At 43.9% G+C, this 144,179-nt stretch overlaps 3 protein-coding genes and 1 pseudogene across 4 annotated transcripts; 2 read left to right on the forward strand and 2 right to left on the reverse strand.

Annotated features, from left to right (window-relative positions):
• Positions 1–12,160: 12,160 nt before the first annotated feature.
• Positions 12,161–15,500, forward strand: LOC142008279 (uncharacterized). The gene is given in 3 exon segments (XM_074985461.1): positions 12,161–13,583; positions 13,880–14,017; positions 15,412–15,500. Coding segments are annotated over 3 exon segments (1,650 nt in total).
• A 4,304-nt stretch (positions 15,501–19,804) lies between these two features.
• On the forward strand, positions 19,805–86,824 carry MAK (male germ cell associated kinase). Of its 2 annotated transcripts, XM_074985913.1 has the most exons (14): positions 19,805–19,919; positions 28,702–29,045; positions 33,993–34,047; positions 35,583–35,704; positions 36,359–36,438; positions 38,683–38,815; positions 38,903–39,074; positions 47,289–47,456; positions 52,653–52,988; positions 56,057–56,247; positions 57,755–57,885; positions 66,226–66,357; positions 73,949–74,056; positions 84,802–86,824. In XM_074985913.1, exons 2-14 carry the CDS (start codon positions 28,945–28,947, stop codon positions 84,954–84,956), a joined length of 1,884 nt encoding a protein of 627 aa, XP_074842014.1. In that variant the 5' UTR covers positions 19,805–19,919; positions 28,702–28,944; the 3' UTR covers positions 84,957–86,824. The 2 variants fall into 2 exon arrangements, with proteins under 2 accessions (XP_074842014.1, XP_074842016.1); XM_074985915.1 differs by lacking the exon at positions 73,949–74,056.
• Positions 86,825–98,254: 11,430 nt separating this feature from the next.
• On the reverse strand, positions 98,255–114,207 carry LOC142008665 (N-acetyllactosaminide beta-1,6-N-acetylglucosaminyl-transferase-like). Its single transcript, XM_074985916.1, has 3 exons — positions 113,280–114,207; positions 102,836–102,928; positions 98,255–100,687 (listed from the first exon to the last, which is right to left on the reverse strand). Exons 1-3 carry the CDS (start codon positions 114,205–114,207, stop codon positions 100,497–100,499), a joined length of 1,212 nt encoding a protein of 403 aa, XP_074842017.1. The 3' UTR covers positions 98,255–100,496.
• A 25,463-nt stretch (positions 114,208–139,670) lies between these two features.
• LOC142008280 (N-acetyllactosaminide beta-1,6-N-acetylglucosaminyl-transferase-like) lies at positions 139,671–140,737 on the reverse strand (annotated as a pseudogene).
• Positions 140,738–144,179: the final 3,442 nt, after the last annotated feature.

Consider the following 144,179-nt stretch of genomic DNA (forward strand, 5'->3'; position numbering starts at 1 on the left):
CCCAGTAAGCAGCGGAAGGGTTCATAACGTACCAGGCAATATTGACATCTTATGGTATGGCAAATTCTTTTGTTTGGAACCAATCAGTTCCCAAAGGTGTCAGACAAGAGAGTTTCAATCTGTACTGGCTATGGGCGGGCAATTAGCTGTATGACCACAGCACACTTAGCGTAGGTCTACACAGCAAAGTTATTTCAAAATAACAGTCATAGTTATCCTACCACCTACACAATGCAACCACTATTTTAAAATAATTTTGAAATAGCGGTCAGCTTATTTTGAAAATGGTAAACCTGATTATACAAAGAATAGTGCCTATTTCAAAACAGCTGTTAAGACAGGGAATAGAGCCAATTTTGAAATAAGACATAGTGCATCCAATGGCTCTGTTTGAAATTGCCTCTATGGCCACATCTACCTTAGCAAGTTCTTTCGGAAAATCAGTCCCTTTTTCAAAAGAACACATGGAGCATTTACACGCAACATGCATTCTTTCAATCCGAAATTGAAAGAATACAGCTTTTCTTCCGGGAGCCCTCATCTGCTCCTGGATCAGGAAGAGTGCCTCATGGCATCGGATTTTTCAGTCCCTGGCCTTTTCTTTTGAAAGAGTAGGGGCTGAGTGGACGCTGTCTATCAAAAGAGAGGATCAATCTTTTGATCCACTTTTTTGCGTGTGGATGCACTCTTTCGGAAGAAAATCTTCTGGAAGATCATCCTTCAAAATATTGCTGCAGTGTAGCCGATATGTGTAGACACTGTATTTTGAAATAGCTGTTCCAGAATGGCTCTATCAGAATAGCTTATTTCAGAATAAGGCTGTTGTGTAGACATATCCTTATATGGCTTTCATTGGCCCAGCTGAAATCAGGTGCCTTTCCCGTTCAGCAGAACACAAGGACATGTGCTAAATTTTGTGCAGGTGCTTAAATCCCGCTGAAGTTAACAAGGTTCAAACAACTTAAAGGTTAGCCGCACGATTTAGTGCCCAGCTGAACAGGAATGGACTTAAGAATATGTGTGGCTACATTAGAACCTAAATTTGCCCTTGTGCAGATATTAGCAGCGCTGCATTTTTAACTTGGAAGTTACTGCTTTAGCCCTTACCTTGCTCTTTGAATCTGTTTTTACCACCATGACATTTGTGATTGCTTTTTTAGTCAATAAAAGGAATGGGCATATTCTATGTCAGAACAAAATTGATGTAGTTTATGTGTAGATTCAGCAAACCATGCCATGGGTTCCAGAAAACAAACACCTTAGCAAATGTTCTACATGGTTGGCTTGATGTGAAATCAATTAATCTGTCAACACAGATTACACCTATTATAAGGTTACCAATCTGGTTAATGAATGAAAACAAAAATATTTATGATTAAAACTGCTTCTTATTGAGTGTGCCTAATCTGTCTGCACAAGTAATGTAATGATGATTTTCCAAGTCTTGTAATCATTCAGCTGCATAGAAAGGATTGGAATCTCTTTACTTTGAGAATTTTAAAACACCTGTCTTCCCTTCTCACCTCAGCAATGTGATGGGTTTAAAAAAAAAGGAGGTGGGAATAACACAGATGGAAAAGAAAAGTGGCCTTCCAGGGGCCTATGTGCTTGTATCATGTGACTTAATCTATACCGGGGCATATGTGATATGTACGGTACACTCAGTAGTTTAATAGAAGTTAAAAATATTTGCTTCTTTTTATGCTATCAACTCCACTGGAGGAAAAGTATTCCTTTGTTTAGAGAGCATATATATTACTCCGCTTCTGGGGAGACTTCCAAGATTCAACATTTTCCTATTTGAAGTTTCACACTTGTGTCAGAGTGGAGATTCTGGCTGTCAGAGGTTTGTTATCTGAAAATATCATACTAACATTCAGTTATTAGAGCACAATCTGCCTGCCTGCTTCCACCTTTGAGTCACAGTACCTAAACTTTCTGAAACTAGCTCAGATATGCTGAAGGATGCTATGAAAAAACCACATACCTCAATGGAAAGACAACAGAACTTGCATATTATTTCTGTACTGTACAGCTCTCATGTGCACCAAGATGACTAACTTCTTTTGCTTTCTAGGTGACAGTACAATAAAAACTTTAGGCTAGGCCAAGGGTTGGCAACCTGTGGCTCTGGAGCCATACATGGCACTTTGAGAAGTCACTTGTGACTCTGAGTGCTGCCACCACTGACCCCTCTTGCAGCTCTGGAGGTTGCCTCTACTTAAACCAAAAAACTAAATTCAGTTGCCCACCACTAAACCAACTGAACTTAGGCTTTATTTAGCAGTGGCAACCTCCAGAGCTGCAGAGCAGTCAGTTGTGACAGGGCAGGAAGCCCTGGAAGTGAAAGCCAGCAGGGCAGGGAGCTGCCCCATGCGGGCGGAAGTCTAAGTCAGCAGGAGAGCTGGGGAGGAGGGGCAGCTGAGCCTGTCTCTGCCAGAGCCACACAGTTGCACTGAGAAGGTGGTGAGGAACAGCGGGGTGGCCATGGAGGAGCTGCACATACTGAGATGAGTTAATCCTGGGGAGCGGTGGGGGTGGAGGTTGGGGCTCAGAGGGGTTAAGGCTGGGGGTGGGTGGTGGGTTTACAGGATGCAGGGACATAGCCTGCGAAACGGGGGGGGGGGTAGGATTTGGGGGCTGAGGCACATAAAGCCTGGAGATGGGGGTAACAACTTTCTAACTCATACAAATCATTGTGTGTACGCCTGTGCTAGTCTTAAAATAGGGGTAATAAAAAGCGTGGTTTGACATTATTTATTAATGACTGTCTCCTATTCATGTGCACTGCAGCTCTTGAAAGATTGATTTGGTAACTGAATTTAAAAAAAATGGCTCTTCTCACAATTTCAGTTACAGACGCCCCAGGCTAGACCCTCAACATTTCCTTCATTTGAACTACCTGGTGTTTTACAGGTGATGGCCACGCAACTGACTTGATGATACTTGTTTAAAGTTGCTGACCAAAATCAACTCTCCTTAAAAAGCACAAAATACACTATGATAATTGGATGTGGTGAAAAACTTCAAACACTTGCCACTATAATTCATAGATTCCAAGGCCAGAGGGAGATATTATGATCTATGTGACCTTCTGCGTAAAACAGGCCACAGAACCTCTTCAGAATTATTTGTGGAGAAGCTGTTTTACAAAAACATCTAACCTTGATTTATAATTGTCATTTTACATTTTCAACAAATTGTTCCAAATTGGTTAATAACGCTATAAACATTTACAACATATTTCCAGACTGCATATGTCTAGCCTCAACTGCTGGTCACTGGATTGTGTTTCTCTGCTAGGATTGCAGACTTCTATTAAATATTTATTTCCCAGGTACAAACTTGTAGAATGTAATCAAGTTACCCCTTCATGTCCTCCCCCCCTACATGGCGTGTACTGTGCAGAGATGCCCGCTCTCACTCCAGCCACTGTCCACTTTGAGTGGCATGTGGGGTTGTGGTAGGCAGAAGCCTGCTTGACAGTCCTATTGGGCTGCTGGCCAGGAGCTGCCTAGGGTAGGTGCCTCCCTGCTAGAGCCTACATCTGGCACCCTACCCCTCCCTCTTCACAGGCACTGGCCCATGTCAAAATCCAAACTCTCTCCATCCCTTCCTGCACCTCTTCCCACAGGTCGTTGGTCTCCTTGACCAGAACTCCTTCCCAGACCCCACATCACATCTTGTACCCCTGTCCCTTACCCTGGGTTCCCTTCGGCACCCAACCTAAATCCTGCACCTCCTACACTAATATCAGAGAAGAGTGCAGTCCTTAGCCACCTACCAAATTCTTGGTGGGCCCCGTCATTAAAAATTATTGCCCACCACTGCTCTATCGTTCCCCTATGTGCTAATCAGGAACGGACTGGGCTGAAAGCAGCATGACAGAATATGAAAAAGCAAACAGTTAATTCCCAAGATGCAATAGCTCTTCTTTAAAACCCCATTCACTGTTAACTGGCATCTAATCATCCAATGAAAATAGTATTATGCAGGCTGCACAGGCAAGAACATGATATAGACACTATGCTGGATATCAGTACAAAAACTGCCAGTACTCAGTTTCCATATTCTTTGGAGTCAAGGTGTAGCATGCTTTGGAGGCAGTTGCTTCTTGTGGGTCTGTTTTTGCCATGGGTAGAAAGGTGTTCTGCCTGTGACCAACAACTTGGCAGAGGTTTGTGCTGAACCCAGGAGAAGCTTGCATAAGAAACTCTTACTATTATAATGCAGTATTAGTCAAGTATTAGTCAGTCCTGGGACCGATCCTGTTCAACTTGTTCATCAATGATCTAGAAAATGAGGTAAGCAGTGAGGTGGCAAAGTTTGCAGATGACACCAAGTTGTTCAGGACAGTCAAAACCAAAAGGGATTGTGAAGAACTACAAAAAGATCTCAGCAAACTGAGTGATTGGGCAGCAAAATGGCAAATGAAATTTAATGTGGGTAAGTGTAAGGTAATGCATGTTGGAAAAAATAACCCAAATTACACGTACTACATGATGGGGTCAAATTTAGCTACGACAGATCAGGAAAGGGATCTTGGAGTTATAGTGGATAGTTCTCTGAAGACATCCACGCAGTGTGCAGCGGCACTTAGTAAAGCAAATAGGATGTTAGGAATTATTAAAAAAGGGATCGATAATAAGACAAAAGATATCATACTTCCCCTATATAAAACTATGGTACGCCCACATCTTGAGTACTGCGTGCAGATGTGGTCTCCTCACCTCAAAAAAGATATATTGGCATTAGAAAAGGTTCAGAAAAGGGCGACTAAGATGATTAGGGGCTTGGAACGGGTCCGATATGGGGAGAGGCTAGAGAGACTGGGACTTTTCAGTTTGGAAAAGAGGCGATTGAGGGGCGATATGATAGAGGTATATAAAATCATGAATGGTGTGGAGAAAGTGAATACAGAAAAATTATTTACCTTTTCCCATAATACAAGAACTAGGGGACACCAAATGAAATTGATGGGTAGTAGGTTCAAAACTAATAAAAGGAAATTTTCCTTCACACAGCGCACAGTCAACCTGTGGAACTCCTTGCCCGAGGAGGCTGTGAAGGCCAGGACTCTATTAGGGTTTAAAAAAGAGCTTGATAAATTTTTGCAGGTTAGGTCCATAAATGGCTATTAGCCAGGGATAAAGTATGGTGCCCTAGCCTTCTGAACAAGGGCAGGAGATGGATGGCAGGAGATAAATCACTTGATCATTGTCTTCTGTTCTCCTTCTCTGGGGCACCTGGCATTGGCCACCGTCGGCAGATAGGATGCTGGGCTGGATGGACCTTTGGTCTGACCCAGTATGGCCATTCTTATGTTCTTATGTTCTTATGTACATGGGGGAGGGGGGCAATCCTTCCCTAAAATGCAGAGGGAAATACTCTGAGCCAGCAAAAACTCTGAGATGAAAATCAAACAAATTAGATCTGAGTTTTGATGTCTCTTACCTGTGTGCCAGAACTAACTTCTTGATTTATCAGACATCTCTGCACTCTTCCTTCGCCAGATCATCAGCTGCTACAAACTGACATAGCTCAATTAAAATAAATGGAACTGTGCCAGTGTACACCAGCTGAAGATCACATACACTGACATCTAAGAGAATCACCCGCCTGTTTAATAACCTGTTATTTACCAGTTCTCACCATGTTTACCCATGTGGTGAATGTACATTTGAAAATAGCTGCTATACTTTACTGTGCACTAAAAACAAGATTTAGGTTCCAAGTCATTGAACAGAGATTGTAATTGTTCTCTTCTATAGCCATAGAGAAAACAACTTTATGTTTCAACCTAGTTTAATCTCAACAGGTTTCCATTAGATGCATCAGGAATACGTCATTCAATGCCTCATCTGTGCTGTAATGTTGAACTAAAAAGTAAAAACTGGCTGTTATTTCAGAGACTAACTCCAATAGCTTACTTAGAAAAAACCCCACAAACTTTGCTGTAGGTCTCATAATTTCATTTTGTAAGAAAAGCCAAACCACCACCTCTCCAACAACAAAGGATTGTAATTTCTTTCAACTGAAATACACATTTTTAAAAGCCTATGTCTGCAAAGGTACTATTTTTCCTCTCTCATGATCAAAAAGGAATCAATAAAAGACCACCATATTCTGCAGGCAGAGGAATGATCTCGGAAGAAACAGCAATAAACAAATAGCCTGCAAAGATCTCTTTAAGGCAGCTGATTTTTACATTGCTCAGCACTGCTCTGTATGCGGGTAGTGGAAATGTAAAGGTAAAATACACAAAGAGAGCCTATGCCTATTTGGTGCCTAGTATTCTTAACATTCTAAACCCACTTTCTCGTTTTATACTAAGCCACTCAGTTTATTTCAATAGACGAGGTTTAATGGTGTATGGCAGAAAAAAATTAACATCTAACATCTTATCTAAAACCCGTAGACCAGTTCCTCAGCTAGTATACATGAGTATAGTTCCATTGACTTCCTTCCACTCTGATGGCTACATTGATTTACACCTGCTGATGAACTACTCATATAAATACCAGACATTGTTTCAAAGGTTTATCTTATCCTTGTTGATAGAAGAAAGAGCACCTACTGAGGATATTTATTTTGACACATTTAGACTAGGGCCATGTCTACACTACCCCTTTCTTCGAAGGGGGCATGGAAATGACACAGACTGGGGAATATCAATGAGACACTGCCATGCATATGCAGTGCCTCATTAACATAATGGCAGCTGCACAAATTTTGAAGCTGTTAACTCTGAAGTGCGGACAGGGAGTCTAGCCATGGGCACTTCAAAATACATGCCCAGCTTCAAAATTCCCTTACTCCCAAAACAAATTGGGAGTAAGGGAATTTCAAAGTTGGGTGTGTATTTCTAAGTACCTGTGGCTAGAGTGTCTGTCACCACTTTGAAGTTAGCAGCTTCGAAATTTGTGTGGCCGCCATTATGCTAATGAGGCTCTGCATATGCATGTCAGCATGCCTAGATATTCTCTGGTCTATGTCATTTCCATGCCCCCTTTGAAGAAGGGGGCTAGTGTAGACATGACCTCAGTGTAAGAATTAGAGGGGTTTTTTCATTGCCCTATTTTTTCTTAATTTTTATTGGTGGATGTGTATGATGGAAGAATAATATGTGTAAGCAATATGAAACCATGCAAAAGTTGTAAACATTTACAGATGCTAATATCAGTCATCTAGGGTTATCTATCCCCATTCTCCATCCCCAGATTAGTTTTAGATTATTAATTGTATTTTATGATATTGAAAAATAAACAATACTTAAGCCATAAAAGAGAGGACCTACCTCTCAGAAAGCCATGATTCTGTGAACAGTTTCAGAGACTCATCACCCTTGCAGGTAGCCATAGCAGGTAAGGGTAATAGAAATGTGCTTTGAAAGTCTGTAGGCTGAAATCCCTTGTTCTATTGACTTCACTGGAGCCACGATTTCATCCTATATCCTTATTCGTTAGATAAAACAATTGGAGAAAGAAAAAGTTTTTAACCATTTTTTCCTGTTTGGCCAAGGGAATGTGATGTACTTGTATTTTGACACATTTAGTTGCTTTTTACGAGAAAAAGAGTAGAAGGAAAGATCTTAATGAAAGGGAGGTTTAAAATATTTGGTTTGAAAAAAGAGTAAAAAAAAAGAATTAAAGAACAGAAAGAAATTGAAATAAATCAATGAGTTAAGTTTAGAAGAGAAAAGAAAGAAAGTAGGGAAAGCAACAAGAAAGGCGTTTGTTGTAAAAATTAGTGAGCACCTGGTAAAAAGATTAGTTTTGTTAGTATTAAAAAAATTTAAAAAAAATTGAAATAAAAATTTAAAAAGCAAGTCTAATGAAATAAAAGGGGATGTTAAGAGAGCTAGCAAAGCATGATAGGTAAAAGTAACAAATTATTCTGAAAGAAAAAATATATTTATGTAAGGGTGAGGTAAAACACACTTTTTCTTAACAACAGGTCACTGACTTGGTTCCTGACAGTGCAATCAGACGGGGTGATGATGATTCAGAAACAAATGAGATTACGATTGAGGCAGCATTAGTAACTGCTTGTCTTTTAAAATTTTTAAGCAGTTGCAATGTACCTGGGTTTTTTCCTTTGCTTTTGACAGACATCTTCAGAGGATGAAGAAAGACATGCTTTGAGAAGAATAATTATGCTACATACTTGGTTTTGCATGTAGCATGATTTTTAAAAAGACTATAAATATAAGCAGGCTGATCCACAGTGCTGCAAAGATGACATTATGGCAGACGTTATTAGGCCATTGTAGTAAAAAACCATGAACCACTATTTGAAAAAGGAGAGCTTTTTGAAAACAGTGGAGCCTATGTAAGAGAGGCTTCCAAGGATATCAGGCATGTTTGTCTATGTTGGGATTGCACAGAAATATGTCAGCAGGTTAGACATATTTCTTCTCGTTTGAATGTGATTCAGGTTCTACATCTAATTATGGCTGTGTGTGATTATGGATGTGTGTGATGTGGCTGTGCTATGGCAGATGAATTTCATTGACATAGTCCCTATTCTGACCACAGCGACAGTCAGAAATATATTTCAACAAAACAAAAAAGCAGTCCAGTAGCACTTTAAAGACTAACAAAATAATTTATTCGGTGATGAGCTTTCATGGGACAGACTCACTTCTTCAGATCATAGCCATACCAGAACAGACTCAATATTTGAGGCCCAGAGAACCAAAAATAGTAATCAAGGTTGATAAATCAGAAAAATTATTATCAAGGTCAGCAAATCAGAGAGCAGAGGGGCAAAAGAAGGGTGGGGGGAAGGTCAAGAATTAGATAAAGCAGAGTATGTAAAAGAGTCCATATAATGAGCAGATAATTACCATCCTGGTTCAAACCACGTGTGAATGTGTTGAATTTGAATATAAAAGAGAGTTCAGCAGCCTCTCTTTCCAAAATGTTGTGCTCAGACTGACATTGTACGCGAACTATACCAAGTGAGACACAATCTCAACTATGCTGAACGTTGTGCTGTCCAGAGTCTCCAAAATAATCCAGACATTATAACCAAACCAGCTGACAAAGGGGGTTCTGTTGTCATCATGAATATGTCAGACTACGAACAGGAGGCAGCCAGACAACTCTCCAACACCACATTTTACAGACCTTTCTTCCCTGATCCCACTTTGGAATTCCAAAAGAAATTACAACTACTTAAGGAACTCCCTGCTGCTACTTGGGACCTTATTCACTCAGACACACCATCTGAGCCCCAGCCTGGATTATTCTATTTACTTCCCAAAATCCACAAACCTGGAAACCCCAGACGCCCTAACATTTCAGGTATTGGCGTCCTTACCACCGGACTATCCAGTTATGTGGACTCCCTCCTCAAACCCTATGCCACCAACACTCTCAGCTATCTCTGAGACACCACTGACTTCCTGAGGAAATTACAAAACATCAGAAAAGTTCCTGACAACACCATCCTTGCCACCATGGATATAGCAGCTCCGTACCCTAATACTCCACACGCAGACGGATTACAAGCAATCAGGAATATCATCCCTGATGTCACCACAGCCAATCTGGTGTCTGACCTCTGTAACTTTGTTCTCACCCACAATTTTTTCTGATTTGGAGACAATTTATACCTCCAGATTAGTGGAACTGCCATGGGCACCCCCATGGCCCCACAATATGCTAATATATTCATGGCTGACCTGGAACAACGATTCCTCACCTCTCATCCCCTATTATCCCTCACCTACTTACGATACATTGATGACATCTTTATGATTTGGACCCATGGTGTAGAGACTCTAGAAGAATTCCACAGAGACTTTAATAATCTGTACCCCATCATCAACTTATGTCTTGACTACTCTACACAAGAGATACATTTCCTGGACACTACAGTACAAATCAAGGATGGCCTGATTGGTAGCCCACTCTACCAGAAATCCACTGATTGCTATACTTACCTACACGCTTCAAGCTTCCATCCTGCTCACACAACACGATCCATCTCTTACAGTCAAGCCCTTAGGCACAATCACATCTGTTCTGATCGTACTGACAGTGACTAAAAACTACAAGATCTCTACCAAACATTCATAAACCTGAATTATGCACTGGGAGAAGTTAACCCCCCCCCCCACCCAGAAAAAACAAAACAAAACAAATCAACAGGGCCAGACAAATACCCAGAAACTAACTACTCTCAGACAGGCCCAAAAAAGCCAAGAACAGACCATCACTGGTTATTGACTACAGCCCCTCAACTCAAACCACTGCAACACATTATTGAAGACCTACAACCTACCCTTAATCAGGAGGCCACACTCCACAAGGCCCTAGGTGACAGGCCTGTTCTCTCCTACAGACAACCTCCCAACCTTATGAGGATTCTCACCAACAACCACAGTCTATACTACAGGAACACCAGTCCTGCAACTTTTCCTTGCAACAAGGCCCGCTGCCAACTTTGTCCACGTATCTGTTCTGGGGATACCATCACCGGACCTAACCAGGTTAGTCACAGAATCACGGGCACATTCTCATGTTCCTCAACTAACATCATATATGCCATCATGTGCCAACCATGCCCAGATGCTTTGTATATTGGACAGACTTCAAATTCTCTTAGACAAAGAATTAATGGGCACAAAACAGACATAAAAACGCTCTTGATTCACAAACCTATCCATCAACACTTTAATGGAGTGGGCCATTCTGATAATGACCTGAAAGTCTGTGTTTTACTGAAAAGGAACTTTAACAGCCGTTTAGAAAGAGAGGCTGTTGAATGCTCTTTTATATTCAAATTCGACACATTAACATGTGGTTTGAACTGGGATGGCAATTATCTGGCTCATTATAAGGACTCTTTTACACACTCTGCTTTATCTAATTCTTGACTTCCCCCTCTCCTTTTGCCCCTCTGCCCTCTGATTTGCTGACCTCGATGATAATTTTTTCTGATTTGTCAACCTTGATTACTATTTTGGTTCTCTGTACCTTAAATATTGAGTCTGTCCTGGTAAGGCTATGATCTGAAGAGGTGGGTCTGTCCCACGAAAGCTCATCACCTAATAAATTATTTTGTTAGTCTTTAAAGTGTCCCTGGACTGCTTTTTTGTTTAGTTAGTATATAGACTAGCACAGCTATCTCTCTGTTAATATTTTAACAGTGATATTTTGTCTAAATATGCCCCAGGTGGCATCTAAACCAGGGAAAAAGTGACCCAGGTGTGTAGAGCTATTTTTAGAAAAAATCAGTTGCATCAAAAGTTACAAGACAAGTTGAGGGAAAAAGAGTTTTAAACAAAGCTTTAAAGACGTAACTGAAGCAACATGGGGAGCACCATTTTATTATTAATAACAAAGTCAAGGCTGGGGCTGTGGAGAAGTTTAACATAACTTTAAAATCAAAGATATGGAGGGATTTTACTACCTGAACCATCACATAAGTATCTAAGGATGCCCTATCAGTGTGACATAAGATAATGCACTGAGCACGTTCAAAACTGGCAACAGGGATAGTTTTAGAACAAGGTGCCATGAGTGACTTTTAAGAAAGGGGATCACACAAGGGCATCTAAAACAAAGGGGAGTTTTGAAAAGGAATATCAACAAATCTTTACTATTTAACCTGTCTGGGGTTTTATTATGAGGACAGAGGCCTGTGTATGCATTTAAAGATTATGGAGAAGAGGAAGCCTGGGAGTCTTTTTTTCCTCAAAAATTACAAAAAGTAAACACTAACAAGGACCACATTTATAGGATAGAAAAGGTTCCAGCAAAAAAAGGACAGAGAAGGGAAAAAAAAAATTATTTATGTGAAATGGAAAGGCAGGCCTGAAAAAATGAACAGTTGGGTTAAGTGTCCCACGTTCAAGACATCTAGTGAAGGAAAGTATGACAGAAGGGAGTTTTTTTGTTACCTTACACCTAGCAATGCCTTGGTGGAAGTTCTCTCTCTAAATTCTAGTTCCAGAACAGCTATCATCTCCCTACTGGCAATTAACTCCTCCATTGCCGGTCCTAAGCCCAGATGAAAAAGGAGGAAGGTTGGGTGTCGGGTTACCAACTCAATCCTGTAAAACCTACCAATTGCTACAGAAACAACAAGTGCAACCAAACAAAATAAACAAAAATTAATTCAGCGCAAAGGTATCAACTCTTTTTTTATGATGGTGCTGGATGAAAGCCAAAAGGAAGTTCAGTACCCGATGCAGAGCTCAATTTTAAGTGCCAAAACCACAACAAAAATTGGAACATGGAATGTAAGGACCTTAAACCAATGTGGAAAGCTAGCACAATTACTCTGTGAATTTGACAGTTATCGAATGGACATCTTAGACACTAGCAAGATGAGATGGACAGGAAGTAATAGGCTAGTTAGTGATGGGAAAACCATTCCTTATTCAGGGAACGATAGTCAGCATATACAAGGCGTAGGCCTGATATTAAGTAAGGAAGCATCACGGGCAGTGGCTGGATGGAAGCCAGTGAATGAACATATTATCACAGTGAGATTCAAGTCAAGGCATGCGAAAACTACAATCATCCAAGTGTATGCACCAACCGAGGACTCTGACGATGCTGAAAAAGACATGTTTTACGATCTGTTACAAGACATCATCAGTGATGTTCCCAATCATGACATCACGTTACTCATAGGTGATACGAACGCATGAATAGATAACAGAAGACAGGGATGGGAACATGTGATTGGCCCGTACGGATCGTCAACGCAAACGAGTGACAATGGAGAGTGCTTACTACTATTCCGTAGCATGAACAACTTGTGCAGTGGAAACACCTATTTCACACACAAGAATATCCACAAGAAAACATGGCGGTCGTCTGATGGTATCACTAACAATGAAATAGACTATTTCTGCAGCAGCAAACGATCGCGACCAGCTCTACTAGATGTGAGAGTATACCATGGAGCTGATGTTGGGTCAGACCACCATCTTTTGATGGCATCGCTCTGTCTTAGCCTTAAAAGAAAACAAGAATGGCAAACAGCTCCGCCCTATGCAGTTGAAAAGTTAAGAGACCAAGCCATAGCTGAACAGTACAAACTTAAACTTAGAAACTGATTTCAACAAATGCAACGTGAAACTTCACTTGAAGACCAGTGGATGCAGTTCAAAAGAGCAGTGACTGAGATCGCAGAAGAGATGATTGGTCGAAGGAGAGGCACACAAAAAGAATGCTGGATACAGGACAGGACCTGGCAGTTGATTGATGAACGTGAGGTTGCGAAGAGGCAAAGAGATCAGGCAAAGCTGCCAGGTGAGAAAGTGGAAGCTATGGTGAAGTACCAGTTGTTGGATCGTAGCGTCAAGAAAAGCTGTCATGCTGACAAGAAAGAATGGTTAGAATGTAAAGGTGCTGAAGCACAAGACATAGCGAAGAAATGTGACACCAAGACACTATACCGGATTGTCCAGGAGTTAACAGGAGCAAGAAGCAATAGCAACGCTCCCATCAAAGACAAGAATGGGAAGATCTTACTCAGTAAAGAAGAACAAGATGCATGCTGGGTAGAACACTTCAAAGAAACACTGAACCAACCAAACCCAGCTGCAACCTATGACTTCAGTAACTTCAATCTCCCTGACGAGCTGGAAGTAGACCTAGACATGATCACGACTGAGGAAACACACAGAGCGATAAAGACACTAAAGAACAACAAGGCTGCTGGCCTAGACCAAATTGCAGCTGAACTATTGAAGTATGGTGGAAACTCCGTGGTGCAGGAACTGAAAGGGCTGTTGAATGAATGTTGGAGTGTGTCCCAGGCGAGTGGAGGAAGGGAATGATTGTCAAGTTACCAAAGAAGGTAAATGTCACTGATTGTAACAATTGGAGAGTTATCACACTCCTTTCTGTCCCAGGTAAGGTCTTCTGCATTGTCCTACTCAGGAGGTTGCAGAGTGTGGTGGATAAAACACTGCGTGAAGAGCAAGCCGGATTTCGCTGCGGACGATCATGTAGTGAACAGATCTTCACGTTGCGCAACATCATCAAACAGAGTATCGAGTTCCAACGGCCGCTGTTAATTAACTACATCGACTTTAAAAAGGCGTTAGACAGTGTTCATAGAGAATCATTATGGAACATAGTGCGAACATATGGCATCCCACAACACTACATCAACATCTTCCGAAATCTTTATCTGAATTCTAGTTGCGGCGTGAGGACCGATAATGGGATGACAGATTTCTTCAACATCGACTCCGGAGTGCATCAAGGGTGCGTCCTGTCTCCATTCTTGTTCCTTCTGGCGGTGGACTTCATCATGAGAAAGGCAATGAGCAACGCACATCTAGTTATCTCATGGAAAGATCAGCGTCGACTCACAGATCTGGACTTTGCAGACGATATTGCACTGCTAGCAGAAACAAACGAATGCTTGCAAGGCATGACGACAAATTTGGAAGCAGAAGCTGGCAAAATTGGGCTGAGGATAAATAGTGATAAAACAAAGTTGATGCAGGTTGGGAACACTCAGACAAACACACCACTAGTGGTCGGACACCAACTCATAGAAGAAGTACAGCGGTTCACCTATCTTGGCAGCACTCTAACGACAGAGGTGTCAAGGCACATGTTAATTGCAGAATTGGTAAGGCGTCAGCAGTGTTCCAAAGACTGCGCCCAATTTGGTCTGCACCAACAATCGACACTGCAACAAAAGTTCGACTGTATAACACCATCGTCATGCCAGTCGTCATTTATGCTAGCAAAACGTGGAAAATAATGTCAAGAGTAGCACGCAAGCTCAATGTATTCCACCAGCATTGCTTACGAAAGATCCTGGGTGTCACCTAACACGATCGCGTTACCAATGAGGAGATACTACAACGATGCGGGTCACGGGCACTGCAGGATATCGTGACAGAGCGCAGAGTGCGGTTTGCTGGATACATTCTGCGTCTGCCAGATCAACTGCACCCAAAGACTGCAATGAGATGGATACCGGCAGAGGGAAGAAGGAAGAGAGGCGGGCCACTCAAGACCTGGCACACCACATTTAAGGAAGACATTAAACATTGGTATATCATGGGAGGAGGTGGAATTATTTGCAGCTGACCGAAATTGCTGGCGAGCACCTGTTGCTCAATGTGTCCAGATGCACAAGCGGACCTAAGTCTAAGTCTAATCACTGGGGTAAGATGCCTTGCTCTTCATGTGTACAGTAACACTCTCTTGATGCTTCATTTTAGTTGTTTCTCTAAAACCCTCTCTCCCTAACAAACAGCTTCTTTCATAACCCCTCCTTCAACGTAACCAATTTATTTCATTTTTTCCTCTTCTTTAATTTTTTACTCTTTTTAAACATTTTTCGTAACCAACTTTTCTCCTTAGCCAAGATTTCTTTACTTTCATAACCCACTCTCTTAACCATCTCTTTTACTCCCCACAGTGAATGCTGAAGAATTGAGTGCGTTCAGCAACTCATATGATTGGGCACTTGCTTCACGAAACTTAAACCTACAATATATTTTGCGGTAAAATTACTGGCTATGACCACACTACAGCAATCCTTCAAAAGAAGTTCTTCTGGAAGATCTCTTCAGAAAAATCTTCTTTCAAAAGAGCACGTCCACACACAAAAAAGCGGATCGAAAAAATAGATCCACTCTTTCAATAAAGAATGTCCACGAAGTCCCTGCTATTTCAAAAGAACAGAGGAGGGATTGAAAAATCCAGTGCCATGAGGACTGCTCGTTTGAAAGAAGGGTCTGCGAAGCATCTACACATGATTTTTTTTTTTAAAGAATCTTTCAAAAGAAGGTGTTCTTCCTGATCTGGGAGCAGAAGAAGGCTTCCGGAAGAAGACCCGCATTCTTTTGATTTCTGATCAAAAGAGTGCATTTTGTGTGTAGAAGCTCCATGTGTTCTTTTGAAAAAGGGCTGAATTTTCTGAAAGAACTTGCTAGTATAGACGCAGACTCCATGCCTATAAAACACAATCCTGTGCTGTATTCCTCTATGACTTTTCCTCAATATGTTCAAACCAAAAACCATTCATAAAAGTAACAGAGAAGGAGCCGTGCTAGTCTATACACTGTGAAAACAAAAAAGCAGTCAAGTAGCACTTTAAAGACTAACAAAATAATTATTAGGTGAGCTTTTGTGGGACAGATCCACTTCTTCAGACAAATGAAGAAAGCTCACCTAATAAATTATTTTGTTAGTCTGTAAAGAGCTACATGGCAAGAATAGATACATTGTACAGTAGAAATGGAATTCTACACCTCCCAGTGGCTAGAGCCATACACTGCAATAGGCAAGAAAGGCAAAAGCTTCAAACCTTTGGTAATGGCAGCTGAAAACTTTTAAAAGTATTACTGAGGATGAGGATCAGTCTTGCAAACATGCGTATTTGCAATGTAAATCATGTGAATAATCCCAGTTACCTACCTTGACTTCTGTAGGATGAGACCCCAAACGTATATGGTGAATTAAAACAAATTGCCTGCAAGTAAATATCTAAATACGTAATTTACACCTCCAGACATTTAACAAATTGAGGCCGTGATGATGCATACTTTATGTGAAATATTAATACACATATGGGTCACAAGTAGAGACCCCAAGCAAAATAATCTAGTGCTCTCTGCCCAGGATAAGGAACCATGTATTCCTAAATTATTATTCAGATCAAACACTATCTCCCTCAGAGGCCTTGAGCAAAGTCACCCTTGAGGATAAATTCTGACCCTTTGCGTCCATTGCAGGGTTTGGAAAATTGAGATAATTAACCTCAACTGTGTTTTGATGATCAGTTAGTAATAGTACAGGGATATTCAAGAGGCTATTACTACTTTTCATGCATTGTCTTGTGATGTAATGCACTGTACATTTTTTTTTTAAATAGAAAGGTCAGGTAGGGATTATATTACATTCAGATGTGGAACTTGATTTTTTTTAAAGAAGCATCTGTCTCCTACAATGTCTGTATTAATTATAGCTAACTTGTGGTGTTGAAATAACTACACTTTTTTGCATCAGTGTAACTTTTTAAATCTTGTTTTATCACTTCTTGCACTGGGTATCTGTAGCCAACCAGGCTCGGGTTCCCCAGAAACGAGGCTGCACCCAGAAGGCATGTGCTAGATTTGGTTTATTGAAAGCATGTGACGCCCACGGCGGGAGCCCCAGAGACACCGCAGTCACCAGTGGGGGAAGACCCGACGCGCCAGAACTTCGCTCGGGGAGAGGCTCTGTAACAGGCCTCCTAACACTAGCTGATAAAGCTGAACTCATTAACATAAGATTGCCTAAAATTGCCTATGCATTTCTTATCACTATCTCTTGTGGCCTACTGCCAGCTAGCCTTGAAGTTTTGGCAAGCATGCCTTGTTCTGCAGCAGTTCCCATGGCAGTTATTTTGCAGCTTTTCACCTTGCACAGACTGGTCTGTTTAGATTCTCCTGAGGATTCACAGAGGGGTCGGACTGCACTCTCGACCGTTACAAAGTCTTCTCGCACCCTACACTCCTCCCCGTGACCCCTTTGTGAATTCCGAGGCTAGTAGGAATCAAGTGAGGTGGTTGATGCTCTTCTGGCAACACAGCGTGCACCTGTGGAACAGACTTGACAACAGCATATGAGAGCAGTGAAAGCAAAGTTACACAAAAGGGTATAGTTTTGCAAGAGAGCAGGAGTAGCACTGACACCTATAAAGCATGTGTTCATGAGCTGTCCCACGGCCATACTGTGGGGCAGACAAAAGGCAGACGCATTGATGGCAGTTTGTGCCAATGTTACCTATACGTTGGAGCTGTTACTGATATGTGGGCCCCACTTTGAGGCCGTTGCTACAGCAGTCCAGAGGTACCCATGACCCACCCCATTAAGGGGATTGGGGTCTGTACAGTAACAGGGGCAACGCCTGTGACCCACTTAGTGTCCTGCAAAGCCCACACCACTGCTAGGATCTGCTTTTCCAGGATGGTGTACCCACCTTCGGCTCCGCAGAGGGTTCGTGACCAGAAGCCGATGGGCTCTTTTTGCTGGGTTCCTACCTGCTGCCACAGACCCCAGGACGCCACGTTACTGACGGTAGTTACCTCCAGTTTAAACAGTTGGCCCTGCAGCGGTGCAGTGAGGCGGGCGTGTGCCACCACCGCCTCTTTGCAGAGATCAAAGGCTCATTGGTGCTTCTCTGTTCAGTTCCACTGGGTGGCTTTGCACACAAGCTCCTGTTACGACGGTGTTTAGGGCAGCTTGAACAGTTGGTTCATCTGGTTCCAAGATCATAACGTCGTCGATGTAGTGGTACCAGGCCGTTTGGTCAGGAAGGTCCAGACACTCCAGATCAGCCTGCACTAGCTGATGGAAGATCGTCGTGGAGTGCTTAAACCCCTGTGGCAACATGGTAAACATGTACTGCTTTGTTAGCCACGTGAAGGCAAACTGCTCTTGAATCTCAGGAAGAATGTCAATAGAGAAAAACGCATTGGCCAGGTCTATGACGGCATGCCATGGCAAGGCTGCCACGGTGATACGCTCCAGGATGGTAACCATGTCCGGAACTACGGCCGTTAGCTCTGGGGTTACCTTACTGAGTTCCCGATAGTCCACTGTCACATGCCACGATCCATCCGGTTTCTTCACTGGCCAGATGGGGCTCTTGAAGGCGCTCAGCGTGGGGCGAATAATCTCTGCCTGTGGCATTGCAGCAATAGTGTCACTGAAGAAGTGAGTTAACTCACGAAAGCTCATGCTCTAAACTTTTCTGTTAGTCTATAAGGTGCCACAGGACCCTTCGTTGCTCTACAGATCCAGACTAACACGGCTACCCCTCTGATACGCTGCTACCTGTGATTGCCAGCAATACAGTAAGTAAAAGTAGAGTCCCACATGAATGTTTGACTCTGTAAGATGCTGCATCAATCTCTCAAAAATGGCAGATTCACCAGCAGCCTGCAGAATTCTGAAACTGCTTAACTACCAACATAGAAACAGTGGCAACACCTATTAACTGCAGTGGGACTTATTTGTGCTTACTACCTACCTCCCAGCTTCAGACCACTTAAGTTCCCTATTTGAACTCTTCCAGTAGGAGCCCCAGCTCCAGATATAAAAGTATCCCTAACAGACCAAGATGATGGATGAAGATTTCTCCCGAAAGCAGCCAATGATGGAGGAAAGCACCCTAAGTATTGCTTAAGCCCAGATCCACTCAGAAAAGCACTTACATGTGCTTAGCAAACGCTTTCTGGGGTTGGGGGGGAGCGCTCTTATGAATTTCAGTCTGAAAAGCTAAGGCACAGGAACAATCAATATGGGCCTCCCAAGTCTTCTACCTATGTACTTAGGATCCCTAGTCTGAAACTGAAAGCCCCATAGCAGAGCTAGAAGCTTGGCTCTTCACACACACCCTATAAGGGAAAGGAAAGTGTTCCCAGAGGAGGGTTTGCATCTCTCCGCAACTGAGTTCCTGCTCCTTTCATCACAGGCAAAAAAAAAAAAAAAAGGCTAGCCAGGGTGCAACAGCAGCAACATGTCACGTACGCACGTGCACTTCCAAAGAGCACCTGGCCCTCCTGGGGGCTGCACTTCACTCACAAACCAGCTGCAGCTCCAGGACTCCCGCCCGCGCACGTAACCAGCGCCGCGCCAGGGGGCGGAGTTGGACGTTCCCTGTCTTGTCCGCTGTCCCCGCCCCCCGCTGGCCTGCCGCGTCACGTGCTCAGCGCTCTGGCCAAGCAGCGGCGGTGCCGGAAGAGGTGACGGGTTCGCCTCTCCTGAGCCCGCCCCCACGCGTCCTCCCGCCGTCGCCTAGGAGACTTCAAGTCCCACCCCGGCCGCGCCAGGGGAGCTCGCGGCAGGGGAACCGCCGGCCGTTCAAGGTCGGGATGCGCCGCGCGCCGGACTGGCCCGAGGGGGGCGGCCCCGGCAGCAGCGGGCAGGAGCGCGGCGGTGAGTGGCGGAGGCGGAGGCGGGGGGTGCGGGATGAATAAGAAGGGGGAGATGATGGGGGAGAGCTTGGGGGCCATCAGGATGGGAAGGTGCTGGGGGGCGAGGGCAGGGGCGGTGGATGGTGGGAGATATGGGGGGGGTTGGGTCAGGGGATGTTGGGAGGATGCTGGGGATCAGAGGCTGGGGGTGTTGGGGACTAGGGCAGGGGCAGGGGGTGCTGGAGGCTGTGGCAGTGGTGAGGAACTAGGGCAGTGGCTGATGGTGTAGGGGTAGCCAAATGGACATGTCGTCGCCACCTTGGCTTGTTCTTTGTACCAGGAGGAGGTGGGTTGTGAGGCAAATCAGAGGAGAATTTATTCTCCAACTCCAAATACAGGTGTCAGACTGTGCCTCTTCCCCGGTGCAGCTTTTTTGCCTGCTTTGAAAGAGGCGGTATTGTTTGCTCACTTCCTAATGCAGCCTGGAATTGCTAGACTCCAGCTGAGGCTGTTTGACTGAAGGTGAGCCCCTCGCATGTCTGAGACTAGGTCTACACTAGGGGACAAAACTGATGTAAGATGTGCATCTCCAGATGCAGGCATTGCGTAGCTGGAGTGGACGTACTTTGCACTGATTTTCTGCACTGTCCCTACAGTGGGAGGTTGATGGGAGAAATTCTCCCATTGATTTCCCATACTAGGAGTACCGGGATGGATGGTGGCATCCTGAGCATTCATTTTAATGCAGTGCTGCTAGGCGTGCTAAATCAAACCCTGGAAGATCGACTGCCAGTGTGTTGACCTGGCAGTAAGTGTAGACAGCCTATGGGTCAGGCTTGATATGCCTTGTTTGCAATATGCAGGGAGAGCATCCCCAGTTAGGGGGAGTGTGACATTAGCCCTAAAATTAAGGTCACCTCTTCCTAATGGATATGATGAGTCTTGAGATTCCAGTCACTATCTTGGCCACCACTCAGCCAAGGAAGCTTCTGCAACTCCTCAGTGTTGCAGCCAACTCCTGTAAAAATAAACATACACAGGAAAAAAAAATCAAAGCAAGGATAACCCCCAACATCTCTAAGACTGCAATCCTTCATCTCAGACAAAACCCCATTCATTGCCAGCTGTTAAGGTCATTTAGTGGGAATTCAGTCTTAGTAATTACTGTAAAGTCTAAAAAGGATGATGATAATATCTGCAAACCAGCCTTGTACTGTTTGTGAAGGGGCTTGATTCTCCACTTTCTTACTGCACTTTATACCATAGAATTACTCCTGCTTTTAGAGTATGTGACAGGAGAATTTGGGTCATGTTCTAATTCTGTTCAGATAAGATACAACACATTGGGAGCCCAATTCTGCTCTCAAAAGGGTAGGTCCAAGCCCTGATAATGGTGAATTGATCAGTATTCATGAGATGAGCCAGATTTTTATCTGTGAGAACTAAGATAAAACTTCTCAAGAAATCTTGAGTTTCACCTCTTGAGTAAATGAGAGTTGTGACCTCATTTTCAAGATGAGCATGCACCTTAATTTTAAAGGGGAAAATGTGTGTTATCCTGACAATTTTAATTAAATCTGTGTGCCAAACCTTTTTAAAAAGTAAATTAATCTCATTATGTATATGAATAAATATTTACTATGGGACAGAGTTTACTTATGCTGGTAAGGAGTTACTCTCATGGGTACGCCAGTAGATGAATAAGGCTGCTAGAATTGAGCCTTAAATGCTCTATATTGCTCCCTTATAACGGGGTGAGCAACCTTTATATATCAGGCCCCACTTTTCACCCCTATGGTTAGTAGCGTGCCCCCACCCGCCGCTGTGTATTGTAACCAAAACTGATGGAAATTTCAGTTATGTTCATAGAGGAAAAAAAAACCCTTTCGGTGTGCGTAAGAAAATTATGTAGAATGTAAAAACTTTGTTAACCGGTCTATAAATGTGAATACACATACATAAAAACAGTAACATATTTCAAAATTTTTAATGAGATGGATGAGCCTGAGACCCAGCAGCTGATCATGCTGTGCCCACCCTTATCAAATTTCACACCCCTCGTGAGGGGGCCTGTCCCCCTCTTTGCTCACCTTGCCTTATGAGATTCAACAGTTTGTATAAGGGGTTAACAGACTGGCTCAGGAGATGTATGTACACATCTTAGAACTCGGTTATTATCCATTTAAATCATATTTTATACTAAATAAATGTCTTCCAGGGCCACAATCTGTTTTCAAATTGTTTCATTTTTGTTTTAAAAAGTATTCCTAGTGTTCTATTAATAAAACACTGTTTATCTGAAGGGACCATTTAGGACGTCCGGCTGCCTTACTCATCTTGAGTCGTGCTTTGCTCTATGCGTAAACCAAATTATTTCAATAATCAGTGTAAATAGGATTGGAAAAATTTGTTCTGTTTTATTTATCGGCATGGAAGCTCCTTAGTATTTTTTAGTCTGCTTGTAATTTACTATATTTTATAGTTTGGGTCGCTTGTCTTTTCTTGAATGGAATTTGAATATGTTCCTTGGAAATGCATTATAAATGTGCTTCAAGGACTTTGGTGATTTGCTGTTTCCCACTGTATATTTTAAAATTACAAATAGATATCTTAAAATCAATGATAGCATTATTGACTCTTAATATTGCTTAAATAAAATAAGATGCTGGTAATGCTACAAATTTAAAAATGTAGCTTTGAAGCTGCTCAGATTCTGCAAGTATAGGCAGACTACCACGGTCTTGCCAAGCTATTGCGGTTTGACCTCCATTTGTCCTCTGTTTTAATCCTTCTTTAATCTTATATGAAGAGATTATTGGCAGTGTTGTGTCACTATGAATAAGAAACAATCTGTTGTTTACCTTAGGCTTTCTCCTTTTAAATAGGGTATTTATTTCAGAGTGCTGTGTAAGTTTCAGGACATGAGGTGGCAAAGAAGAATGTATGTGCCCTAATCTTGCTAAACTACCAGCAAAACTCTCATTGTTTTCAGAGGGGTGGGGATAGAAACATCTGAAGCTACTTGAATACTATTTTGCTAGTCTTTAAAGTGCTACTTGACTGCTTTTTGTTCTGAAGCTATGTGATTGACTAGAATCTGCCTGATTCTACTGTTCTTATACTACCCAATCTCTTGTTTTGATTCCATAGGGGAGACAGGATTACGCTTCAAACTTGCAAAAATAGACATTTGCACAAGAGGAAGAATGAGTTCAGCTAGTTTAGCATGTGCACCATTTATTTTTGTTTAATGCACATCTGACATAGTAACAATTTAAATTGATCACCAACATTTTAAGTGACAAATAGGGATTACTTGGATCTCTATTTTCCCTTTGCATAGCGGGAAGCCCAATAGGCAGCATACAATCTGTGTCTATATTATGTTAATTGTTTTGACAAATGTGCATACTGTGATGCTGTGGTTATTATGTAAATCATTATAACATTTTTATTGCAGTTCTCAATTAATTGTGTTGTATATACAGTAAGTGCAATGGTTTTGTATGCAGTTGGGGCTTGATACTTTGAGGGGTTGAACACTCGCATCTAATCTTATTCTAAAGTTAGTCTGGTGGTACAGGTGCTCAGTATCACATCCTAGATTATCTGTATTTGAGAAGTATGTTGTCTATAATGTAGAGTTCAAATTTACAACTTTTTGTTTACATTTTAAAATGCAGTTTACACTCCATAACACACTAATGGCTGAAATGGTATTCTTACATCTGAATATGGTGGGATGGTTAGCATCATTTGGCTTCCACTTCTTGCATCTGACAGTATGGGCAGAATTAATGAATGAGTGCACCAGTAAGAGTACCCTCATGGTAAACTGGATAGTCAACTTTAAAACAAAACCAAAACGTTTGTATCTGAATTGTTTCATCTAGCTAAGATTGCCATAAGAAAGAGATACTAGAAAGAAATATTTGTGTTAGAGTTTGTTCGCTATTGGCATTTGACAGCATTTTGCATATAGTCAGTTTTACTGTTTCTTCTGCCTCCTCAGATAGAGCCTGATCCTGCAAAAACAAGTTAATAACAATCCTCCTGCATGAGTCCCAGTATCTTCATGTGTATGGTGGGAGGTAGGGTTCAGTGGTTTGAGCATTGGCCTGCTAAACCCACGGTTGTGAGCTCAGTCCTTGAAGAGGCCATTGAGGAATCTGCAGCAGTTAGATTTAAAGAGAAGGGGATGGGGCTTGGGCCTCCTCATGGGACTGAACTCAATGACCTCCTGAGGTCCCTTCAAGCTCTATGAGATGTGTGCATATGTATTTGCAGGATTACCTGCCAAAGCAGAGTAAATAGATAAACTGGATCTGAATGCTTATCTACACTGGCAAGCTTTGTTGAGGAAAGGTGTGAGTTCTAACCCTGTGCTAGCACCCCCCTTAGCTGCAGGGACAAAGGGGTGGAGACGGGGAGAATAGGAAGTTTCATTGCATTTCAGAGCACTGCTTTCTAATGAGTAAAGATACAGTTTCAAAATGATTGTACACTTTGATTTACTCTTTAACATTGACACTGTTAACACTGAATAGCAGGCCAATCACTGCTGTTCGAGGTGCAGGCAGAATGTGATTTATTGCCCTGCACACTTGCAGCAAAACAGCTCTAACAGCAGACTTTTCTACCCCAAAGTAATCTGTAAGTGACTGGTAGCAATGAGGAGTCATCTGTTTCCACACAGCAAGTGACATGCCCTTTTCTACTGAGACTGTAGCTGTCATTCCGGTATTCTTGGTCTGTAGTTCAGGGCCAGCTCATCACACAGCTCCAGGAAGGTTCTGTCTCCACTGGTCTTCATCCTACTCTTGCATAATGATGCAATTCCACCAATCCGTGCTGGCTTCTCTTGCCCAGAAGCAACCGTCTACCCTGTACAGCTCTCTTTGATTGCCAAATGGAATGACAGGTTGCCACTGTCCATATCATGCATACTGCCAAGCGCTTCTGAGTCCTCTGTCAGTAACTTCAGGATGATCTCTGCTGCCATGTGCCTAGTCCTAAAGACAGTTAACAGAGCCTGTGGGAGGAGTGTGGGATTCATTCTTTCTTGCTGCAGTTGCTGGAATGCATGGGAGAGAATGACATTTGGAAAAAGGGTGCAAAAGCACACTGGAAACCCCTGAACAAAGTGGTGCCTGACAGGATGTTTTACATGGTCCCAGGATGCCCCATGCTCTTTTCCAAGGTCCCACAACACCAAGTGGCGTCGCCAGGCACTGTGGGATACATAGCCATGGTGCATTACTCTCACTGTCAACAGGGGAACCTAGATGTGGACAGAATCTGGTGATATAGACAGTGAGTGCAAACACGCTTTAGCGACTTCTGCATGTCAACATTAGTTTCCTTGACAATACTCAGTATTCAAGACATACTCTTAATTAGGAAACAGACCTTGGTACCTGCACAGAGCCTCATGGAAGTTTCAAGGTTTTAATTTCCCGTCTTTGACTCAGCTACAAGGGAGAAGAAACTTCCTTTGGGAAGAGAGGGGATAAAAATGAATAGATGACCATAAACAGCTGAAAGAAATTTTTAATTTCAGTCTTTCTTAGCCAAAATATGGAGATTCATGGCAACTGCAACATTGAATTGATGTAAATTATAGCAAAGTATGTAGATTGAAACAAAATTGTGGGGAAAATGAAAATCTTGAAATATATTTTTCAGGATGGATTCAGAAGAGGATCTTAGGTACCATTCTTGCATCACTGTGTTGGTTGTGCCCCTCTTTAATCTAAAGATTAGGGTACACATTAAGTAGGAAGCCCAGGTATGAATCCTGTTTCTGGAACAGGGACTTCATTCTAGGCCCTCCTACTCCTCACGTGATTGTCATAACCTCTGAACTATAAGTTATTTTGTGGTGGTTAACTTTTATGTAAAATATTTGAACTGTAAGAGGGCGAGAGAGAAAGTAGGAATGACTTCATAGTCTAATACTTAGGACACTCACCAGGGGCAGGAGACACACTGAAGTTTCAGTCTCTGCTGGAAAGAGTACTTAATTGTTCATACAAAGTGGAACAGCTTCAAAAGGAGTGAATGAGAGAGACCCGTCCCAGAACAGCAAATACTTTGGTACTTAGGTCACTCACCTAGGATGTGGGAGACCTGGCTTGAAGTTCCTTTTGAAGAAAGATGGTTCAAACTTATGTCTCCCACATTCCAGCTGAATGCCCTAGTCATGGGGCTAACATGTAAAAAAGAGACCTGGAATACCATTGCCAGCTCCTCATTCTTGGCTTTGTGTCACAATAAGTGGACAAGACATTCTCATGTAACTGTACTGGTGTTAACTATACACCATACCCAAAAGAAGTGGCCTGGAAAGAAGTGTGGTCAAAGCACATGACTTAGATTGAGGGTTCCAAGTCTGGATCTAGATCTGGCTCCAAATTTCCCCATAATTCTGAGTTTTATTGTTTAGATGCAGCCTATTGTTGAGGTAGGGACCCATCATGATGTTCAGGTACACCATATGAAGTTGTCCAAAGTTTCTCCTTATTAAGATTCTGGTTCAGGTTTATAGGTAGTAGGACACATAAACACAAACTTACTTATAGAAGATCATTTACCAGTATGTAGAGTTCTGTGTGAGATTTTCAAAGCTAAGTGACTTGGGCACCAAAGCCTATTTAAATTAATCCCATTCTGTATTGGTTATTAATGCATACTAGAAGATTTATCTGGCATTGCTCAGGTATTGAACTCAATTTTGGGTTTTTGTTTTTTTTTTTGGAAGATAAAATGAAAATATTTCAAGTATTTAAATTGTTGCTCTGGGATGTGGTTGGGGTTGAGGAGTTCAGTCTTCAGGCTGCCCCCAGGAAGAAAGGACTATCCCACACTATATAACTGCTGCAGCTTGGGCTCATATGAGAAGTGCTTCACTGTGCTCTAGTGGGCACAGCTGCGGGAGGGGTGAATGTCCCCCATTTTGGGCAGATTCAGGTTCATCTGCCCACTCTGCTCCCTAGTTGGAGTGAGGAATCCAGCAAACTATGCACTTTTCCCTCACTTCCTGATGAAGGGGAACAACCAGCAATGTTCTCATATGACCTGGGGGAAGGCTTCCTTAAGTGGGAGGCTTGGGTCTGGGGCAGTTGTGGACAGGAAGAGGGCATGCCCCGTACCAGCCCATTTCACCTGCCCGGTGATTCCCTGTTTTTTGTGTGTAGTTTTATGAGAAGCAGTTCCGTTCAAGGCACATCTCATTTTCTTGGCACAGCCAAACCCTTATCTTGCTTTAAGTTATGATAAAAGGAAGCTGTATACCAAATTTGGTGGTCCTACCTCTTACTGTTTATGAAGAGTTCTTGAACAAATAGACTAACTCCTTCTCAAATATATAGTAGTTTAATTAATATATACAGGTTGACCCTCTGTAGGCTGGCACCCAGAATCTAACCAGTGCTGAACGAGAGAATTTGCCCAGCTATGGAAGGTAAAAGTTATCGAGCATATTACCAACACTGCCACTCCTTACTGGGCTTTTAGAAGGCATTATGGGTAAACTAGAGCTAAATAACAGCACAGAACACTGAGAGCCAGGACTGGTGGCTTTAAACAAATTTTATGGGACTATGGGAAACTTGGCCCCACCCATAGTATGAGAACATATGGCTAATTAAAATCATGCTGGAACACAGGGGTTGCCAGACTCAAGGGTGCTGGATAAGAGAGGGTCAACCTGTATTTCGTATAGCTTCTTAAGCGAAGAATAAGTGTGAAAGTTTGCAGGATTGGGGCCTAAAATTGCGTACTTCAGGTGGCATTGTAAGGCAGCAGGTTGAAGATTTGGAGTCTTTAATTTTTTTGCCTAGTTAAAATTCCCACAGTAACTTACTTCCTCTCCTAAATCTCCTGGATGGTGGTGGTGTGCACTGATAAACGATTACATCATTTCACCATGCAGGTAGCTGCATTACAGCAAAATGATTAGTTTATGCTCTTTGGGGCCAAATTGGTTGAGGACCAGGTCACAGGGAATAAACCGCAACTTCTGGGTGGGGCATCTGCTGCTGGCAGCTTGACAGCCCGTGCACAATTCTTTGCTGATGACCAGGGTGCCACTGAATGGTAGGACATGTTACTGTTCTTATAAGGAGGCTGTGTTTCAAGTAAGTACCTCCTCAGACAGAAATATATGCTAGCCAGCTGCAGAGTTGGGCACATCTCCTAAACAGTAAAGCACACACTTTAATACCATCGGCGGGGTCAACAGGGGTACAGTGTGAGGGTGGTGAGCCTCAGATGGAAGGGTCAAGGCCAAGGGCAGTCAGCCCTTAGCTCTGCTTAGACCACAGCACTGCCCTCCGCTCTGCCCTCAGCATCCCACACAGAGCAGCAGAGTCATGCTCCCAGAGTGTTTCAAATGGGGGCTCCTGGATACTGCTGCCACTTGCTCCTGGCACAGCGATGGCAGCTAGCAGGTCTGAGTCCCTTTGAAATGCCAGGTCCCTAAGCAGTGGTCCCCTTTGCCCCTCTTGTTGGTGGTCCTGAATGCTGCGTTCATGCTGGATAGTTAGCTACTGGTGAGAATTCTCACATTTTACAGGAAAAGCTACATGGGTATAGGAAGTTGCCTAATGCTTGTAGAACATTATTCAATTTAGATCTGCATCTTTATTTTGTATGGTAAAATACCAGGCCATTCTGATGTGTTCCATTACCCAGAGAAAACGTTAATATAAGAGGGTATTAATGTGTTATATATGAATATTGTGTTTTTCCTGGAGTACATTAATGTTAAAATTTACCTTTTTTCACCTGTGTTTTCTTTAAAGGTTGTATGTAATAATGGCTGCATTATTCCCTTCCTGGTTAGTTTATTTCTGGATCTTACAGTGGCTATAATCTTGGAGGAGGAGAAGAAAACAAAATGCCTTAATAAATTATGGTAAACAACCAAATGATATAGCAACATTCTGGAAAAACAAAAATTTGTCTCAAAAATTGAAAGTAGGAGTCCTCTATTAAAAGGATACATACAGAGTTTTCAAGGCTTTCAGCAATCCTGGTCTTACAAAATGAACCGGTATACAACCATGAAACAACTTGGTGATGGCACCTATGGCAGTGTCCTCATGGGAAAGAGCAATGAGTCAGGCGAGCTTGTGGCTATCAAAAGGTATGTGAGTGAGTAAACATACTCTTAAATAGTTAAGATTGTAACACTCTTATGCTATGCTATGTATGTGCCAGAAAATACTTAAGACAATTTTTCAAGTAAACCAACATCTTTTTTTTTTTTTTTTAAAAAAATAGTGTGTTCTTGTGGATATCTGATTTGATGACCTTCACCCATATTTTCAGCTGTTGTAAAACACTGTGATTCCATGGAAGTCAATTCAGTTACACTAGCCCACCAGATATTCTGAACAAAACCTGAATGTGATTTAAAAATCAAACATGTTTTTTCTCTTGAAGTAACTTTAGAAGGAAGTAGTATAAGTGTGATCTTTCATCCAATGAAAAGCCAAAGAGCAGAATTTGGCCTGCAGTTGATAATGTAGGAAAAGTTGCTGGGCCTGTGATTATAACTACAACTCATATACCATAATGCCCTGAATAACAGAGTAACTAAATTTTTGCATATGGTGTAAGTTGGAAATGCTAAAGCATATACAGTATGCTTTTGGGTACCTGTGACATACTTTAAAGTGCCCACCGCATTCTTCTCACATTGACATACTGAATTCCTGTGATGTCTTTGTTCCTCTGGGAAAAACTGAACTGTTTGCTTCAAATGTGGGACTTGTGAGTGTGAGTGAAAGAACTTTTGTTGCCAGCACACCTGTAACTGTGGAACTTTGGACCAGAAATGATGGAAAAAGCCACATGCCTCTGTTAGCCGATGGCCAAGGATGTTTGGTGAGGTGCCAGCTATGCCCGTTTTATACCATCCGTGACTTTAACCGCTAGGACGCACTGTCCCTTCGCGGCGGGCAGCCCGGGCTAGGCTGACGGATGCCCCAAGGTCCTAACCACCCGTGACTTTAACTGCTAGAGCTCAGAGCTCCTTCGCAGTGGGCAGTCAACACTGACTGACAGGTGCCCCAATGGCAGCACTAAGAGCCTTTCCACACCTGTGACTTTAACTGCTAGAGCTCAGAGCTCCTTCGCAGTGGGCAGTCAGGATTGACTGACAGGCGCCCCAAGAGTTTGCCCCGTGGAGGCGGCACAACTCAACGCTAGGCTCTTAGTACTCTCACCTAATGGCCAGGCTTTATAGCCAAAACGGCTGAGGTTCTTTAATTGTGTTGGCTGCTTTACAGTAAACCAGAGAAACAAGTCAGGCTTATGCACAAATGGTTACCAAAATTTATTAAACTAGATTCTAATCATGTGGTTACAAAATTGCTAGTGCCTACTTATTTAAATGTATAGATGTTACACACACAAACAAGTTACAAAGCTGAAGCCACAATCCCAAAGAAAGACAACAAAGTATAGAGCTCTATTTCAAAATATGTGTACACTAAAGATAGGAGATCAGGTGTGGGTGCTTCTTACCCTCCTTGCATCTCTCGATTCCAGCGGTGCCAAGCCAGGATCGGTCACTCAATTCCGCGGAAAGACGAATAAGGGACAAGGCTCAGGGACCCTCTTAGCTGCAGAAGCCTTGGGAGGCTGTCACTTATCTGACCAGCAGATAGATAGTGAAAAGCACTCAAAAATCATGGTGCTGTAGGTCCCATACTTATACCTCTGTACTCGTTTATTCTCTTTCTCCTTTCTTATGCCAAATTGGGGCTGGTCTGTCTGGGCGACGCCAGCTCTCGCAAGAGTAGTTTACACTTGCAAGGGAGAGAAACAATAAGTTTCGACTACTGGACATTCTTTTATTAGGGTAAATATTTTCCCACCTAGGATGTGGGTGTGTGTGCATCACGTTATTTAGTAGGGGCTAAGAGCCATGTCTGTCACAGCTCCTCTGTCTGCTGTGAGCCTAATCGTTGTATATGTTCCCAGAGGCACATTGTAGCAGCACACCTGTGCTTCTCACAGCTTCAAAGGCTGTGCTGGAATTTATGTTAAGTGCCCTGTTGTTTTGGCTCCCTTGTGTTCCCAGCAATGCTGGTCTGAGAGGGGGCTGGCTGTCTGGCTACAGCCTCCAGACTGAAATGGAAAATTTTCTTCTTAAACATGGTCTTCCAACAGAAAGTATCTTAACTACTATGAAACAGATACATTACCTGTTAAGTGGCAGTTGGATAGAAAGAAACAAAGATCTTTATACACGTGCTAAAATCTGTAAGTCTTTTTAATGATAAACAATGTGTAACTACCTACTAAAGTCAGTAAATAAGTAAGTTAACAGTTTGGTTTTAAATCTCTTATTAAAATCATTAGCCTCTGGTCACTCCTTAATCTTAAATTCTTATGCTGAAGTTCAGACTCTATCAGTTTTCTTTTGTGTAGAAGGGCTGCAAAAGCAACTTTCTTGTCGGCTTGTGACTCCATATAGAGCCTTTGCGGCAAATTATGCTTGTTAGGGCTGGGGAGTTCACTTTCTAACTTCTGTAACTCAGCAATCCATGCAAGATATAGGGCATTTGGTCCAGGGAGCATATGAAAACAGTTACTATTCCCACTGGCCCCAGGTTCTGTGCTGTCATGGCTGCTCTGTGGCTTGCAGTTGCAGAGGAATGCCCCAGAGCATGTTTCAACACGTGTCCTGATGAATAGGGTTTAATCTATATGCATAATAAACATAAATTACCTTAAACTGACCCATCATAGAACAAGAAGTCTCTTTTATTTCTAAGGGCTTAAATTTGTTGTGCAAGAATGCAGTCTGATGACATTAATTTTGCTTTCATTACTTGAACTTTAAAAATTGTCGAACAGATGCACTTCGTCTCATTAGATACTGTAGTAGATAATTGTAAGCTCTATATTATCATCTGTTTGCTACACAATCGGGTGTCTACACTACTACCTTCCTTCGAAGGAAGGATGGTAATTAAGGTGTTGGGAGTTTACTAATGAAGTGCTGCCGTGCAGAGGCAGCACTTCATTAAGCAAATTCCCTCCCATGGCAACTTCCAAGTTTTAAACTTCAAAGTACCAGCACATATCTAGCCATGGCTCACCTGCTGGTACTTCGAAGTTTAAAACTTGGAAGTTGCCGCAGGGGGGAATTTGCTTAATGAAGTGCTGCCTGTGCACGGCAGCACTTCATTAGTAAACTCCCAACACCCTAATTACCATCCTTCCTTCAAAGGAAGGTGGCAGTGTAGACAAGCCCAATCCACTCTTAAGCAATCTACGTTTGTTATCGGAGAATCTAATAAATGTAACTCTAAGGTTTTCTTGGCTCTTCTAACAAAGATCAACAGCAAAACAATTGAGTTGGTTTCTTTCACAAGTTGCTTCAATAGAATCCTTACACTTTAGAGTTACAGCTCTCTTCGTTCCCTCTTTTGGGGTACAGCTACACTAGCGAGTTTTGTTGACCAAATTTGGCACTTCCATTGACAACCTTCTGCCTCTCCCAGATGAGGAAGAGTACCTTTTGTTGACTGATTCAGTTGACAAAAGAGCCGTGTGGATGCTCTGGGGGCCTTCTCTTGACAGACAGGGCATCCAGGACACGGGGCAGCCCTGTCTGCTGTGCTTCTGTTTGGCTGTTTTGTCGAGAGAGTGGCTGGACTGGCCGCTCTGTTGACAGTGGATTGCCCTTTCGATCCACTTTAGTGTATGGCCGCACTTTGTCAACAGACCTTTTGTTGGAAAACCTCTTCCAACAGAAATGTCTGTCGCCAGATGCTTCTAGTGTAGCTGTAGTCCTGGAATTGGGCTCTGCTTTCAAAGGCTTGGTAACTGGATGGATGCAAACAATATGCATTTTAATACAGTTAAATGTAAAGAGATACATCTAGGAACAAAGAATATACACTGTACCAATAGGATGAGGTCTCTCTCCTGGGAAGCAGTGTCTGTGAAAAAACATGCGGTCTGTGATGGATAATGAGCTGAATATGAGCTCTCAATGTGCTGCTGTGATGAACTAATGTGATCCTTGGATGCATAAACAGAAGAATCTCAGGTAGGAGTCGGAAAGTTATTTTAACTCTGTCTTTTGTACTGTGTCCATTTCTGGTGTCTGCAATTCAAGAAGGTTATTGATAAATTGGAATGGGCTCAGAGAAGAGCCAGGAAAATGATTAAAGGCCTTTTAGTGATAGAGCTCTTTAAATCTGTCTGTTTAGCTTAACAAAGGGAAGATTCAGTGACTTGACTGCAGCCTGTAAGAACCTACATAGGTAACAAATATTTAGTAATAGACTCTGCAGTCTAACAAAAGAACGTATAATACAGTCTAATGGTTGGAAACTGAAGTAAAACAAATTCAGACTGAAGGTAACACATACATTTTTAAAAGTAAGAGTAACTCATCATTTGGATCAGTTTACCCAGGGTTTTGCTAGATTCCTCATCATTTGCAAATTTTAAGTCAAAATTGGAAGTGTTTCCAAATGGTCATAGGCATGCCCACCAATGGAGGTGGTGGGGAGGGAAAGGGGGCAGCTGCCACGTGACCTGGTGATTTAAAAGGACCTCGAGTTTCCAGCTGCTTCTACCTCTGTATCAGCAATGGCAGCCGCCAGAGCCCCAGGTCTAGCTAGAATAGTGTATTGAAAATGGACTGTCTACCCTACTGTAGATCTAGCCTATGTGACCTCCTCTACTTCAGATTCCCAGGCCCATGTTTTTTTCACTTTGTCATGCTGCATCCCAGTGGATTAAGGACATACTTGTGATTACATGGGTGGGAAATGCCTGCTGATGTTTATAGAACTCTTGGGGATACTTTGTCTTTATGGCTAGTTACTTTACAAAAGCTTGGTAGTGGTTAAATATCATACATTGCATTTTCAGAATTGTGGTAACTCTTTAAAACAGTACAGTTCACTAGATTAATATTTGCTAAAATATGTTTGAAATTTATTGAAAACACAGAATTTGATTGTTATTCTGCTGAAAAGTGACATGTTCCTGACCTTTCTTGGTTTTAATAACATTTTATGGTTTGTTCAGAATACACTGTATTTTCTGAATTTTATTTCAGGATGAAAAGGAAGTTCTATTCTTGGGATGAATGTATGAATTTGAGAGAAGTGAAGGTAAAACTCAGAGCATAATGTGTTTTTAATGTATACTGAATGTCGAGTCTTTACTTTCTTGTTTACATTTATGCCTTGGTTAGTGCTATGTATAAAGCCAGATTTATTAAGGAGCTATCAGGAAAGCTTAATCTCATACCTGACATTTTGTTTTCAAAAGTTTTTTACATCCAACTATGTAGCTTAATATTTTAAACACTGTGCAGCATCAGAGTGAACTGGAAAATGATGAAGCTAAAAAATTCTATATTTTGTGATTAAAAAAAATTAATATTTTTAGTATTTATATTATATGGAAGGCTTTTCCATTTTCTGGTTTAATTCAAGTTATATTTATTTATCTTTTATTCAGATGAATTTGGGTTGTGGTCATGATTTTGGAGAAAATATCCATTTACTTTGGCTGTGTCTACATACAGAGTTTTGTCAACAGATGTGGCCTGTTGACAAAACGCAAGGAGTGTCTACATGCTTAAAGCATTCTGTCAACAGATTCTTGACAGAACTCTGTGTTTGCCTCAACAGTATTATCCCTCAAAGTCTGGGTCTAAGCTAGAGAGTTTTGTTGACAGAAGCTGGCTTCCAGTTCGCCAGGCAGCCCTGTTTGCAGAGCTTCCGGGCAGCCATTCTGTCAGGAGGAGGCAGGGCAGTCTGACTACTCACTGTTGACAGAGCAGATTGCTCTTTCGATCTCTTTTTACGTGTAGGCGCACTCTGTTGACAGAGAGAACGACAAGAAGTCCTGTGGCATCTTATAGACTAACAGATATTTTGGAGCATAAGCTTTTGTGGGGAAAGACCTGCTTCATCAGAGTTTTTGTTGACACAACTCTGACAGATGTTGCTGTCGACAGCTGTTTCTAATGTAGATGTAGTGTATATGTTTTCTGTTGGTTGGCATTGTCTCTTTTACATACATATTATAGATAATTGAGTGCCTGACTGAAAAATGTTGGATTTATGCATGCAAATAGTTTCTGTTGCACAAACTGGATACTCTGGGAAAATGTGACCCTGCAGGTCTTTTTTCATAATTGTTACATTGAGGAGGAGGAATGCAATAACCCAGTGGTTCCCAACCTTTTCACTAGTGTGAACCCCCAGTCACCCCTTCCCAAACCATTTGTGGACCCCCATCAAAATCAGTTTTAGCTGCTTTGAAATGAAAAAGGAAACCATAACATAGGTTTTTGGACAGCAACTAATAACATTATAGGAAGACACATAATTTAAAAATAAGAATTCAAAGTAACTTTGCAATTTATTTATAACTTATTTTCTATGATAATTTTTATTTATCTTATCTTTTTTTCCCTGCAATACCCTCACAGACCCCCAAAGATCCATGGATCCCAGGTCGGAAACCACTGCAATAACTTATTTGGAAGAAAGCACATAAAACTAGGCAAAATACATTCTATTTGTCCAAAGGCTATTTCTAATGTAGAATTAATAAAAAGTCAAGCATCACTCTGTTTTATCTTTGTTGAAGAACCAAAGTGTCATAATTTTTATACATCTGTTGCTTATTGCAGTCTCTTAAGAAACTGAATCATGCCAATGTGATAAAACTGAAAGAAGTTATCAGAGAAAATGACCACCTTTATTTTGTGTTTGAATATATGAAGGAAAATCTCTATCAGTTAATGAAAGACAGGTATGTTTCATTTGTGGAATATGGCATTGGCAGTTTTTTTAATGAGTTTTATTGATATTTGACCAATATGTTTAAAATTCCTGTTTTAAGCCTTATCCATGTTTAGTAGATTCAGATAACTAAAATTGTTCTTATACTATGTCCTTAATTTCACCTCTGCAGCTATACTGAAGTTAATAGAAGTTATGCCTATATATCTGAGAACAGAATTATGCATTGTTCAGTTTTCAGTATATCTGGGATAACACAACCAGAGAATTTTGAAGATAATATATGTTGATTCTAAACCATACAAGAATTTGCAAAAGTAATTTTCTTAACCCTTTTAATATATGAAGAACTAGTCTGATATTTCACCAACTGCTTACACTATTGGGTTTGGCTTGTGATATGTATGTATGTGTACACAAAAGAGAAAGAGAGAGAGAAGAAAAATATTCATATACAGACTTGGAACTTGATCCCTCAGCCTTTTAGGCAAACAAAACACCCTTTGCAATCAGAGAGTTTTACTTGAATATGGAACGACAAAGTAAACCTTAGATTGTTAATATGAAAATTTTACTTTGATCTTTCACCCTTGATGCTGATGTTTGAAAATGTTAAATTTGCCTGAAATACTTAAATATGTTACGTAAATGTGTTTCTTTGCAGAAACAAGTTGTTCCCTGAGTCAGTCATCAGAAACATGATGTATCAGATATTACAGGGGCTAGCTTTTATCCATAAGCACGGTAGGTTTCTTTGCAGAATTTAATTGGGCAGCCCTCTTTTGGGAGAGAAAATAATGCTCGGCAATCCTAGAAAAACCTTAATGGCTGTGATTACAGGTTAAATGGCTTGAGTATAATAGAAAATATATGCCTGCCCAGTGTAGTGTCCAAAATCCATCTGGATTTTTAAATATTTTTTTCTTCTGTAATTGGAGGCTTTCTCTTCTGAAAGCATCAATATTTATTTAGAGACTGTTTAGTAAGCTTTCAGCCTTTTATATTAAAAATCATCTTTCTATTTTCCTGTTCATTTTATCTATTATAATTTTTTCTACCCCCATCATTTTCTCTGTAACTTGCCAGAGAAAATAAGATGTTCACTGATAATGAAATAGCGTTCCTAGGGATCTCTGGCTTAGCTTTTGTACACAAGTATGGTAAGGCTCTTCACAAAAGAGAAACTCTTCTGTCTTTACTTATATTCTAAGTCAGTTGTTCCCAAATTATTGTATCAGTGACCCCTTTCACATAGCAAGCCTCTGAATGTGACCTGTGTTATGAATTAAAAACAGGTTTTTTTACTATATGTAACACTATGGTAAAAGCTGAAGACAAAATGGGGCTTGAGGTGGAAGTTGACATCTTGTGACATCCCTGTCTCTCACACACATACATCACATAGTAAGCTTGTGTTCTTCTGAGGGCTCCGAATCCCTGTTGAAACTGATCTCTAAAGTGTCATTTCTTGTATTTTTATTTATGATCATGGATTATTTTTGATCATTAGCAAACTTCTTTTTAGTATTCATAAAGTAAATGAGTGAGCTGCATGTAAGCGCTTGTGAAAAAAATCTTATTTCTGTATTTCAATCTTAATATATTATTCTAATCTTAGATATTTGGGCACAGAAAGATAAAATTTACCATGTCACATTTTGCCTTCATATTTAGAGCTGCATTTTTCTGATTTTAGATTTTCAGTACAAAGAAAACCTATGACTTCTTGAAAATATTGAATTGCAGTATTAATTAGTGAGGTCGACAGATTTATAGCAAGTAACAGCATACTTGCATTAAACAGCAGGGATGGTTAGACCATAGACCATGTAATGGAAGAAACTATGCTATACACAGTCTAATTTTAAAACATGGATACCTAAATAGAATTTCCAAATCCTGTATTTGGATGCTCATAATAGAATGTAGATACATGAAACATGAAGGCTGTGTCTATATGGACGCAAATCTTTGAAATAGCTGTATTTCGAAGATTACTAATGAGGCACTGAATTGAAAGCGCCGCTTTCAAAAGCGTGTGGCTCGGCGCGGCTACATGGGCTCCTTTTCTAAAAGACCCTCACCTTTCAAAATCCCCTTATCCCAATCAGTGGTAATCTTTGAAAATACAGCTATTAGTAATCTTTGAAATACAGTTATTTCCAAGATATGTGCCTGTGTAGACACAGCTGAAAAGTAGTATGTGTAATTGTGCATAGAAACACCCCAGATCAGAATTTGAATGTCCTGTGAAAAAGTGTATGTCTTTCCCAGGGTGATGAATAGCACTAATGCCTACAAGAATTGCTAACTAAAGAATATTGTCAGAGACTGTTGTTCATTGCTATATAAGAGGGGAAAAAACCCAAGCTCGTGTTCTTACAAGAAGTGCTTTGTTTCTAAAATTGGTTTCAGTTATTTAAAATTATTAAACAGAACAAACAACCTTTAACTACCATTGTTCATCTATTCACAGTTCCAAAGTGAAACAGCCATTTCCTGAAAACTGTTACACGTTTTTGTAAGTTTTAAAAACAGGTGTTTGTTCTTATTAACTTAACAATAAAATATAATTAAATCAGAGGAAAACTTTCTTCCTTTATAATAAAATTTATTTATTTTGAAAAAATGTGTATAAAAGAAAAGCTTATGGTCTCCAGAGAATTCCCAACTGAATTTTGTATGACTAAGTCTACGTCTTTAGTGCCACAGAAAATTGACCTACTCAGGGTTTTGTTTTGCACATGCATGAAATGGCACTTTCCAGGGTCAAAGTCAACCCTGGAACTCCTAGTAAGTGTTGAGGATTAAGAAAGGTCAACGGGAGAAATGCTCCCATCGACCTTCCATGTAGACAGCCGTAGCAGTTGACTGCTGATAAGTCAATTTTAGCTACGCAGTTGGTGTAGCATAGACATAGCCTAAGCCAAAGTTGCATATTGAACAAGTGATAGCACAATTTATCTTTTTCTGTATATGTACTCATAGGTTTTTTCCATCGGGATATGAAGCCTGAAAACCTTCTCTGTATGGGTCCAGAGCTTGTGAAAATAGCTGATTTTGGATTGGCTAGAGAACTAAGATCTCAGCCACCATACACAGATTATGTTTCTACCAGATGGTATGTGATTTATACAGTAAACATATGTCTTTAACTTACCTTTTCTTTGTACCTCCACTTCTGACTTTGGCCCATTATTTCTTATAGGTACCGTGCACCTGAAGTTTTGTTGAGATCTTCTGTTTATAGCTCTCCTATTGATATATGGGCTGTTGGTAGCATAATGGCTGAACTTTACACACTGAGACCTCTTTTCCCAGGAACAAGTGAAGTTGATGAAATCTTCAAAATTTGCCAAGTGTTGGGGACACCAAAGAAGGTAAGGCCAAACTAGATTCATACTATGAAAATGAATGAGAATAAAATGAATAAGTAACATTGGGCACTATATTTCTTTTAGGGGTACACATAAACATTTACCCTCTAGTAACTGCTTGTGCAACTGATACTTTCTAAATTGTGCTACTTTGTTCTATTGACATACAGAATAATACTCGTTTTTGTATATTAACACCTTTATGATCTGTGGTTTTTACATTCACTTACTCTCTCTTATATGAATCCAGATAAATTAAAGATTTTTTTAAAAAGATCATGCACATTTTTAAGGACGTTGGCATACAATTGATTTTTATTGTAACATGTTCAAATTATTATTATTTTGGAATTTATTATCATGTTTTAATTGGAGAATCGTGCCTTAAAAATGTGGGGCGGGGGGAAATGGAACATATGAACTGTAAGATAGTGAGTTTCTGTTTTTATGTAAAGTATTCTTAGCAATGTCCTCAAGGGAGGAAAAATATAGACAGACAGTCTGTTGGTGTTAGAATTGCTTTCCATTATTTTAGGCAAACAATGCTATTTAAACTCCAAGTTTTGAAAAATGTAGGTTGAATAGTACACATATGTACTTGCCTTTGCGCGCACACAATGAAATTGCCTGAACAAATAGATATCTGTGCAGGCAAATATTCAGGTATGCAAACTTATTTTCTGTTGGTACAAATCAGATTTAATTATTAAAAAAAAAAAAAAACTATTAGTGGTTGATTCTGTAGTGAGTTACAAAAGAACTACATAGATAGTACACTCTCTCTAAACATATGTGCCACTTACACAACACATAGAAAGACAGCCTCCACCCCAAGGAGCATCCTACTTAATTTGGAGACAATGAACCACAGCACAACAATTGAAATGGAAAGGAGGTGTGGAGATGCAACAAGCAGAAGAAAAAATGGTTTGGAGGAGGAGGATGATGCATGGTGCATGGGAAATGGGACTGAGAGATGACATGAACAGCAGTGATGGGAGCAAACAGTAACACAAAGGGAGGGTACATGGGAGAAAGAGGGCATTAATTGACACAAGAGAAATGTAAGTAGGGGTGGAAGGCAAAAATTAAGAGCCTAAACTTAATGTTGAAAGTGCAAGGAAGCCAGTGAAGGGATTTCAGGAGGGATTGGGGGTGGGACGGCCACAGTAGCAACAGTGGAAAACCACTCCATCTGCCAAATGTTTAATAAACTGAAGAGAGGCAGGTATGCCAAGGAGTGGAAAATCTGAGCAGTAGATGGAAGATGACAGAAGTAAGACAGGATTTTACTGATGGGAATGAAAAGAACCATACAGATTTTAGAGGCTGTATAGAAGAAAAATTGACAGGACACAGTTTGATTCTAGAGGTTGGCAAGGAAGGAGATAGGAGGTAAAGATGAGAAGTTTATGAGGCTGTTGTTGCTCTTTGATTTCTTTTGAGTAGTCCTCACAATTTTCTAGGCACTATCCCTATTTTAATAGAGGAGTTGTCAATAGTGATGGAGAAATGAGAGAGAGAGGGGACATAGTTGGGACAGAAATGTTAGATGTTTGGCTATGAATATATGGAGACTGAAATGCTGAGCAGATATCCAGAAGGAAATATTGAAGAAGACAGGTGCAAATTCATGACAGGGCAAAGAGTGAAAAGTCTGGGAAGTTTTTGGTATCCCATGGTGTAGAGGATGTAAATGTAGCGAACCCATGGGACTGAATGAGAACTGTTAGGCATAAGAGAGAGTTTCTGCGGAAATAGCTTATTAAAAATGCTGTGTATTACCTAGTAAATACTCTAGGGTTTTAGTCCTGATCAAAACATTCTGTGAATATTAATGGCAAAAATGAGCAAGTGAGGGAGGAGAGGAGAGCAAGCGACAAAAGACGATGGATGGCATGAATGGGTGTAGCCTTGGAGTAAGGATAGGGGAAGGGCCTTTAAAAAGCTGGGAGGGCGGGGCAATCGTGCTCAGTTTTCTGCAGTCAAAAAGTTGGTAACCCTTCCGGCACATAGCCCCTTGAGTACAATTACCAGCCTACTTACCTCAGAGTAGATGCTAGACTGTTCTGATGTGCTTTGGGATTGGGGTGGTTGTAAAGCCAGCCCCAGGATCAGTAAGCTGTAATTGGTTCCTCTGCGGCTCTTTTATTTGCTGGGTGGAACTGAGAGTCTGGCCTTTCGTCTGCCTATGACAATACTAAGTGCCATTCTTATAACAAATGATTTTCTGTAACCTTAAATCCTCCTTTTATTCAGTAACTTAATGTAGTAACTTGTATATCAAATGATACACTGACATGTTGTGCAACCTTATGAAAAAACACAAAGTCATAGGCCACTTCTGTGCATGCACAATTTTCTGGAAGGCTGGTGCCTTCTTCCAGAAGATCCGTGGAGCATCTACACATGAAAGGCACTCTTCCTGAAGGAATCTGGAAAAAGGAGCCACACATTCCAGATTCCAGATTCTGCTGCAAAACCAGGTAGAGCTCCTTCGAAATCATGTGTAGACGTTTGCAAGCTGCTTCTTCCAGAAGAAGCAGTCTGCCATGGCAGCAACTCACCAGAGAGCAGAGACATTCTAGGTGACCCCAGTGAGTCTGTGGTCTCTGGGTCCTGTGGCTTTTAGAGCTGTAAGGACCCAGAGACTCCATGGCAGGAAGCTGAGAGTGTGGAAGGTGGCAGCAAGTGTAAACCACACTCACCCAAGGCCCTGCAGCACTCACCAGCCCTGAGCCCAAGAGATAGTCAGCACCCCACACCACCTGGGGAGCCCAAATAACTTGGACAAGGGCAGCCAGGACCCTAACCAGGATCCCAAATGGAGGGCCCCCTCTTGGACAGAGCCAGAGCGCCAGGACCTACTGGGGCTCTGACACGACAAGGTCCTCCACAACACCAGCGGGCACTGGAAGAATGCCCCGACCTTCACATGCCTTGCCCAGGACCTGGCTGCCCACGGCCACCCTCCCAGACCCCTGAGCATGTACAATGCAAGGTGAACAAGCTGCAGCAGGGATACATGCAGGCCCAAGACAGCGCCTGCAGATCCAGCCATGCCCCAGCCACCTGCCCCTTCCACTGGGAGCTGCAGGACCTCCTGGCTGCCAACATTGCCTCGCCACCCTGGGTCACCATGGAGATGGCTACACCAGAGCCCCCTGCCACACTGGAGCGGGAGGAGAGCCCTGCCAATACAGGCGTCCCAGCCGCTGGAGAGTCCTTCAATGGCTTGCTTGTCGTCAAGCTGCCCTCCGCCACCAGCAGTCAGGCTCCCAACAGTCGGGCATCATCAGACCTGTTCAAGGCCACCTCAGGTAAGCACATGCCACAGCAAATCCCTGGGCGGGGGTGGGGCATACCCAGGTCCCAGTGCGATGCCCCAAATCCAGATGGCCTGTCCCACATCGGGGTCTGGGGTGTGGCCATGCCTGCGGGTGACATCTGGCTCCCTCCCCTGCAGAGAGCCCCCTGAGCGTGCCTAGGGTCCCTCAAGTGACATGACTGCACCCAGCCCATCAGCTCCCCAGGCAGGGACCCCCCCATAGCCAAGCTCCCTCAGCTCATCAACCCATTTCTAGGGGGTGTCACCACAGACAGCGCCTCTGCCCTGGCACCAGACACCAGTGTGGTGAGTGCATGGGGGCTTGCATGGGTCCGGGGTGGGCGTAACCACCCAGGGGGGCTGGGATCATGGCACACAGGGTCCAGATACAGTACTGACTCCCCTTCTCCCCCACCCGCCCCACCCTCTGTCTTACAGCAACACCATCTGAGAGGTGGGAGAGGAGCCTGGGGTCTGCCAGCCCTGTCCAGGCTGGAGGACCCAGCAGCCCACCATCCGGGCCTGGACCAGCCCTAACCCCCACGGCATGGTGGCCATGGGTCTGTTGGACCAGATGCCGGGGCCGTGAGGATGAGGCTGTGGCCTACACAGCCACCTTCTGCCACCAGAATGCCCTGGCAGAGAGGCAGCTGGCCCTCAATGAGGCCGAACTGAAATTGGCGCTGGGACATTTTGGGGGGAGGTGGTGGGGATGCTCTACACAGTGTGTGGGGCCCTGTCCAACCAGCCCCCAGCTGCCCCTCCTGCCCCTCTCTCCCCCAAGGCCCCTGCTGCTCCCACCCCGTCCCCACCCCATGACCTCGAGGCCCAGGTTGCTCTACTACCCCTGGGCCTGCCCGCAGCTGCCCTCAGGGACACTATGGCCTGGCTCATGGCCACAGTGGTCCCATGGAGGGTCCCCTGAGCTGAGACCCATGCCCCACCCCACGGAGGCTGGGCCTGTGGCAGACCGGCCATATCTCCCAGTGCTCATGGCCCCATCAGCTCCATACAGGGGACCATGCATCTGGGGTGGGAGGGTCACCCGCGGGCGCCAGGGCTTATGGCCCTTCATCCCATCCCTTGACTAGGGCCCCTATTATCCCTGTCCCTGTCCCAGTTTGTATGCCCCTGTTCCCTGACCCCCATGTATATATTTAGGCAGTCTTGGGTTCATACAAGCTTGTTTTGTTTTATGGGTGCTATTTACATAAAAGGTGTTCTCTAGTTCTACATTCAGGGTTAAACACATATTTACATTGCACACCCCCGAGTACCTGATTATCGTGGGGGACAGTAGGGGAGGTGGTGATGCGTTGGGGGGGTGTGTGGGGCAGGCTGGGGGGTTCATAGTCCGCTGGGCGAATGCCTCCTAGATGTGGACCCTGTCGTGGTTGAGCCGCCTGTTGGGGGAGGTGGTGGGCTGCTGGTACTGGGGGGCCAGCTCTGCCATCCAGCCCTGGGGCAGGGTCCCCTCAATGCCTCAATGAGGTTGTGGAGGGCGCAGCAGGTGGGCATGACCTGTGTGCCGTTCTCCACCAACACATCGAGGCGCGTGAGGAGACATCTGAACTGCACCTTCAGATGGCTGAACATACACTCGACCAGGTACCAGGCCCGTGTGAGCCAGGGATTGAACAGCTCCTGGGAGGGTGTGCAGGTGCATCAACCAGGGCTGGATGGTGTAGGCCGGGTCACTCACGAGCAGAGGGGCATGGCGACCTCTCTGATGATGTGCTCCTGCTGGGGCAGGAATGTTCTGGCCTCAGTCTTGTGAAACAGGACAGAGTTCTGCAGGATGCGCACGTTGGGCACCCTGCGTGGCCAGCCCACATAAACGTCCATGATCCTCCCCTGGGCATCCACCACCACCTGGAGCACAATTGAGTGGTACCCCTTGTGGTTGATGTAGTGGCTGTCACTGTAGTCCAGGGCCTCGATGGGGATATGCGTCCCATCGATTGCTCCTGAGCATTGGGGGAACCTGAGCTCCATGAAGCCCTCGACGAGCGCTTCCAGGTCCCTGATGTGCACAAGCCACCACACCAGCAGGTCGTCAATGGCTCTCTCAACCTGCAGGGGAATGAGAGTGGGCACACTTGTGGGCATGAGCGGGGGGTGTCCCTGCCTCCTTCCCCATCCTCTCCCTTCCTTCCTCCTGGGCCCTCCCCCCACGACTGGGGCACCCGTCTGACAGCAGGCATGTGGTATCCCCTGGGCTACGCCTACTCACCCCCTGCTCTGGCCCCTCACCCCCCCTCAGTTCCCCTCCCTTTGGGGGGGAGCCTGGCAGGGAAGGTGTGGGGTTGGGACCCACGGGCATGGGTCTCCGTTGCCACAGGAGGCCAAGGAGTGTGGCCAGGAGAATGGCCAGCCTGCAGGTCAGGGCAAGCTTGCTGGCCTGTGGTTGCTGGGGTCCATGCCTGCTGGTTGGGCCATGCAGGACAGGGACCTGGGTCTGCCTTGCAGCAAGCAGCTCAGCAGGCCTCGGCAGCTTGTGCAGGGAGGGGCTGTTTGGGTGGGGCCCTTTAAGGGGCTACATGGCTGGCAGCCCCGAAAGGGCTCTCTGGCCACGTGGCCCCATCCACACCATTTCCTGCCCTGTTCTTCCAGAAGAGCACCAGTGCATGTGTAGATGTGCTCTTCTGGAAGGCGGGACAGCTCTTTCGGGTTGCCTTTAACGTGTAAACATGATCTTCCAGAAGATTCTTCATGGTAGAAGCGGCCATAATGCTAATGGATTGATTGCTGGCAGTTCCACAACTGTTTTTGTTTTTTAAATGTATGTTTTCATCTAATTCATTTCTCATTGTTCCTTATTTCTGTGTGGGTCCTGTAATTTTTCTAAAAAGTCTCCCCTTTCCTAGCTTGAGTTAGAAATTCATGTCTCCACGTTAATGACTTTAGAGTCCGTTAATAGGGAAGCAAATGTGATGTCACAAGTAAGTGCCTTGTGGCATCGCTACATAAAGTGGACAGACTGATAGAATAGAAAGAGCTTCTATTGCCATAAGCAATGATAGAGCAGTAATTCTGTGGGAGAAGGTGTGTGACAGTTTACTGGGGATGGGAATCAATAAAATGTGTTTTAGGTAATTTACTGAAGAATGGCAAAATGGTACTTAGATCTTCAAAGAACATTTTACAAGTAACAGATCTTGCGTGTTTTTCCTGTGCTATGTTATACTCCCTTCCTCCCTCGACTTTTTCTGTGTGATGCTTTCTCAAGCTTCAGCTTGTCCTATGATATGTTCTGTCTCAATTTTAACTGTGGGCCTGTTGCCAGAGACACAGGTAGGCATAAAGATTTCTGGTTCACATTAAGGGCCTAATCCTCCATCCACTAAAGTTGATGGGCATGTCTGCTAATCTGAATAGTCAAATTATCATTGGGATTGCACCTCATGCCTTCACTGGAGTCTTCCTCATGATTTATTTATGGCATCAAGCCCGTAACTGTGACTAGGGTCTGTAACTGCCAGAAATGTAGCACAAATAGAGCTTTAACTTTTAAGGCTATGTCTACACTAGACTAAGAATGTCCAGGGTCAGCAACCAAAATAGAAGAGCCATTTTTTTCGAATTTGGTAGAAGACTCAGTAATTCAAGAGCTGCAATGCATGTGAATGTGAAACAGCCATTAATAAATATCATGATACTTTTTGTAACACTTATTTTGAGAACAGTGCACATACAATGATTTGTAATGTGATCCATATTTACTGCAGGACATTCACAAACTTTTTACATATCCTATTTCCTCACACTTTACATTTGTGTTTGTACCACTGTTTTTGGGACTTTTACTCCCAGACTTCTCTCTCAGGAGGACACTGGGGGAGTTATCCAATGTTTTGAAATCACATATTGTTTGCTATTTAGATATGAGTTGTTCATTTTGGGGCTTTTAGACATTCACTATTTATCAAAAGTAACCAGGAGGGTGTGTTTTTTTGTTTTTTTTTTTTAAACTTTGCAATTATAGTGGTGGGAGCTGCAAAGAGTCGTTAAGGGCACACATGCAGCTCCTGAGCCACAGATTACAGACTTCTGGGGAAAGTCAACCACAGATACACAATTCTAGCTACACCTAGTGCATAGCTAAAATTGAAGTATCTGCACCCAGCTAACTTGCCCATCTATACAGGGGAAGGTCGACGGGAGAGTTTCTCCCATCAACCTCTTATTCCTCACATCTCACAAGCAGTACAGGAGTCAACTACAACCCCTAAGAGCTCTATTATGCACATCCATACTAGAAACACGAAATCAAACTCCAAAAGATAGACCCTAAGCGGGTCGATCTTCTGTGGTAGTGTAGATGTAGCCTTAAATACATGTTTGTTAAAAGATATATGTGTCAAAGATGAATGATTTAATGTATTTCTTTTATTGAAGGAGAGTACAATTGTAAGTTAACCATTAGATTTCTAATGGGTGAAATCTTAATGTTCAGATTATGGGACAAATCTTGGCTTCCCTGGTGTTAGGTACGTTTTGGATTGAGGGAAGTCTACCTCCAATGTTACCATAATTTAGCTGCCTGAACTCCCATCAGTGCAGGGATTCTGTGTATTCACCTTTCTCTGCAGAGAGGGCATTTCTGAGTGTGGGGTTATGGTTCCACCCCTTATAACCAAGCGGCAGGCCAAAGGGCTGTTCTTAAGTAGCTGAACACACTATGTGCAATTGTGCAGGTACCATAGCAATCACCGATGAATCCATTCTTTCTAGAACCTTTGCAGGTATTATGGATGCGTGCCATAGGATTGATCCAGCATTCGCCACTTAGGCTGCACCCCTCCCTCCTCAGCACACAGAACTGTTTTAATTTGATCCAAAATAATGCAGTGTGTTAACTCTGCCCTCTTGTTTTCACCTTTTAACAGAGTGACTGGCCAGAAGGGTACCAACTTGCATCTGCCATGAATTTCCGCTTTCCACAGTGTATCCCTATACACCTCAAAACTCTCATTCCAAATGCCAGCAATGAGGCAATACAGCTTATGACCGATATGCTGAATTGGGATCCAAAGAAACGACCTACAGCAAGTCAGGTATGACTGCTTAAGTGACAGATTCATTATTAAGGCTAATAACAATGTACACAGTGATTGAACTTTTAGCACCATCAGAGCAGCATATGAAATTAAAAATCATCCTCCAATTTTGTAGCTGTGGGTGTACAAAAGACAGGAAGGAAGTCAGAATATTCAGAGGTGGGTAATTCGAATGTTAACAAACTGTGATTTCTGTCCTCTTTATAATTTGGTCTTTAGACACTGTCAGCATGGGTCTATATAAGAGCCTGAGTCTATCGCAACTAACTTGAATAAATTCAATAAGCAAGTGAATAAATTCAGTCGTCAAGTGAAACAATGTGAACTAATCAATATGGTCTAATGGACAGAAGAGCACCAGCATAGATTCAGAGGACCATGGTTGTTTTCCTGCTCTGTGACCTTAAGCAAATTATTTCTCTCTGCTTCATTTTCTCCATTTTTAAAAGGGTTACTGATAAAAGTTTCCTTTGTGAAGTATTTTGAGATTTGTTGGAAAAAGGGCTATATAAGAGCTAAATATCTATATTCTTAGATGTGAGGTGAACCTTATTTATTAAGCAATCAGGAAAACAATTTAAACAATGGTATGTCACATCTTGTTTCATAAGATTTAATAAAACCCCAAAGTAAGCGTAATGCCAAGTACTAAAGATATCTAAATTAGATACATTAACTTTGGATAGCCACAAAAAGGTAAGTATGTTTGGAAGATATAAAGGAGGATTATGGTAGGCAATGTAACTGAAAAGGGAATATTGCAGGACAAAATGAAAATTCAGCTAAAATGCAGGTGGATAAAATGCAGGTGACTCAAATGTGATTAAGCTGATGATACGAAATAGAGCCAACCATCTCTCTCCACTTTATTACTCGTGTTTAGTACTAGTATTACGTAGTCCCCTGCAGCACTGTAGACCCATCACAAAGAATGACAGGCGATCCTGCTGTAAAAAAGGAGCAACTGATTTAGCCTATATTGCATTGTCAAGAAGTAAGCTGTGCAGTGCATGAAGGAGATGTGAGTGTGTGCTCGTGGAAGCATGCTCTAAGCTGTTAAGGAGTTGCTGTGCAATGGTCCATATGGTATTGTGATGTAGCTCTAAATTAGGGGTGGGGAACCTTTTTTGGGTTCATGGGCCACTAACCCACAGAAAAATCAGTCAACAACGGCCACATGCAAGTGAGAAGCAAAAAAAAAAAAAAAAAAAAGGGGGGGGCACAAATGTGTACCCCCCAACTGCAGAAAAGCAGAAATAAGAGACTTTCACCTCACTACCCTCAATCTTTACCCCAGAGCCTAGCAGGACCAGAGCTAGTAGATTTTATTCCCCTCCACCCTCAAGCTCCAGGGTGGGACTAAAACTTAGGTGTTCAGTTCATGGGAGTGGGTTGCTGGGGAGCAGGGTGGGGTGGGGGATGTGAAGTCTGGGCAGGAGGTAGGGTGCAGGAGTGGGCTGGAAGTGAGATGTCTGGGTGGCAGGGAGGGTGTAAAAACAAATTGCATGGGTATAGAGGGGGCAGAAGCGAGCTTGGGTGGGATTGTGGGATCTGGAAGGAAGGATGCAGGAGCAGACAGAGGGTGGGGGGTCTGGAAGGTGGTGCAGAAGCACATTGGGGGGGTCTGCAGGAGGGGCTTGGGGTGCAGACAGACTCTGGACAGGAGGGAGTGCAGGAGCAGAGGGTGCTGCAGGGTCTTGGCTGGAGGGAGCAGAAGATCTGAGTGCAGGCACCTACCCAGCACAGGTCTTTGTGGAGGGGTATTAATCTACATGCTTCAGGATAGTGCCCCCCACCAGCACTGCCCTCTGCCTCTCCCATTGGCTGAGATTCGAGCGATGTGGTGGGGATGATGCCAACGTGGAGCTTTTCCTTGGAGGTATGGAACCACTTCCCCCTCGCCCCCGCCAGGCAGAGCCCATGGGCTGGATCCAGATAGAGGTTGCCTGAATAGGACCCCCTACTCCCTGCAGTGGCACAAGCTGGCCAGCATTGGCATTCCAGCCATAGTGCCCTCCTGTGTGGCTAGGGCACTACCACCGGCTCGCACCCCTGACAAGTACAAGCAGGTGCTGAGCCCTGAGCCTCCTGGGCTGGAACCAGGCAAGCCATGGGCCAGATCTGTCCCACAGGCAGTAGTTTCTCCACCTGTTTTAGACACAGAGAGGTAACTGTGTTAGTGTGTATCTTCACAAAACAAACCAGCAGTCATGTAGCACTTTGAAGACTCACAAAATAATTTATTACAGTGTTGAGCTGTCCTGGGTCAGACCCACTTCTTCAGATCTGGAAATATTTGGAATATCTGGAAGTGGGTCTGTCCCACGAAAGCTCATCACCTAATAAATTATTTTGCTAGTTTTTGAAGTGCTACATGACTGCTTTCCTGTTTTAGAAAGTTTGAAAGCAATGTGTTTACAGTTACAAAATGATTTTCTGCTATATGTGAAATCTTTTTAGTCCTTTGTTTTAGACAGTTTCACTTTAGAATATTAAATGAAATGATGCTAGTGTCTGTTAACTGAGCAAACTTAAGCTCACATGAGCATGATCCACAGCCCTATCATCTTGAATTGGGATTGACTATTGATGTACAGAGCTTGAGCTGGCTTCTGTTTCCCCTGTTCTGTTTGGTGATATCACAAGTATCAAACAGTAGGGGACAAATTCACTCTTAGTTCTATTTTATAGACTTACCTAGGGCCAAGATAATCAAAAACAATTTTAGTTCCATGTTTTTTCCAGTATTACCTGTCATCTTAAATAAACTCCTAGATCCTAATGTTGTGGAATCAATGCTTTTTCAATGCTAGTAATGAGTACTGGTATCTCAGCAGCCCCAGCCATGGGATTGGCTGAGGGAGACGGGTGGGAAGACAGACCGTCCTATGTAATTGCTTTTGTTTTTATAAATTAATTTTTTCTTCCTGTGTGATTTTTTGCACCCTGTCCATCATGTACCCTGTCCTCCCTGAGCGTGGGGAAGGGAGAGGGACTTTAGATACAAAAGCAAGATTCTGATAAAATCATATCATGGTAGTGCTGTAGCAACCCCTTCTCCCCCAGCCATTTGGACTTAAATGGTTTTGACTTGATTTGCCTGGCTAATTTCAGCATTGTTTCCAGTGTGGTTTGGCTCCATCGCCGCACGCTAACCTCTTCAGGACTGAGTACTGGCACCCCCTTTTTTTTTTTTTTCCAAAAAGACACAAGGAATCAGAACCCAAATCTAGATCTGCATTTCACAATTGACCAAACTGAAATTTTTTACTTGTTGTGTCCTAGCTTTTTAAAATTCTTCCTATCCTTCAGAGGATTTCTTGTTCATTTGAGTAGGTGCCTGAGACCTTCCTTTCCTCTAACACAGGACATTTATATCACCAGGATGGTAGATTTCCTTTATGCAGTTTGTTGTATGCAAACTGCATTTAATCATGCAATGTGAGAGGTCTAATCATTGGAACTGCATTTACAAAGTCACATCCTGGTTTATGTATATGCAAAATAAAGAGCGAGTTCTGGCAGCTGTTCTTAAACCTCAATCCAGCTACCAATGAAGTGAATGGAAGTCTTTTCCTTGACCTTAATGAAAGTAGCTTAAGCACATAATGGCTATGTCTACACTAGCCAAAACTTCAAAATGGCCATGCAAATGGCCATTTCGAAGTTTACTAATGAAGCGCTGAAATACATATTCAGCGCTTCATTAGCATGCGGGCAGCTGTGGCACTTCAAAATTGACGCAGCTCTCTGCCACACGGCTCGTCCCGACGGGGCTCCTTTCTGAAAGGACCCTGGCTACTTCGAAGTCCCCTTATTCCTGTGAGCAGATGGGAATGAGGGGACTTCGAAGTAGGCGGGGTCATTTCGAAAAGGAGCCCCGTCGGGATGAGCCATGCGGCGGCGAGCCGCATCAATTTCGAAGCGCCGCTGCCGCCCGCATGCTAATGAAGCGCTGAATATGTATTTCAGCGCTTCATTAGTAAACTTCAAAATGGCCATTTGCGTGGCAATTTTGAAGTTTTTGGCTAGTGTAGACACGGCCAATGTATTGTAGTTTACTCTTAGAAATCTCTGTAACTTTAATGAGATGGCGCTGGCAATAAATAGTACAATTATGAATAGTAGAGGCAAAATCTACCCCTAATATACACAATACTTCAGCACATTTTTACAGGTCTCTTAATGCTGATCCTTTTTTCAGCAACCATTCTGTTTCTTCACTTTTGGTACATAGCTGCTATAGCAGTTAAATTAATTGGGCACGCCTTTAGGAAAAAAAACCAAAACAAAACAACAGAAACCTAGATCTCCTGAGGAGGGACATTTATAAGTAATATGAACTGGAACTTGCTGATGGTGGTTTGCATCTTTTACTATCTCAGCATAAAGCATTTTATTCTTAGGTATGTTTCTTAGGCAGATTTATTTGCATTGGCCTACATAAGGAAGCTAAGATAGAAAATTGACTTCCTAGATTGCCAAAGCTAAAATTGCGTATCTGTACCTAAGGCAATCATATAGCTAGAATCAATGTATCTGCTCTCGGCTTACTTGGCCATCGCTAATGAAGAAGATTGACAAGGGAGTGTTTCCCTTTGACCTCCCTTATTCTTCACATCTTGTGATGTGTACACGGTGTCCACTGTGACTCCTGAAAGCTTGATTTTGCATGTCCCTACCAGATGCGTGAAATCGAATCCTGGACGATTCAGGAAGACAGAGCTTCCAGAAGGAGGATTTCCTTCCATGAGATCCCCCCAGGGCCGTGCTTCTACACTGCTATTTTGGAGTCCATAAGAGTTTCTTCTGGACTCTGAATCATGTGACCATATGCTAATGAGGTGCCAGAAATTTACATCTGCACCTCATTAGCATTTTCCGGGCTGTTCAGTAGCATGCCACATTCGGAATAAGTGGCATGTGTAGAAACAGCCCTTGGGAATATTGCTGATTTGTGCTGGTAAGTGGTAACTAAAGAACTAACAAACAGTGTGAATTTAACGTTGCAATAGAGAAGCCATATGTGTGCTGGGATGGTAAGATGGGTGTTAATGGATAAAGGACATTCCTTCTAAGTTATCTGGCACCTGCACTGTGGAATTTTTTAAACCTGAGAGATCTGCGTACATTCTGGTGAAGTCACTGCATTTTAATTATAGAAGTATATTAAATACGTTTTATATTCTTCAGGCTTTGAAATACCCTTATTTTCAAGTTGGTCAAGTTTTGGGACCTCCTCCACAATATTTGGAACAGAAACAATCTGTTACTAAACCCATTCAGCCAACAGAGCCAAAGCCAAATCTACCCAAATTAGAACCGGTATCAAAACTAGAACCTGTCTCCAAGCCAGAATCTCAGCTTTCACCTGATGTACCTGACAAGACTCAGCCACAACTTCTTTCAAAGATTAATCACCAACCTCTCCAGCAAATTCAGCTGCCAGAGAACACAACTAATCAACATCTACCCCAGCAGCAGCCGCCACAACCATTTCATCCAGCCATCAATAAAAACTCATCACCAGTAAGTGATCAATACATTTTAAGAGCTTAGACATGAAATAATTTGTCTGTGTTAGCTCTGAAGTAGTCTCTAGATACACCTTTTAAAAGGAGTCATATTTTCCATTAAATAAACTGTCACAGTTTAAGGCAACTGCACCAGTATTTCCCCTCCATGATTCAGCCTGGGTCCCCATTTTTAGGGCTCCAGCTCCCCAGCTGTTGCCTTAGGGAGGTGACATATGTCCTCTTCCATGTGGCCTGGGCATTTTCAGATTGCACAGTTTTCTTCATTCCGTGTATATTTCCCAGTGGTGGTGCAAGTACACATGCTTGCTTTCTCTTTAACTGATGGATCTGCTATAGGTGTATTACTATGCAGCACTTTCTACGCAAGCCCTCTTTGTTCTAAAGCAGGGATGGGGAACCTTTTTTTGGGTCAGGGTGGGGGAGACACACAAGTCAAAAGCCAAAAAAGCCATCAAACAAAAAAACACAGGCCTCTTGACCTGGTCCTCAAGTGAAAAGGAGGAAAAAAAAAACCCTCACAGATGCAGCCTCCAACTGAGAAGCAGGAAATAAGACACTACCCTCACTTCCCTCAAGCTTCAGTCTCAGAGGGATGGGGGACACATTGAGACTTAGGGCTTATCCCAAGGGCTGGATTAACACCTGTGGGGGCTAGATGCAGATTTGTTGGGGCTCTGGGGTGGGCTAAATGAGGGGTTCAGTGTGCAAGAGGGACCCTCTGGGGAGTGGGCTGGCGTAGGGGTATATGGTGTGGGTGGGAGGTAGAGCATGGGAATGGTCTGGGGGTGCGGGTGTAGGGCCTTAGTGTGAGAGTGCAGGAGCAGGCTGAGAGTAAGAGTGTGGTGTTTGGGTGGGAGGGAGGGAAGGTGCAGAAGCAGAATAAGGGTGGGGAGTCTGGGAGGGAGGGAGGGAGGGTGCAGTTGTGGGATGGGGGTGGGGCATTTACATAGTCCAGGTGTGGGGGAAGGATGGCTTTGTGTGGTGCAGGGAAGCACTGCATGTAGGCATTCTATCCCTATCCCACAATTCCCAGCCAAAGCTGTTCTTTCCCCCATACCAGGCAGTGTGGCTTGCCTTGAACAGGCCCGTAAGACTCAGGGCTCCACCTCCCCCCTACCCCCATAGCGAGGAGCCAATGCTGGCACTCCAGCCGCAATGGCCCTGGCATGGCTGGAGCCCCATCTCCAGCTCAGGCTGCTGCAGGGGCAAGAGGGAGCCTGGAGTCTCATGGGCTATTAATAAAACATTACAGGGAAAATATATTTAAAAAAACCTATATATGTGCTGGGAAGCTACTAGAATTAATTCCAGTTCTGCCATGAGCTCTGGCAGGAACAGTCCTTCAGCGTCCACCCATAGGGATTCCTTTGTGGTCATAAGTTCATTCCAGCCTCTGGATGGAATAGATACCTAATCTTATGAGACCTTAGTAAGCCCAGTTCTTCTAACCCTTCCCTTTCTTTCCCTTTGGAGTGGGGCTTTCTATGGACCAGGGATCCTGGCCATTTTCTAGATCAGGAAGAAGACCATAAGCCAATTTAAAACCAGACAGTTTATCCCAAAAAACATTTATTTATCTTCTGTCCCTGGAGATCCTGTTTGAACTAATATTTGCATCTCTCTTCAAGGGTTCAAGGTTGATGATGTAGAAAGTACATCGGCACCCTGCTCTCTAATAGAGAGTGTATGTATAATGCCGTAATAAAATAGGAACTTCATTTTTAATAGTGTACCCCAAAGGTGTTAAACCAAATTTAGTAAGGCTTAATTTAATTAATTAATTAATTAATTAATTCAATCTTAATTCTACATGGTTTGTTCATGATATTACAGGATGTTGTCCATCCATCATAAGAACATCTCTAAGTGATTTGTCAAGCATTAATAAAATACTAATGTTGTAAAAATGATTAATTGTTGCACTGTCCATCAAGGAAATAAGTTTTTTATTATGATGACTTATAAGCACATCTGTACAAGGAACTGTAGATGAATACAATATCCGTAACACATACGACTCATGTCTGTAACTTGATTTTCTAGTAATCACTCCTTTTGTAATCTATTTATAAAAATATCCTTGATACAAAGCATTACCAAAACTTTTAAATAACCACTTGGAAAGGGTTTGTGCTTTTCCTTCTTGAAACAGGCATTGGTCTTACATAATTTAGCCCAATCTTTCAGTGCTACTATAGGTGATATTACTTGTCCATCTGAGGTCTGCCAGTATAATCCTGCTAGGTAATGCGTACCTGCACAATCCATTGACTTGTGCATTTGGTCTTGAAATCTTCATTTTATTTCTAAACAGTTTTTAATTCTGTACGGTTCAAGCCAAAACTGGACTTTGAGCATAAAATCTGATCTTAAGGATGTTAAGAAATATTTTACAGCATTAAAAGGTGTTTTGGTTTCTTTAGTCTCTATGATTTTCACTGATCTCAAATAAGAGATGTATTTATAAATAGTGGGTCTCCAGAATCACGTGAATGCACATGAGATCAGGTGCAAATGAATGGAGGAGAGGATGTCTTTAAAGCCCAGTTGGGACTTCATAGGAGACCCTAAGGCAGAGGGTGCCTGGGAGAGGCCTGGCTGGCATGGCCCCTGTTCCTCCTGGGCATCCAGTCTACTTTAGGGGTTGCACCAACTGGCTCTGAATCACTGGTGATGTGAATGGCTTGCGTCACTCTTCCCTCTATTCCTGACAGCCTTTCAGCCTCCAGGTTCTTTCTGCAGGCTTGAGCCAGTGGAACCAAAGAAGTGAACTAGGCCCAGCAAATTAATACTTTTGTGTGATCCCTAAACTGACTGCTTCAGATAGGGTTGGATAACTAGGGCCTGATCCTGCATTGAATCACACTTAGAATTCCTACTGATACTAATATTTTTTCAGACATGCAGAACCACTGCAAGATTAGGATTTGAATTTGAATTGCTGACCATGATGGGGGGGGGAAATCTCTCCAAGCAGGTCAGTGCATTCAGGCAGGCAATGGACTAGATGAGAAACATGAGAATAGAGAACATTAACGCTTTTTTTTCTATTGAAAACAGAAGCAAGTAACCACAGGCCCTCAAAATGGAGCAGTCAGTCTTAAGAATTGCAGGAGACGATGGGGTCAGACTCTTTTAAAAACAGTGGACAGTTGGGATGATTTGGAGGACCCAGAATTTGGAATTTTGTATTCCAAGAAGCCCATCATGTCACAATTAAAGGAAAAGAAAACAAAAGAATTTCTATTTAGGTAAGTTCAATAATTACATAAGACAATTGATTTTTGTTTTTACCTTCCGCTGGTTTTTAGAGCAAATTTTCATTTATAGCAAGGTTTATTTTTTTGCTTGACTAAAATCTAGATATATTAAACTAACTGTATTTATCCTGTAAAGCAGGTGTGGGGAACCTTTTTTGGGTTGGGGGCCACTGACCCATAGACAAATTAGTTGGGAGCCATACAAGTCAGAAAGGGGAAAAGAAAAAAAAAAACCAAAGCAAAACAATAAACCCTCACTGTGGGCCCCAGCTGAAAAACAAAAAATAAAGAGACACTCTCCTCATTTCCACTCATACACCTGCCCCAGAACCTGGTGGGGGGTGAGGTGGCTGAGCTAATACATTTTGTGGGGCTCTCTAGACTCTGGATTGGGGCCGAAAATGAGGGGTTCTGTGTGGGAGGGGACAACTGGGAAGTGGGCTTGTGGAGGGGGACTGTACAGGAGCAGGCCAGGATTCGAGCAGTCTGGGCAGGAGTGGGGTGCAGGAATTAGCTGAGGATGGGTGATCTGGGTGGGAGTGGGCTGCAGAAGCACTGCTGCTGCTGCTGCCTCCTGCCCCCTGACAGCATCGATAGCCCAGACCTGGCTCCAACTTGTCTTGTTCTAGCCCATGAGGCTTGGGGCTCCACACCCTCCATCCTGCCGTGGACCGGATACTGAGGAAGGGAGCCCCAAGTCTCAGTGTCCAGATCCAGTTAAGTTCCCCACTTACGTTCCCCACCCCTGCTCCAGAGGGACAAAACCTGTGACCCTTATTCTTGTTCAATAGTGACTCATTCTTAAAGTAGCTTGTGAAGGGGTGGACTATCCCTCTGCACCCTTTATTGGCCAGGTATGGCCCGGCCCTGCCCTGCATGTCTGCCTCCATCGAAGCAGATACACTTGTTACCACCCAGTCAGCCTTAAGTACAGTGAGGCAATGAGAAACCCAACAGCCTAATTCACATAAGTAAGCCTCCTTGTAAGGAAGACCCATAAAGAGAGTACTTGGGCAATAGTTTCAAGATTTTGGTCTCAGGTTTTCATTATCTCTCAATGTCGTTATTTTATGTTCTTTGTTGAGGTGGAATGTCATATATGGTAATTGATTGGGGAGAGCTTTTTAAAGTGAATCTTTCACCGAGTGCTGTTGATAAATGATTACTTGTTGCAAACTTATTTTGTAGTTAGGAATTGATTTGTATACCTCAGTCCCCATTCAGGGATAAACTTAAAGTATTTAGTAGTCATCAAGAACTGGTGCTGTTGGACTGGACCTGGATATGCTTTTTTCACATAGAGCCCGAGTATACTTCCATTGAAATAAATATGAGTTTCTCTATGAATTACACGAAAAATAAAATTAGAACCATAGTCGTCATTTTGAAAAGATTTGTAAAGGTTAGATGTGAGCACTGTACTTATCTGGCTAAAGTAAATGTCTGTCCTCCTGATTCTAGAATTATCAGTTAAATTATTAGGTACCTTGTTTTTCAGTTTGCCAGAGCCAAAGGCCTTGGACTGTATCCAATCAGGAGGGGAAAGCAAAGCTATGATGCGAAATGACTCTGGAATATCAAATACATCTGCAAAACAGTACTATCTGAGACAATCAAGATATCTTCCTGGTAAGGGAAAAGTCTTTGTCATGTAGAGCTCAAGTTTTGAACCATTTGTATGTGATACCTTTTTATTTTTGTTTCCCTGATTTGGATAATTTCACCTTTCATTCACTAAGCTAAACTTTCAGACTTTTGAACAAATACTCTTCCAGTTCTTTGGGGATGCAGGGCCCTCAAACACAGCATCTTTGTCATGAGATAACCAGGCTACATAGAGAACATCTCAGCATCACTTGTATACTTCGACAGTTTATTCCACAAGTCCACACAGAACATAAGATTGGCCATACTGGGTCAGACCAAAGGTCCATCCAGCCCAGTATCCCGTCTGCCGACAGTGGCCAATGCCAGGTGCCCCAAAGAAGGAGAACAGAAGACAATGATCAAGTGATTTATCTCCTGCCATCCATCTCCTTCCCTTGTACTGAAGGCTAGGGCACCATACTTTACCCCTGGCTAATAGCCATTTATGGACCTAACCTGCAAAAATTTATCAAGCTCTTTTTTTAAACCCTAATAGAGTCCTGGCCTTCACAGCCTCCTCCAGCAAGGAGTTCCACAGGTTGACTGTGTGCTGTATGAAGAAAAATTTCCTTTTATTAGTTTTGAACCTGCTACCTATCAATTTCATTTGGTGTCCCCTAGTTCTTGTATTATGGGAAAAGGTAAATAATTTTTCTATATTCACTTTCTCCACACCATTCATGATTTTATATACCTCTGTCATATCGCCCCTCAATCGTCTCTTTTCGAGACTGAAAAGTCCCAGTGTCTCTAGCCTCTCCCCATATGGGACCTGTTCCAAACCCCTAATCATCTTAGTCACCCTTTTCTGTACCTTTTCTAATGCCAATATATCTTTTTTGAGGTGAGGAGACCACATCTGCACGCAGTACTCAAGATGTGGGCGTACCATAGTTTTATACAGGGGAAGTATGATATCTTTTGTCTTATTATCGATCCCTTTTTTAATAATTCCTAACATCCTATTTGCTTTACTAGCTGTTGCTGCACACTGCGTGGATGTCTTCAGAGAACTATCCACTATAACTCCAAGATCCCTTTCCTGATCTGTCATAGCTAAATTTGACCCCATCATGTTGTACGTGTAATTTGGGTTATTTTTTCCAATGTGCATTACCTTACACTTACCTACATTAAATTTCATTTGCGATTTTGCTGCCCAATCACTCAGTTTGCTGAGATCTTTTTGTAGTTCTTCACAATCCCTTTTGGTTTTGACTGTCCTGAACAACTTGGTGTTATCTGCAAACTTTGCCACCTCACTGCTTACCTCATTTTCTAGATCATTGATGAACAAGTTGAACAGGATCGGTCCCAGGACTGACCCCTGGGGAGCACCACTAGTTACCCCCCTCCATTGTGAAAATTTACCATTTATTCCAACCCTTTGTTTTCTGTCTTTTAACCAATTCCCGATCCATGAAAGGATCTTTCCTCCTATCCCATGACCACCTAATTTACATAAAAGCCTTTGGTGTGGGACCGTGTCAAAGGCTTTCTGGAAATCTAGGTATATTATGTCCACTGCGTGCCCCTCGTCCGCATGTTTATTAACCCCTTCAAAGAATTCTAATAGATTAGTTAGACACGATTTCCCTCTGCAGAAACCATGCTGACTTTTGCCCAACAATTTGTGCTCTTCTACGTGCCTTGCAATTTTATTCTTTACTATTGTTTCTACTAATTTGCCTGGTACTGGTGTTAGACTTATCGGTCTATAATTGACAGGGTCTCCTCTAGAGACTTTTTTAAATATTGGTGTTATATTGGCCGTCTTCCAGTCATTGGGTACCGAAGCAGATTTAAAGGATAGGTTACAAACCAATGTTAATAACGCCACAATTTCACATTTGAGTTCTTTCAGAACCCTTGGGTGAATACCGTCTGGTCCTGGAGACTTGTTACTATTCAGCTTATCAATTAACTCCAAAACCTCCTCTAATGTCACTTCAATCTGGGAGAGTTCCTCAGATTTGTCACCTAAAAAGGCTGGCTCAGATTTAGGAACCTCTGTAACATCCTCAGCCGTGAAGACTGAAGCAAAGAAATCATTTAATCGCTCCGCAATGGCACTGTCTTCCTTGATCGCTCCTTTTATATCTTTATCGTCCAAGGGCCCCACTACTTTTTTAGCGGGCTTCCTGCTTCTAATGTATTTAAAAAACATTTTACTATCATTTTTTGAATTTTTGGCTAGCTGTTCCTCAATCTTTTTTGGCTTTTCTTACTACATTATGACACTTAATTTGGGAGTGTTTGTGTTCCTTTCTATTTTCCTTACTAGGATTTGACTTCCACTTTTTAAAAGCTGCCCTTTTCTCTCTCACTGCCTTTTTAACATGGCTGTTAAGCCATGGTGGTTCTTTGTTAGGTCTCTTACTGTGTTTTTTTATTTGGGGTATACATTTAAGTTGGGCCTCTATGGTGTCTTTAAACAGTTTCCATGCAGCTGCCAGGGATTTTAGTTTAGTTACTCTACCTTTTAGTTTCTATTTAACTAGCTTCCTCATTTTAGTGTAATTCCCCTTTTTGAAATTAAATGCCGGAGTGTTTGACCGCTGCGGTGTTCTTCCCAACACAGGAATATTAAAAGTTATTATATTGTGGTCACTATTTCCAAGCGGTCCAGTAACAGTTACCTCTTGGACCAGATCCTGCGTTCCAGTCAGGACTAGATCGAGAATTGACTCCCCTTGTGGGTTCCTGTACTAGCTGCTCCAAGAAGCAGTCATTTAAGGCATCAAGAAATTTAATCTCTGAATCCCGTCCTGAGGTGACATGTACCCAATCAAAATGGGGATAATTGAAATCTCCTATTATTACTGTGTTTTTTATTTTGATAGCCTCTCTAATCTCCCTTAACATTTCAGCATCACTATCACTGTCCTGGTTAGGTGGTCGGTAATATATTCCTAATGCCATATTCATATTAGAGGAGTGAATTGTTATCCATAATGATCCTATGGAACATTTTGATTCCTTTAGGATTTTTGCTTCATTTGATTCTATATTATCCTTCACATATAGTACCACTCTGACACCCGCACGACCTGTTCTGTCTTTCCGATATAATTTATATCCTGGTATGATAGTGTCCCACTGATTGTCCTCATTCCACCATGTTTCTGTGATGCCTATTATGTCAACTTCCTCCTTTGATATGAGGTACTTCAGTTCACCCATCTTATTAGACAGACTCCTAGCGTTTGTGTAAAAGCACTTTAAAAAACTACCACTATTTGTATGTCCGCCTTTCACAGACGCATTGGATTTTTTTATATGCGATTGTTTCACATCTGATCTTGCCCATATATTATTTCCCACGTTCCCTATCTGACTAACTTCTAGGGAATCCCTATCTATGGAGCCTCGTGTAAGAGAAGTCTCCGTCCGATCCAGGTGCTCCCCCGCACCAATCGGCTTTCCCCCACCTCTTAGTTTAAAATCTGCTCTATGACCTTTTTAATGTTTAATGCCAGCAGTCTGGATCCACCTTGATTTAGGTGGAGCCCATCATTCCTGTATAGGCTCCCCCTACCCCAAAAGTGTCCCCAGTTCCTAATAAATCTAAACCCCTCTTCCCTACACCATCGTCTCATCCACGCATTGAGACTCTGAAGTTCTGCCTGTCTATCTGGCCCTGCGCGTGGAACTGGAAGCATTTCAGAGAATGCCACCATAGATGTTCTGGATTTCAGTCTCTTTCTTAGTAACCTAAATTTGGCCTCCAGAATATCTCTTCTACCCTTCCCTATGTCATTGGTACCGACATGTACCACGACCACCGGCTCCTCCCCAGCACTGCCCATGAGTCTGTCTAGATGCCTCGAGAGATCCGCAACCTTTGCACCAGACAGGCAAGTCACCATATGGTTCTCCCGGTCATCACAAACCCAACTACCTATATTTCTAATGATCGAATCCCCCACTACTAAAACCTGCTTCTTCCTAACAGCTGGCGCTCCCTCCCCCGGAGAAGTATCCTTGGCACGAGAGGATACAATAGCACCCTCTGGAAGGAGGGTCCCAACTATGGGATGGTTTCCCTCTGCTCCCACTGACTGCTCTCCTTCCCTGAGCCTTTCATCCTCCATAGCAGCATCAGGACTGTCAGATTGGAGGTGGGACAGCCCTACTATGTCCCGGAAAGTCTCATCAACAAACACCTCTGCCTTCCTTAGCTCCTCCAGTTCAGCCACCCTGGCATCCAAAGCACGCACTCGGTCTCTGAGGGCCAGGAGCTCCTTGCATCGAGCGCACACATACGCCACCTGCCCACAGGGTAGGTAGTCATACATATTGCACTCGACACAATAAACAGGATAGCCCCCACTCTGCTGCTGGGCTTCTGCCTCCATTTCCTACTCTAATTCTATATGAGGGTTTAATTAAATGTTTCAGATAGAGGTTGTTATAAAGGATTTAAGTTTAAGGGCAATAGAAGTCACTGGCTCCCTCCAAGCTCTAAACTCCCCTCTCAAAACTCCCTCCTGTTAGCACTCACCCTGTTTGCAAGCAGCCGGTCACAAAGCTGTAGTAATGTCCAAACCTGGTGGCCCTATCAGAGATACTTTTTGTCCATTGGTAAGAGGATCGTTATCAGTTCTGATACCCAAAACTATAACCTAGTGGACTGATATCAAGGAATTTGAGGATTGAAGACACTGACAAAGTTTCCCAGCACAATCTTCTCAGTGACCTTCCCTAGTAACAAGAAACTGGTTTTGAATTAGTTAAACAGATGTTTGACATCAAGATTTAGTTACTTGATTGTTATACTCACAATGGCTTCTTAAAGAACTACTGTTGTCCTGTTCTTCTCCAGCAAGACACTGACACTGATGGTACAGTTAGTTTACTATTAAAAGGAAACGCTGAATTTTAGTTTTTCTGAGGTGGTTGTAGAGTAGCATCCAACTCTGTAGGCAGTACCACTGTCAACAGCAGTGGAGATGTAAGGGTAGCTATTTCATATCCATGAGGAGCCATGTGACACCTTAGAGACAAATAGATTTATTAGGGCATAAGCTTTGGTGGGTAAAACACACTGATCAGATAAGTTGGAGTGGAAATTACAGAGGTAGGAGTATATAAGGAAAACAGAAAAAGTACTTCTCAAGTTTAGGACCAGTGTTAAATGAGTCTAGTCAAGTCAGCATGGATGTGTCTCAATCTCAGCATTTGCTGTGGAGATGTGACTATCAAGAGAGGGGAAATTGCCTTTGTAATGTATTAACCAGTTACGACATTTGTCTGCAGTGCTAGTGATGGAGGCGCAGCTATCAAAGCTGGGCAACCAGCTGTGTCTTCAGAGCTGGATATCTGGGGTAAAAACTAAAAATTTTCTTTAAAAATGCAAAGTCCATGTATGCCCTTGATAAATTTCTGGGATCCAAGTCAGTCAAGTCCAACTCAGAGGCTGTAGATTGAACCCACACCTTGATAAACTGAACGGTTTTTGGTCTGTCTGAGAGATTAGGATAATATTTGTCCCCTCAACACGCTTCTGTTTTCTTGGGAGTACATAGGCAGCTCCATTGCAATCTGAGCAATTTTGTCTATAAAGTAATAAGAAAATCCTTAAATGTTTTAATCACCAGAAACAAGAATAGGAAGCAAAGAAAGGAAATAGAGTAGTTTACCTATAAGCAGTGCTTTTTTGTGGTCTTACTGAGTACTGGCACCTTGGCAGCCCCATGGAATTGGCTAGGGGTAGGAGGCAGGGAGCTGTCTGAGTACCAGCTCCTCTTTTTAAACAAAAAAGGCACTGCCTATAAGTAGCAGTCTCTGACAGAATACTATAGTAATCTCTGTGATGCCATACTATACATCTTGTCTCCACTGTTATACCATTTCTTTAATTTCTATTTCAGTGTAGTTAGCTTAAAAAGAAAACTTTTGTTTCTCCTTCAAATGTCCACTGCTCTGACCAGTAGAACTCTAGCTAGCAGCAGCCGGATCCTGTTCCAGCCTGGGAACTAGGGGAGAATGGACCCTGCTTCCCAGCTTAGTGCCCCAATAATTTCACTATGCTCCCAACTGGAAGCTCTAAACATGAAGCTGTTAGTCATGGCTCATTGATGTCCAAAAGGCAATAATCTACATAACAGCATATGAGAGCCGAGAGCAATCACTGACTCTAAAGTATGTTCTACCTCAGGTCAAACACAGCTAGTTCAGGTAGTAACAGACAATATGACAATGTTGGTATCTGAACAAGCAAGGATTGGACTCAGGTGTGGAAGCAAAGAGCCTTTGAAACTGGCATCTAGAACAGAATGTTGAACACTGGAATAAATTACCTCGGGAGGTCGTGGAATCTCCATCACTGGACATATTTAAGAGCAGGTTAGCTAGGCACCTGTCAGGGATGGTCTACTCCAGATGGTGCTTGGTCTTGCTGTGAGGGCAGGGGACTGGACTTGATGACCTCTCCAGGTTCTTTCCAGTTCTACTGTTCTATGGTTCTATGAATCCCTGTGGTAGGGGAGCAGAACACCCTTGCAGATCATCTGAGCAAGTCAGTGTGTCAGATGTGTGACTGGTCTTCATTGGAGGAAGCACTAATGCACCTCTTTGCTCTTTGGAGTCCCCCATAATCTAGTGATAGGTCTGTTTGTGTCCAGCAGCAGCAAGACCTGTCAGAAATATTGCTCAAGACCAAGCAGAGATAGGGGCTCAATATCAAATGGTTTTCTAGTACATGAGGGTCAGGACCTGATGTATAAATTTCCTCCATTTGCCCTCCAAGAGTGTTAAGGTAAAAACAAGTTAAAGTAGTTTTAATCGTGCCACCATAGTCCAGGTAGCAACAGCTCTTGGGCTAAATTCAACTCTCAAGAGAATCATAAACCCTCTGCCATTCATACTAGATTTATTGTGACAGCATAGCATGTGTCAAGGCAATACTGCTGTCCTTATTCAGTTAGGATTCTATGATCCCATCCACCTTGGTCAGGGTACTGCTTATTAAGCTATGAAATAAGGGGGAGTATGCAGAAGATGCTCAAAAGAGAGTTGAAGGTATTGGCCTTTAATTGAAGCTTTCTGAGGCGGGCTCTGCAAATGGACACTTCTTGCCTGCCTTTCCTCACTACCTTGGGGTCCTGTTTACCAAAGGGCTTGGAATCATAGGTAAAAGAACTGAAATGACTGAAGCACCACACCTTGATATACCTTTGATCTGGGACCATGGATGTCCACTGAGGAAAGGGATATGGGATGCACATGAGCACCTGAAGTGGCTTTTTCTCGTTAGAGTTCTATTGTTCAGGCTCCATTAGTCTGTGTCTTTCAAGCATGAATATACAGACTGCATCTCAAAAAATCTCCATTACAGGTAAATAATCTTTATTTGCCAAAGAAACGAGTTTGTTATTCACCTTGCAAAAAGTATAGGTGAGATCTTTCCAGTGAATTCCCAGGTGAGAAGAAAAAAGTCAATTTCATGATATCAAGTGAAGGCCCAAAGACTCAAGAATATTAATCTCTAAAGAATGTGGCTCTACCTGTAGATATCTTCGGTAATAAATAATCTCCATGAGGACAATATGAATATAGTCATCCAAAAACAAAAATAAACTTCAGCTTGTTTGAAAATCATGGAACCATGGCAGGTTTAAAAATTGTATTTAATGGTTTCTTTAAAAACTAAATTTGGACACTTATCTGTTACTTTACTTTTTCTAGATCTGGGTGCTGCTTTTATGCTGTTTAATTACATCTACCTCTTTTAATACAGCTGTGTCTTACAGAAATACAAGATTTTCTTTTAGCTATGGGAAGTCTAATATTTTGCATAGCCCTTCATAGATGTAACAGTTGAATAGTTTCTATATTTCATCTAGGAAATACAGCACTCTGCAGCATATAATTTAAATTTTATGTACATTACATATGGCTGTTAAATTACTTGATTGCCATAAAAACTTTACTACATATTTTATATGTTGCTTGACTTCCATTTAACTTATCATCATCATCATCATCATCAACACCACCACCATGTAGCTCAAATAGATTTTTAAAGTTATGTATGCAAGGTTAAGATCGGTAGTCTCTGGCGCTGTTAAAAGTTTTTTATACATTTGATAATTACAGTTCTCTCCATAATGGTCTTTTTTAGGGTTCATTTGTAAAGCCTAAGCAATACACATCATTCTTTGAACTACAGGAAAAATGTTTTAGCTCTTTGTAGCATCATGTGAAGTCTCAACACTTTCAGTGTTGTGCCAAGGCATTCTTTCATTCTTAAGATTTTAACTCTGTTTGTTGTCCTTGGAAGTTGACATTCACACTCTTTAAAATGATTGCTTTTACAAGGTGTAAACCCTAAGAATGTCTCCTTAGTAGCAGCCAGTAGAGAAGGATCTCAAGGAATCTGGAACAATCCATTGTTTTCTAAACCACTTGGGCCTACTGGAGGAGGTCTTCCTTTTAATAGAACTAATGCAGGTAAATAATAATTACAACAGGTATAGTTACAAATGATTGTATACACCTGATTGTTTTGTGTTAATTTTTCATTGTATACAATTAATTTAGGTACAGTGGTCTAGGTTGCCATTGTTCCACTATATTCTTGCTTTTCTCTTTTAGCGTGTATCCCATGAAAAGAACAGGCATATATTGTCATTTCAGAGTATGGAGGAAATACCTTTATAAATCCAGTTACAAAGTTCTTCCAGGAAGTATCTGAGTTCTAATCCATCACAGCCATTAATTTGTTGTGGCAATTTAAGCAAGTAATTTGATTTTACTATCCTTTAGTCAATTTGAACTGGAAAACTGGGCAAAAGAGCAGTCCGTTATGTGGAAAAACAAACAAAAAATGCATGTGAGCTCATATAATACAAATAATGTGCAATTCTTACATAGCACTTTGTTTGGGGACCTCAGAACAGTTGTCAAACCTTGAGCCTGCCAGCCTTATTCAAATTAAATAGTACTTTACTACATGAGTTATCCTGCTTTCTTCAGCAAGGTTCTTGTTGGAGTAATGTACTTAACGAAGTGAATAGGGATGGCAGGGTCTGGCTTTCACTAATCACACCTTACACCACCACTTTACTACATGAGTTCCTGCAACCCTCGCATAACTCAAGTTTTTGTGCAAGTCAGGGTTTCCCACTCCTGTCAGTGGCAGCAGTCATGTTAACCTGAGACACCCGCAACTTGGTTGCACGTATCTCGAGGGTTTACTGTGCTATATTCACATTTTACAGGTGGGATAATTGGGCACAGAAAGGTGATGTGAGTTAATGTCAGAGACAGGACTAGAGTCCATGCCCTGTATTCTAACCATAAGACCACATTGTTAGTTTTTATGTTTTTAGATAATAAAGTAATAATTTGGAACCAGTTTCTCAGCTGGTGTGAACAGATATTTCCTCCATTGCTTTCAACAGAATTGTGCTGATTTATGAGGCCAGCTGGATATGTGGCTCTAAAATTTCTGATTTTTATAACCGTGCAGAAGTCTCACTGGCTCGCAATTGCTATGTCCCTTCTAATGAGAAGGCGTGTGGTAGCCAATCTGTGCAATTAGCAATAGAGAGGTTATTTTGTTTGAAAGTGAGGCACATATTATCAATCTGAAATTACATGAGTAATTTTAGGTAGGAAGAAGTTCATTACCAGCATTAAAATTTTTGACACAACACGAGGGACATCTCTCAAATATCTCTTTATGTAATCCTTTCATTGTTTTCTCTGAGCACCTCAACATATATTTATCCTCACAATACCCCAGTGGGTATTGTGGGGCAGTGCTGTCATGCCTATTATGCAAATTTCAAAATGAGACTGACAAAGGGCCAGATCTTCAAAAGTATTCAGATGCATAAAGATGCGGATAGGCACCTTCTGGGATTTACAAGAATGCTAAAGCAAGTTAAGCATTCAACTTCCATTGACATAAATTGGAGTTAGATACCTGAGTTGTATAGGTGCTTTGGAAAAATCCCATTGGGCACACCTCAGCATCTCTAAGCACCTATATGCTTTTGAAAAGCTTGAGCTTGTCATTTAGGACAAGAAGTGAGTCTTTGAGGGAGCAGAGAATTACACTTACTTCTGTAGTCTCAGGCTGGCACCTAAGCACTGAACCATCTTTTCTCCTGTAACTAGTGCCAGGGATCACTTTAACCTTTTATCCAAAGAAGTAGCCTTCAGTCAACAGTCCTCTCCCTCTTAATACCCTTCAGTCAACAGTCCTCTCCCTCTTAATACCATGCTGTGGCAATGCTTCATTATTGACTGATAGGAGAGTGCCATCTAGAGAACCAATAGACCTACTTCCTCCAATATCTGGCTTTTTCTGAAGGTCTCTATTCTTAGTAATGACCAGCCTGAATCCAATTTAGGTTATGAAATCAAACAAATTCACAGCTCCAGGCTATAAGAATGTGAAATGAAGCGGAATAATTCTGTTCCAAATAAACGAAATATAAGTGCAGTGAATGTATAATGTGTAATGAAATACAAATGGATGAAATGGACACAACCTAAAATTCCCACTTCTGTCTGGAAAAGTTTACCTTTAATGATGATAACTGAAAGAGTTTAGAGAAGAAATATTATTATTTCTTTCCAGTTTGTTTTCTTTGTGCATTTGATAGCAGTTTTCAAAGTTATTTTCGCCAGTTCTCCTTCATAGTCCACCAATTTTCTCAATTTGCTTTCTAGCTTTTTTACATAATACCACCATGGTAAAACGCATGTAAGAAGAAAGACTCATGAAAACATGTTAAATAAAACCCAAATATTGAGAGGGAGTCCCAAAGACAGCTAAAACTACTTTTTTCTCATTGTGGTTTGTTTTTGTTTATGTTTTTGTTTTTTTTAATTCGATTTCAAGTTATTATCGTCCCCTTAACTGGTGAAATAAACTAATTAAGATTGTTACTTTGGAATGGATCATAAAACATAACAATTTAAGGACAGGTTAGTTCCAAATTAAGAGGCATTCTCATAGTGCAGAATTACAGGATTAGGTTCAATTAGGCTTGCAGTCTGACTACTTTAACCATGCTTGAGTGATTTGTTGTATTTCCGGTGAACATGTTGGTGATAAATTATATTCTGCTTTGCTTGAGTAGAAGCATGGTCGTTCAGTTCAGTTCAGTTTCATACTTTAGGGTAAGCCTTTTAGCAAACATAGAAATGAAGTCATAGTTATGAAGAAACTTTAAACATTTGTTCTAATTTCAGATGTTCCCCTATTTCTGCTTATAAATCACCTAATCAGTTCTTCATCTACACTCTCTGAAGGACTTTCTTTTTATCCTTTCCTTTTTCTTTCTTTCATCTGCCTTCTCTGCAGAAGAAAACTTAATTAAACCAATTGAAAAACTATCATGCAAAGAAAGGTTGAATGACAAATTAGAGGAACCAAAAGGTAATTTATGGCAATTATAGCTTTGGATAGATGATTCGTTGCAGGTTTCATAGTTATGCAATTTATTATTTGCTTTCCTTTTAACAGTTGCTCTTATAGAACAGATTCCAAATGCTCTTACATTTCTGTTTCACTTGCAATCACTATTATTCCACGCTGTGGGAAGCTTGGCGTTTTGCTGCGTAAAAAAGTTTAGATTCCAGTTGCAGAGGGACCATTATGCTTTTGCTTTGCAGGGGAGAGGTATATGATGAACTGAGCTGTGCTCCATAAACTCTCTAATAATGACGGGTGTGGGGGTTGTGGGCACAGCTGGGATCAGTCGTTTTGTGACTTTGTGCATGGAGCAAGGTAAAGGATTCTTCCAGTTGTGAACTTTTCCTATTGTAGTTTGTGTCAAGCAGGTGAACTCAAAATATATGAACATATTTAAAGAATCCTTCTAGTGTTTCATACTGGAATGCTCAGCCACATCTTTCGTCTATCTCATAAGCTCTAGTAAATATTGGACATTGATCCTGCCCCATTAAAGTCAACCGGAGCAGTAGTGTATACTTAGTGGGTTCAGGATCAAGTCCTTAGTGAAGGGTGTCCTATGACAGTAGGAAGAGCAAGCAGTCGTTTCCCGAGGACACCCTCTAGTAAGCTGTCTTCAGTTACACTATTGCAGCCTCTGAAATCTGAAGACAGAAATTGGCCATATACAATAGAGCCTCAATTTATGTGAGGGTTCTGCTCCCATGCACCCTTGCATAGCTGGGATTTTGTGTAAGTTGGGGGCAGTTTTTCTTCCTGGCAGAAGAAACATTCTGCAGCCAGGGAAGCAGCAGGAGCGCCTGGAGCTCCTTTTGAAAGGTAAGTCCTGGGCCTGGGGGGCAGTTGGGGAGGGTTAAGCCTGGCAGTGGGCTGGGGCTGTCAGAAGGGAAAGGGGGGTAAACCTAGAGTGGGTGAAGGCTGAAGGGAGGGTGCGGTGGGGTGAGCTGGAGGCAGGGGAGAGTTGAACTGGGGCCGGAGGGCTTGAACCAGAGCCAAGCAAAGTGGGGTGGTGAGCCAGAGCCGAGCAAAGCGGGGTGGTGAGCCAGGCCGCGGGGGGTTGAACCGCGTCATAGGGCTTGAACCAGGGCTGGGGGGCGGGCACCGGAGCCACGTGTGGGGGTGATGAGTGGGGCTTGGGGGAGTTGAACCAAGGCTTGTGGGGAGCGGGATTTTGAGTTGCACTTAACTTGTGTTAATACAAGTTAAGCACATCCCACAATTACACATTTTGAGGGTTTACTATACTTATTAAATTAATTAAGTAATATTTGTCTGGCTTACTTGTTGGAATTGTTGTGCACTTCCAAAGAGTATTCCACACCATAATAATAAAGCACAACAGCTTCTGCAGTAAGAGGCTTTTGGTATGCTGCATTCGGCAAAATGCCTTATGCACCAGAGCACTGGTACTTTACTAAGGCCCCTTCTTGCATAGAACACTGGAGTATGTCTTATAAATTTAAAAGTATTCATTTATAATGTTGATTTGGTGTTTTTAATAATTTGATGGTGGCAAAGTGTTGATCTACTGCATTCTTCCATTAAAAGAAAGTTCCTAGCCAAAGAAGGACCAGGTTAAATAGTAGGGAGGAAAGGTGTAAGTATTCTTCTAGCTGACTGATAAACTCTGCTATATAAAAGGCTGTGTACATGTTACAATTACTTGACCAAAATGTTCCAAAGTTGCTAATATCAGTGTATACAAGTGAGTCGTGTTGTTGTCAAGCTCAGATTAAGTTTCCATTACATAGTGCTCACAGTGGCAGCATCTATGGAACTCTTGTCTCCAGTAGCGTAGGTCTGCTACACATGTGCATTTTTGATGCAGGGAATCCTATCTACATTAGCACTTGCTCTATTGCTGCCGCCTGCCTAGCTTCACTGTGGCTGGAAAATGACTATGAAGTTTTTTAGGGGAAAAGCCCAACAATGGTATATGCTTTTATACCTGTGCACCTTGCTAAGTAGTCTATCTGCAACTGTGCAGAGAAGCTCCTCTTGGTTACACTGGTTTTACGTTGACGTAATTGCATTTACTGCTGTGAAGTTACACTAGTGTAAAGGTGTGGAGAACATGTGAATGCCTCACACAGTACTCACTGAAGTTCAGAGGAAAGTACAGTCAAAGAAAAGCCATGAGGCAAGTAGCCAGAGGTCAGTGTATTGCAGGATGATGTTTTATGGATAAATGACAGAAGTCAGTGTGTTCTGGAATCACAGCTGCATTTAAAATTTTACCATTTGATAAATTAAAAATATTCTTTACATCAAGCTTTTCTTCTTCAGCTGAATAAGTGCAGGGTTTTTCCTATAAAAGTCCCCTCCCAATTAGAGAATAAAAGGAATATGAGGCAGTTCTCCTGTAAAATTTACAGAAAAACAAGGTCTGTTTCCTTTTCCTTACCCTTGCCCCACCGTGACCTTTAGGCATAGGAGTACTTCTGAAAAAAGTTCCAGACTTTTAAGAATCAATAAATCAGATCAGCTTGGAATACCAAATATGTGTTGTGTTTACAAAAGATTGGAGAGTCTTCCATTAATTCCATATTGCTCTCGAATCTCATGAACTCAGGCATCTTTCGTGGAGTATTTCCAGCATTGTGTAATCCAGACCTGCATAAACCAGTTTTTCTTGTGTTTCCAGACTACCAAGCCCTCATGCTGAAACAATGCAGTCGTGAGAGACAGTATGAAAGCCAATACAACCTGTAATATAGTACTGTCAAACAAAACCACTGCCACACCTCAGCATCCAACTACAGTAAACCCCAGTGAAGCCCCACATATGGCTCATGTGGAGCTTCCACATGCTATTTAGGAACATTTCGCTGTTTCTGTTTTTTCTTTGTTTTTCTAAACACAGCCATATAAAATTACCCATATTTAAGAGACACTCATCGCCCTTTGCTGCTCAGCCACTCTGAAATATGTGTGGGGCATATCAAAAATGTCTTTGAAGAGATGCTTTTCCCCAAGTCTGAGACTGGGAATCTGCTGGTGGTGCTCTACAGCAGAGATCCCCAAACTATGGCATGTCCCCAGTGGGCATGGAGGAATGTCCAAAGGGCACAGCTCAGACCCCATGGGGCACAGAGGGAGCTCCGCCCACCCCATGCATGCCCTCAGCACTGTTCTGGTCCTGCCTACAGTTGCATCCTTGGCTCCTGGCCTAGTGGCGGACCCAATGCTCAAGTTCAGCATGACTCTGCTGGCTACAGCTCCATTCCCAACCCGGGACGGAAGCTCAGGACAAGGATGTGAGAGGAGCCGCACCTGGCTGCAGTCCCAATTGTCAGGCCCCACTGCAGCATGACTGTGGCTCTGCTCCCAACCCCAGATATACCCCAGCTGCAACTTATCGCATCCCGTTCCCCCTGCCCCCCACCCAAGCTGCAACCCCTTTCCTGGCCTTAGCTTGTGGGGAGGGTACAGACAGAGGGAAGGTGTGGCATGTCCCTCAAAAGTTTGGGGACTGCTGCTCTACAGCCTAATTTTAGAATGGCAAGCTAGCTGGCTGAAGCATTTTTGCAGTGTAGCTGGGGGTAACTTGTAGTCTGAAGGCTGTGTGTGAGCAGGCCAGGAGTGGTTGCTCTTATAGCAAAGCAGTGTAAAAGTCACTGGGAGACTCAGGAAAAAGAGCTGTGGAATATCCAGATTGTACCTTGGATAATGTCACAGCAACATGTTTTATTAAAGGTTTATCTTTCATCTGGACTTGTGCGTCATTCTTCATTGATCTGTGGTTTGGCGTGGGATGGGTTGCGGAGGTGGGGAAGCCATGTATTGTTTCAGCTGCCCTCAGTCCAACCCTGAATGGATATCTGAGACGTTAGCAGAAAAAGTACCACTTTTCTTAACTCCTGTAGAGGAGGTAAGGGGAGGGCACAACAGAGGTAAGACTCACCCACTCACTTTGCTCATAAATGCGTGTTCCTTTGGCTGCTCTTTTACTGTGCTATCAGCAGCCAAGGCAATCCGTAACTTTCTTTGGCCCTGGGCAGGAGTGAGTCTAGTAGCTGTGTGTGTGGAGCTAGTATGACTGCATGCTTATGGAAGTGGTCTTCTGAGTATGCTGGTCAAGATGAGCAATCAGGAAACAGCATTTCGAAAACACACAGGATTTTAGAGGAGAGCGGGCTCCAGTCTGTGACTCTTGGGTAGAGCAGTTCCAGAGTGGCCACTGACTTAGGGGTTATGAGCACTGTGTGACGACAGTCCACCAGCAGCTAAGCTCAATATATTTGATTCCATGTCTACTCTCGCACTACGTTGGCAGCAGTAGGCAGACCGTGCCTTTTCGTCTTGCACGGAGCTGGTGTTACCGTGCCACTGGAAAGTGGTGATTCAATTGGTGGGGGAGAGAGTTAGGAGCAGACACATGCACAATTCTGTCAAAACAAATTATTTTGCTTAGTCTAACTTTGTAATGTAGATCAGATGTCGGCATCCTAGCTGGACGTAAAGTAAAGATACACACATTTTCTATACAGACATCAGATTCTTATATAAAAATGTTATTTTGCATGAAAAGCTAATAAAGATCAGTTGGCTGCCTGAATATAGGTGAAAAGTTTAAAGTGTGTACATCAATTGAAAATCTTGGCTTTTTAGGTGCTGCTTATAACCCATCTGGAGGATATATCCCTTCCTTTCATAAAAAAGAAGTTGGATCAGCTGGACAAAGGATACAGTTAGCTCCGCTTGGTGCAACAGTATCAGGTCAGAAGTCACTTCATAAACTTATTTTGTACTATACCAGAAGCAGAGGAGAGGATGTTCAAGTCCCATAATTTCCAGGGGCCATGTCTACACTAGCCCAAAACTTCGAAATGGGCATGCAAATGGCCATTTCAAAGTTTACTAATGAAGTGCTGAAATACATATTCAGCGCCTCATTAGAATGCCAGCAGCTGCAACACTTCAAAATTGACGCAGCTAGCAGCCATGCAGCTCGTCCAGACAGGGCTCCTTTTCAAAAACGACCCCACCAACTTCGAAATCCCCTTATTCCTATCCCGGCAACTTAGAAATCCCCTTTTTCCCATAGGAATAAGGGGATTTCGAAGTTGCTGGGGTCATTTTGAAAAGGAGCCCCATCTGGACGAGCCATGCGGCTGCAAGCCACGTCAATTTCGAAGTGCTGCGGCTGCCGGCATTCTAATGAGGCGCTGAATATGTATTTCAACGCTTCATTAGTAAACTTCGAAATGGCTATTTGCATGGCCATTTCGAAGTTTTGGGCTAGTGTAGACAACGCCAAGGAGGGCTGTTTTTAGGAGTTTTTTTAATGCAATTTATATGCTGGAGTAGATATATAGTGGCGTAAATCATTTGGTATCAATTGATATAACACAGTGAAGCTATGCTGATGGATATTTACTGAGGATCTTACATCTTATAATTTCAAAATGACATGGGCCTTCCACTAATAAAGTCAAGTATGTTACCAGTAATAAATTCCAATTTTTTTTTTTAAGTTTTCAGCCCTCAGGTAGTTGTTAGTGTATTATTCATAACTTTTTAAATAAAGTACCCTCTACTAAACCATCTGCTTTGACTGGTCTCCCTTGGGTGAGCATTTGTTGTATTTTCATCTCATCGCTTGGGAGTTGGTCATATAACCTTTGGGCTTTGAGATAAGAATAAAGCATTATTATAAAGAGTAATGCTGCTGTATTAATAGAAAATTTCAAAGTAGCTAGGCTATTTTGTCTTTTATTTTCAGCAGGAGAAATGGCTGACTACAGTTGATGTAGTTCTGCATTATGAAAGGAACTGTTACATTTTAGCATGTGTTATTTGTGTATTTAGCAGTTTGACCAATACAAGATTTCACTGTATTATTACTGTTACCTCATTTCTTCTGTAATAGATATTGCATTCTGGACTTCTTATTACCAGAAAGATAACATATTGACAAACGGGAGGGAGTTAAGGGAAGACAAATAAAAATTATCTGGAACAGGAGGAACTGACTTGTGAGAGGAGATTTAAGGCATTATGCAAGTTTCAATAAAATTAATAGAAAGACCCCCATTGTCTTCAGTGGGAATTGGATCAGGCTGTAAAAGAACTCAGTTAAAGGGACTGTGGTAGGCTGACAGCAGGTATATGAAAACCCCATCTGCTGGCATTTTACGCTCCCATTATAAATATGAAGTATACTTTGCTGATACATTATTGAAGGTGGCTCATTATTCCTTTCAACTATAAGGTAAATGGGAGTGAGTGACTTTAAGGTACATCTCTGCTACACACCACTGGTGTTATCATGTAGGATTCATGTACTGCGTGCTGCAGTGAAAAGCTGGCTGTGTTCACATGCATGAATGAAAAGCTGTGTCAGGAGAGACACAATGGGATGCTATGTTGCAAAAAATAGCAGCATAGGTCAGATAAGCGGTGCTTGAGCTTACAGGATTCCGTATAAAATATATGCCCAAGGGTTCAAGCACATATTTATTCACTTCAGCTATGCCTCATCATCTACATTTTTATTTATAACCACACTGAGGTACATTCGATGTATATATTCTATAAACTACTGAGAGAGTCTATAATGGAGACACAGCCACAGAGAGAAAACATAGGGTACTGGTAAGTCCTGAGGTAGGAACCCTAGGAGGAGCAAATCTCAGGTAATGGATTTGAGCTGTACTTCATTATCTTACTATTTTATAAATAAAGTCCCATATGAAGAAGGGATGAATTTTGATTCATCAGTGTGTTGCTGTTGTAACAGGTTGGAAATGGCATTTACTCACAGGAGAACATATAGCTACACTTTTGAAAGTTATGAATGCCAAGTGATTCAAGAGGGCATAAATAAAAGTTGTAAGATTTCAAGAAATTGAAGGTTTATTTTAAATATCAAGAAGAAAGAAAAATGTAAACCTGAAGAATAGCTTGTCTCTTTCACCAGCATCAGTTGGTTCAATGAAAGAAACTCTGTCACCCTATTTTCTCATATCGTAGGACCTAAATGTCTAAAGCAACATTACTTAAAAAAAAATGCAGATTAAATAAACTATGGAAATCTCTATAGAGAAGTAGAGAGAGCCCACTGATAGGCACATTTAAAACTAGACTGAATAAAATCCTAATAATACATACTGTCGGGGATGGTCCTGTGTTGGCAGAAAGAGAATAATGAACTAGATGGCCCAACAATTTTTTCCGTCCCTAACTTCTCCGGTTAGAATTTTATTTAATTGTGCTCTCATCTGTTTTTCATGTCTTCATTTATTGTGCTTATCATATCTGTATAGCCTCAGTGACATTAAAAAGGTAAAGGAAAAATTAGCTAAGCCAAAATTAACCAGCCAAAAATATGTTAAAATGAACATTTCATAAGGAAATATTTCAAGAGTGCATCTTCCAAAAAATCCAATTTTCTTAAAACTAAACGAAGTGAAGAAACTCCACAGGATGAAGATCAGACTGCCAAGAAGGCCCTTTTTGGTGATTTGTGGACCCTTGAGAGGTTTGGGAGAGAGGGTTGTTTGTCCATGTACCTGATCTTTGCTAGCTATAAAATATGTAGCTATTCTGGTCAACATTAGTTTACAAAGGGTGTGGGTCTGTGTTCTGTATCTTTAAGTCACACATTTTAAGAATCTTCCTGATAACACACTGTCATTACTGACTAGATGGTAATATCAACTTTCATCCCATTCTTGCCACTTTTCCCGCCACGTAATCAGGAAGAGATTTTTGCCTTATTTAGTACGCCCCAAATTATGCAGTGTTCTAGTACGTAAATCGTGTGTATAACATCTGCAGATCAATAACACTACATGCGTAAATAATGGGAAGGGTTGGGGCATAGCACAGGTCTCAATTTTCATTTTATACAGGGGCCACCCTTTTTGATTGTGAAAAATATTCAAGAAGTTTCAAATATGTTCGACCAAATGATAATTAAAATAATGTTAACCAAGTACTTTATTCTAGAATTATAAATTATTACAGGTGTTCTTTCACATTCAGACTAAATCTGAGTGTCCTAATATGAGTAAAATAGGTCACTTACTTTTCATCACTATTTTCATTAATGACTGTGCAGGACAGGTGGTTCTTATGATGTATGTCTACTTAATAAATACCTCTGTCTGCAACTGCCTCTTAAGGTTAGACTTAATCTGTCAATCTTTATGGCACCAGAGTCAGTGACCATTGTGGCTGGAACACAAATGTTCTTGGTGCAAATCTTCCATTAACTTGCTTATATACTAATTACTCTTATACAGCTAAAATTAGAGTCAGGTTTCTTTGGACCAACCTGTACATCCTTTTTTGTCACTCACACTCTCTCTAATATATAAGGTATTGTGACAGAATGCCATGAGCCAGCTAAGTTAAGATTCTTGGATTTGGTGAGTTCCAACTGTGCAGTGCTACCACTCTATCACTGACAGTATTGATTGCTGCCTTTGGGTGTGCATAAGTGCACAGTCGTCAGCAAAAAGGGCTTCAATGATCAGCCTCTCAAGCATCTTGGTTCTAGCATTCAAATGATGAAGGTTGAAAAGTGACCCATCAAGCCTGTACTGTGTGGCTAAGGACGCACGTGAAAAAGAGATTGAGTAGCAGTGGGGCCAGCACGCACCCTTGCTTCATGCCATTGGGTATCTCAAATGGATCTCAAGACTCACCATTCAAAAGAATAAAGTCAGTCATGTCACTGTGGAACAGGTGTGTGAGGTTGACGAATCTTCTTGGGCAGCCGAATTTTGACAGGATAATCCACAGGGCTTCTCTGTTGATGGTGTCAAATGCCTTGGTCAAGTCTATAAAGATGGCGTATACATCCAAGTTCTGCTCTGTGCACTTTTCCTGGACCTGACAAACAGCAAAGATCACATCAATGGTTCTGCAGCCTGGGCAGAAACCATACTGTTCCTCTGGTAGGTTCTCATCTGAGATGCAGATGATCAGACAGTTGAGGATGACTCAAGCCAAGATCTTCCCAGCAGTAAAGAGAAGGGAGATGCCCTGGTAATTTCCACAGTCAGCTTTGTTGCCCTTGTTGTTGAAGAGCGAGACAATTGTGGCATCCCTAAAGTCTCTGGGCATGTCGTCTTCTTCCCAGATGCTGGTAAAAATGCTGTGAAAGGCTTCAAGTGACACAGGTCCTGCTGCCTTGAAAATTGGTGGAACAAAGTTTGGACACCGTGTCTGAAGCAAGCTGGATGGTTTATTACACACAGTGCTGATGGAGTGCCACTTCGCCCATCAGGACTCAGTGAAACACTGCCAGACAATAGATTACAATTGATTATATAGATTATTGATGGGTGGGGGGCGGGGAACTATGACATAGGTGTCACCCACGCCTGGATAGGTTCTAGCAGCAAGACGAATGAGCACAGTAAGCCAATAATCAAAAAAGGTTAGAGTCTCCCTGCCCAGAGCTTATAGAACATCTTATCTCTAGTATAGGTGGTTTCCTCTACATGTTAAACAAAACAGATACACAATGGCCGGTTCATGAAAAGATAGGATAGGGGATGTGGCAATGCATCCACACTGGTGCATCCAGGGGGTTTACCTAGAAGATTTAAAGCACAAATCATTAATAGCACTAACAACTGGTTTCTACATGCAGGGCCTCTCCTTGAAATGTAGTTGCTGAGGCAGCTTTCTCCCTTCAGACTTCAAGGCCCTTCCTGCCCTTCTCTGGGTGTTGTGAGGGAGATAAGGGAGAAGGGGGCCCAACAAGGTATCTGGTGAGAGAGAGAAGGAGAAGGGTTCCCAGTGAGGTATTTTTCCACTCATACTAGCTGGGTTTCTTATTTTATAGGCCTAATCCAGACTTTAAGAATTGAATAGGGGGGTCTTTAGCACAAACCATGGTCTGCCTCAGGAATTTTCTCCCTACAAAAATTTCAGCAGGGATACTGTCCATCCCAGGGGCTTCACCAGACCTGGTCTGGCTAATTGTCTTTTTGACCTCATCCATTGTAGAGGGCACGTCAAGACTGTCTATCGTGGGTTTCTGAGGGATCTGATATAGGGCGGCAGGGTTGACAATGGAGGGCCTGTTGAGAAGGTTGCTGAAGTGCTTTCTCTACCTATCGCTGATGCTGCTCTTCTCCCTCAGGAGGGACATGCCATCTGCAGACAGGAGAGGTGCAGTACTTGGCTTTGTAGGTCCATATATAGCTTTGGTAGCACTGAAGAACATCTTGGAGTTCTTGGTGTCAGTGTAGTGTTGGACTTCATCAGCTTTACTCTCTCACCACTCATCTTGCATTTTGCGAAGTGTAGTCTGTGCCTGACTCTCTGAAGGTGCTTGAAACGGTCATGTATGGAGATTGAGGACTGGTCATTTTGCCATACCAGAAGTGCATTCTGTTTTTCCTCTAAGATCTTCATGATGGTCTCATCATTTTCATCAAACCAGTCTTGATGAACTCTCTTTTTTTAGTCCTAGTGTTGACTTGGCTGACTCTGTCACCAGGGTTTTAAACCGGTCCCACTTTTATGTTGGGTTTCCAGTCGGAGGTCCATGGGACATCAGCATATTTTCAAGGCAGGCTGCGAATTGCTCACGATGACCAATATGTTGCAGCTTCCCAATGTTGAAGAAGGGTCTGACAACCTTGAGCTTCTTGCTGTGCAGTGGTGTGATGTGCAGCATAAGGACAGATCTGACAAGTCTATGATCAGTCCAGCACTCAGCTCCCCGCATAGCCCTGGTGATCTTAACATCATGAATGTCCTGCCTATGACTGATATAGTCAATCAGGTGCCACTGTTTTCATTTTGGGTGTATCCATGTGGTCTTGTATTTATCAGCTTGCCGGAAGAGAGTGTTGGTAATTGTCAGGTCATTTTCTGCACACAAGGGCTACGTCTACATGTGCAGCCAACATCGAAATAGCTTATTTCGATGTTGTGACATCAAAATAATCTATTTCGATGAATAACGTCTACACGTCCTTCAGGGCCGGCAACGTCGATGTTCAACTTCGACGTTGCTCAGCCCAACATCGAAATAGGCGCAGCGAGGGAACGTCTACACGTCAAAGTAGCACACATCGAAATAGGGGTGCCAGGCACAGCTGCAGACAGGGTCACAGGGCGGACTCAACAGCCAGCCGCTCCCTTAAAGGGCCCCTCCCAGACACAGTTGCACTAAACAACACAAGATACACAGAGCTGACAACTGGTTGCAGACCCTGTGCCTGCAGCATAGATCCCCAGCTGCCGCAGAAGCAGCCAGAAGTCCTGGGCTAAGGGCTGCTGCCCACGGTGACCATAGAGCCCCGCAGGGGCTGGAGAGAGAGCATCTCTCAACCCCCCAGCTGATGGCCGCCATGGAGGACCCAGCAATTTCGACGTTGCGGGACGCGGATCGTCTACACGGTCCCTACTTCGACGTTGAACGTCGAAGTAGGGCACTATTCCTATCTCCTCATGAGGTTAGCGACTTCAACGTCTCGCCGCCTAACGTCGAAGTTAACTTCGAAATAGCGCCCGATGCGTGTAGACGCGACGGGCGCTATTTCGAAGTTGGTGCTGCTACTTCGAAGTAGCGTGCACGTGTAGACGCAGCTAAGCTGAGCAGATGAAGGCCATTGGCATTCATGTTACCAGTGATGTGATGCCGCAGCATCCCCTTCCAGTTCCTACAGTTCTTGCTGACTCTGGCGTTGAAGTCACCCAACAGGAGAAGCTTGTCACTAGGAGGAGTTGCTTTTCCAAGGTGGTCAAGGTCCTTGTAGAAACACTCTTTTGCTTCATCACTGCTGGTCAGAGTGAGGGCATAAGCGCTGATGACTGTGACGTGGCGAGAGGGGTCGAGCGGGAAGCGGAGCTTGAGTAGACGCTCAGTGATGCAAGTAAGTAGGTCAGGAAGCTGGCACAGAAATGATGTCTTGATGGCAAGTCCCACTCCATGGATTCTATCAAAACAAAAAAGCAGTCCAGTAGCACTTTAAAGACTAACAAAATAATTTATTAGGTGATGAGCTTTCGTGGGACAGACCCACTTCTTCAGACCATAGCTGTACCAGAACAGACTCAATATTTAAGGCACAGAGAACCAAAAATAGTAATCAAGGTGGACAAATCAGAAAATATTATCAAGGTGAGCAAATCAGAGAGCAGAGGGCAGAAGGCGGTGGGGGGGAGTCAAGAACTATTTTGTTAGTCTGTAAAGTGCTACTGGACTGCTTTTTTGTTTTGATAGCATATAGACTAGCACGGCTTTCTCTCTGTTACTATTCTCCATGGATTCTGTCTTTGTTTTCTGGCCTGCCTTTCCAGAAGAAGGTGTAACCTCCTTTCAGTTCACAGATGGATCCTTCCTCTGCAAGTCTGGTCTCACTCAGGGTGGGTATGTCAATGTTACAGCATGCCTGTTCTCTGCTATGAGGGCTGTTCTTCTCTCAGGTCTCATAGTGTTCTCCCTGTCCAAGAGGGTGTGAACGTTCCATGGTCCATATATCATCTTTCTTTTCACTGTTTTTTCACCACTGGGAAAGTAAAACTACGAGCCACAGCATGCTGGCCAGTTTGGTTGGGACAAGCAATTTTTGGGACGCCTTTTCTAGTCCCCTCCCTCATTTGAGGGAAAGCAATGCTGCTCCTAGTAAGGCCTGCTCAGTCGCCTAGGATGTTGCCGAAACTCCTCTGTTGTCCTGGATTCAGAGTCAAGTGACCAAAGTTCACAGGCTGCAGGTTTGGAATTATGACTCCCAGTGGTCACCTCCACCTGTCACTTTGCTTCTCCCCACTCACTGCAGGATTTTGAAGTGAACAGAAGATGTATAAGGATAAAGTAGACTGATCTGAGAGATGAGAATGTGCAAAGAACCTGTGTGGGAGAGTGTTTAAAGTGGAAAAACTGTTGCACAGAGGCAGTTCCATGCTCTCGTACTCAGAAGCCTGGTTCCAGTGGTATGAGAAGTCATCATGGCTGGAGACTTCCTAGGCTGCAGTGGATGGCCATGCCATCTTTGGTGCCTTGTCATGCTCTTCACTGTCCACAGAGCATTGCAGAACCGCCTTCCTGATCTTTGGACCTTGCTGCTGTTCTCACCTGCTTAGTCCACTGTAGCTGACTTCACATGCTGAGATAGGTAAGTCCCTATCTCACTGAAGGTTTCAGACTTGTCAGTTACCCTTACCTGGTTTAGCTTGCCTGTCGAAGCAGTTTATTGGGGTGTGGCCGCTGCACATGATACAGCTTTTTGGAGCCACAGATGAGAGCTGAGTGCCAGGTGGGGATTAGAGGTGCACAAACTGCCCCCAAAGAGACACGACAGGTCTCTGTACCAGCGGTGCTACCCCTCCCTGGACACTCCACGCACACTGTAAAATATATATATACTACTCCGACATTATTCTTATAATACTATACAGCACATATAACCATCACATTGACTACATTATGAGTTCAAATCTTCAGAGTCTTTCGTTTAAGGGTGATCTCAATGAATGCTACCATTGTTAGGGCCATACCTCATGCAGGCCAGACCAGGCATAATTGACACGTCCACTTGTGAAAAAGTAAGGCAGCATTAGTTTCACAGCTTCTACAAACAGCAGCCTGTCTCTTTCTTGCTCTGTTCCTACATACAGCATCATAAAGAATGATCACATCGAGGCACAATTTTATTGTTCTGTTCAGCATTTCCTTTGCACCTGTTCAGAGCGCCTTGGCATTCCAAGTTCATTTTTGGGTGTGGATATCCACCGCTTATTTTTGCAGGGTCAGCTGTGACTGCAAATTTCATCTCTAAAACCCTGTATGTTTGCAAACATCTACTCTAGATCTGTGGGTATTGACATCCATGTACGTAGATGCGGATATCCATGGCTCATTTTTGCAGATGTCGATACAAATTTTTTATCATGAACCCTGCAAATTTGTGAATATCTGCTTTATATCTGTGGGTATCTGCATCTGCAGATATAGGTGTATATATCCATGAATATTTTGTGCAGGTATGGGTACCAGTTTTGTATCCATGTAGGGCTCTATTTATATCCATTGAACTCTGGGCAACCATCAGGAGCAAGTATATATTTGAGGAAATCAAAGCCAGGTCCTGTTTCTCTCCTCACTATGTTAATTCTAAGAGAGTAAGCACTTTTAAGAGTAACATCAATTTTTGTGATGCCTCCATGGTTATGTTTGGCTTTCTTTGGGCCACTGTAAAGCTTAATTTGTAACTCTTATTTGATTGGCTCTGCCCTGCTTGTTCAACTTGATGTGTTTGATGGTTTTCTGCATGCTGTGGTTGTGCCTTGTGCCTTGATTCAGATAAAGAGGGGGCACACTAGAAAGTTATACTGTTAATATAAACACTGATATAGAAATAACATGCATATTTTCTTGGTACTCATGTTCCATAATAAAATATTAGTGTGAAGTTTTAATTAAAAATTAAAATTCAGTTAGTTCAATTGTAACTTAGTTTTGTGGATCAAGAGGGGAGGTGGTAACAAGTGCTCATATTTCAAAATGATCAAGAGTGACAAGGTCTTTTCAGTTAGAGTTGTGAAATTCAAACTGTCCAAACAAATATGTAGATACTAAAACAAAGTACTACTAAAACCTTGCATCTGTCTCCCATGCTGTAGGACGTGCATGCAAAGGGCCAGCCCTCATACATAACTACTTGGCTACCTTCTCCACTACCATCAGAATTCAAATAGAAGCCATATTGCTGCCAACCTTTTCTCTGGGGAGGAGTAGAAGACACAGAACAGTAGTTAGACCACAGACAAAACTTGAGAACATCATCAGGGGATGCTAAGGGAGAAGCAAAGGAGAATCCAGTGGCAGTGATACTGTAGGAGCTCTTAGCTAAGGAGGAGGAGGAAAACCAAGGACGTTGTGTCATAGAAACACAAAGTGAGAGGGTCTCCAGGAGAGCTGGATGTTTCAGCAGAGGCCATTTTGATTCTTGATTAATCTTACTTATACTCAATAAAAAGCTAAAATTTCAAACAGAGGACTGAATTATCAGATACGTAAACACCCATTTTGGTGACAGCAGTATCTGCCATGAAGGTGTGTGTATGTAGTATGCTGTAAGATCCAATTGTGCACTAAATTTCACTCTCAACACATTTTAATAAAGGCCATTGCCAAAAAAAGAAAAGTGCTTGTGAGATAAAAGTTTCCTGTAAGACACATCATAATATATTTGCCTCCCTTGTGCCCAGGTAAGGTAAGATACACTGAGAAACATGCTGTAGACTTGAAACCATGTAGCACCATCGCTGCCTAATTTAATAGCTCTTTTATTGTGCAGCTGCAATACCCAGTATTTCAAGATGAGCTGTGCTGAACAACCATCTACTGAGAACAGCACGGGGCTATTAGCACATTTTAATTTCATGAGTCAGAAATAGTTACTCTTTGAATCTTTTCTCCTCTAAAATGGTGAGATATGTAACTTTTAATCCCCACTGATTCTGACTTCTTGTTTATTTCTTTCTTTCAGATTATTCTTGGAAAACCAAAGCTGCTCGTGCCCAGTTACCAGGCCCTACTTACAATCCAGCAGCAAAAAACATAAATATCCTAACTCGCCCACCTCCAATTCGGCCAGTACATGGAAGAACGGACTGGGTAGCCAAATATGGAGGACATCGATAGAAACGCTGTCTCATGGTGCACTTTTAGTGCAAGTTACATTGTCATCCTACACTGGGAATCTGAAATGCCTGTTTCTCTTAATTTGTCTTAAGACTATGCAATAGTAGAAAGACTGGAGATACTGTATTTTATTTCTTCTGCAGGTAATAAAATACATTTTACATAGCAATATATTCAAAACATGGACTAAACGATAGTATTTTATGTAGTAGTGTGTAAAGCATCTTGCCAAAATTGAGTATTTGGACTACTAATAGTCAAAGCGTAAATGTTGTTAGAAAACGTTTTTTTAGATCTAATTCCTTCCCCATATACTCTTAAAATTGCTTGACTTTCATTTGTCCTATATGACTAGCCCTTTATTGGTGATTTGTGCATTCATACCCATAAACAAGTAATGGGGCCAAGTTGAAGCAACAACTGGCTTCTGAATGGATGCTGCTTCCATGTGCAAGTTCCTTATTGTGAAGATGAACAGTGAAAGCACACACATTGTACTGAGGCGAAAGATACGCTGTGTTGCTAGTTAAACAAAGACTCCAGAACCGAGCTCAGTGTGTTTGGTGTTTTCTTAGGGCTTGTCTGTGCAACTAGCCCTGTACAACTGTGCAGATTGGTGACCTCTAACAAGTAGTTCTTTGCACTAGCTATGTATACATACTCACCAGTAAGAGAAAGGATTGTACTCTTTAGCCCAATGTGTTATAATGGTGGAAGTTTGAGAACACAGTTTACAAAGTAGTGAATGCTACAGTGATGTGACCAAGATACCTTAAGACTTAATTGTAATACCAGAATATTTTATTTTTAAATGTGCATATTACGCCCTAATTCTGCTGATTTACACTCCTGCTGTCCAGTTGAAGATCTAGTGAGGTTACAAAGTGACATAATATATTGGGCGTATTGACTCTCTGGCTAATTCACCAAAACACCAGCTCACTGGTTTGTTAATACCCGTTGAACAGTAGTGTCCTTTCTTAATAACCATAAATCTGAACTACAGAATTCCTCACTACTTACAACAATTCACCAAACTACATAAGACTGGAAATGAGACTGTTGGAGAAGAAAATATTAAATTGTTTTCCTTATTGAAGTAAGTATCCAACTCCTGGTTTCCAACAAATATACAAATTCCCCTGATGATAATGGGGTTGTGCAATAAAGCAAGATCTATAAACTTGTCAATCAACACACTTTTTCTAATAAGTTATGTTTTAATATGTTAAACCAAGGACTTTATACTTCCAATAAATTGCTGGGTTTTTAAAAAATGCCATCCTGGGAGGTGCACTGTTAAAACCTGCATTTAAAGTAGGAATTGTAAACTTGATAACTACATTAAATCTGTCATTTTAAAGTCCAAAATGAGAATGTTCTCGGTAAAGGTATAAAACTGCTTATTACAGATTGACCCAAGTATTGTAAAGAGTATTTTGTATAAATTTTATTAGTATGTAAAAAATGTAAGTTCTTGTTGTAGACTAATTTGCCATAATCCAGTAGTTATGTAAATCTACGGGTGCTCAATTTAATCAGGCAGACAGCCATAAAACATCAACTATTTTGTTTATGAAAATTGCACTCTAAGTAGAAGCTAAATACATAATACTGGAAAAGTTGTTAATAGTATCTATAGTGTGTAGGAATTTCTGATTAGTGATGTACTACTGAAGACTTCAATCCCATGCTGTGTTTTTCTTTACTGGTTTGTCAGTCCTTTAAAACTAATCTTCCTTGTATTATTTAAATACAGTTTTTAATACACTATTTCATTGCTGGTTGTGTTATTTAAAGGACAGACAGATTTTCAAAACAGGTCAGGTTCATTAGTGCACTCTGAATTAGAAAGCAGTGGATTCATAATAAAGTTCACTTCTCAGGAGTACAAGATTATGCGTTAGTCTTTCTTTATTGCTTTTTAAATAGTTAAGTAAAAAAACCAACCATACACTAAAGGGCCTGTGAAAAGTCATTTGGGGTAAGACATTCTGAAAAACTAGAATATTTGTTGTCATAAAAACGCATGCCGTCTGCTGCTTACGGGATCAGAGCATATTTATAACCATGCAAATGAAAATGAACAGCTCCTGGGGTCAAACAACCATAACCCAAGCATGATGAAGCTTTGACTGTACCGAACTGTTAAAGAATAAGTGTCCTCTAAATAATGAACATTGCCTTTAGAAGTGAATATAACATCCAGAAAAGTGCTTAATTAATGACCCGAAAACATAAAGCCCAATATTTTTCTCCACTAAATACTTTTTGGGTTGTTGTTGTTTTGCCTTAATATGGAACAAGCTGCTATTTGCAGCAGTTTGGAATTGAAACTGCTTCCTATGTTTTATTAGGGGTGAAAATGCAACCACAAGAAGAGATTGATATTTGGTTTTCAGTTTTGTGGAACAATTGAGGGGTAGTATTTAACGTGGACAAAATGTTAGAAGTTAGGCGATATCCACACATTATAGTCAATCAACCTGATTGCCATTTTCCCCCTCTCAGTTTCATTCAGCTACAACTAAAGTCAAGGTTTCAAATTACAAGAGGTAAACTTCAAGAACAACAAGAAGTCCTAGAGCACCTTATAGACTAAAATATTTTGGAGCATAAGCTCTCGTGGGCAAAGACCCATTTCATCAGATGCAAACTTGTTCTTTATACTGTTCGAAAACTGTAGACCAATAGTCTTCAGTTTACCACGTGTGTTTCCATTTTACCTCCATTCCAGCCAGCTGCCCAAAAGCAATACAAAGGTAGAACATCTGCCCAATAGTGAAAGAAGACTCTTAAATGCTGCTGTATCGTGTCTTTTGTTAACCCTTTAGGGCTAGATTCACAAACACACTTAGGTGGGCTGATGGCAAACGCTCCCATGACTAACTTCCAGGTATCCAGGTGCCTAATCTCAAGACAATACTCACCAGCAGCCACACACCATACCATAGAAACACTAACCCAGGAACCTATCCCTGCAACAAACAGGGTGGAGGTGAATCCCAGTGGGACCTGATTCTGGGATTTAGGTACCTATTTTGGCAGTTAACTGCTGAGTCTCTAAGTGAATTCTGTTCTTTCAAACAAATTGAACTAAATGTGAATGAAAATATTGAGGTCCATCTTAAACTATGTCCCCCCACATAGCTTACAGGGAGCACATAGCTGCTTAAATCTGTACCAGACAGTGTCTCCTTGCAAATAATTAGGCCTGCATTGCTAACAGATATCATCTGCACTAATTTCTTTCCTTCTCTAGAGAGTGGTTGCTGAGGGTGAGATCTCTCTAATGAAATACCAGCTGACTGCAATGGCTTTCATTTTCACACAATAAACCCATACAGGATAGGAACAGAACTGCACTAGGATAGACAATGAACAACAAAAGAAAAAAAAAATCGTGCCATATAACTAATTTAGTAGAAAGATTATGTTAAATCTAAATGGACTTTTCACTTAATTTCAAAAGTGCAAAAAAATTCATCTTGCTTTAAAGCAATACATGCCGATTCTTCAAATATTGTCAGATTAGGCATGTTGGGCCATTTCTGAAAGATGCCATATCAAAGTGAAATGTGCATTCTTTTTCGACTGATTGCTCATGTCCATTGCAATAGGTGTGTGGGTGCTGCATGCATGATTGTCGGATTTTTTTTCCCCTAGCAGTACCCTTGGGGTGGCTGTGGAGTGCCCTAAATTGGTGCCAGTATGCAACAGCCTGCCCTGTCCCCAACTCAGTTTCATCTAACCACCAGTGACAGTTGTAGGAGCTCTCAGCCCTTGCTCAGTGCATTCCCTAGTCTTGTCCAGTAGTTTAGTTTGTATATAGCTATTAATAGTTGTACTTTAGTTAGAGTGAGACTTTACTTGTATGCAGTAGTTAGATTTGTTGGCAGGGGGCGCGGCGGGGGGGATGGTGTTTACCTGCATTTTCTTGCCTGGCCCACATGCCATGTATCCTGGGGTTTAAAGCCTGTGAAAGCTGTGGGAAGCCTATGCCAACAGGTGGCCCACACAATGACTGCCTAAAGTCTCTGGGTGAAGAGCACCAGATGGATGTGTCCCATTTATTGAGGATTTCAACCTTGGACAAAGAAGGATGGAGACTACCGCTTCAAATTACTTTTAATTGAGGAGGTGCTCAGACCTCAGCCGTCCAACCCAGCACTGACTCCCTCCAATATGCTGGCTTTGGTGCGCGCTACTTTGGCGCTAAGAAAAGATGACAGCAAAACACACCAGGGCCGTGTCTACACGTGCCCCAAACTTCGAAGTTTACTAATGAAGCGCTGAAATGCATATTCAGTGCTTCATTAGCATGCGGGCGGCAGCGGCACTTCAAAATTGACGCTCCTTGCCGCCATGCGGCACGTCCAGACGGGGCTCCTTTTCGAAAGGACCCCGCCTACTTCGAAGTCCCCTTATTCCCATCAGCTCATGGGAATAAGGGGACTTCGAAGTAGGCGGGGTCCTTTCATAAAGGAGCCCCATCTGGACGAGCCGCACAGCGGCAATCCGCATCAATTTCGAAGTGCAGCTGCTGCCCGCATGCTAATGAAGCGCTGAATATGCATTTCAGCGCTTCATTAGTAAACTTCAAAATGGCCATTTGCGTGGCCATTTCGAAGTTTGGGGCACGTGTAGACACGGCCCAGCTCTGCTCCCGGGTTAGAATTCAGGGTGTGAGTGTGTCGCGTGGATCCCACTCTCCAGTGCCTCATAAAATGGAAAAGCCTGAGAGGGGTCAGTCCCTTTTGAGGCTGGTGCGCAAAGACTCTTCGGATGGGCGGTCTCTGCCTTGTGTTCTGGCACCCTTGACTCAAGCTCTGAGGTGGAGTCTGGTTCATACTGATTCCCCCATCAGGGAACTGGAGGAAGAGGTGGACTTTCCCTCTGCCCCAGACACATGTGAAGCTGCATGCAACCTAATAGCAGAACTTCATTAGGGCACGTTGCAGCACGGGATATAGTACTGGCTTCATATGCACTGGTGAACATGGCACCAGTGTGCCCTCAGGCTTTGGTCACCACTGCACCATCCATACTGATGGCACCTAGTCCTCTTCAACCACCACCATTGCATTGCCCTCCAATCCAGCACCAATGGAAGTGGCTCACTTCTCTTCAGTACCATGCCCCAGCACCGGAGAGGTTGGCATCAACATCAGCACCACTGGGGTCAGGATTCAAAGGTGAGGCAGACTCCAGCTCTTTGGTCTCTGAGAGGAGCAATTATGGCACCATTCTCAGCACAGATCACAGGACCTGTATCAGCACTGCTCTGGGCAGTGGGAGCCACCAGATGGTGCAGCCATTAACCACTACTCTGGGGCTGCACCATCTGAGCCTCCCCAGTAGCAGGGTACCATGCAATGGCCATTCTGGACCCCCTAGGAACTACCAAAAGGCACAAGACCAAAGTTATAGGGCTGCATGGGAGGTTTCCATGCTTAGGGGTTCCACCATCTGTGACAGAAGGCCACCAAATTGTCTCAGCACTGCCCCTGCACTAAGTAGAGCTGCAGATGCAGGGTCAGTTAATGGGCAGATGGGGGACGGTAGGGTGGGGGCAAGAGGGGTAGCTGTGGGGGTGGGTGGTGATGGGGTGGCTGTCAGGGCCTGGCGGCTGTCCCTGGCCTGGGTCAGGGTGTCGAGGTTGGCTACCACCTGGTCCCAGGCCTGCCGCTCCATGTCCAGCCACTCCTGCAGTACACTGGAAAGGTCCTGCAGTGCTGCAGTGTGCGCAGCCTCCCCTGTGTCCTCCTCCCCACCCAGGTGGCTCTGGCAGACGGCCCAGCAACGCGCCTGTGCAGGGACAGCGCAGGGTCCGGGTAGCTCCCCCTCACCCTCTTTGGTGGGGCTGGTCCGGCTGCTGGCTACAGGAGCTGTGGAGACAAAAGGGGAGAGCAGGGGGGCCATGAGTCCCAAACACTGAACCTTGTGCCCCCCCCCGCCGGGTGCCCTGTGATGCGCATGTCCCGAGATTCCTTGCGTGGGTGCCAAGGGCACAGGCTGCCCCACGCTGATCCCTCCACAGCCAGCCAGCCTGTGGTGCTGTCCTGCCCACATGGTGCTGAGCACCACGTGTGCCCCCCAACCTGTCCGTGCCCAGGAAATGCAGCTGTCTGGAGTCCACAGGCCCCGAGGTAGTGGGCACACGGTGGGGCTGTGGCAATCCTGGATGAGATGGGATGCCTCCTCCCAAGTCCCGGGGAGGCTGGTGTACAGGCCACCTACCTGTGGGTCCCTCCAGGAAGTCAGGCGAGGTACAGGTGGATGGGGTCCGGCTGGATGGCCTGGATAGGAAGTCGATGACGAGGGCCCCTCACTTGAGCCCTTGTCATCACTGGTGGTGTCCAGCTTCTGTGGGTGCCTTGTGCTGGGTGTGGGTCCAGGAGGGTCCTCCCCTTCTGTCCCCATCTCAGGGTCCTGCTCTGATGCCAGGACCATCATGTCCAGCAGCACGGCCATGGGTTAAGCCTCCTTGGGCCCAAGGAAGTGGTCCAGGTCTTTATAGCAGGGGCAGCTGGTGGACAGTGCCCCTGAGTGCCCGGTCATGTCCCAGGCCCGGCAGTATCCCTGGTGCATCTCCTTCACCTTGGACCTCCCCGGGTCCAGGGTCCACGTGGGGTGACTCCAGCTGGTGAGGCCTGTGGCGAGGCACTGGAACACTGCTGTGTTCCTGTGCTGGACCACCGCCCCCACCCCCCCCCTCCCCCACCCCACCCCGTCTGGTGCAGGACCTCTTCATCTGCCCAGACGGCAATGAGGTACCGCACCTCAGCATTCGTCCAGGACAGGGCCTAGCACTTGTGGGGCTGCCCCCGCCCCCCGGGGGACTCCCCGGTTTCTTTGGAGGGCCCCTGGCGTGGGTGGGGGTCGGGGGCGCTGGCCATGGTGCTGAGGAGGGCATTCAGCTGGCTGGAGCATCATCGCAGGGAGCCAGCTGTGCAGCAGCTTTGGCTCCCTGCTGCCTGCACGCGCTCAGCTTCCTGCCTGAGTGTTTCTGGGAGCCTGCGTCCTGAAACACAGCCGGACACTAGACCCATAGAGCTCCACTTGTACTGGGAGTGGCGCCGTTGCCTGCCAGCTGATCATGGCCATGAAGGACTGCCTCTTTCAAAAGAGCGGGCCACAGAGCATCTACACTTGCTCTCCTTTCAAAATAATCTTTTGAAGAAGGGTGCTCTTCCCATCCTGGAAAGGGAGGACCGACTTCGAAAGAACGGGGGAGTTCTTTCAAAGTTAATTTTGAAAGAGCGCCGTGTGTGTGTGTGTGTGTGTGTGTGTGTGTGTGTGTGTGTGTGTGTGTGTGTGTGTGTGTGTGTGTGTGTGTGTGTGTGTGTGTGTGTGTGTGTGTGTGTGTGTGTGAACACTCCACAGTTTCTTTTGAAAGAACTCAGTCTTCTGATCTGGATTTTGAATGTACGTGCTAGCATAGATGCATCCAGCGGCTATGTCTGCACTAGAGGCATCTGTCGACAGACATTACTGTCGACAGGTTAATCCCAACAGAGCCTCTGTCAACAGATTGTGTCTACACACAACTTGCTCTGTCGACAGAGAACTGCCAGACTGCACTGCCCTGTGGTGCCAGAAAGCAGAATGGCAGTTCTACAAAGAGGGCTGCCGGACAAGCAGAAGGCTTCTCTGTCAACAGAAATGTCTGTGCTGAACTTTTGTCGACAGTACTGTGCCCAGAGAGTGTTACGCCTCAAATTTTTGAGGGATAATGCTGTTGAGGAAAATGCAGCGTTCTGCTGAGACTTTGCTGACAGAATGCATTGTGTAGACGTTCCCTGAGTTACATTGACAGAAGGCCCCTTCTGTCTACAAAACTCTCTAGTGTAGACCCAGTCTATTAGTGCAGGGTTCTCCCCTTTGGGCTTTAGTCAGTCCCCAGGGTGTTCACAAAGGCTGTGTCTACACTTGCATTCCTCTTTTGAAATAGGTGTGCAAATGAGGTAAATAAAACATGCAAATGAGGCACAAATTTGCATATCAGACAACTCATTTGCATATTCTTATTTCAAAATAGCTTCTTTTGAAAGAAGAAAACCAGTGTAGACACTGCTCTTTCGAAAGTACACTCCATCTTAGAAAGAATCCTTCTTCCCTTATTTTATGGGTCAGAAGGCACCTGATCTGGCTTTTAAATGACCAAAAGCACATTCTGCTGCTATTCTGCACTGTCTCAGCCTGTAGTTGAAACACTCCTGCCTGCAGTCCAGGGTGCCTGTGTCTGGAGCATGGGGTAAGCAGCATTACCCAGTACCACTATGGGCATCTCCACGTTGCCAATCTTGATTTTCTGTTCTGAGAAGAAAGTAAAGATTGGAATTTCTAAAGATTCACTTGTTGCGCACTTTTCCTGACCATCCCATTTATGACCTCTGATCCACCCAGGCGTGCAAAACCTCTAATAATAATGTCATAGTAGGTGGTGACTAGCGCTAAGAGCAACACATGGAAACTACGAGGTGTAGCTAGCTCTGTGTACACTGCTTGTCTTGGAGATAAAAGCAATTTAAATGTAAAGTTGATAGTATGAGATAAGAGGATGACTGAAAGTCAGTTGGGTATCTGCTCTGTGCAGGCAGAGGGGACTGCAAACTGAATACAGGCTGCTTGTCTGCTTTTTAATTCCCTTATGTGTGCTTCTGATTTCACACACATAAGAGCAGAAAGGAGTCTCTTCCAGTTTAGCCTCTAGAGCTGGGGAATTTTTGGAACAAATGGCATACTGGCATAAAGCTTTTCAAGATGATTGTGGCTGTATGTCTCTCGGTGGTATGGATAAGCACCTTAGCGTGAGGAACAAAGGAAGGGTAAAAACTGGAAAAGTGCCTAATTGCATTAAGAACCTGATTTCCATTTTCAATGAGCCTCAGGCAAAAGTCAGTGAGGCTTGGGTCCAGATTTACAAAGGTATTGAGAAACCTAGTGAGATTTTCACAAGGGTATACCTCCCAGTGGAATCATAAGAGTTAGGCACCCAAGCTCCTTGAACACTCCTGAAAATACCACCACATGCTTATCTGTATGTTTAAGCACCTAAAGACCTTTTTCAAAATAACCAGAAGTGTCTAAATTTCTTTGAAAATCAGATTTACACTCCAGAGTCACTTAGAGGCATCTAAAAATGACACAAGGGCTATGTCTACACTAGCCAAAAACTTCAAAATGGCCATGCAAATGGCCATTTCGAAGTTTACTAATGAAGTGCTGAAATACATATTCAGCCCCTCATTAGCATGCGGGCGACCGCGGCACTTCAAAATTGACGCAGCTCACCGCCGCGCGGCTCGTCCACCCGGGGCTCCTTTTCTAAAGGACCCCCGCCTACTTCGAAGTCCCCTTATTCCCATCTGCTCATAGGAATAAGGGGATTTCCAAGTAGGTGGGGTCCTTTCGAAAAGGAGCCCTGTTGGGATGAGCCACACGGCGGCGAGCTGCTTCAATTTCAAAGTGCCGTGGCCACCCGCATGCTAATGAGGTGCTGAATATGTATTTCAGCACTTCATTAGTAAACTTCGAAATGGCCATTTGCATGGCCATTTTGAAGTTTAAGGCTAGTGTAGACACAGCCAAGAAGATGATGCTGAATGAAAGCCCGCTACGGACAGCATCAGGAAAGTAGGTTTCCCATATCTCCTCTGTTCACAAAGGTGTAGAGATACCAGGCCTGATTCTTCCTTGTTTTGCATCTTGCACAATAACTTTTTCATATACAGACTGTGCACAAAATGTTACCAAATCAAAATAGTTGTGCATGTAACCCACGTGCACAAGTGTAAATGTCTACAGGAAAAAAACTAAGGGGGCTTTAGCTCTATAATGGGGGCAACAAAGTTAAAATTTTAATTGAAGGCCTCCGACCAAAATCCTGATGGTTTAAGTTCCCCCCAGTTACGCTTTATCATCTGTTTGATCACCGACAGGAAATGGAGAGAGGAAGACTGTATGACGAACTCATGAATGTCTACTGAATAACAGGAAAGTGGTTTGGCAGCTTAGTATTTATCAGACTTAAAGCCCAGAACCCCTTTTCCCTTACAAATGAGAATTAAAATTGTGCTGTGCTTTACAGTAAGTTCCCTGTGATTGAGAAGAACTGACAGTCCATGAATCATACCCAGAAATACAACTGCACTCAGTAGATAACAGGCAGAACTCAGGCTCTGCTGCTGACCGATCGGGTTCTGATAAATCAGATGTTCTTTGAGTAATTATGATGTTGTCAGGATAGTTTTGATGGTTCCAGGTTCGCTTAATGGTTCTTGAGCCAAAGATGCAAATATGGACACAGGCTGTCACTGTGGAGATCAGCCCCTCAGAGTTTGTGTATGGGGCTTTTATGTTGTCCGGCATCCAGGCAGATTAGTGGTCACCTGACTAGTTCCTTTTCCCATCTTTAGTGAAAAGCTTTCGACTCACTGTAATACAATTAGATAGGCACAAATATACATCAAGGCTGGCAAACACATATGTATTGAGGTATAGGTCTATGGTTTTCACTCCATTCATGAATATATTTGCAGATAGCTGTAATGGATTAGCTGAATAACCTGATATAACCAGCTCTGATACATCAATTGAGAATAAAGGTGGTGATAATTAATTTCCAGGTACTCTCTGCAAACCTAAATCTCACAGTCATATGGAGTTACAGGCCTGAAAGGGATCTCAAGAATTTATCTAGTCCACTTCCCTGGAATCGTGTAGGACTAAGTATTATTTAGTCTGGCAAGTCTCCAACTCCAGCAACTTCAGGATCCCAATTTTGATTTAAAATTTTTCATGCACTCTCAAGTTCCCCTTGATTGGCCCTTGCCTTGCCTTCTTATCTGAGGCCACACCTCAACCCTCTCCTTCTCTAAGGCCACACATATCTCTCCCTTCACCCCCGACCCTCTGTTGTTTGCTCTAATCCCACCCTCATCAGGCTGTGGCACAAGGTTCCGGAACAGGAAGAGGTTCAGTGTGTGGACTCTGGAAGGGTGTTTGGGTGCAGGTGGGGGTAAAGGGTGCTAGCGCTGGAAGGTAGTTTGTGTGTGGGGTGCAGGCAGTAGACTGTGAGAAGGACTTTGTGTGCAGAAGGGAATGAAGGGTGTGGGAACTCCTTTGAGTTCAGGAGTGGGTGAGGAGTATGGGCTATGGGCTGGTTCAGGGGGGTTGGGATGCAGGTAGCGGTATGAGCACTGGGAGGGAGTTTGGGTCTGGGGTGAGGGCTCTGTGCTGGGATGCAGGAGGTGAGAGGTGTGGGCTCCAGGCACCACTTATCTCAGGCAGCTCCCTTGGGCAGCAGCTCCTAGGCGAGTAGGCCAGCGGGTCTCTGCTAACTACTCCTGTCTGCAGACACTGCCCCCTCAGGTCCCAGTGGCCACAATTCTCAGCAAATGGGAGCTATGGAGTGAGTGCTTGGGGCACAGACAATGTGCAGAGGTCCCCTCCTTCAGGGCCTACAGGGATGTGCCATCTGCTTCCAGGAGCAGCTCCCGGTTAAGCAGGAAATGTGCCTGAGCTGTAGTGTGTCAACAGACGTTTTTTGTACTGGAGGCACTGGAAAGGAGAGAAATCGGGAGGGGAAGGAATCGATCAGCAGAGCCCGCATACCTCCTATACACTCATACCCCGAGATATGAGAATTTGACTTTACGAGGAGTTTCATTTAATACCCCTACTTCAGCTTACAAGACATTCCTTTGCATTTACGAGGACCGATTTGGAAGCTGGCAGCTCTGGTAGGCAAGCACCGAGGGGATAGAGTCGGCTGCGTTGGTCTTGACGAAGAGGTCGTGCAGGGGGATGGCGGTGCCCTGCAAGACGGCGGCAGTCTGGTGCGGGGAGGTAGGCTCGTCTGAGTCCCAGCGGTAGATCACGCCGCTCTGCGAGATGTGGATGCTGGGCATGCAGCCCATCCCAGCCCTGACGCTGCTGCTTACCCCCCAGGCGGCTAGGGGGCCACCGCCGCCTGCCCTGCGCAGCTGTGCCTCGGGCGCCGCTCACTATCTCTGGCGCTCCCTCCCATTTAGCGCCTGGCTCGCCCACCGCTGCCACCTCAGCTGCCACCAGTGGGGCCTCTCCGCTGTGCAGCCCCGCATGAGAGAGGCATCGCCCCTCACCAACCAGGGGCCCACTGTGCCTGCCTAGCTCCCCACGCCGCCAGTCCCTGGCAGCGCCCCCTCCACACTTAACCTAAGCTGCGCTCAGGCCAGGCTGCCTCCCCGTGCCCTGCTCAGCCCTGCCTGCCCCCTTGCACCGGATCTAATGGGATTTGGTGTTGTTTTAGCATACATGGGTGTACATTTTGGGGCTCAGGAAGACATACAATTTTTTCCCATTGAAATTAATGGTAATTACATTTTTGACTTACAAGAATCCGCGCTAAGAGGGGTTTTTCAGGAATGAATTACCCTCGTAAGGTGGGGGACGACTGTGTAAGAACAGCCATACTGGATCACACCAGCCATCTATCTAGCCCAGCACCCTCACCCCCAACAATGGCCAGTGACAGGTGCCTCAGAGGGAATGAACAGAACAGGCAATCACCAAGTGATCCATAGTGTCACCCATTCCCAGCTTCTGACATCCAGAGACTGGAGAGAGGCACCATTTCTATCTATCCTGGCTAATGGCCATTGATGGACCTATCTCTCCAGGTATTTATCTAGCTCTTTTTGGAACCCTCAGGGCTCCACAGACCCCATTGTGAGAATGCTGATCTAGACATCCCTGACAACTGTTTCTAACTGGCTCTTAAAAATCTCCAGTGATGGAGATTCCACAACCTTTAGGGGCAATTTATTCCAGTGTTTGACCACCCTGAAAGTAGGATGTTTTCCCCAATGTGCAATCTAAGCTGCCTTGGTTACTGCAGTTTAAGATCAGTGTTTCTTGTCCTACCCTCAGAGGTTAAGAACAACATTTTTTTTCTCCCTTTTCCCTATACCAATTTTTATGTGCTTGAAAACAGTTATGTCCCCTCTCAGTCTTCTCAAGACTAAACAAGTCCATCTTTTCCACCATCTTCACTTATGGGTCACGTCTTCAAGGTCTTTAATCATTTTTATTGCTCTTCTCCAGACTTTCTCCAGTTTATCCACAGCTGTCCTGAGATGTGGTACCCAGAACTGGACACAATACTCCAATAACAATATGAATGTTACTTCCTTCCCCGCTTAATTTTGTTTTAGCTCCAAGTCGTGTTTAAATTTCATTGTCTTCCTTAAAATCATACAATGACTCCTGGTACCAGAGGCTCAAAACAAATCCAGACAGTCACATGATGCAAGCAAAATAATTTATTTTCATGAAAATATAACCTAAACTATCATTCAAGAAAGAGGCATTAACAGAACTTGGACCGTGTCAGTAGGTAGGACAGCAGAATTAACGATCAACAGACAGATGTAGTTTCTGAGTTAAGTGTTCACAACTCTTTAGTGTGTCACTTTACTCACATGGGACAATATCAGATCCTTCAAGACTGGATCCATTGGGTCCTGCTCATTTTAAGAGAATCCAGAGCAAAATATCTTGTTGGTGTCTTAAATTGCTGGACTTGCTGCTTCTGCTCCTGTTGGTTTTATTGTCCTTTATTTGCCTCTGATTCTCAGTTTGAGACAGTCCATTTTCACTTCCTGCCCTCTTCACATGTTGTGGTACTTTCATTTATTCTGATCAGGTTGTCAGGATCCCTTCCTGTCTTTAAATCTGCACCTAAATTTTCAAAAGTGATTTTCAGTTTTGTGTATCTCCATTTCTGGGTGCCCAACTTACATCTTAAAGGCACCTCACTCCTAAAATGAGCTGAATCCATGCCTTCTGAAAAATAAGGTCCCTTTAAAGCATCTCACATTGGCCACCCAAAGGTGAAGTTCCTCCTTGCCTAGAACTGCATTAAAAAAAAATTCATTCTTCTGCTCAGTCTTCTCTCTTTCTACAGCTTTCACAGTCTGCTTCCTGTGCCACCTCTGCAGTCAGGAAATTCTTCCATTCGCTAAGTTGAACAGAAATTCAATCCCAATGTTGGCCCTACAAATAGTTTATTTGAATATCTTTGTGATGGCACACTCCGAAATATCTTCTATCAGAACTATGCATACAAAATTTGGCATATGTGTCACCTTCTACAACTAAAGAAACCACTACTACGGTTTTATTTTGTGGTTTCGCACTTTTCCAGAAAAACAGGGGGTTTGTCTAAGGCTGAAAACTATACGTACCGTCCATCATGTTTGGTGTGGGATTTTTTTTTTTTAAAAAAAGACTATCTGGCAAACTCCTGGCTGGTCTATTGCGATTTTCAGTTGTCTGCAGGGAGTTTTGCATTAGGCTCTGTGTTTGTGGCTGGAGCATCAAACCTGTTTACTTATCTGACTCTCAGTCTCTAGTGGCTGGCATGTAGGAAAAAAAAAAATCTTACTACAGTATAACAGCTAACACGACTTTCCTGTGCTAAGTATTTACAATCTAGGAAAATAAAACTCAGGGGGACTATTTGCATGTTTTAAAGAAGAGGATGAAGTTATTCTCAGAGCTTATTGTGATCAGCATGAAAACATTCAACTCCTAGTTGTCTTCCCTCCACCACTGGAATGCTTTGGAAAGGACCTAGCAGATCTGGAAGAATTCAGCCTGCCTCCCTTTTGCCACTTGCTGCCATTTAGGGAGTCCAAAGCACCAACTGTTATTCCCTATGACAAATGGAAGTGAGGGGTTGGTCACTGACTCCAGTTTCTGTACGTACAGACCCATCAAATTGTGTACCTGAATTTATCTTTAAGACCTCGTTCATGTTGGCTGTTTCTTTCAAAGGAGGAAAACTCTTCCTCATTAATAGATGCTAAATTTTATGTTGCTATATGAAATTTTAGGGATGCATGATTTTATATGCAAGTATACAGAACATGATAGTGATGACAACAGAGGGGAATGTGGGCCGTTCTGGGCCACCGGTACAGTGTACCAGTTAGAAACACCCACCAGGACCAGCCCATACCCAGCTGACAAAGTGCTGCAAGAGCAGGCTTTGATGTTTCTGCCCTGGGCCCTTCAAATTGCAGCTTGAGCTCTGTGGCTCCCAGCTGCTGCCTTCAGAACCCTGGGGCTCCTGGCTGCCACATGAAGGGCAAGGGCTGGCTGAGGGAGTATGCCCCCAGCCCTGCCCCTTCCACCAAAAGCCACACCCCTTCCAGAGGCCCAGGGCCAACCCCTTGCCCCCACCTTGCCAAGGACTCCAGCATAAGAGTAAATCCTGGTGATTACTTTCACCCCAATTAACATTATTGAGTGGTGCAAGTCAGTACTGATGCAGTCCAGCCACAAACACCAAAAGTGTGAATTCAGCAAATGCAACAGAACACTTCCTCAGCTTCCTCTTTGGTCTCTCCAGTGCTGTTAAATCTGCACTCAAACCTTCCGCTCATAACACTTCTTTTGCAACTTCAGTACAGATATTTTGGAAAGTCTTTCAGGGGAAGTTATTCTTCCAGAGCCACTGCAGCTAGAGTTTTGTTTCCATTCTGAATTAATTTAGAAGTACCAACTTGGTTTCACCTGCGTCTCACTCTGGTTTAGTGCTCTCTCTCGAAGCCTCAGTTCCAAGCATTCTAGAGTGGGTGGATATGTTTTGAGTTCAAACTTGTTAGCAAACATGCTTACAGAGTTATATAGCCATTTTAGGTCACCTGTTCCATATATACAAATTCCTCTAACGTAATGGCCTGCAAAGGAAAAAGATGACAAAAGCAGCATCAAGTACATAAGTACATCATAAGCATCATTACAATAAATTCATTCATTTCAGCCCTTGCTACAACCTACTTGCCTCTGCTTCCTCCTCACCCATTTTAAAGTGGTTACTACTGTTTAACAAGAGCTCAGACTCAGGTGGCTCCTAGAATAATTATCCTAGCCACAAGCCTATGTAGGGACTAGCTACAAGATTCCAGCACAGATTTAAAGAAAGGGCTAAAAGATTCTTAAGCAGAATTCTCTAGCTGCTCAGTTACACCACATCTGAATTTGACCAGAAGTAAATAGAGAAGTACAATAGTAAGTAATAACTATGAGTGGTGTAAGAAAGTTGAGGAATAACTAATTTAGGCTGATTATAAAATTTCCAAACAGTGAAAGCTATCAGAATGAAAACGTGATCACCTGAGAAATTTAAAACTAGCCCAAATCAACCGCTGCAGATACATGGGAAAAAGCAATTTCACTCTGCCAGTGAGGAGGGCCAGAAGATTCCGTAATTTTTCTTCCATATCTTAATCACTATGATTCATGCACTCAACTTTTCCACTTAGGCTGCATCTACACTACAGTGATCTTTCGAAAGATGATCTTCTGAAAGAGCACATCCACATACCACAAAGTGGACCAAAAGAGGAATCTGCCCTTTTGAAAGAAAGCGTCCACACAGTCCCTGCTCTTTTGAAAGGACGGGCCAGGGATCAAAAAAATCTGACATCATGAGGACCGCTCTTTTGAACAAAGGGCCCACTGAAGCATCTACACATGATTTTCTCCAAAAGAATCTTACATCTTCTATGGTAGATACTCCTTGTAATTCCAACAGGGATGGGATCCTAGGGCTCTGCAATCTCTTTGCTATGCCATATTGCGCGATCCCTGTCTCATCTATTCTGAAACATAAATGCAGGATTGCTGCAAATGTATATGTATATTTCAGGATATTAGAGTTATAACTAACATTTTGCACTTCTATAGCACTTACCAACTGCAGATGCCTAACAAATATTTGAGTTTAGTGTAAGACTGCTTATGTCTATGAATTAGTTATGATAAACCCATTTTATAAAGGAGAAAGACTGAAGCATGGAGGTTAAACAATTTGCCCAAGTTCACACAGGACATCTCTAGCAGTGTCAGGTGTTGGGGCCTAGACGCTATGAATCCAAGTCCAGTGGTTTAAACACCTATCCTTTTTTAGTACTTGATTATGCTTAGGCACTGGTCTGTGTTGGAGGTTGTTTGGCATCACCGAGCAACCGCACAAAGAGGTGTAATCCCTCCAAGAGTTACCAGATGTATGGAGAAACGCAGCCCCTGCTACAACCTATTTGCCTCTGCTTCCTCCTCACCCATTTTGAAGTGGCTATTACTGTTAAACAAGAGCTCAGACTTGGGTGGCTCCCTGAATAACTCACCTAGCCACAAACCTAGGTAGGGACTGGTTACGAGATTCTAGCACAGATTTAAAGGAAGGGCAAAAAGGTTCTTAAGAAGAACTCTATAGCTGCTCAGTTACCAACAGAGATGGTTTAGAACTGTCTGATTACATTTTGTCAGAAACCGTTGATCTGTCAAAAGCTAAACTTTTCATGGGAATGTACCAGTTTTGATTAACCTTTCACCAGGAAATGTTTCTTGGGCTCAAAGAGAAATTTCTCAGCAAAGTGAGAAAGAGAGAGACCATGCCCAACTGCAGGATAGGTCCGTGCTTATGGAATTCACCTGAGCTGTTGGTGATCTGGATCCAGTCCCTGTTCCATTGAATATTTATTTATAAAGCTCCAACAGGAAAAGCAGTGAGTCACATTGCAGAACAGATAATATCCTGATGGTCAGAGCATACACTGGAGTGTGGGAGAATGGCAGAGGAGCATCTGAACAGAGGTTTCCTACATCCCAGGTAAGCGCTATGACAATTAAGCTGTTCTGGGGTACAGGTATTTCTTTTTTTGACTTCATAAAGTCTCTCTTTCATGCTGATGAGCAACAGCAAAGCTTCTGAAATCTCAAATGTTTGCAGGAGAGGAAAAAAAACAAACATTTACCACCCAGCTCCAGTTCTCAGATTTCAATGCAAAAATAGGAAAAGAAAAAGGAAAGAATATACACATTACCATGACAACCTCCATGAGAACTTTCCATATCATTCCACTTGATAGCTCTCAGGTTACCTTCCCAGGATGCATTTGGCATGGAGCCAGGGACACCTACAGTTTGATAAGATAGGGAGAGAAAAATTAGTCAACTTGTATTTTAAAGGATGAATTCAGCTTTTTATTTTTTAAGTCACTGTGTTGTATCACTCTCCTCCGGAAGCTCTTGCTGATTTGTATATCTGCTCAACAGTGACCACAGAATTAGGTTGCAATACATGGCCTTCAGGTTTCACTTCACAGCCCCATAGCAAAACTTAAAAAAAAACCAAACACACACAACCTTACCTTGCCAGAGCCCCTAATTATAAGCCCCTTCAACAGCACAAATAAATGTACTTGTTTGCAACCTACCATCCTTGATTGGTCACAACAGGAGAAATGGAATTTGTCTGCAATGTAGTAGGGTGGTGCCAAACCCAAGTCATGAAGGGGTTAAACTGCTTATCAGCATCAACCCAGAACACTGGTGAGGTTTGTCAAACCTCAAAAGGGAGGCTCCCAGTTCAGTTTGAGCTATCACTCTGAGGGCCTGTTCTACACTGGGTTTGGGGGGTTTTTCCCTCATGGAAAAAAAACTTTTTCTGAAAACCCACAAAGTATTCACACAGCTAATCAGGATAATTCAAGATAAGAGGGCTTCTCCCTCAGAACAATTATTCCAGCTCTGCAAATGACTTCTGCAGACATACACTCTTTCCCCCCCACCACCACATGGTTGAAAAGGTATGTGTGTGAAAACAAAATGCAGCTATTATGGCTCATCTGAAGGCTCCTTTTGCAATGCTGTGGCTGTGAACTGTGTTTGTAAAAGAGTGCTCCATTTTGAAATGCTGTGGATGTGTGAATGTGATTTTCCAATATTACTTATTCAGACATTAGAACATTGAACGTAGGAAAAAATCTAGAGTGAAGGAGTAGGCCTGGAACTCTGATTGCCTAACAAGAAGGGGGTTGCTCACTGGGAAGCTGTTTGAGAGCCCTGACTACCAAGGTCCTCCTAGAAGAAAAGGGATTTTTAAATCCTTTGATTTCCAAAGGCTGTAGACTCTGCCTTTTGGGTAGTATGGGAACATCCTGACTTACTTGTTTGGACTTATTTTTCACCTCCTGATACCATAAGAGCAGCTTGCAAAGCCCCAGACTCTGGGATAATTGAACACTAATGTTCTAACAGAGGAAGTCACCCATGCCCCAGAACAAGAACAGTGCCCATAATCTCCCCAAAAGAATGTGAGAGAAGTAAAACCCATACCACAGAGCAATGACAGATAACATTGAGCAAATGCATAACACTTTATCTTCAAAATGTTCAGATACTAGCTAGATTATCCTCACTCTTTCCCTATGAAATAAAAATAGTTTTACACCTGTTTTTCAGATCAGGTAGTGGCTTACAGCTCAGACTGGGAATGAACGCATGTATTGCCATTAAGGCATCTGAAGCACTTTTGTTTACATGGCACCTGAATTTGGCCCACAGAGGATAAGTGATGTGTCCATGCTATACTTCTGTGCAAGAACCTTCCTTCTTGACTGACTGAACAAAGATGGCCCATTATAGCCAGATAAATATTAACAGACGCACTGCTCAACAATTTACTAAATGCTGCACATCCAACACTTCTTCATGATGTCCAACTCATTTGAAAGATATTAAAAGAATGAACAAAAACTGCTGCCAGCCCATGTGAACTGTAGCTTTTGTAATAAAAGTAATAAAAACACAACAGCGACTACTACAGAGTGGATAATTCGCACTGCCATGTAAGGGGGAACTGCTTCTGGGTCACGTGATTCAGGCCAGAAACTAAAAGTTGAGTTTTTTCTCTGCATTCCTGCGCATCAGACTCTTACTCTAATTAGATAGTCTACTTGATGTTGAATAGGTTGGTTCAATAAGCTATTAAAGAGCATCCCTTAAAATAGTCCTGCTCTTAGAATGTGGCAGAAATAGCAGAGAATGAATGGTATTCATACAAGGTTCCCATGACCCCAGATTTGGACTCTTCAGACATACATAAGGCCTGATTTGTGATCTAGTACCCAAGCACCTTTGTTGAGTTTCTTTAATCCACAATAGTTTGCCACCTAACATACAATTTTATGGAAAATGAAAGTCAGTTCCCCACAGGTGATTCGATTGCTATTAGTGATCCCAGCTATTAAAGGGTCCTGCTGACTAGACAGAAATGCGGGGAGAGCTCAGTGAGGAGTAAGGAGAGTTCCCTCTTTCTCTCTGGGAAGATAGGCTGGAGACAGGGATACCAGACATCCATTTTTTTCACTGGGACACCCACTCAAAAAGGGACCCTTGCAGCTCCAGTCAGCACCACTAAAAGCCCATTCAGAGGAGCAGCAGGCCTAAGGAATGTTCCCTTCCTGCCTTGGCTCTGCACAGCTCCCAGAAGTAGCTGTCATTTCCATCAGGCCCTAATGCTGCTCCCAACAATGCCTCAATGGCTCCTACTGGCTGGGAACTGCAGAGAATAGGAGCTGCAGGAGAGGTGTCTGTGGGTGTGGGCAGCACAAACCATGCAGAACCATCTGGCCATGCCTCTGACTAGGAACTGGATGTGCTGGCTGCTTCCAGGAGCAGTGCTCAGGCCAGGGCAGGCAGGGAACCCGCATTAGTCACCCTGCACTGCTGACCAGAAGCAGTCTGAGGTAAGCTCCATGCAGCTTGACCCTGCAGCCAAATCTCCTTGCTCCCAATGTGGAATCAGAGGTGAAGGTTTGGGGTGCAGCACGAAGCTCTGGTGTGGGACAGGAGATTCAGATGTGGGGTGCTGGCTGCACTTACTAAGACTCCCAGTAAGGGGCTGCCAGGTACCTGCAGTCTCTAGACACATGGGTGGCCAAGGAAGCTCTGCACGCTTGTCCTCCAGCCTGCAAGCACTGCCCCTTATACTCCCATTGGTCATGTTTTCCAGCCCATGGGAGCTGTGGAGGTGGCAACTCAGGGAAGGGCCAGCTCTTCAGCACCTAGGGCAGGAGTGGGCAATAATTTTTCATGGGGGGGGGGGCACTCCAAGAATTTGGTAGGTGATCAAGGTCCTTCCTCTTCCATGATATTAATGGAGAAGGTGCCAGGTCTGGGATGGAAGCCGGGTGCAGAAGGGGGCTAAGAGTAGGGGATTGGGATGCAGAAATGAGTGTGGGGTCTGGAAGTTTGGGTGAAGGAGGGGGGTTGTGACCTGGGGCAGGGGATGGAGTGCAGAAGGGGGTAAAGCATCCAGGATGTGTGTGCAGGAGATTATTCTGACCTGGAGGAGGGATGTAGGAGAGGCTGCAGGGTCTGGGACAGGTGCAGGGGGAAGAGGTTTGGTTTGTGACCTGGCGCAAAGGATTGGGATACAGGGTGTGGGAGGAGGTATGGATGTAGCAGTGGGGGTGCAGAGGATTGGGGGAGGTAGGAAGTGGGGTACCAGGTACAGGCTCTGGCCTACCGTAGCTGGCTCCTCAGCACCAATCCAATGGGACCCTTGGGTAGGTTCCCTGCCTGCAGGGCCATGTGTATCTCTGTGTGCTGTGCACCTCAGGGTGTCGGGGGGTCTGCACACTATTTGTGTCACACACACAGTCCTGGCAACGCCCATTGGCCAGTTTCTGCAAGATTGTGTTGGGTGTGGGAACAGCACAAGAAGACCTTCACCCAGCATGCAGCACTCAGAGAAGCACATGACCCCTGCAGTTGGCTGCAGTTGCTGCTATGGAAGCACGACAAGGAAGGAGCCCACTGCACAGGGGGACAGTGGTGGGATGGATCTGGTGGTTTGGAAGGCTGGTCCCAACCCACAGGCTACATTCTGCCCACCCTGGGTCTAACAAGATCCCACTGCTAGAACCTGAATTTGAAAAAAAACTCAGGATAGAAATAAGGGATACATTTTTAACAGGGAGGGTCATTACCTCCCCTGGGCTCTGGTGGATTCACCATTGCTGGCAGCTGTCAAATCAGGACAGGCTGGTTTTCTCAAAGCTCTGATTTTAATCCAGCAGCAAGTAATGCAGGGGTGCCCTGTAACCCGAGCTGCACAGATCAGACAGGTGGATCCCGCATCCCACAGCAGGTTCATTCATTTCTGTGCATGGCACTGCACTAGTGCCCTAAAGAGGCCCTGGCCCTGCAGGTGCCCCTGATGTGTTACCTGGATTGTCTTCAACATAGCACTCCAGACAAATTCAGTTTGCCCATGACATACCATAAGGACCAAGTTCATTGCAGCTTTAACCCAACAGGAGCTCCCTCCAAGGGGCACTCCATGCCCTGCAGGCTAGCAGGTCCAGGTTTGATTCCTTCCCTCACCCCTGGGAAGCAGCTCAGGAAACACCCTAGCTGGCCTGGGAGGCTGGGGACTGCTTGCCTCCCCTACTCTTTACTACCACTAGTCATTCAGGACCTGCACTGATGAGCTCTGCTGCTGGCCTAGGGCCTGAGAGGAGTCCTCCAGCTGCATTATGGAGAGAATGTGACAGGCATCTGTGTCCTCAAAGCACCTAGCTTCAGGGGCCATATAGATCCATATGTGCTATGCACTCCAGAAAGAGGTGAGGAGGTACTTTGCACATTGCCTGTTTCTGGCCAACAGGAGCTGCGAGATTGTGCCTGTGGTGTGGGTAGTGCACAAGGCCCCACCGTCAGCATGCAGCACTCAGTGAAGCACATGGTGGCCTCTGCAACTGGCTGCTTTGAGCAGTGTGCAGGAGTGTATCAGGCAAGGAGCCTGTTCTAAGCTCCTGCTGGGCCAGAGGATGGTAGGAAGACAGATCTGATGGTTTTGTGGGCTGCATTCAGCTCTCTGGCCATATTTTGCCCACCACGGCCTAGGAGCTGCAGCTTCCTGGCAGCTGCTTCTAGGAGCAGTGCAGAACCAGGCTCGCAGGGACCCTGCCTTAGCCCTGGGCTCCAGCTGTGCCACAAACCAGAGCCACCAGGGCCCCTTTATGAAGTAGTGCTCAAATTTAAAAAAACAAAAGCCAAGCAAGCCTGTCTACCCTTCAATTTTTGTTCGTTAGTGTAGACTTCTCAGATTTAGCATTATCTAATACAAAAGTTCCCCAAAAGCATTCTACTTAGGCCAATGGTGTTGGTATTCTTCCTGTTTAGACAGCCTATTTTGTCCATAACTGAACATATGGATCCAAATGTTCAGAGAGAGTGAGTGAGTGAGTGAGTGAGCGAGCGAGCGAGCGAGCGAGCGTGCGTGCGTGCGTGCGTGCGCGCAATATATAAAATATAACAGCCTGTGCACTTTGAACTATAATGATAATCAATCGTCATGTTGGGTTAGGTCAGAACCTGGCTGGAGACCTTCAAAAAAAAAATAGCTACAGAATATGATAATGGTATTTCAGTAGAAGTCATTCTCTCAGATCAGTACTGAACAATTGATTCACCGGTGCTATGGACACTGTGAACTTGCAGATGCCATATTCTGGATAACACATAAAACCAAGTATCAGAGAGGTAGCCATGTTAGTCTGTATCTTCGAGAACAACAAGAAGTCCTGTGGCACCTTATAGACTAAGAGATATTTTGGATCATAAGCTTTCATGGGCAAAGACCCGCTTCATCAGATGCATAAAACCAAGACTCCAATCAGAAGATCCCTGGGTCATTAAGAATTGCTATCATGATATTATTCACTTCCTGTCCTATAGTACTGCTTTAGGTCCACCACAGATAATGCTGCATATAAAGTGTAGTGGGACAAGAGAAGGGTGTGTATGTATATCTGTCTTTCTATATGTCTGCCAATCTAGGATACACAGCTCATGGGGATCAGTACTACGTTACAGAAGCACCTAATATTGAAACAGACAGGACTAACTTGCTTTTTTCCCTAAGTGTTCATAGCCTCTTATGCAAAGGCTTTGAAAAACAATAATCTGGACAGGAAATTTTAGAAGAACAGGTTCTCCATCATATTTCCAGAAATTCTGCATTCCATTAGAATTAGAAATAAAGTGAAAATAGAGAACATCCTCTCTCCTGCTGCATTTTTACTGAAAATAGGACATGGAGTGTGCAGAAGATGCAGATATAAAAGAGAGGAGTTAGAGCAATGGCTCTCAAACTGGCCTGTAGGCACTTTTGAGATCATACAGAGGTCCTACAGAGGGGTACATCAACACATCTTAATATTTGCCTAGTTTTATAACAGGCTACATAAAAACACTAAAAGTCAGTACAAACTAAAATTTCATACAATGACTTGTTTATACTGCTCTATATATGGAAATGGAAATGCAATGTTTGTATTCCAATTAATGTATTTTATAATTAAACAGTACGATGAGAAAGTAAGTATTTTGTCAATAAGTGTGTTTGTGATACTTTTGTATTTTTATTTCTGATTTTGTAAGCAAATAGTTTTTAAATGAGGTGAAACTTGGGGATGTGAAATGCAAATCAGATTTCTAGAATGGGTACAGTAGTCTGGGAAATTTGAAAGCCAGTGACCCAAATTCAGCTTGAGTGATGGGAAATTCATGGCTGATTTTCTTTTACCCAAAATGGCTTTCCTGTTCGTCCAGGTTCCTGTGGATTTACTGCTGCACTGGCAGAATTATACATACTTTTGATAGCATGGACAGTAATTTTACAGCTATAGGGCCAGATCTCCAGCTGATGTAAATCAACATGGATCCACTGACTCCAAAGGAGCAGGCTAAAATTCTGGCTCAGGGTAACAAAATTTCCTCCCACTGCATATCCCTCTGCTTTTCCCTGCATCAGATACAAACTACCTGTTTGGTTTTTTTCTCTTTTTGTTTTAAGGCTGTTTATAGCCTATGTCCACCCTATCTAATCAGGCTTTGTTTATACTCAGAACATTAACCTGCTGCACTTTAATGTGACAGCATGGTCGCTGTGCCAGCACTGGGAGAGAGCTCACCCAGCGCAGTAGGAAAATCACTTCCTGCTATGCATATGCTGGCAGAGAGTAGACGTACTCAAGGGGACTGAACTGGCTTGATACTATGAAGAAGAAAGTCTTTGTGGCATGTAATTGTTTATAGTCCATTCTGGTTTTGGAATGGCTTTTATTTGTAATAAGGTTTATTTTTACTGATCCTGAAAGTGCCTAGAGCCATGAGCAAGCACTTTAAATACAACATAAAGGAATCAACAAAGACCCTGTGGGTAGGTTACCTGTTTTTAATGTCAGGCTTGCTATCTCCATAGTCTATCAGTGCCCCTCCTGTTTTGGCCACAGGTGTGGGGAGACTCCTTTGCCCTAGGCCAAGGGGCATCAATAGGAGACTACAGGCCAAATAAGGACCAACAGATGCTTTCAAACAACCGCCAAAATCCTTTTTTGTTATTATCATCATTTTTATTGGCATCCAGATCTTGACTATACCTTAGACAAAGGAATTTGGACCTTGACAAAAAATAATTGATTACCCCTCTCCTAGACAATGAGTCTCCTGCCTATGAATAGTTCTTAACCAATAATAGCCCTGAAGGGATGTAGCAGCTCAGGGAAAGCAGCTTGGGAATGGAAGGAATGAACTCAGTTCTGATCTTCAATCATACCCCCATAATAGTGTGGTCTGCTGTCACCTACCAGTCAGCCTGTTCTCTTTGGTTTCTTTTCTCATTGAAATTTGAATGACAAATAGACATTTTGGAATGCTAACTAGTTGAATTTGCAACTGATGTTCTTTCACATCCTTGTATGAGCCCCAGGTACTCTGGAGCCAAGGCACACATGCATACAAACATGAATGCTGATTTGACAGGATATGTATGTGGAATGAGCTTGAATATCTCTATTCAGATCTCTCTTCAGATCACAGAGATGCTGCAGCCTGATAGAGGCTTATATGCTTTCACTTTTAAATCAGTTTATAATTTATAAAATTTCTCATGCTGTAAAAACAAACAAGCAATAGATTGATCTATGCTGAAGAATCTTGTGCAGCTCTCTTTGCTAGGTGATTTGCATGATAGATGTATGTCATTATGATAAGGTTATTTCTTTGCAAAAAAATTAAAATTTTAATGTTTATGTTCGTTTAAAAAGTGAGTGTACGATACTGTTGTGCTAAGAAGCTGATTGTCTTTTTTCTTTCATCGAATCAAATGGAAAAATGAGTTGTAATACATGATGGGGTCAAATTTAGCTACGACAGATCAGGAAAGGGATCTTGGAGTTATAGTGGATAGTTCTCTGAAGACATCCACGCAGTGTGCAGCGGCAGTTAGTAAGGCAAATAGGATGTTAGGAATTATTAAAAAAGGGATCGATAATAAGACAAAAGATATCATACTTCCCCTATATAAAACTATGGTACGCCCACATCTTGAGTACTGCGTGCAGATGTGGTCTCCTCACCTCAAAAAAGATATATTGGCATTAGAAAAGGTTCAGAAAAGGGCGACTAAGATGATTAGGGGCTTGGAAAGGGTCCCATATGGGGAGAGGCTAGAGAGACTGGGACTTTTCAGTTTGGAAAAGAGGCGATTGAGGGGCAATATGATAGAGGTATATAAAATCATGAATGGTGTGGAGAAAGTGAATATAGAAAAATTATTTACCTTTTCCCATAATACAAGAACTAGGGGACACCAAATGAAATTGATGGGTAGTAGGTTCAAAACTAATAAAAGGAAATTTTTCTTCACACAGCGCACAGTCAACCTGTGGAACTCCTTGCCCGAGGAGGCTGTGAAGGCCAGGACTCTATTAGGGTTTAAAAAAGAGCTTGATAAATTTTTGCAGGTTAGGTCCATAAATGGCTATTAGCCAGGGATAAAGTATGGTGCCCTAGCCTTCTGAACAAGGGCAGGAGATGGATGGCAGGAGATAAATCACTTGATCATTGTCTTCTGTTCTCCTTCTCTGGGGCACCTGGCATTGGCCACCGTCGGCAGATGGGATGCTGGGCTCGATGGACCTTTGGTCTGACCCAGTATGGCCATTCTTATGTTCTTATGTTATTGCCAGAACTACTGTACATGTCATTCCTAGACAGGGGTCTAAACCTTACATCTTAGGTCCACTTATACCAATGGGAGCTTTTTGTCTGAGTAAGGCCTCTCAACTCTGGGGCCAGACACTTAAAATGAGTAGAATCTGGATGGCATTGTGCAGAGTAAGACAAACACCACGGCAGTTAGCAGTCAGCATCAAAATCAGCAGAACTGGAGTAATATTCCTGCTCAAGTGAGATCTGGGGTGCACAAAACTCCTTGAGCAGCTTCCAGCATGGCAATGTGCAGAAATCCTGTATACATAGGACCAGAATGACAATGACACTGAGCCAGAGGTTTTCTCCCTTTATGGATAAAATGTGTATTTCTCCTTCACCTGACAAAGTGTACTAGATCTGCAGAGGGATAAAACAGTGTCTCTGCTGCATGCTCAGGTATTCTTTAATAACTGCTAGTGGAGATATTGTGTCCCTGTATTTTGGGATGGCATAACCATAACCCCATTTCACAAGGAATGTAGATTTTAAGCTGCAGATAAGAAAGGCACTCTCTAAAAACAAGTGTTAAGGACATGTCACATATGGAAAAATGCTGAGAATTAAATAATAGCCAGAACTTCCTCAGAATGTGTAAGTTTGTGTCATGGAAAATCTGTGAAATCAGACCAATACACGCTAGTTGAAGTTCTGGTCCACTACAAGTTTAGGTGCTCTGAAAAATGTCCCTGCTACAATAGTGCTAGCTCTAGGGTGCACAACATCAAGGTTAAGTCTAAACAATCCTCAGTATCACAGTGATGCTTGCTAAGTATAAAGCTCAACAGAGCACAGCACAATCTTGCTGCTTTACCATTCCTCCTGCCCTGCAGGAAGGGAGGCCTGAGAGAGAGAGAAAGACAAAAAGTGTTTTTAAACAGGAATTCATTGTTATTGAAATTCATAGGCTTTTAAATCTACAGGATTTTGCTATGGGGATAATGTGGGTAAATCCGAGTAAAGAAGGCAATATAACTTAGTAGACAAAGTGATGAACTGCAGAGGGTCTGAGATGTATTTTTTGTTCTGCCACTGACCTATGGGGTTATTCAGCAATTGCTCCATTGTGCCATGCCCCAGTTTCCCTAAAAAAGAGGGATAATGATATCTGACTCTTGTAAATGAAAAGCATCCCTTAAGGGTTTGGTATCAAACGAAAACAGGCATAACCCCTCAGCACCGTGTGATTATCCTCAGGCAGGTCCATATATTTTTGGCTTCATTTTTCTCCCCTTTGCAAGGACAGACAAAATACCTGTTTTCACAAAGACAACAGCAGCCTCAACGTTGACCTAAAGCAAATCTAAAGGTCATAGCACAGAAACCAGTGGCTTCATTTCCTCTCCCTCTTTCCTAGCTCAGCAGGGCGCAAGCCAGTTTGAGCGAGACACGCGAACGTGCAATGCAGTCAGGCCACCGTACCTGGTATCCTATTGAGCGTCACCCAGAAGTGTTCATCCGGGCTGTAGGTGTCCTTGGACCACGCCAATAAATCAATAGCACGTTGATCCGTGAGAAGGAACTCCACAAAAGGCTTGGTGACCGCAATATAAGCGGAGCCAAAGTAGATGGTCAGATTATGCGGCGGGGGCTGTTTCAGCACGTGGGTGTTTTTCATATATGAGGAGTCCGCCCCGATGTGCTCCTTATGGATATATTTGGTTCTGGCCAGCACAGAGGCGGGAGGCAGCACCCCAGGAGTGATATTTTTCCCCTTATAGCCCTTCAGGTGCCGAACGAGCTCCCTGTTGGTTTTCAGAGGGAAATCTTGCCCGCAGGTGTTGAGAAGGTACTTCCACCGGACCCCCGACTCCAGGAGGTCTTTCATGCAGTTCAGATCCGCCTGGAGCCTGGAGATGCCCGCGTAAATGACGGGCTCGTGCTTGGAGGCGAGGAAAGCGTTGGGGAAACAGCCCAAGAAATCCCCCACCTCTCGTTTAAACTCCTGCGTCGCCTTCTCGTCCACGTGGACGCAGTACACGTTCTGGGGCATGTAGATGGCCCGGAAGAGCCGCTCAAAGGTCTCGAACTCCTTGTGCAGGGTCAGGATGAAGGCCAGGGGGAAGGCGGCTTCCTCGGCCGACAGCGGGCGGGTGATGTAGTGGTTGCGCTCCAGGTAAGCGCTGCAGGGGGCGCGCCCCGCGGCGGGCTGCAGCGGGTTGCCCCACACGAAAGCGCGCCTTCCCTCCACCAGCGCCTCGCAGGCGCGCCGCAGCACCGCGCTGGCGGCGGAGGGGGTCGGCCGCGGGGAGTGGCCGGAGCCGGGCAGCCGCCCAGAGCGCAGCAGGACGAGCAGCGCCGCCGCGCTCAGGAGGGGCAGGGCTAGCAGGTACCGCCACGGCGGGCGCATCCTGCGCGGGGTGGCGGGCGCCCCGCTCCCCCTCAGCCAGCCCCAGCCCCAGCCCCAGCCCCAGCGCGAAGGGCCGCCGGCTCGTCAGCGCCGTGCCGGGGCTAAGGGGAGCTCGCGCCCGCGCTCCGTCCCAGGCGCTCCGGGCTGCCTCAGCTGGAGCCCGGCAAGTGCCCGGCCTCCGCCTCCCCTTCGCCCTCCCTGCACCTAGGGAAGCCACTCCCGGGGCGACCCGGCGCGAGCCGGCGCGCTGATTGGCTCCGCGGGCCCGGCTGCTCCCCCATGGAGCGGGCTCGCTGCGCCAATCTCCAGCTGGCCGGCTGGGCCCGACCCCTGGCTCCGCCTACCTCCTCTATCGCTTTCTCTTTCTCACACGCCCGGGGAAGTCCCGCTGGGAGCCGTTAGCCGCCAGTTAGCCGTTTAACTGCCCCCGCCCGCGGCTGGACCCGAAGGGCTGAAGCGCTCCAGTGTGCGCCTCAGCCCTTTCCCAGCCCCCTGTGAGGCGCCCTCCGACCGTCTCCGAGGCCAGCCTGCCGCGCCCGCTGCGCAGGGCCCCCGGGGAGCCGCCCTTCCTCTCCGTGCTGCTCTGGCCGCCTGGCTGAGTAGCTCAGGTTCAGGGAAGAGGCAGCAGATCACTCTCCCAGCTGCGGGGAGCTGGACTCGCCGGGTATGGCGCAGTGTAAAGGGCGTAGTTACAGATGCACCCCCGATGGGCAACCCGGGCTGGGGAGTGGGCAGCACGAGTGGCCCTCCTTCCTCGCGGGGGGGCGAGGCTGTCCTGGGATGGGGCGGTTTTGCTCACTGCGCTTGGATGCCTAAGATGTGCCAGGTGCGCTGATTGAGCTCTGGCAGCGGTTTGATTGGAAGCAGAGGGAGCGCACGGCTCTCCCATATATATTGGGTACGGGCATTACTGAAGTGACGAGCGGGTAAAGCAAGGGCAGGTGAGGTGAGACGAGACGCGACGCGACGCGTGCTGGCCGCCCGCCCGCCCACAACATTGACTGCGAGAGCTACGTGCTCCCTCTGCTTCCAATCAGAGTGAATTGCTGATAAATAGACAGGTATGACTCAGACCCTGTGTCTACACGAGCCCCTTCCTTTCGAAAGGGGCATGTGAATGAGAGGGTTTGAAAGATGCTAATGAGGCGCTGTAATGAATATGCAGATCCTCATCTGCATAATGGCGGCTGCGGCGATTTGAAAGTGCGGCTTGACGAATCGCGCGCCCCCCCTGGAGACGGGACCTTCCGAAAAGATCCCCCCCCCCGGTTTTCGAAAGCCCCTCTTCCTAACACCGGATAGGCAGAAGAGCTTTCAAAAACTGCAGGGGGGGGTCTTTTCGGAAGGTCCCGTCTCCACGGGCAGTGCGCGATTGGAAACGCCACACTTGAGAATTGCTGTGGCCACCATTGTGCTAATGAGGTGCTGCATATTCATTGCAACACCTCATTAGCATCTTTTGAACCCACTCATTAACATGACCCTTTCAGGAAGGGGCTCGTGTAGACCCAGCCAGACAGAAACCAGGGGTGCGTCTACACTTGCATTCCTCTTTTGAAAGAGGTATGCAAATGAGGACATCAAAAATGCAAATGAGATACAGATTTGCTTATCTGACACCTCATATGCATATTCCTATTTCAAAATATTCAAAATAGCTTCTTCCGAAGGAAGAAAACCAGTGTCGATGCTGCTCTTTTGAAAGTAAACCCCATCTTTGAAAGTACCCCTATAAAAAAAGGGAAGAAGGATTCTTTCAAAGATGGGGTTTACTTTCAAAAGAGCAGCATCGACACTGGTTTTCTTCCTTCAAAAGCAGCTATTTCAAAATAGTAATATGCAAATGAGGTGTCCAGTATGCAAATTTGTATCTCATTTGCATTTGTAATTTCCTTATTTGCGTACCTCTTTCGAAAGAGGAATGCCAGTGTAGACACACCCCAGAAGAATCTAACAACCCTGTGCAAAAGAAACAGTGAATACAATGTCTTCTGGGCTACACATAGAACCCTGATGGGCTGCATGTGGCCTGCAGGCTGCCCGCTACTGGTGCACACAGATCTTGTCTATTCTGAATCAAAGGGTCAAAATTGCCCTTGGGAAATTTCCACTTGCAAAACCCTGAGGCAGAGGTGATGTATCTAACTCCGTTTACAGAATTTATTGGGAAAGGTCCCCACTATTTAACCTGCACTATAAAGAGTTTCCAGTAAAATACTTACCTATCAGCAATTCATGATATGCCTTTCCTTAGCACTTTTTTAAAAAAGATCAAAGGAAGCTTTTTTTCACCCAAAGTACAATTGGCTGATGGAGTTCATGGGTGCTGGAAACTGCTGAAGCCAAATATTATGCAGGTTTCAAACAAGTTTAAACGTTGGTCCAGAGTTATAATAGAAAAGGTTATAAAAGGCTGCTAAATGTGTCCTCTTTTTTGTGTAGAGCGATGGGCATCTTCAAAAACCTGTATCTAGACATCTAGAATGGGTCATGCACCAATTCAAAAAGAAAAGCAAAGTAACTAAAACATAAATATTAGAAGTAAGAAGTCACAGAGAGGTAGCCATGTTAGTCTGTATCTTCACAAAACCAAAAAGCAGTCCTGTCGCACTCTCAAGGCTAACAAAATGATTTATTAGGTGATGAGCTTTCATGATACAGACCCACTTCTTAAGATCTGGAAATAGTAGATGTAAGAAATGATTGATGTATAGCCCTATTTATGTGGGACTGCTTCATGAGCAAGGTACTGCTCCAAGGGTGCGTCTACACTAGGAAGTAACTTGGAAGTTAACTTAGAAGTTAAGCACTACATTGAAATAGCCAGCAGAGAGTCTACACACATTTTCCCCTCACTTCAAAGTTAACTTCGAAGTAGGAAGCCCAACTTCGAAGTCCTTACTCCATTCCTGGGAATGGAATAGTGCCCTACTTTGAAGTTTAACTTCGAATCAGGGTGTCTGCAGACACTCCACTTTGAAGTTTTTTTTGTAGTGTAGACACAGCTCAAGGGTGCAGAATCTAGCTCATAGATTGCTTCTCAGGATTTCCCACAGTACGGCTACGTCTACACGTGAAGCCAACATCGAAATAGCTTATTTCGATGTAGCAACATTGAAATAGGCTATTTTGATGAATAACGTCTACACGTCCTCCAGGGCTGGCAACGTCGATGTTCAACTTCGACGTTGCGCGGCACCACATCGAAATAGGCGCTGCGAGGGTACGTCTACACGCCAAAGTAGCACACATCGAAATAAGGGTGCCAGGCACAGCTGCAGACAGGGTCACAGGGCGGACTCAACAGCAAGCCGCTCCCTTAAAGGGCCCCTCCCAGACACAGTTGCACTAAACAACACAAGATACACAGAGCTGACAACTGGTTGCAGACCCTGTGCCTGCAGCATAGATCCCCAGCTGCCGCAGCAGCAGCCAGAAGCCCTGGGCTAAGGGCTGCTGCCCACGGTGACCATAGAGCCCCGCAGGGGCTGGAGAGAGAGCATCTCTCAACCCCCCAGCTGATGGCCGCCATGGAGGACCCGGCAATTTCGACGTTGCGGGACACGGATCGTCTACACGGTCCCTACTTCGACGTTGAACGTCGAAGTAGGGCGCTATTCCGATCCCCTCATGAGGTTAGCGACTTCGACGTCTCGCCGCCTAACGTCGAAGTTAACTTCGAAATAGCGCCCGACGCGTGTAGACGCGACGGGCGCTATTTCGAAGTTAGTGCCGCTACTTCGAAGTAGCGTGCACGTGTAGACACAGCTTACAATTCCCAAAAATCTATGTTATTCCCATTCCCGTCCCCTTGGAGCATTTTCTTCTGCTTCAGTGTTTTCTTGTGTGTGATGTAGGTGGACCACTTTCAACTGAGTCCTGAGGCATGCCAGCAGTTTCACCAGTAGCTGACTGTCCATCCTGCTCTAAGGCAGTGTTTCCCAAAGTGTTGTATGGGTACTACTGGTGGTACATGAAAGGACTTCAAGGGATGCGGGCAGAAAATAAATTACTAAAATTTAGGAAATAAGCAGTGGGATGGCACTGGGAGGGGAGTACGCTGATAAGGTCGAGGTCCCAAAAGGGTTGGGTGACCATTTGTCCTCTTTTGGGTGCAACAGCCCCATATTTTGGTTTCCAGGAAGGAGTCCCAATTTATTTGAACAACGGGGCTAACTGCCTTGTAATTGGGCCCCCTCCTGGCTCACTTTTTCCCCACCAACCAGTGCACAGGCACAGGCACAGCTGCTGACCAGAGAGGGAGCCAGCAGGGAGCTCTGCAACATCATGGGTATGTTGGGGCACAAGGGGTGGCTGCCTCCTGGTTCCTGGCTCCCTGCACCTCTGGGTCACTGGGAGGAGCACTGGCAGGGCTGACACCTCCTTCCTGGCTCCCCAAGGCTCAGAGAAGATGAGAGCCCACCTGCACAGCTGCAGCCTGGCTCCCTGCACCCTCCCTGCAGCCTGCTCAGGTCCCTGCACCTCGGGGGAGCTGACAGCTCCGCCAGTGGGGCTGCAGGAACATGAGAGCAGGGTGGTGCTGAGGACAGAGGCGGAGGATGAGCTTAGGGGATGAGCAGGCCAAGTTGCATGACATGGAGTGTGAGTCAGGGGCTGGGCACGTGGCAGAGCTACACCAGCACTGAGATGCTCCCATGGTGCAGCGTGCAGTCCTTGGGTAAGTGTGTGGCCCTGTGAGGGGATGGGGAGCACTTTCCCTTTGCACTCCATTCCCCAGATGGGACGGTGGGGAGTATGGAGCCATGACTTGGTTCAGCGGAGGAGTTGAGGGAAGGGATGGCTGCAGCTGCTCAGTGGGCACTATGATGCAGGGGCATCCTTGTGGGCAGCAGCATCAGCCAGCAAGAGGTTCCCCTTCACCTTTCTGCTGGCCTGGGTTTCATCCCCGTGGCATGGCTACAGGTGAGGAAACCCCACCTGCTGTGCCCAGGTGCTGGTACAGCACTTCCCAGCCCCAGTGAATCCCTCTGCCCTGCCTAGCTCCCTAGCACTGGGCAATACTAATAAATGCTCTGTACAAGTTGACATCATCTTTCCCTTTTACTCTACTTAACTGCAGAATAATATAACCTTGTTGACCTGAAATCCCTGAGATGCAAGACATTAATATTTATTATCTCTTTCCTTTTTTTCCTACTAATTTTATTGGAGAACCACCGATATTTTTCTTGGCCTCTGGGAGTGATTTTACCAGTGATTTTTTTCAACTTTGTTCCTCCTGTCTCTGGTTTTGAAGTCTGTTGGAAGGGAATGTATTCACCTATATCTAATGATATATGTGATCTGTTTGTAACTCCAGGGTATGGCAGGAATGGCAGCAAATTTCAGATTTAAAAAAAAAACAACTTTTTTTTTTGTAGCAAATGAGGCATTTTCTTGTCTATATTTGATAATCATAGGTTTTGTCAGCATCCTATTAACAACAAGCATTGAATAGAGATGGCTTCTGTAAAGAAACATTGGCATAAATCAATAAGGCTTCAACTCAGCATTACTTAAGCATAAGCTTAAAACTGTCTGGCCGTTTCTACACAGGCCACTTTCTTTGAAAGTGGCATGGTAATACAAAGCCCAAAATATGCTAATGAGGCACGGATGCAAGTTCCCCATGCCTCATTAGCATACGGTCACGTGATTTGGAGTCTGGAAGACCGTTCTTCTGGATTCCACAACACTGTGTAGAAGCACAGCCCCAGGGGAGCTGCTGGAAGGAAGCCCTTCTTCCGGAGGCCCTTTCTTCCCAAAAATTTTTGGGAAGAAGGGGCCTCCGGAAGAAGGACTTCCTTCCAGAAGAGCCCCCGAGGGCCACACTTCTAAACGGTGTTTTGGAGTCCGGAAGAATGGTCTTCCAGACTCCAAATCACGTGACCATATGCTAATGAGGTGTGGGGAATTTGCATCTATGCCTCATTAGCATATTTCGGGCTGTGTATTACCATGCCACTTTCGAAGAAAGTGGCCTGTGTAGAAACAGCCTCTGTGTTTAACAAAACATATGCTTAACTTTAACTGCATACTCTAACCCATGTCTCATTATAACAAAACAAAAAAGTGGTCATGTAGCACTTTAAAGACTAACAAATATTATTCAGTTATGAGCTTTTGTGGGACAGACCCACTTCCTCAGATAATAGCCTTACCAGAACAGAATCAATATATAACGCACAGAGGTCCAAAAATTGTTATCAAGGTTGACAAATCAGAAGATCAGAGGGGCGGCAGGAGGAGGGTGTGGGGTGGGGAAGTTAAGAGTCAGATAAAACAAAGCATGTAAAAGAGTCCTTATAATGGGTCACGTAATTGCTGTCCCTCTTCAAACCACATGTTGATGTGTCAAATTTGAATATAAACGACAGTTCTGAGCATTCCCTCTGTAAACAGTTGTTGAAGTTCCTTTTCAGTAAAATACAGACTTTCAGGTCGTTACCGGAATGGCCCACCCCATTAAAGTGCAGGCTGACAAGTTTGTGTGTTAGGAGTTTTTTGATGTCTGTTTTGCATCCATTCATTCTTTGTCAAAGAGTGTTTGCAGTCTGTCCTATATACATGGTGTATGGGCATTGTTGGCACATGATGGCATATATGATGTTAGTTGAGGAACAGGAGTATGTGCCCATGATTCTGTGAATAATATGGTTAGGTCTGGTGATGGTATCTCCAGAACAGATATCTGGACAAAGTTGGCAACAGCGCTTGTTGCAAGGAAAAGTTCCAGGATTAGTATTATTGTGGTATAGATTGTGGTTGCTAGCAAAAATCCTAATAAGGCTGGGAGGTTGTCTATAGGATAGAACAGGCCTGTCACCTGGGGCCTTCTGGAGTGTAGCATCCTGATTTAGAATAAGTTGTAGGTCTTTAATGATGCGTTGCAGTGGTTTGAGTTGGGGGCTGTAGGTAATGACCCGTGGTGTTCTGTTCTTGGCTTTTTTGGACCTATCTTGGAGTAGGTGGTTTCTGTGTATTTATCTGGCCCTGTTGATTTGTGTTTTTACTTCTCCCAGTGGGTAATTCAGGTTTATGAATGTTTGGTAGAGATCTTGTAGTTTTTGGTCACTGTCAGTAGTCTCAGAGCAAACGCGATTGTACTTAAGGGCTTGACTATAAAAGATGGATTGTGTTGTGTGAGCAGGATGGAAACTAGAAGAGTGTAGGTAAGTATAGCGATCAATGGCTTTCCGGTAGAGTGTGGTACTGATCAGGCCACCGTTGATTTGTACTGTAGCGTCCAGATACAGCATACTGTATCTCTTGCATGGAGTAGGAGAGGCATAAGTTGGTGGTGGGGTGCAGATTGTTAAAGTCTCTGTGGATCAAAAAACTGTTTAGGGCCTCTTTCTCACCTTTTTCTGAAGATTCGACCCTTTGCTTCTGTAGTACATTATCAGATCATCTTTATGTACAGCTTTGGCCTTTGTCCTGGGCCCTAATGGGATGCCATACATCACTTCATTTATTTGTGTCAGTACCATAATGGAGAGTGGGAGAAATAATATCTTTTACTGTACCAACTTTCTATGGCGAGATGCAAACTTTTGAGCTGAAGCAAAGCTTTTGTCATTGGGCGTCGAGGGACGGGTTTAAGCACCTGTGAATGACAAAAGCTTTGTCACTCTGATGCCAGTTTGGACAAATCCTTATTATTTATGTCTTCTTCAGTGTCACAGCTAAGTGCAAGGTGGAACAAATTGTTTAGCAAAAGTAGTTAGCATGTGTTGTAAGGGACCGTTCAAGGCAGAGTGGTCGATTAACACCGCTAGAGTTATCAGACAAAAACTTGGCTATATATTGTTATAAGAGCCATAAATCTAGTGTCTGCTCAGTCTGTGATTTTCACAGGGGCACAGAAGAATGAGTTTAAGATCCCATGCTCATCTCTTTGAAAGTGTGCAGCAGGTGTCCTTTGAAGATGAGGTCCAATACAGAGATTGCTTTGTGAGAAGCAGCATTGGCATATGTGTATAATTTTTGGTGGTGCTCAGAACAGGTCCAAATCCCTCTCCTCACCCCACACTACTTTGAAAGGGTTCAGGATGGGGAGAAGTGTGGGCTGTAGCTCTCAGGTGGGTCTGGAGACGAGCAGATGCAGCAGTCAGTCACCCTGCCACAGAGCTGCTCCCCTATTTCTAGGCTGCAGTGGCATCAGCCAACGAGAGAATGTGGCGGGGGAGGGGAGGGCAGCAGGCAGCAGCCCAGGGCACAGATCAGGTGAGGTGCAGAGGGACCAGTAGGTAGGCCAAAGGAACCCTCCAAAAGACACACAGTGACAGCTTGTGGAGCCAAAGTAGAGACCTGCTGCCAGCATTGTTGGAGCTTGGTCTCCCCAGCCCATACAGCTTGCTGCTCCTGGTGAAAAGTGTTCACCCACAGGTGATGTGCTGATGTGATAGAGTTATTATCGGGGCATTTAGTGCACTGGATGAGGCACGTGTAGTATCCAAGGATTGCAAAGCAATGTTGCCAACGCTCATGTTTTTTTTCTTTGTCATGAGTTTAATGATAATTATTGTTTTCTGTAAAGCCCTAGTTCTTGGAGTCAAGTGGGACATGTGCTGATTTCAGCCATTATTTAAAAGAAAAAAATCTGCTGCTTGTGGCTGTTGAAAAAGTTTCAAAATGTGATCCCTAAAGGCTCAAAAAGCAGAGAGCAAATAGAAAGAACTCTGCATCTATTATTTTGCAATTTTATGATTTTAATGCCAACCTTCTGATTTTTGGTGAGAGACACTCGTGACTGTCAAACATTTGAGGTTGGCAATATTGTGAAAGGTGTGTTGCCAGTGGGTTAGGGTAGAGCATAGTGATCACTAGTAGTGGAGATTATGCCTGCAGGTTTTGTGTCTGTTGTCAGGGAGCCTCGTGCAGCTTTGAATTGGTGTATCCTGGTCTGTGAGAGTGTACTGCTACTGGAAAGCTTGAGGGGCTCTTTGAAGATCAGAAGAGGGGGTTTGGGAAAGATTTCTTTCAGGGTGTGGTCCCTGTCAAGAATGGGTCCTTCCAAAGCTTAGTGAGCTAAGAGCTCCTACCCTTTCTTTCTGCTGTGTTTACAGAACAAAATTTGGTAACATTTTAAAAATCTTCTCCCTGTGAAGTCATCTCACTTTATCTGATGTCATTTTGGGCAAACGTGTGAGCTTTTTCTGTTCCGAACTATAGATTTCCTATGTACTTCCAAGTGCCATTGCTTCTCCTGTAGAATTCTATGTAAACTTTATGTCAGGGTCCTTAGCTCATGTTTAAATATTCAAAATGTTGGGGTACGCAGTATGCTTACATAAGTTGTTTTCTAAAACAATGAAATGTGCTGATTTCATTCCCTTCCTTGTTGTAGCCAGATGGCCCATTCTACCATTTCATTATACTGTATGGGCCATAGGAGTCATGTCAGTTTCCAAGTCCACCTTTTTAAATAGGTTACTAAGAGCCTAGAAGTCCACCTCAGTGCTTCTTTTGTTTAACTTGTGACTCACTAGGAAGCTCAAAGTTAATAAAGGAACTGGTGCACTTAACCTTAGCTTTATTTACAGTTTATCAGGACAGATGATATAGTAGATTGCTGCACAGCTAGTCTACAGAATGTAAGCCACACCGCACTGGACAGAGAGCAGTGGAAATGAATAGTGAGAGAGGCGTCAGACACCAATGGGTGCCGAGCCCACCGTTATTTATGATGACAATGATGAGTTTTGCACTGAGACAATTTTGTGCATGTATGCATGGGAGTGTGTGTGTGTGTGTGTGTGTGTGTGTTTATGGTTACCAATAGGTTATTGGTTGCTTGCATCTCAGACAAAGATTCAGGAACGTCAACAGCAGTATATTTCATATGTGCTCCATCAATGCACTGCTGCCAGAGGTACTCTCTTCTCTCCTGCCCTAGAAAAGCTGCTTTTTGGGTTTTTATTTCTTTGCACCACAAGCCAGACATTATCTACACCAGTTTTCTACATTATTCGCATTTCACCCTTTGCAGTTGTCCCTTAGTTTGGCTAGGGTTTTCATCACACACCACAGAAAACAAACAATAAAAACCTTTTTCTAAAACTCAGAGAAAAATATACGTTAGAAGGTGATCTCTAAAGGCAAAGCTGGCTAAAGGCAGACTGAGCTGTTTCAAAAGTTCCAGGAAAACACTATTTATCCTTGCTTCTGCAGCCTTATTCACACAAGCAGTCCTTGCTCAGAGTCGCAGCTATTACAATGTAATTGCTTGTGTGAGCAAGAAAATCTCAGGAAAGTGAAGGCTGCAGACTCAGGACCTTTCTGCATGAACAAACATATTCTCTTTCACTCTAAGACGGAGACTTAGAGCTGCTACTATACATTTTGGCAGTGACTGCTGCTGGAACGTTTGATGGAGAAATCTTATTATAATCAATGCTTTCCACTCTTGACAAGCAATTTAAAATGATAGGATAATGAAACAATAATCATGAGTAAAAATATTTAATGGCTGATAAACAACCCTTTCCTTCTAACAATGTTACATAGATCATGCTCAAGTGTGGGTAGATGATGTCAGGATTTCAAAATAAAGCAAAGCATCTTTATAGTCACTGCAATTTAAGTGCTTTATTCAGTGGGAGTGTGAATTGTTGATGGTAGAAAAGTTTTTTTTCAAGAAATGCACTAAGTAAATACTGTCTGGTAATCATAAAGTAGAGTTGAATTGCATTTTAAGGAAGATTTCTTTTCTTTTCAAGTGCTGCTAAAACATGGACTTTCTTCCTCTCCCTAAACCTAGGGCCTGATTCTCTTCTCATTGACTCTGGTTCTACACTGGTATGACTTTCTTGACTTCAGTAGAACTGCGATTTACAATCAGGTGAGAGCAGGATCAGATTTACAGAAATTAAAAAGAATACTTAGGGCCAAATTCTGCCCTTTGTTAACAGCAGAAGGATTCATGGGTATAATTTTTAAGGCAGAATTTTTGTCCAAATGGATTAAGTGAAAAGTGATATTAGATTATCCTTTATAAAATGCCTCCAGTCAGGTGCTGACTACCCACCACTCTTATTGTCATTATTGGGAGGTAGTTCCGGGAAGAACCAGACCAATCAATTTGGCATCTCCCTCCAGCCACAGAAGTATTTTAACTTAATTGCACTCAGTGCTTTCTCTGTATTAGGTGACAAATCTTAACAGTAGCAGGGCTGGCTGCAGAGCAGTGCCTGAAGAACGGGTGGGAGAATTACTTACATGGTCTACACAAACAAAAAAAAAACACAGTCCTGTAGCACCTTAAATACTAACAATATAATTTATTACGTGATGAGCTTTCATGGGACTTCTTTAGATCTGGAGAGTCCTTCTCAGCTCACACTGCTCTCAGGCTGCTCTGCTGTGGGTGGGGCAGCACTCACTGGAAATGGTGCAGCACTTCTGTGGAAAGAGGCAGGGAGAGGGCAGGGCACAGGTGGAGCCAGGGACAGGATCTAGAAGGGCATGAGTGGGAAGCAGGTAGGGTATGGGAAGAACTAGGTTGGGAGGGGCATGGGTGAGGAAGAGACTTGAGACCCGCTCCCCTTAATCCAGACCAGTGCTTTGAAAACAAATATCTTTTTGATGCAACATTCCATTTTTCTGCTGTTTATTTTGTTTTATAGATTTAAAGCCTAAAGATCTGGTTTAAAAGTCACTTTTTAATTTTGCGATTATTTCAGTTCAAGAGGCCCATTGTTGTGCATTCGAAACTGCCATTGAAGTTAATGGATACTTGGGGTCCACCAAAAATGCAGGATCAGGTTCGATGTGTCTTTCAAAAGAGATTGGGCCATTTAGTCACTTTTCCCCACAGTTATATATCTTTTGCCCTGACAAATCCATAGTTACCATACCCACCTTCACTACCTGCTACTTTCCTGCTGCAAGATCACAGAGTTGTAGAGTCATAGAACTAGAAGGGACTTCTAGAGGTCATTAAGTCCAGTCCCCTCACTCATGGCAGGATCAAACAGCATCAGACCATCCATGAAAGGTGTTTCTCTAACTTGCTCCTAAAAAATCTACAAGGATGGAGATTCCACAACCTCACTAGGCAGTTTGTTTCAGTGCTTAACTACCCTGACAGGAAGATTTTCTTAATCTCTGACCTAAATTTCTCTTGCTGCAATTTCAGTATGTTGCTTCTTGCCCTGTCCTCAGAAGTTAAGGAGAATAATTCTTCACCCTCCTCATAACAACCTTTTAGATACCTGAAAATGGTTATCGTGTTCCCTCTTAGTCTTTACTGGCAATTAAGCAATAAAGCTTTTGTTGTTCAGAGGTGCTTAAAAAAACAAATAAACCCTCAACTACAAAAACTTCGCAATGGCAAGCGCTGGTGCTTTCTCAGCAGGAGTGCTCTTGGTCAAAACTGTGCTTTGATAATTTTGTGACACAATTAAATTTTGTGTAAAAAACACCTGCCACCCATGGCAAGTTTAAGTTTTTCATTGAAAAACCAGTATAGCTCCCCTCACAGTTCCCCCCCAATATTTTTGTGGACAAAAACTGAAATGTGTTGATGTGGATATCCCACCCCAGTGGTCAGTTTCCTCACATCTGCTCTAGGGACTGGGTTTTCCAGTCACACCATTTCCCATGGTTTAATCACCTCCTATCATGCTGAGAAGATGCATCATGAGAGGTGTAAAACAGAGCAAGCAGTCCTGTAGCACCTTAAACACTAACAATATTATTTATTTGGTAATGAGCTTTTGTGGGAAAGACCCACTTCTTGAGATTCTGGAGCAGAACTGAGAGGCAAACTGAGGAATCAGCTAAATATAAAAATTAGAAAGGATGTGTAGACCTACTAGATCAGGTTGCATAGGCTAGATGATTAGAGCCGTGGTGTCCAATACATTTGCTACTCGCCACATATGGGCCATTTCTACACATGCCACTTGTTCCGAAAGCGGCATGCTAATAATGGCCTGAAAAATGCTAATGAGCTGCGGATGTAAATTTCCGGCACCTCATTAGCGTACACTGACATGATTTGGAGTCTGGAAGAAGGGGCTTCTGGAAGGAGAATTTCCTTCCGGGAGATCCCCCAGCGGGCACGCTGCTACACGCTGTTTTGGAGTCTGGAAGAGCTTCTTCCAGACTCCAAATCATGTCACTGTATGCTAATGAGGTGCTGGAAATTTACATCCGCACCTCATTAGCCTTTTTCGGGCCGTTTATTAGCATGCCGCTTTCAAAATAAGTGGCATGTGTAGAAAAGGCCGTGGTGAATAGGACAATGTGTTGTGGCGAATGCATGCATACCTAACTCATAAGAAATTATAATTTTTTGAATTCATCACACATGCCCAATGCAGCAAGCAGCCTGCCAGCCAGTGGCGAACACCTACAGGCACTGAAGCCACTTGCTCTGAAAGGGAGCACTGCAGGGCATGGCAAGGATGGTGGTTTGTTATCATGCCCTCTAATATGCTGGGAGAGCTTCATTGTCTGTGCGCTATTCTCAGCAAACACTATCAGCCATGCCAGGGGTGGTTGTTACAGGTTACGCGGGGTTCAAACCCCTTCTGTAATTAGCCTTTCTTTGCTGCAACAAGTCATGTGGCCATACTTGTGTCTGGGATTATGATGTCATCTCCCAGTTCCATGCGAGTTCAAAGGCCAGAATGTATTTATTAAGATGACAACCACAAGTGTGGTGAGCTTTGAATTCCTATTGGACACCTCTGGATTAGAGGAACATCTCATCTGAGGAACCCACTGGGGGTTAGATATGAGCTGTCTGCGTAAGCACCTAGACAGATGTGGCAGCATGCATTTTCAGTGGTAGATTTTATATGTCTAGAGGACTATTTCACAGAAATGTAGAGACCTATAGATTTCTAGGGGAAATGAGCAGGAGCTTTATAGATCTGCATATTGGATTTAGCCACCAAAAGTAGTCCACGAGCTATATTACTGTATTTTGAAAACAAAAAAAGCAGTAAAGTAGCACTTTAAAGACTAACAAAATAATTTCTTAAGTGAGCTTTCATGGGACAGACCCACTTCTTCAGACCATAGCCAGACCAGAACAGACTCAATATTTATGGCATAGAGAGCCAAAAATAGTAATCAAGGTTGACAAATCAGAAAAAAAAATTATCAACATGAGCAAATCAGAGAGTAGAGGGGTGTGTGCGGGCAGGGAGGTCAAGAGTTAGATTAAGCCAAGTATTCAAAAGAGCCCCTATAATGATCCAGAAATTTGTCATCCTGGTTCAAACCACATGTTAATGTGTCAAATTTGAATATAAAAGGGAGTTCAGCAGCCTCTCTTTCCAAAGTAGTGTGAAAATTCTTCTTCAGTAAGCTGCAAACTCTTAAGTCATTAGCAGAATGGCCCAATCTATTAAAATGGCAGCTGACCGGTTTGTGGATTAGGAGTGTTTTTATGTTTGTTTATGTCTGCCAGCTCTGTCCACGTATCTACTGTGGGGATACCATCACTGGACCTGACCAGATTATTCACAGAATCACGGGCACGTTCTCATGTTCTCAGCTAACATCATATATGCCATCATGTGCCAACAATGCCCAGATACTTTGTATATTGGACAGACTTCAAACTCTCTTAGACAAAGAGTTAATGAGCACAAAACAGATATAAAAATACTCCTGATCTACAAACCGGTCAGCTGACATTCTAATGGAGTGGGCCATTCTGTTCATGACTTAGGAGTTTGCATCTTACTGAAGAAGAATTTTCACACTGCTTTGGAAAGAGAGGCTGCTGAACTCTCTTTTATATTCATATTTGACACATTAACTCATGGTTTGAACTGGGATGGAAAAAAAAAGAATCCATTACTATAAGGTCACTGCTCAAAGCAAAACCACACATTAAACACACCTTGAACATTTAATTTTCAATGCGTTGCCTATTAAATTACAAATTCTTTTACTAAAATATTTGTTTTAGCTTTGAGAATATGCTCTTTACTCACTTCCTGCTACAGTTCTGAATAGGTTCAGGACAAGTGACGTAATTCTGAAAGAACATTAGCCAATTTGTAAATAGAAATAGTTCCTTAGCTCTATGACGATTAATATCAAAAGAGAATTTCCTGACAGAGAAATCTTCAGCACAGAGGGACAAAGCTTCATCCTTTAAATAGAGAAATCTTCCTCTCCAAAGTGGAACAATAGTCCAAATAGGACTCTTACCCACATAATGGGTTTTAAGTGTATATTTCAGTTGACATTGATGGGTTCTGTGAGTATTCAGACAATATCTGTATGTGCCTAAACTATGGTTTAGGTTTCTCAGTTTGCACAGAAAATAATGACTCCAACAGGAGTGAGGTTGTGGAGAACCTGGAGCAATGCCTGAGAGCACAGCCAATGCAGCATCTGCTGAAAGAGTACAGCCTACTTTTCCTCCGTCCCAGTTTTCTCTGGGAAGATTCACACAACTGTCTGGTGACATCTTGTTGCTCTATGGATACAAGGGCTGGGACTGTCCTGATCCCCTGTGTGTGGCTTCCATGAAAGTACATCTCAACTGTCCTTCCTGTTTTATTATAACATGTACTCTTTCCTAAGTACTTATCAGTCCTGGTGTTGGCATGTGTGGAGGGCTAAAGCAGGCAGGACTATAGTCAGGAGTATAGGAGCCAAGACCTGAAGTGAAACCAGGGTCAGAGGTAGTATCAGCTGAGAGTCAAGATGAGAGACAGATTATAGGAATAAGACCAAGGTCAATATCATTTTGCAGTTCCAGGGGTCAACAGGGAGTTAGTAATGCAACAACACCAGAAATTCAGAAGCAGAGCGATCATGGCAGCTAGCAAGGAATCCTTATTATTAATGGATATTTCCTTGTAGACCCTGTGGGCTCATGTACGATCAAAGAACTAATCAAGAATTGTGAAAATAACTGTTAGATTATTCAAGGCTGAGTATCCCAAAACCTCTGCAGCTTGCGGGTCATAGAGTACAATCATTTTACAGGAGATGGCATTGGGAAATGCTGATCTTCTGGTAACACTGCAGGCCCGGGTTCCTGATACTTATACAATGTATCAGAGTGGTAGTCCTGTCAATCTGTAGCTTCAGCCCCCTCACCTACCTCCCCCACAAAAAAGGGTCCTGTAGCACCTTAAAGACTAACAATTCTATTTTTGAGGTAATGAGCTTTTGTGGGTAAAACACACTTCTCTTACCCGCAAAAGTTCATTACCTTATAAATAAAATTGTTAGTCTTTAAGTTACTCACTGTTAATGATCATCCACAGAAGACAATAGGAGAAATCTACCGAAAATTGAGATCTCTGCATACTATATGGATTTTTGTTTGGGTGACCAGTATTTCTAGTGCTTTTGTGTTGGGAGCAGATTTCCTCCGAGGGCAATACAGGAGCTCCTGCAGTTTAATAGAACCAACATCTACCTCTACTGGATTTGAGTAGGAAGATGTGTAGATACTACAATGCGGGGGAAGGGTGCAACTGTTGGAAGGGGAGATCTTAGAGCTGCCTCTGCAATGCTGAAAAAGCGACAAATGAAATGCTCTTTATGATGGCTCAGAATAAAGTTGTGGTAAAGTCAGGACATCATGCAGAAATATCCTTAAAGGTAAAGAAATGCTGCATTGAATCTGTAGTTTTTGGGTCTATCCATTCAGGATTGCTGTTCAGCAAAACTCTGTTTCAAGCTGTACCGAAGGGGGAGTTCTGGGTAAGCACAATTAATGGTACTGACCACAAGTTACAATTAGAGAAAAATAAAATTATGTGGGTAGTGTCCACTGAGACTGGTGCCTTAAAGCCTGTCCCTGGGGCTGATGTCAACAGTGGAGAAGCAGCCTGGTCCATAGAATAGCTAGGGGTTGACTTAACTGAAGCATCCCTAGTAGTCAACAAGAGGAAGCAACTAAAACAGCTGCTGTTACAGAATGCTAATACCTTCTCCTTGAATACTGTCAAAACAAAAAGCAGTCAAGTAGCACTTTAAAGACTAGCAAAATGGTTTATTAGGTGAGCTTTCGTGGGACAGACCCACTTCTTCAGACCATAGCCAGACCAGAAGAGACTCAACATTTAAGGCACAGAGAACCAAAAACAGTAAGCAAGGAGGACAAATCGGAAAAAAGATAATCAAGGTGAGCAAATCAGAGAGTGGAGGGGTGGGGGGGAAGGTCAAGAATTAGGCTGAGCCAAGTATGCAGACAAGCTTGGCTCAATCTAATTCTTGACCTTCCCCCCCTCACCCCTCCACTCTCTGATTTGCTCACCTTGATTATCTTTTTCTGATTTGTCCTCCTTGCTTACTGTTTTTGGTTCTCTGTGCCTTAAATATTGAGTCTGTTCTGGTCTGGCTATGGTCTGAAGAAGTGGGTCTGTCCCACGAAAGCTCACCTAATAAACCATTTTGCTAGTCTTTAAAGTGCTACTTGACTGCTTTTTGTTTTGATAGTGTATAGACTAGCACGGCTTCCTCTTTGTTACTTGAATAATGTGTCTGTCTGGGTTCACATAACACTGCCCTCTACTGCATATGAAATCAAATCCATTCAAGTAATTTGTGAGTTCTAGACCACGAGAGCAAGTAATGCCTGCCACTCTGGAACTGGTAGTTTTTACTCTTTTTTTTAGTCTTACAAACTTCAGTGATAAGATTCTTATCTATCCCTGGTTCTATACAAATAAATTACAAAATATATTTGCTTTTAAGAGCTTTTTGTCGGGTAAAAAGAATAAACTGAACTAGTTCAACTTATGCAAAACAAACAAGCAGTCATGTAGCACTTTAAAGACTAACAAACTAATGTATTAGGTAATGTGCTTTTGTGGGGCAGACCCACTTCATCAGGACTGGAGATATCTGTCTGGATATGCATAAGTTTTTTCATATAGTTGTTGGATCTCCATTCCAAACAGTGAAATGTAGGGCCTTGCAATGCATAGTAACAGTGAAGTAGCTGTGTTAGTCTGTGTTAGCTCTCTGTTACTAATTCAATTTATAGATATTCATTGTATATAATTGGCCTTTTTCAAAATGTCACTTAATGTTACTTAGCACTTAAAGGCTACGTCTATAGTAGGACACTACGTCGAAGTAGCCTATTTAGAAGTAACAACATCGAAATAGGCTACTTTGATGCGTATCGTCCACACATCCTCCAGGGCTGGTGCCGTCAATGTTCAACATCGAAGTGGCGACAGGGAACATCAAAAGGATCTGCCCCGGAAGGAAACATGGAGTGTCCATACACACAAGCTCTCCCTGTCGAAATAGGGGGCCAGGAAAGCCCGTGGACTGGGTCACAGGCTGGACTAGCCCTTCCGGGGCAACAGCAGGCTGCTCATTTAAAGGGCCCCACCCAGACACACGCGGCTTGCACAGCATGAGGTCTGCAGAGCACTAACCACACTCTCGCTGACTGATGCGCAGCAGCAGCAGCACCTGGAAGCCTTCCAGGTAGTCACTCAGGGAGCAAGCGCCCTGCTAGGTGCTGCACAGGAGGTCACCCAGTAGCTCCTGGCAGGGGGGCCCTCCAAGGGGGCAGACAGGGATGCCCCGACCACCGGGCTCCCCTGTTCCTCCCTTGCTGGGTGCTCTGTCACCTCTGGAGCTACCCCACCAGCTCTGAGTGGTGGGAGCAGCTGGTCGTGGGGGAGTGGGACAATGACATGTGGCTGCGGAACTTCCGCATGTGTCAGCAGACCTTCCTGGAGCTCTGCCAGTGGATCACCTTCGCACTGAGGCACCAGAACACCCAGATGCAGCACGCCCTCCCCATCGAGCAGAGGGTCGCAATAGCTGCCTGGAAGCTGGCCATTCCAGACACCTACGGCTCCATGGGACACCGGTTTGGAGGGGGAAAGGCCATGGTCAGGGATGTCGTCATGGAGGGAAGGAGGCCTGAGCATGCACCCAGTGCGGGGGTGGAGGGCCTGGGAGGGGGGCCCGGGTGTGGGGTTGGGAGGGAGGGGTCCTGGTGGAGGCCTGGGGAGGGAGGGGTGCCAGGGAGGGAGGGGCTGGGCGGGGGTTGCCCGGGAGGGGGGGGTACGTGGGGGGGTCAGGGAGGGAGGGGCTGGGCAGGGGGATACCTGGGGAGGTGCCCAGTAAGGGGGCCCAGGGGGAGGGGCCTGAGGCACACTGCACACCCTCATGGGCGCTTGTGTCCCCTGCCCACAGGTGGTCCATGCACTCAATGCCATGCTGCTCCAGAGAGTCATCCGAGTTGGTGACCTGGACGCAGCCATCACCAGATTCGCTGCCATGGGGTTCCGGAACTGCTTCAGGGCCCTAGACAGGACCCACATCCCCATCTGCACCCCAGACCACAGCTGGGGAAGATACATCAACCAGAGGGGCTATAACTTTGTGGTCCTGCAGGCTATGGTGGACAGCTGGGGCTGCTTCCAGGATATGTATGTGGGCTGGGCTGGCTGTATACATGACATCCACATTTTTAGGTATTTGGGCCTGTGCCACTGGCTGGAGGTGGGAACCTACATCCCCCAGAGAGATCTCCCTCTGGGGGACACCACCGTGCCCCTCTGCCTCGTGGTAGACACGGTCTAACCCCTCCAACCCTGGCTCATGTGCCCATACACTGGCCAGCTCACCACCAGCCAGGAGCGCTACAACACCCGACTAAACCACGCCCGCCAGGTGGTGGAGAGGACCTTCGGCTACCTGAAGGGCTGATGGCGGTGCCTCATTGCCCGCCTGGACGTCAGCCTCCAGAACATCCCCCAGGTTGTAGGTGTGTGCTGCACGCTCCACAACATTGTTGAGAGCAAGGGGAAGCCTTCGTCCAGGGGTGGGTAGTCAACGCTTGCACAGGCTTCCCCCAGCTGGCCGCCGCACCCAGTCGCCAGGCCCATCGCGAGGGGATACAGGTCCTCAAGGCCCTGTGGGCCCATTTTGATCAGGGGGACCCCTGAGCACTTCCCTGGCCTTCCCCAGAGGGCCTCCCTCACACCGCCCCCACTGCCTGCACACCACCCCAACCGCCCACAAACCATCCTCCCAACAAACACACATCTCAGGTTCTTTGGAAAATAAAACTGTGGATTATTGAATGCTGGTAAACTGTCTCATGTGCACAACCAAAACTGGAACCTATATACAAGGGGGACAGCCATATACAAATGGGGGGCCAGCAGATGGCTCAGCCATCGGCCCATCAATCTGGGGTGGGGGTAGAGGGGCGCGACCCCCCTGGGTACAGGTCATGGCTCCCCACCCTTGTCCGCGGTCCCCGTCGCAGCTGGGTGGGGGCTGGGAGGACCAGCAGGTATGGCTGGGATGGCTCCACGGGCCAGTCTTCAGCCACAGTGGTGCTCCAGGAGGGAGATCTATGAGGAGCGCCCCCCTTCGCTACTGGACCCCTCCTCCACTGTCCCAAGGGGGGGCTTCTTGGGTGGGCCCCGGGGTGTGGGGCTGGCCTCCAGGCCGGACTCCAGCTCAGAGGCCTGCTGGGGCTCCGTGGCTGCGGTGTCCAATGTGGCTTGGAGGGAGGAGGTGTCCTGGGGGCCCAGGATAGCCCTGAGCTCCCTGTAATGGGGCAAGTGGTGGGGGCAGCCCCAGACCAGCTGGCTGAGTCCCAGGCCCGGGCATAACCCTGCCACAACTCCTTCACCTTGCTCCGGACGTGATCCAGAGTGTGGGCAGGGTGACCCTGGGTGGCCAGGCCCACGGCTAGTTGGGTGAATGCTTCCGCTTTCCGCCACTTGCTCCCCATCACGTGGAGCACCTCCTCCTCACCCCAGAGCCCCAGATCTCCATTTGGCTGCTGGGGGTGCCTGTGTCCCCTTGGGGGGGAGCCCTGGGGGCTGGCTGGATACCATGGGTGCTGTATAGCGGTTCAGGGCCTCTGGAGGGCGTGCAGGGCTAGCATGTGCATGTGCTGCTGCCTGCACGCTCTCAGGAAATCCGAGTGCATGGTGCTTTAAGGGCTGCCGTTCACGGTGATCATAGAGCCCCGCAGGGGATGGACAGCACGTCTCAACCCCTCAACTGATTGCCGCCATGGAGGACCCCGCTGTTTCAAAGTAGAAAGACACATCGTCTACACACGCCCCACTTCGACGTTGAACGTCGAGTTAGGCCGCTATTCCCATCTTCAGACAGGAATAGTGACTTTGACATCTTACTGCCTAATGTCGATATCAACGTTGCAATAGCGCACGGTACATGTAGTCGCGACGCACGCTGTTTCGACGTTGTGCTGGCTACTTCAAAGTTGCCAGCTAGTGTAGACGCACCCAAAATGTTTAAGGTACTGAACAAATATTAACTAATTAAATTTGCGTCGACTGTGTGAGTGAGGTAAACAATATTGACCTGACTTTTAAAATGTAGGTGATAAACTAAAATGAAGTGTGCAAGTTTACAAATTCAAGGCTTGATGTTTTATTGCTTTCACATGCAGTCATTAGAACTTATGGCAGCTGGACGTGAAATGTTATCATGAAGATGTAATTGATTCCACCGGAAGAAAGCAGTGGAAAATCTGACGTTTTGGTCATTTAGTTCTGTTTTATATATGAGGAAATGGATAAAATGAACTTCTAGGGCTGGCTGGAAAGTAATCATCCTGTTCATGAAAAATGTCAGTTTCACAATTTTTGTTCTTTGTTCTGCATTGGAGTGAAAATGAGATCTTTTGAAATGTTGAGAGATAGAGAAAGAGAGAGGCCATACACTGATTGCTGTGTAGTTAGAGCACTGCCCTGGGATGTGGTAAAATTAGGATGTGTGTCCCTGCTCTGAATGAGCTGAGTCTCCAAGTGAGTGCCCTAGTGACCAGCCTGTTGGCTACTGTCTCACTCTCCAGTTCTGACCTTAAATTCAACTGTGAAAACTTTCAGTTTTGACATGAACATTTTGACAATAAATGAAATAAAACTTCAGACCACCTGTAATTGCCTCTTATGAGTTCCACAGAACTTATAGAGGACACTGCTGGTGTAAGTGAGACCAGAACCTGGTCATACACATCCTTTTCATCAGTGTTCATTAGCTTAGTAAAGAATGAGAGAAACAAAGCAGCAATGGATTCCATTGCTCTTGAAGAGGAGCGTATGAGATTCCAATTTTAGCAACTAGGACACAGCCCTCTCTATAAGCATGGTTGAAGTTATCAACCATTTCTTTTCACACCGTTTTCCTCTCTCCCCAAGCATTACCAACTGTGAACGTCATGGACTCCATCCAGTTGACATAACACACATGTTCTACTGACTTACAAAAGAGGACCCAAACAGCTTCATATGCTGACCTCACAGCTGAAACTCATCCTTCCAGGCCACAGCAAGTAAACGAAATTCCCATGGCCTCATTCCCAAAACCACAACTGCAATGTGGCCGTTGGGCACAGAGGAATCTTTGCTTCTTGGAATGTGTAGGAGTGTGCAGGCAAAAAGGCTGGCTAAAGTTCATAACCCAACCTGGGCTAAACTGTTTCCCTAATGTAGTGACACACAATGGGCCCTATATCCCATTTTTTAATACTTATAAACAAAATTCATTCATTACATGTCCCTCACATTAAAGTATCATTGTGTCTTTGTGCTGAATCGCTTTATCCTATAAAAACATAAGTGCAAGACCAGATTCTCCATTGCCGGGCATTTCATGTCACCACCTCCACCTGTGCAAAATGAGTTAAACTTCTGTTCCAATTAGATGGCCACACATTTTGAATTCACTTTTCACAATTGCAATGCCTACTCCAGGTGACAATCAGCAGAAAACCTAGAGCCACTGACGGCTACCCTTTCAAAATCAGTTTTGTTTTGTCTTTTTAAGAGGGAATCTTCTTCATTTTAATATCAGCTGAACAAGAGGGCAGTCTGGAAGAAATGTCTTCTCCTATGCACAGCATTACATAGCAGGTGCATTGTGAGAGAAGGTTACTTTTTGCACATAGCTACAAGTGACATCTAAGATACCAGGAAAAATATTATATTCTCTTTTTTCTCATGTTGTTTCTTTTGTGTGCATTTGGCGGTGTTTTGCACAGTCAATTGGCAGCTTCGATGTGCAGGGGTGTATTGATGTCAATATTTGTGCTGGCACTTGTGGTCCTCCACCTCTGGTATACAGATACCAGAACACAATGTCCAGGCTTTGTAACAGGAAGGTGGCCTCTCTGCCAAAGGAGGAGTCATGTTGTAAACCATCATCCAGATGCTGGTCTGGGCACACTTCCACCACAATTGATCCGGCCCCAGAGTCACAACATCAGGAGGAAACTAGGTCAAGCCAGTGCATAGCTGCAGCAACTCTGGATGAGCCAGGAAATATCACGTTAAACCAAATCCTGGTTCTACAACCAAGTACATAAGGCATTTGAAACTTAACTTTATAATGCTATCTTCATGTAGTTTAGCATGTGTGTAATAAAAAGGTACCCTGCAGCTATTCATACAGTGCCAAATTCATTCCGATGCAGAGTACCAGCATAAGAAATGAGTACTACTGAAGTCCCACCTAAGTTCCAAACAGGGCTTAAATAGTGGCTTAAAGGGTGAACAGATCTTGTACTGACTCAGCGCAGAAGCTGTGTCCCTCACAGCTTTCCTTGCCATCTGCGTGGGTAAATTTTTGTATAGTGTAAGTCAGAGACAGAAAGTGTTTTCACCAGGCAAACTACTTGATGCTTGTTGAAAACCATATTTGTGCAATAGGGTGAGGTGGGGGGGGGGGATGGAAGTCCAAAGAGAAAACCCAAGTACTGCAACAGGCTTAGTTAGCTGAATCTTACCCTCACGAGTGATGGGGTTCAAAATCATAGAAGTGAATGGTGGGGAGAGAGAGCAATAGTAAGTACCAGAGAGGGGTAGGGATGAATTGCCAGCAAGCTGACGGTTGGACATTGACTATTGATTTTACTAATGTCCCAGAAATGGATGTAGCACTTATGCCGTTACTGGGGGAGACAGTTCAGGAAGTTGAGTGGAGATGTCCAGACTCACCACACAGGATCCTGGCTCAAGACAATAAAAATGACAGCTTGATACGGAGTGCCAGGGTTACAAGTAAGTATTTGTTCCTGTAACTAACGCTAATGCCCACGGGACTTTGACATGTTGCAAGCCAAATAAATGTTAGCCAATGATATGCTGATGGTCCTGTCACCACGATGACTTTACATGGCAGGTATTTGTGTCACATCATTGATTAACAGCAGAGCAGCTGACCAGACAAAGAGAAAAGGTTTAGAGGATGAGATAAAGAGTTTTTTCCAAGCCCCAAGCCCAGGGGCAGGGGGGATATGAATTAAGGCAATAAGGCCCATAAAAGTTACAAGCCTATCCATGACAGCACAAGGTTGTGTGCCATGGTTAAAAGCAGCATTCTTAGGACATATTAGCCGTGTGTACACTAGCCCCAAACTTCGAAATGGCCACGCAAATGGCCATTTCGAAGTTTACTAATGAAGCGCTGAAATGCATATTCAGCACTTCATTAGCATGCGGGCGGCCGCAGCACTTCGAAATTGACAAACCTCACCGCCGCGCGGCTCATCCCGACGGGGCTCCTTTTCGAAAGGACCCCGCCTACTTCGAAGTCCCCTTATTCCCATGATCTGATGGGAATAAGGGGACTTCGAAGTAGGCAGGGTCCTTTCAAAAAGGAGCCCTGTCAGGACGAGATGTGCGGCGGACAGGCGCGTCAATTTCGAAGTGCTGTGGCCACCCGCATGCTAATGAAGCGCTGAATATGCATTTCAGCACTTCATTAGTAAACTTCGAAATGGCCATTTGCGTGGCCATTTCGAAGTTTGGGGCTAGTGTAGACGTAGCCATTATGATATTTATTACAGTAGTTGAATCAGGGCAAGCCAAGCACAGATGTCTATTGCATTAGGCTCTCTGCAAACACTCAGTAACAGAGAGTCCCTGCCCTTCCATGTTCTACCATGATTTTGGATTTGTAGTGTGCACTACAGCTTATCACAGAACCCTGTTACAGAACCATATAACATCATTACCTAGGCTGTAACATGATTCTATTAATACAATTCTGTATTACAATTCTGTTGTCTCAGCTATTCTATGAACAGAGCTAGTGACAGAAAACGGTTTCACCTCATAGTAATAGGCATCAGTGACTGACAAGAATAAAAAAAGGCAACATTGGTTAACTCTCATAAAAAAACTCACTTTTCCCAGCAAAAGAGTAAGCAGCATTTTGCAATGCTTTGTTTATGTAATCTAATATTAGAATCAAACTTAGGTCCCTAGTCTGCCATCAGGTATGTATGGCAACGATTAATGACTATGTAAAGGCCCTACTGACGCCAGCGGCATTTGCGTACAATTATCTGGTTACAGGATGGGGGGAATGATACACATCAGTAAGTGACAAGGAGGTATTTTATAAAATACATTTTATATTGGCTTTTAAAAGTACTTTTACTCTTAAAAGTATCCCAGTAAAACTGCTTCCTTCTTTTTATACATAACATACACTTTTATATACTCATCTATTTATGATTGCCTAGAACTCTTGTCCCCAGTTTGTACTTCAATAATAGAAAATAAAACAATCCACTTGTTTTCAGGATAGCAGCTCCATTAGGCAGAATTATATAGGTTAAGAGAGAGCACACAGTAGAAAGGAAGTCATACATACCTGGTACTGAATTGAGCGTCACCCAAAAATGTTCATCTGGACTATAGGTATCCTCGGACCAGGCAAGTAAATCAATGGCGCGTTGATCTCTGAGAACAAACTCAGTAAATTCCCTCGTGACAGCAATATAAGCAGAGCCAAAGTAGATGATCAGATTGTGTGGAGCTGGTGTTTTTTGTATAAAGGTCGACAGCATGAAAGTTATGAAACTGTGTATTTGTTCTCTGTAGACATATTTGGTCCTTCTGGTAATATGGGCAGGAGGCAGACCTCCAGGAGTGATATTTTGCCCTTTAAAACGTTTCAGATACTGAACTATTTCCTTGTTGGTTTTCAAGGGAAAATCTTGCCCACATGTGTTGAGGAGGTACTTCCACTGAACCTTTGATTCTAGGAGGTCTTTCATGCAGTTCAAATCTGCGTGAAGTCTGGATATTCCAGCATATACCACAAGCTCCATTTTGGAGGCAAAAAAAGCATTAGGAAAACAGGCCAGTAATATCTCCACATTTTTCTTAAATTCAGCTGGTGCTTTCCTATCCACATGGATGCAGTAAACATTTTGAGGCATATAAATAGCCCTGAAAAGTCTTTCAAAAGTATCAAAGTCCTTATGAAGAGTTATGATGTATGCTAGAGGAAAGGCTGCTTCTTCTTCTGAGAGAGGACTTGTGATATAGTGACTTTGAATTATGTATTTGGTGCAACTGGATCTCCCAAATGATGTTTTTAATGCGTTTTCTCGCACAAAAAATGCCTTCTCTTCAATAAGTGCCTCACATGCTTCTGCTAAGAGAGAACTCACTGAGAGGTTTAACTTTTGTAAGTGTTTTTGTTCAGGTAAGTTAACAGTATAAAGAACTAATGAAACTGAAACAGTCAGAACAAGTGCAGCAAAGAAGCGAAATATCCATGATTTCATTGTTACTTTTAAAAACATTTTCCTCCTTCAAATATTACGAGGAACAGCATATGAAACATAAAACACCTCTCAGTTTTGTGGCTTCATCTGTTACAGAGCTAGCATTTCTTGATGAAGAAGAGGTTATGGCTTCATTCTGAGGCCTCCTATGTGGACGTTTCTTTGCTATCCTTATCAATATCTGTAGGCATCACCTTGATGAAAAGGTATCAGTGGGCTTGCAGAAGAAAACTCTTGTACTGCATTCTAAGACGAAACAGCAATGATTCCAGTTAGTGGATTGGTAGAGACAGTACAGATTTAAACATCTTGGAATGCCCATGTCTGATCACCATTTACCCACTGATTTCTTTTTTTTAGAAAGCTCTCTTTCATTTCCTCAATAATAACTGTTTTATGACTACATAATATTTGTTTGAGACACAATTGCTGTTGAGTTGCATGCTACTAGTAGTATCGCCAGCTCTTTTGAAATTAGAATATGCAAATGAGGTGTCAAATATGCAAATTTATACCTCATTTGCATTTTCGATTTGCCTCATTTACATGCCTCTTTCTAAAGAGGAATGCAAGTGTAGACGCACCCATATAAATTTACCCGAATCAAATCTAGAATCTGAAAAGTTTTTATTTATTTTTAAAAATATAGATACCTCTATTTAGTGACTGGAGTACACAATGAAGTCAAGTTCCTGCGAAAACAGTTCTTCAAAATACTGGACAAATTGCCTCATGGGTGTTCTCCACCTTTGCAGAAATTCATTCCAGTGCAGAAAGGTAACAAAGATCTTTGCACTATATCAGCCTGTTTAAGTTCTTAAAATAATTCTTAAAGGGGATTTAAAATTGTGTGTAGGCTTTGAGTTGGCACAGTGAGTGGGATGGGCTGATGCAGGGAAAGGCTTGCTTTATCTGTAGGTTGGCTATGTTTGTCAGATTTTGACTTTTCAGAATTATACTGAAGTTAACTTTAAATGTGGACCTTGATATATAATTGTGGATGTCAATGGTTTGACATCTGTGGCTCTTCTATTCAGACTTGCTCTCCTCTCTGTTTTATTCATGGTACAACCAAGAAGTCTTCTGGTAGAGAAAATAAAACTTCTAAAATCCTATAGATACATGAGCCAAAGACTGTATAGTTTAGTAGTCCACAAAATGACTTCCTAACATTTCTATCTGTAGACATAAAATTCTGCTGACCGGAAATATAGGGACCATCAGCCATGAATGACTGGAGTAATATGGAAATATCCATGGTGGAATAAGTCTTTCGATGTCTTGAAGGCTGTTATAAAGAGGACAGCGATCAGTGGTTCTCCATGTCCACTGAAGGTAGGACGAGAAATAATAGGTTTATTCTGCGGCAGGGGAGAATAAGTTCGGGAAGACCCTTCTAACGACAGGCTCTACCTCCCTCGTCCAGCACCCAAGAGGAAATTTCCCAGATGAAGGGAAGTCACCTGCCTCTGACCCCCAGTCTGCTATTCCTCCTTGCTGCTGGCTCCACTTCCTCCCCACTGGTCTCCCCTGCCTCTGGCCCCCCACCTCCAGCCCCAGTAGCCTCATTACCTCTGGCTTGGCCCCTTCCCCTGGCCGCTAGCCCTGACCCCAGACATGGCCCCCAGAGCTAGCCCTGCAGAGGCCGGCTCCAGCCACAGCTGGGCTGCTGGACTTGGCCCTGGTCCCAGGCACACCAACTCCAGCTGCAGCCCCAGCCCCATGGGGTGCTAACTCCAGCTCTGGTTGGGCTGTTGGACTCAGCCCTGTCCCCATCCCTGGGGTGTTGGGTCCAGCCCCAGCTGCACCGCCAATGTGGCTCCATTTCCTCTCCACTGGGCTCCCCTGCGAAGGGCCGACAGGCCCCCTCTTGCAGGGCTCCCGCCCGGCAGGGCTCCCACCCACAAGCCCTCATCCTAATAGCCTCCTAGCCTGGGTCTCTCTGGTCCAGTGACATCCATGGTCCAACAGACCAGAGATTCCTGGTTTTGGGAGCTTCAACCTGTCTGGCAATCATTATCTACTCCAATAGGTTACCAAGGGAAGCTGTGGAATCCCCATCATTACAGGTTTCTAAGAACAGGTTTGACTGACACTTGTCAAGAATAGTCCTGCTTCAGCATGGGGTAATGGACCTCTCCAGGGCCCTTCCAGCTCTACGCTCCTGTGGTTCCATAAGATTCTGGTCCCATTGAAGCCAGTGGGAAAACTCCCATTGACATCAGTGGGGCCAGAATGTCAGTCCTAGGCCGTGTCTACACGTGCACGCTACTTCGAAGTAGCGGCGCCAACTTCGAAATAGCGCCCATCACGGCTACACGTGTTGGGCGCTATTTCGAAGTTGAAATCGATGTTAGGCGGCGAGACGTCGAAGTCGCTAACCCCATGAGGGGATGGGAATAGCACCCTACTTCGAAGTTGAACGTCAAAGTAGGGCACGTGTAGACGATCCGCGTCCCGCAACATCGAAATAGCGGGGTCCGCCATGGCAGCCATCAGCTGAGGGGTTGAGAGACGCTCTCTCTCCAGCCCCTGCGGGGCTCTATGGTCACCGTGTGCAGCAGCCCTTAGCCCAGGGCTTCTGGCTGCTGCTGCTGCAGCTGGGGATCCATGCTGCATGCACAGGGTCTGCAACCAGTTGTCAGCTCTGTGTATCTTGTGTTGTTTAGTGCAACTGTGTCTGAGAGGGGCCCTTTAAGGGAGCGGCTTGCTGTTGAGTCCGCCCTGTGACCCTGTCTGCAGCTTCTTCCTGGCACCCTTATTTCGATGTGTGCTACTTTGGCGTGTAGACGTTCCCTCGCAGCACCTATTTCGATGTGGTGCTACCCAATGTCGACATTGCCAGCCCTGGAGGATGTGTAGACGTTATTCATCGAAATAGACTATTTTGATGTCGCTACATCGAAATAAGCTACTTCGATGTAGCGTGCACGTGTAGACGTAGCCCTAATGTGTAGCTGTCAGAACTGCTGCAATGCTGACCATAATACTCCAGAAAAGTGTCAGACCACAGCTGTAAAAAATCAAGTATTTCATGGGGTATGTAAAAATGGGGAAGGTTCTTACATTAGGGCAGGGAAAACCCCATCCTGGAGAAATGAGCCAGCCACAAAATTCAGATCCTGCCTTAAAAAAAATTCAAGACCCATCTCTAATTTCATTTTGAGGCATTGCAGAAGACAGACTGTGACTGGGCCTGATTCTTCTCTCACACCCGTTTTTCAGTGTGATTCTTCTTCGGCTTCAGTTACGTAGCTCCTGATTTTCATGCATGTAAGAGAAGAATCCAGATTCAAGATTTATGAAAGTGATAAATATTTCATAGTTTGTTTTTATGTTATTCTGCAGCCTGTCACAGAAATCAAAAGCCACCTCTGTATTGTCTTTGTATCTGATCTAAGTCTTTCTTTCATTTATTCTTTCAGCGATTTATTTAATGCTG

Source organism: Carettochelys insculpta, chromosome 2 (genome assembly GCF_033958435.1).
Source record: "Carettochelys insculpta isolate YL-2023 chromosome 2, ASM3395843v1, whole genome shotgun sequence".
NCBI classification, from domain to species: domain Eukaryota; kingdom Metazoa; phylum Chordata; order Testudines; family Carettochelyidae; genus Carettochelys; species Carettochelys insculpta.

Coding starts and splice junctions, on each gene's coding strand:
- MAK (XM_074985913.1), top strand. CDS start 28,945: ATGAACCGGTATACAACCATGAAACAACTTGGTGATGGCACCTATGGC. Junction 36,439..38,682: donor AGCTTTTATCCATAAGCACG/GTAGGTTTCTTT, acceptor ATGTACTCATAG/GTTTTTTCCATCGGGATATG. Junction 47,457..52,652: donor AACGACCTACAGCAAGTCAG/GTATGACTGCTT, acceptor TATATTCTTCAG/GCTTTGAAATACCCTTATTT.
- LOC142008665 (XM_074985916.1), bottom strand. CDS start 114,207: ATGCGCCCGCCGTGGCGGTACCTGCTAGCCCTGCCCCTCCTGAGCGCG. Junction 102,929..113,279: donor GACGCTCAATAGGATACCAG/GTACGGTGGCCT, acceptor ATCAAACTGTAG/GTGTCCCTGGCTCCATGCCA. Junction 100,688..102,835: donor TTCTCATGGAGGTTGTCATG/GTAATGTGTATA, acceptor TTTCCTTTGCAG/GCCATTACGTTAGAGGAATT.